The following is a 124,929-nucleotide window of genomic DNA, read 5'->3' as shown; positions in this document are numbered from 1 at the left end:
TACCACTGAGCCACTGGGGAAGCAGGCCTAACCCTAACTGGGGAAGCAGGCAGACCTCCCAGCAATATCCTCAGAACCTAGCCTGACTCAAGGGGATGTCACTTTCTATCCTTTCCCTGATCCCCAAACTAACAGCCATGACCCCATCACTTCTTTTAAGCCTTGGCTCTTTTTGTAAGGGGTCAAAAGTCCCTGCTGTTGAAATAACTGGATCTCTGATTCCCGGAGAATCAGAGATAAGAGGATGAGTTACACAGCTGTTGATTTCTCGGGGAAGTTCCAGTTGTAGCTAACTAGGAAAGCTGTTTCCAACTGCGCTTTGACAGGTGGTTCGTGACAAGGCCAGACTCAACGCTTGCCGTGACTGTCCCCAGGCCTGCCTCCACCCCCTCCCACCCCTGCAGCCCTGGTTCCATTGTTGCCTTGGGTCTCCCCTCCAGCTCTTCATCTCCTGCCCTCTGGCTGCCCTCTTGGCTCTCTGCTCTTCCTCTTTCCCTGTTTGCTGAGTCCCAGCCACCCACCTCTTTTCCACTTTCCCTTTCTCTGCCTCCGAGACTGCCCTGCTCTTATCCCTTCTGCTCACTCCTCCATCCACTGGGGACCCTCATTACCTACCCCCCCACCCCGCGGTGGTCCCCTCTAGTCTCAGCCCCACGAGATCTCTCCCCGTTCTCCCACTCTGCCCTCCCTGACTCAGTCCCTCTTTCCCTCTCCCTCGTGTGCAGAATCCCTTTTACAGTCAAAGGCTCTGCTCCAGGCCTTCCTGTGGGGAGAGGAGGGGCCTCCTGTCAGTTACACAGGCTCCCTGGAATGTTGGAGCCGGCCTCCCAATTCTTGGTGATTTCACTGGGAGAGCCGGGGGTGGCAGGAGGCTGGGGTCCTGCTAATTCACAGCACTATTTCTGGCCTGGTTGCTCTCCAAACATCACAAGGCCCAAAATAGCCTATGTTTGGGCTGGGCTCTCGCCAGCCCCCCTCTCCCCGCTTCGTAAGAGTGAGCAGAGGCCAGGGCTCTGTGTCAGCCTCTTCTCGTTGAAGATCACGGCCCTGGGACAGCCTCAGCCGGTCCAGGGCCCCCTCTCACAGCGGCGCCAAGCCTAACCTGCCCCTCAGTCCGATTCCATGGAGCCCGTCTCCTTTCTGCCCTCTCCAGCCCCCGCCTCTCGCCATCTATGTTACACTCCTGAAACAGGAAAACCAGCATGCTTCCACCATGGGAAGCTTTTCTTCTCCACTGCGCCACAGAGCCTCAGAGCAGGAGGGCTCTGAGAACCATCTGGTCCGGTCCTTTGAATTTGCAGGGTGATATGTGTGAGGCCTCACAGCGACGTCCCATAAACAAGAGAACGGTCGTGCCCACTGAGCTGGCCTGGTCAGGGCTCTGCCACTTAGCTAGTTCTGCGTCTTTGGGCAAAACTGAACTTTGCGGGCCTGGGAGTTTTTATGTGCAGGCAGGTAGGTAGACAAAAGTTTTTCGTTAGGCAGACACCGATTCCCACCCTTCAGGGTTGTTGTGAAGATGAAATGAAATATTGTGTCTGGCATGTTCCAGTCTCTCACTAAGTGGCAGCCACTCCCAGTCGGGGCAGAAGCATGACAGAAACCCAGACAACTTGAGCTGTTAATTCTTGCCTTAGGCAAGCCCCTGGGTTACATATTTTGACTTCTCTCAGTGATAAGCAGAGTGGATGGAAGGCCTTAGGAAGAGGACTGGCTGGTTACCCAAGAGAAAGGCTGCCAGCCCCTCTGTCCATTTCAGGCCAGATCTGATTTCATGTGAGTCCTGACATGCTTGCCACTGGCCGATTTTGCAAGCTTTATTATTTTTTAAAATAGTTTATTTATTTTTGGCTGTGCTGGGTCTCTGCTGCTGCACGGGCTTCTTTTGCTCTACTTGTGACAAAGTGGGGGCTACTCTCTGGTTGGGGTGCACAGGCTCTAGGACGCCTGTGTGCAGTAACTGTGGCTCACGGGCTCTAGAGCGTGGGCTTCAGAAGCTGTGGTGCACGGGCTTGGTTGCTCTGTAACATCTGAGATCTTAGTTCTCAGACCAGGGATCGAACCTGTTTCCCCTGCATTGGCAGGCAGATTCTAAACCACTAGACCATCAGGGAAGCCCCCTTTCTCAGGCTTTAGATCCTGGGAAGATTTTCCTATCTGGGCTGCAGGGTCACACGTGGACCCCATGGATACGTGACCCAAGTCTTGAACCCTCCAGCTTACCAGGAAGGAGGGGGGCTTGTTTTATCAGCAGGTAAAAGCTAGGCTGAGTTCGACCTACTTTTCTAGTCTTGGGTCTTTGACCCCTTCTCTGCCACCCACGTCCCCTGTGTCTTGCTGATTCCTCTCTGACACCCCGTGACAACTGAGCCGCTTTTACAGGGATTCCCTTGCGCCACAGTCATTTCTGTGCTTACCCTTCACTTTGCTGTGGCCATCGCCATGTCTCGTTTATCCTCATTTGTCTGGGGGAAGGTCATTGGGGGGCAGTATTCTCTTGGAAGAGCCTCTTATAGTGTGTTCAGTGAGCCCCAGAGAAACGCCCTGGCCCCCAGGGCAAAAAAGAGCCTGTTCTCTTGGGACAAAGAAGCAGAGAGAGTAAACGGGACCCAGTGTAGTCACAGGAGGAAGTCTGGGGCAGACGGCGTGAGTGATTTCTGGGGTAGGTGTCCCGGCAGAGCGCCCCAGTGGCAGTCAGAATGAGGTAGCGCAGGCCTGGGAGCCCCCCACCCCCACCAGGGGCCACCCTAGCCTGATCCCAACCTCCTCCCACTTCTCTCTCCACACACTCTGAGGTCTAATTCTGATCCACTTCTTTCCTCTTTCCCAGAACTCGTTCCTCATTCCCTGCGTTCCTGAGCCTCCCCTTAGCACTTTCTCTGGACACAGGCTGTTTCATTTCACCCTGCCTGCAATGTGAGTCTTCCCCGAAATGCCCAGTTATTGACAATCAGCACTCCATGATTTGATTCAGAGAAACACAGGATTCTTCCTCCCATGTCCTGGGACAGATTAACATATATGCAATGATTAAATTAGAACCATCTGTCAGACCATCTGTATACAAAGCATTAAGACTCAGGCTATCAGGGTGTAGCTCTGAATGTGGAGGGAGGGCTTCCTGGAGGGAGAGGGACTGATGCTGGGTTGTGAGGAAGAAGCAGAGGGCAGCACGGTTGGGGTGGGTCAGAGGGGGGCAGGTCACAGAGTCCAGGACAGGAAGGGGTGACAATGTTCCCTTCCCCTCTCTGCCCATCTTGATCTCTGGGCAGCAACCCTTTCTGCTGGGGCGTCCTATCTCTGTCATGCTCTCTTCATGGGCTTTCATGTTCTTCTAGGTCTGCTCTTTCTGTAACCTTCCCCCAAAGGTTCTTGAAGTAGATGCTCCTGCTTGAATCTGCATCCTGGCTCTGGACACAACCAGTTTACCGAGCCGGGCAGACGCCCAGAGAGACAGTGACCCTGGGTCAGTGGGGAACCTGTGGGTGGCGGAGGTCCCAGGAATGAAGCAGCCCAGTGATGCAGCACAGATGGAATTTGCTATTGGGGAGCCAGGGACGTCCCAAGTCGCTGGCCATTCTTACTTCCTCACTATATGAAAGCAGGCCTTCTCTACGTGTCTGTTTATCTGAGTCACCCGGGGCGGCCTCAACTGGCTTGGCAAGCAGGAAGGCAGTGGGGCTGTTGGCTTGCTTGGATCAGTTAGAGCCCAGAACCCTTCCCGTGCCCTTCTGGGTCGTTTGGCGGGGCTCGCGGGGAGTGGCGCAGAGTGTGAAGGAAGGGGAACAGAAGGACCTTAGCATGGTCGGGGCGGGGAGCGGGGGGAAGGGGGTGGGGGTCAGGGGACAACTGCCTTCCCCTCCACCAGCTCAGCTTCATTCAGGAGCTTCTCTGGGTCTCTTCTGGGACGTGTTTGATGTGACATTCAGAGGTGCCTTCAAAGAGCTTGCAAGGCAGTCACAGTCCTAAGCAACACTTTCTACCCGCTTGCAGGCTGGAGGCCACCTAGAAGTGCTTCCCGCTTCTGCCCCCCACTGTGTGAGCCCGTTTCCTGAACCCACTCCCTTCTCCAGAGCGCCCAGCCCCTCACAGTCGCTGCTCCTGTCCTTCACATCTCCCTCGGGAGTCCTGCTTTTCTCCCCCGGATCTCGGTTGCTGCCTCCTCTTGACTTCAGAGAGCCTGTCCTGATTGGGAAGGGAGTCCCAGGGAGATCCGTCACTGGAAGAGTCCCCTTCCCTTCCTGCTGAGAACAAGCAGGGCTCCATATCTGTAGGTTCTGCATCTCCGGATGCAACCAATCAATCACATCACAGTTGGTTGAATCCCCAGATGCAAGATTCGCAGATGTGTTCCCTGCAAAGGGCAGAGCAGGAGGTTGCTGCTGTTGTTCAGTCACCCAGTTGCATCCTACTCTTTATGATCCCGTGGACTGCTGCATGCCAGGCCTTCCTGTCCCTTTCATCTCCCGGAGTCTGCCCAAATTCATGTTCATTGTATCTGTGATGCCGTCCATCCATCTCATCCTCTGCTGCCTCTTCTGCCCTCAATCTTTCCCAGCATCAAGGACTTTTCCAATGAGTTGTCTGTTCACATCAGATGACCACAATGCTGGAGCTTCAGCTTTGGCTTCAGCATCAGTCCTTCCAGCAAATATTCAGGATTGTTTTCCTCAAGATTGGTTTGATCTCCTTTCTATCCAAGGGACTTTCAGGAGGCTTCTCCAGTTTGAAGGCATCAACTCTTTGGTGTTCTGCCTTCTCTACAGCCCAGCTCTGACAACCGTACGTGACCCCCAGGAAAACTGCAGCCTTGACTATACGGACCTTTGTCGGCAGAGTAATGTCTCTGTTTTTCAATACACTATGTTTGCCATCGCTTTCCTGCCAAGAAGCAATTGTCTTCTGATTTCGTGGCTGCAGTCGCCACCTGCAGTGATTTTGGAGCCTAAGAAGAGGAACTCTTCCATCTTTTCCCCTTCTGTTTACCGCGCAGCAATGGGGCCAGATGCCATGGTCTTAGTTTTTTTTTTAATCTTTAGTCTTAAGCTGGCTCTTTCACTCTCCTCCTTCACCCTCATCAAGAGGCTACACCATTTCATATAAGGGTCTAGCAAGACTGAGGGCTTCCCGGGTGGCTCAGCTAGTAAAGAATCCGCCTACAATGCAGGAGACCTGGATTTCATTCCTGGGTCAGGAAGATCCCCTGGAGAAGGGATAGGCTACTTTCTCCAATGTTCTTGGGCTTCCTTCGTGGCTCAGATGGTAAGGAATCTGCCCACAATGCAGGAGACCTGGGTTTGATCCCTGGGTGGAGGGGCTACAGTCCATAGGGTCACAAAGAGTTGGACATGACTGAAGTGACTTAGCAGCAGCATAACTGCGGATTTAGGAATCTGCAGAGCCCTTGGGCTTCCCTGGTAGCTCAGTGGATAAAGAATCTGCATGCAGTACAGGAGACCTGGATTTGGTTCCTGGGTCAGGACGATCCCCTGGAGAAGGGATAGGCTACCCACTCCAGTTTTCTTGCCTGGAAAATCCCATGGATAGAGGAGCCTGGTGGGCTGCAGTCCAAGGGGTTGCAAAGAGTCGGGCACACTGAACAGCTAACACAGGGCCCTTGAAACCCATGCCCTGCGGAGACCAAAGGGAAACTGTATTCAATCAGACTCTTATGAGCCACAAATGTTTGCTCTCAGGATTCTCCGGTGGTCGTCACTGTGACAAGACAGTCAGGCTCTAATTGCTGTGTGGTCCTGAGCAAATCATTTTCCCTCCAGAGTGCCTCGGTCTCCCTAGACCAACACCATGGGTCTGAACAAGATGTTTTCTATAGAAAGAGGCAGACGTGGCCTGAGGAAAAGGAGATTTTGGGCAGCTTCTTTTTTTTTTGTCTTTCAAACTTTTTATTTTGTTTTGGGGTGTGCTTGCTAAGTCACTTCAGTTGTGTCTGACTCTTTGTGACCCTATGGACTGTAGCCCTTCAGGCTCCTCTGTCCATGGGATTCTCCAGCAAGAATACTGGAGCGAGTTGCCACGCCCTCCTCCAGGGGATCTTCCCAACCCAGGGATTGACCCCACGTCTCTTACATCTCCTGCATTGGCAGGCGAGTTCTTTACCACTTTTGTCACCCGGGAAGCCCCTGTATTGGGTCTATAGCCGATTAACAATGTTGTGGTAGTTCCAAGTGGACAGCAAAGGGACTCAGCCATACACACACATGTATCCATTCTCCCCTTCAGACTCCCCTCCCATCTAGGCTGGCTGGGCAACTTCTTTTACTTTCCAGAATCTTACCTTTCTCTTCTGCAAAAAGGGGGAAATGATCCACTTTCATAACTATCTCATTAGAGTTTCAAAAGATGGTGTGAATGAAAAGGCCAACTGTATCTATCCTTAGGAAGAAAGCAAGCAGTAGGCTTCAGCTAACTTTAAAATATGTGTGTGTCTTCTCTTGAGCCCCTTGATTTCCTGGGGGTAGAGATCAGGACCCCTGTGATAGAAGAGATTAGCTAATCAGGTCTTCAGGGAAGAAGCCCTGAAACACAGCAGGTGGGGCCGGGGCTCTGGGACAAGGAAGGCCCATGTCTGGCGCTGGCAGGGTAGGACCAGGCTTCCCGCAGATGCTCCAAAAAGGCATCTTTACTGAGTTAAGAAATTCGATCTAAAGCAGATGCTCAGAGCTGGCAATGCTTGCTGTCTCTCCTATTACCAGGACCCAGAATTATAACCGGCTTCCTCCTGAGTCCCTTGCAGTGGGGGGTTGTGTGGGGGGTGGGGAGGTATGCTTGCTATGCCCCCAGCTCCCATCTGTGTCAGGAACTAACAGGCCCTGTGAGTAAAGGCTGATGCAGGCTAACGAGTGACTGTTATTCACATCGCAGCTCTGCCTGGGGGGAGGGGCTGGGCTGCTGGAGTGAGGGGAGCTGAGGTGGCAGATATGAGGTGGCCCAGACCTGACAAAGGCTCTGGGGCCCCTTCTGCTTTGTGGCTGGAAGGCCAGGTTGACCTGGGCTGCATTTAACATTCAGGAATCTGACCTGGGCTCTTTCCTGGAACTGGCCTGTGAGCTAGGGCCTAGGTCAGGAGAGGGGAGGTGTGAAGCATCCCCCCTACACACACCTTCCCCACCTCCCCACCTTGCACAACCCCACAGGAAGTTGGAGGAGTTGGCACAAGTTGGGCAACTGCCTGCCCCCCATCCCCCACACCCTCACCCCTTATGCCATATCCTGAGACCACCTTGGAGATTAGCCTCAGCTTAGCCTGACTGTCTGGGCTCCCTTCCTTCCTTGGAGCCAGGGGAGTCTTGTACTCAATCCAGGGAGGAACTAAGTTGGGAGTGGCAAGTCCAAGGCTGTCGGGTCTGTCCCCATCTGTGTGGACACTCCGGTCTTGCTCCTTGGGCTTCACTGCCCACTACAGTGGGGAGGGCTTGTCCTCCCATGGACTGGCCACCCACCATGGACACACTGCCCATGGGGGAGACGCCACCCACAGTGGATGCACCACCCATGGGATACACACCGCAGGCCCCACAGAAGAGGCCTGAGGCTCTGACCAAAGAGCTTCCCACTTCCTGCCTCCACCCTTTGCATCCTCGGCCACTGTCCTCTCCATGAATGGCCAAGGTCCTGGCTGGTAGCCAGAGCTGTCTGAACAGGAGGAAACCAGGATGTGAGGAATGGCGGCGGCAGGAGGGACGCAAAACACTGAGTCCTCAAGAGCAGAAATTCCACCGGAAAGGAAACAATGCACAGGGGACGGAGTCACCTTCCAGGGGCAAGGGGGCAAGGAAAGGGACTGGGCTTTCCTGCCCCAATCAGGTAAACAACTCTGGGGAAAACCCCGTGTGAATTGTCTTCCAGGTGTGGACACTGGAGTAGAAGGCCAGAGGTCTGGGTCCTGCTTTGGAGCAACTGGGAGAAATGGTCCCTGTTTCCTTTTCTAGCTTTAGGCAGATGAGCTCCCAGAGTGGGGATACAGGGTCTCCTGCCAAGGTCAGGAGGATCCCAGGAGAACCAAAGGAGCGTCTGGTAGAGAAGCCCACCTATACGGGGACAGCCACAGCCCCTGAATGGCCAGGTGGCTGCTGAAAATCAAGTAAGACAATTCTAGATTCTAAGGCAGAATTTGCAGAAGCTGGAACCTGCAGGAGCTTCACTGGGGATGGATGAGGTCATAGCCATGTAAGGGTGGAGGCCAGCCCAGAGTCCCCCACTGTTAGGGGAAGTACGCTGATTGAAACCACCCACCCTGGCCAGAAACCATAGTAACCATTTGTGTGAGTTATTTTATGACAGGAGGTCTTGGTGAGGAACATGGAATTAACCAGCCACTACCAACCAGGAGAGATCGGGAAAGGTCAAAAGGAGATGCCATGTGTCCTTTATCTCCCAGAATCCTCTTCAGTGGAATCCAACTTGGTTGAGTGATACACGTGCCACCAGGAAGAACCATGAGTTAGAATGGCTGGCCAGAGACAGCCTGGAAACTAATCCTATCACCATAAAACCCAAGACTGTGAGCCACATGGCAGACCAGTTCTGGGTTCCCTGACCATCCTGCTCTCCGGGTGCCCCTTCCCAATAAAGTTTCTTGCTTTGTCAACACGTGTGTCTCCTTGGACAATTCATTTCTGAGTGTTAGACAAGAGCCCCCCTCAGGCCCTGGAAGGGGTCCCCCTTCCTGAAACCTCACTGTATGTGATACCAGAGGGGCAAGTTCCTTCCTATTTCAGGACCAGGACCTGACTGGCATTTAGAAAGAGCAAGAATGTGGCAAATCCCAGAACCAGAGAAGAAGCCTACATCTGGAAAGGACAGAAAGGAGCACCCCAACAGGACGGCAGGGACTCTAGCATCCCAGAGTACCATGTGGGCAAGCCTTGGTTGAAGGATGGATACTGAGCCTTGGAAGATTCGTGCCCAGCAGCCTGGGTTTGGGATTGCCTGTTAGTGTGTTGAGGTGGCTTCCGATCTGCAAATTCATTCCTTTCTAAAGCATTGGGGTCTGTGTGTCTTTTCGTTAGGGTTTTAGGAGAGGCTCTCTTCCTCAAACTACAGGGCTAAGGTATACTGAGTGGTTGCTGTCTGCCAGGGTCTGGTTTTTGTTTTGGTCACACCATGCAGCATGTGGGTTCTTAGTTCCCCCACCAGGGATCACGCCTATGCCTTCTGCATTGGAAGCTTCCAACGCAATAAGACTGTGAGCTCACAGTCTTAACTCCTGGGCCACCAGGGAAGTCCCACACCAGGCTCTGACTCTCATCACCTTAGTTCATTCTCCTACAACTCAGAGTCGGGGAATGACGCTGTCTGCGTCCTACAGATGAAGAAACTGACACAAAGATGAGTTGCGTTTCTTGCTTGAGGTCACTCAGCTAAAGAGAGGAGATGGCACCAGAGCCCTCAACTCTTAACTAGCCTCCATCCTATTTTTCAGTGCCTCACATGTCCCCCTAGCTGTCCCCCTGCACGCCTGTCCCCCAAACCCAGAATGGGAACAGGCCCTTCCCTCACTGTGCATCAGACAGCCACCTTCACATTGCCCTTAACTCTCTTTTGGGGGGGGTATTTATATTCAAAATTTTATTGGAGTACAGTTGCTTTACAGTGTTATGTTAGTTTCTGCTATATAGTAAAGTGAATCAGCCATGCATGTACATATAGACCTTTTTTTTTTGATTTCCTTCCCATTTAGGTTACCACAAAGCACTGAGTAGAATTCCCTGTGCTACACAGTAGGGTCTCACTGTCTGTTTTATACACAGTGTATCTCTTTTATACACAGTATCAACAGTGTATATATGTCAATCCCAATTCATCATCCTTGACTCTTTCCTTTGGAATTCTTCCATTCCTGGTCTCATACCCTCTTCCCCTCAGATCTGCTACCAAGCAAGGAACCGATTCCCACTCAGGTCTTAAAGATTCACCATTTTAAACCCTTCTGAGTCACACTCGCTTTGGAATTATGACATTCTGTGCCTTGATCCAGCGGTTCTCACTCCCTACTTCATCTTAGGCCCACCCAGGAGCTTCTGAAAAGTCCTGAGACCCAGACTCAACCCTGACTATTGGAATCTTGGACTGGAATCCTGGGATAATGGACTTTGTTTTGTTTTTCCGGCTCTTTGGATGCTTCTGAAATTGAGACTGTGACCTTTAAACCCGATAAGCCAGTGACGTGAAATGTTAGGCCCCTGATGCCCTGGGGTGGCTATTGGAGGCAGAGACTCCTTTTATCTCACTCGACTGAGTCTACCTGACAGCTGGTCAGTGTTCCCCAAGGCCTGGAGGCTGGGTCACCTGGTGACAGGGAGCTGCAGCCTCTGGTAGTGGGCTGGGGAGGAGGCCAGGTGTGCTGAACTTTGACCCAGTTGCTCCATGAGCAGTTTGAGCTGGTTTTCTGCTCGCTTGCACTTCTGGTTTGACTCTGAGATGGGTGGGGAAGGGAGAGAGGAGCTAGTTCAGGGCTGGAGGAGCCAGAAGCTGCTTCGAATGTAAAGAATGAAGGCTACTATCATAATTGTCCTCTGCTGGCATTCTTGGAGAGATGCTTTCATTGTGTTTTCTGCTCGAGGGGAGAATACAAAAGTGTTGGGGCTGGAGATATGGCTTAGCCCTGGAGGGACTCAGGGCCCTGTTCTAGAGAAAGACAGGCATTTCTAAAGATAAGGGGTTCCAAAGAGGGTTGGGCCAAATGCCTCTTGAGTGACACATGAAACCAGGCAGACAGCCAAGGCCTGGGGCAGGTGAGGAGAAGTCCAGGGCCCCAGCCTCTAGGATCTGGCCGGGGGGTGTGGGGGAGTGTGACAGCCTCGAGAAGCAGAGAGTCATTTGGGCAGAAGGACCCCAAACAGAAGGCTGGGAGATTTGCTCAAGCATGCACGCATGTGTGTGTGTGTGTGTGTGTGTGTGTGTGTAGCCTGACAGCCTCACCGATTGATCCCTGCCCACCAGCCCAGACCTGCTCTCTTAGTCAGTCTCTATGCTGGGAGCTTCTGCCCCTAGGCTCCGGGGCGCTGATGAGGCCTCCGTTATTCACAGCCCAGACCGACAACTGGCTCCCTGGGGCCCATTGCCTTTTCCCCAGGATGCAGCCCGGCCTGCCAGCTCACCACTCTGCGAGGCTGGCCCCAGACCCAGACAACCTCGGGCATGCCAGGGTCGGCAGGAGCCTTGGTGGCCCTGTGGGCAGAGTCCTCGCCCTCCTCCTGAGTCCTCGGCTCCACACGGGCCAGCTCTGTCTAAGGACCAGGCGGTCTGGGCAAGCAGAGGAACCATTGCCTTCTTTCAGGGTCTAGCTCCTTCAGAGGGGACACCAGGAAATTAGGGGGCATCCCTTTTCATTCTGAGCTCCCATTTTATTTATTTATCTATTTTTTCTGACTTCTTCATTGTGGCACACTGGCTTATCTTCCGGAGCACGAGCTTAGTTGCTCCAAGGCATGTGGGATCTTAGTTCCTCAACCAGGGATCAAACCTGCATTTCCTGCATTGGAAGGGGGATTCTTAACCACTGGACCACTAGGGAAGTTCCTTTGAGTTCCTGCTTTAGAAACCATTCTGTTCTGGGTGTGTCAATGTTTGGACGTAAAGCTGAACCAACAGAGCAGGGCTCCGAGGGGTTTTCTCCTCCAGTCTTCCCTCTTTCCAGAAATGGCATGCCAGACTCCATCTTCCCTGTGCTGGTAGCTTACTCAGGGAAATGGGGGTGGAGGTGGGAGCCAGATGGAAAGCCCCTGACTCGGGAACTCCCCATTACCACTTCTGAGAATTCCAAGGGGCTGGTAGATGAGGTGCAGAGGTCGTGTTTAGTCTAGCACCCGGGGCTGGGGGTTGGGGTGGGGTAGGGGCTGGTTTCCGGGCTGAATCAGGTGGTGAGCAGTGCAGCAGGTGGGCGGCCCAGGGCTATCCCTCGGGGCCTGGGGTGGAGGTTCCCTGCCCTCTGACAGGGCTTTCCTGTCCAGCAGACCGTTAGTTCTGCTGCATCTGGACAGGCGTGTGTTTGTGTATGTCGGGGAGGGTGGAGGAGATAGGCCTCACCAGGGCCCTCCCCACCCCCAGCCTCCCTGACACTCTCAGCAAGCCCAGCTCAAGGATGGGGAAGAGGACCCAGGGCTGTGGGAGTGAGAGAGGGAGCCGGGAAGGCATTCGTCTCGGGGGCCCGGATCTGAACCGTCCACATCTGTCCCCTTTCCATCTAGACCATCTGATTTCCATTTTTCCCACCCATTTCTTGCCTCTGGAATGTTCCGCCTCCCCTGCTTTTCTTACAAAAGCCAGCTGTCCACAGAGACTCCCAAGATGCCTCAGCTTCTGCTTCTTCTCCGGAGCCTTCCTAGCCTCCTCTGGCCACCCTGGGCTATCTCTCCTTTGAACTGGCTCCCTCTTAGGACCCACACAACCACACACTCAGCACTGGACTCTTCACATGCGTTTGCTCTGTTTTCCCCTACCGGCTTGTACATCGTTTAGAGGTAGGAACTCTTTGGGTATAAACTTTCCGCCTGTGTCCTGTGATACTGCCCCACATGGGCGGGACTTGGGCCGGACAGCCAAGTACCTTAAAGTTAACATCACCTTCTGAGAATTCAATTAGGAAGAAACTCAGTTTAGGAGAGGATATAAGCCCTCTGTAGAAATTACCTAGGAGACTGTCTGTCTGTGAATATCCCAGATCCAATTAAGAGACCCGGGTGAAACCTCAGAGGAGCAGATAAGGTTGGGATTGCATTTAAGCAAGGTAACTGCATTGTCTTCTGCCCAAAGGAAGATGCCAAGACAAGGGGAAAGTTCCTTCTCACATAAAGGCAGGTCCAAGGAGACCCAGCTTGGTGCCAGGTCTCCAGGCTGTGCAGGAGAATTGGTGTCGCATCCCACAAACTGCTTCCCTGGTGGCTCAGACAGTAAAGAATCTGTCTGCAGTGTTGGAGACCTGGGTTCGATCCCTGGGTTGGGAAGATCCCCTGGAGAAGGGAATGGCAACCCACTCCAGTGTTCCTGCCTGGAGAATCCCACAGACAGAGAAGCCTGGCAGGCTATAGTCCATGGAGTTGAAAAGAGTCAGACACAGCAGAGCAACTTACACTTTCACTTTTCACTTTCCCACAACTGCAGTGGCCAGGGCCCAGGACGGGTGCCGTTAAGATCATCCGGCAGCCCGGTTCTCTCCTATTTCCACGCTAAAGCCACATTCTGAGGCTCCCGGGGGAGAAGAGACCACGCGCCTGGGGATGTGCAAGCCAGCACTTGGGTCTGTGAGCTACTCTTTGTGCGCCCACTTTATGTTGAAAGTGAAAGTGTTAGTTCCTCAGCTGTGTCTGACTCTTTGTGATCCCGTGGACTATAGCCTGTCAGGCTCGTCTGTCCTTGGGACTCTCTTGAATACTGGGGTGGCTTGCCATTTCCTTCTCCAGGGATCTTCCTGACACAGGGATCGAACCCAGGTCTCCTGCATTGCAAGCAACTGAGATTGACTGGTCCAGCGTGCACATGTGTGCTGGGCTGTGAAGAAGCGCCGTGTTAAAGCCACTGTGTCTGAAGGTCAGCCTTCCCCCCGGTCATGCCTTCCCTGGACATTTCTTTTTTTTTAACTAATTTATTTGGCTGCACCGAGTCTTAGTTGTAGCATGTGGAATCTTTAGTTTCGGCAGGTGGGATCTAGTTCCCCAATCAGGGATCGAACCCTGGGCCCCCTGCACTGGAAATAGAGTCTTAGCCACTGGACCTCCAGGAAAATCCCATTCCCAGACATTTTTGCACTTGCTATTTGCACTGGTTACTTAGAGGCAGGGCCCCAAAAATATCCGCTGCATAGTGGCCTGAGTTATGGGTGCAAGGGATGTTTTGTCTCTGAAAGGATCGAGAGAAGACCCGTGGTCCTAAGGGGTGGGTGACAGAAAGAGGGAATGGGTGGCCTTGGATCAAATATCTCTACGTGCCAGGCACTGTCTGAGTACGTTTACATCCTTCATCTCTTTTATTTTTAAAAATTGTTTATTAATATTTTATATTGGAGCGTAGCTATTTAACAATGTTGTGTCAGGCTCAAGTGTACAGCAAAGTGATTCAGTTATACATGTATCTATTCTTTTCCAAGTTCTTTTCCCATTTAGGTTATTACAGGCTATTCATCAGAATTCCCTGTGCTATACAGTAGGTCCTTGTCGGTCATCTATTTTATTTATTTTTATACGTTCTTCATCTTGCTTATTCATCCGAGAGCCCTCATGCTGTTGTACCACACCCATTTTACAGATGAGGGACGGCGGTTCAGAGAGGTGAAGGAGCCTCTGCAGAGGTCACCTGCTTAGCCAGCAGTGGAGCTGGGGTTAAAGGGGGATCTCCTTGCCTTGACTCCCATTCTTTTAGGAGTGGGAGGAAGAAGCCAGGAGGGGAGGCACATGTGATTGTGTGTTAGGAGAGGGACCTCGGGGTGGAGAGGTGGATGGGACATTGGGGCACTCCTGGAGGGCTCTGCTGCTCACCCATGCCCAGCATCTGCCCTCAGGGTGGGGGACAGACTTGGCCACTGTGATCCTGTGCTAAGGATTAAGTGGTAGGAAATCAGCTTCAGGGAAATTCCAGGCTTGATTCTCTAATGAGGCAAAAGTTGGCATGATGCCCTTCCCGGGAACACCCTGACAACAAGTCCCCCAACCCCGTGTGAGGGTGGGGTTTGCTAGAGAGCAGGCATACACTTCACCTAAACAAACCCGCACAGATGCCTGGTGGCCCCAGCCAAAGGCACAAACCCACTTGCAGGGCGTGGCACTGCTTCTCAACATCTGGGCACAGATTCTCCCCAACAAACCCCAATCCAGCTTCCGCCTCCCCCGATGGACCACTTCCAGCTGATGCTCAGATATCTCAGAATCCTTCCCTTCCTCTCCCTCGGCCTCCCCCAGGCCTCCGATGGAGGAGACCAATGGCGCAGGGTCTCCCTGAGCGTGGATGCGTGTGTTCTCAAGTCTCTGCACCCTTTCCCCTGCTGCCTGGTGTTCTCGGGTCTCTATTCTCTTCTCCTGGGATCACACAGGAGCCAGCGTCTGGCCTGGGGCCAACTCCCAGCACTATCCCCCGGGGGCAATGATGCTCACAATGCCTTCCCGGGAACCACACCCCAGTCCATCTCTCCCAGGAGATGCTTTCCTTTCCCTTTCCACTAATTCCCACATGACACCATCGCACCCCTCTAAGAGATATCTTTGCCCCAAGTACAGCTTCTTCTCAGCTGTAAAAGACTTTTTCTGGAAGAGAACCAAGGAGGCACAGGAGCTGAGAAGGGAACTGAGAAACCTGGCTCCCCCTGCCTGAGTCCTGCAAGGCTGGCCTGGAAAGGAGACAGTGCCTGGAGCCCTCACGCCTAGAGTTGCATAGGCCCTTCCCTAGGTTCTAGCTCAGCTCCCACAGACAAGTGACCTGGGGAGTTCCCCCTGCCCTGGGCTTGGGCCTGGGAGCCTCCCACGTGGTCTGTGGGGTGTCGGTGGTGGAGGCGAGCTGCAGGAACCGTAGAGCCCTGGGCCAGGTCTGCAGGTCCCAGGCAGGGAGAGCCGGAACTGGGCTCCTCCATGGCTCACCCTCTGCCCCCGTGCCTCCGTGGTTCTCCTGCCAGGAAAAGTCTGTCTGCTGACAAGAAGCTGTACTTTGGGTGGGAACGGAGTCACGTAGGAAGTTGGTGGGAAGGGAGAGAAAGAAAAAATGTCTCACCCAGGAAAGATGGACTGGGATGTGTTGCAGTGAAACAGAAAAAAAGAGAAATGAGTTGTTGTTTCCTTTCCCTTTCCTGAGAACAAAGACGATAAAGGGAACAACAAGCAGGCCTGAATGTTCCTAGTTTTTTGTTCTTTTTTTTTACTTTGGACTTCCCTAGAGGCTCAGACCGTAAAGAATCTGCCTGCAATACAGGAGACCCAGGTTCGATTCCTGAGTCAGGAAGAGCCCCAGGAGAAGTAAATGGCAACCCACTCCAGTATTCTTGCTGAGAGAATCCCATGAGCAGAGCAACCTGGCAGGCTACAGTCCATACTTCAACTGCTCCTAGCTCAGCATGGCTATAACTAAGTTTGCTTTTCTGCCCCCTAACTCTGCAGAAGCTACACTTCGCACCTGTTTTCCTGTGACTCTATGCCTAATGCGTCTTGTATCTGGTGTTTACCCTGACGACACCCTTCCCCTTGTAGTTACATGTCAGAAAGAAGGCCACAGAGCCATGGAACTGCCGAACTCAACTAACTGGGTTACTGACATCAGCCTGTGACTGTTTTTTGACAAGATCCAAACACCTTTGTTCCTCTTCACTGACCCCCAACTGCGAGCCCTCATCTTATATAAGCCCCTCGACTCCTCCCCTAAAGGACTTCCCTGTAGCTCAAACGTGTAAAGAATCTGACCGCAATGCAGAAGACCAGGGTTCCATCACTGGGTCAGGAAGATCCCCTGGAGAAGGGAATGACAAGCCACTCCGGTATTCTTGCCTGGAGAATCACGTGGACAGAGGAGCCTGTCAGGCTACAGTCTGTGGAGTTGGAAAGAGTTGGGCACGACTGAGCGCCTAACACACACACAGAGACTCCTCACGGAACGTGGACACAGTTCTTGAGGCATATGAGCCTTCTGGTTTCCCCTCTCTGCCGGCTGAGAATTAAAACCACCTTTCTATTTCCTCCAAAGTCTGTCTCCATATTTTTCATTTGGCTTCGGTGGGCAGAGAAAGCCAAGAGTTTGGCCAGCGATAGATGTGGCTCCCAGGAAAGCGGTGTGTGCCTCACCTCGCCAGGGAGTGGTAGAGACTTGGCCCCAAGCCAGCTGTGGCTGGCATTGACCTCTGCCCAGCTCCTCGCCCAGCTGCTGGTGATCCCCTTTACATAATGTAACCTCACCATCCCCATCTTTAAATCAAGGGTGATAACAATATGTACCTGCTGGACTTTATTAACACAGGTAAATGCAGGATGGAGAGAGAACTGCCTCTCAGAGTAAATGTTCACACATAACCTTCATTCCTCTGTGCATTCATTCAGAGTCTACTGCATCTCACACACTGTTCTACAGGCATAGATGTGTCAGTGCACAAATAGGCAAGATGCCCGGTCCCGGGGCTTGCATTGTACCTGGGGTAGAAACTGGGGAAGGAGACAAAACAATAAACCATAAGCAGGATAAAAAATCCTATGAAACAGTGTGTTGGGAGGTCAAAGTGCTATGAAACAAAGAAAAAATACACAGGAGTGAGATTACCATCTTTTTTTTCCCAGAATTTGGATCATTTCACTGTTACTCACTTGTCCTCCTAAGGAAAAGGGATAAATTCTTTTCGCCTCCGGGCCTGCCCCAGCAACATTTCCAGCTCCTCCCCTTGTTCGATCCAACTATGTGAGTGATAGGGATGAGGTTTCAGCGCAAATTTACTCATTCACTCTTTTCACTCACCAGTATTTTACAGAACACCTGATTACGGAACGTTCAGTGTGAATCAGAAGTTCTTGACCTGAAGGGTTTTGCAGGTGAGGATGCCTGTGAATAATTGAGGTGAGAACGTGGTCAGGGCGGCCAGAGATGGGGAGGAAAGGGCGCTGGAGGGGAGAAGCGAGTGGTCTGAGTGCAGCCACCCTGCACATAGACCCCCAGCCTCCACGCTGGTTTCAGGGCCTATTCGCTGGCTCCTTGCTTTGGCTCTTTTCTTCCAATGAGGCTGTCCCTAATGTAGGGTTCAAGGCAGAGGAAATAGACTCTTTCTGAAGGGGAAGAGGCATTTTCTGAGTTGACCCGGAAGAAAAAGCAAGACCCCGGAGCCCTGCTCCCCCGACCTCAGTGATGAAGAGAGATGCTGTGACCATCTGTCCAGTTGTGTGCCCGGCCTGTGACATGGCCCTGCTTCCCCACCCTGCAGAGTCTGTGGCCTGGCCACTCGAAGATGGGCCCACGGCCGTGAGCAGAGCCCACGGGCCTGCCGCCTCCAGGGCGGTGACTTCTCCAGTGCGAGGAGAGACCCAGGTTTGAGGGAGGAGGCTCGGCCGCATGGCTGGGGACCGAGGCCACGTGCTCCTGACCACAGGCGCAGATGCTCCGCCTTGGGGCTTTGGAGCTAGAACAAGCCGTTCTCCCGACACTCAGAGCTCACATGGACCTGCAGGCTCTCCCGCGCCCGGCCCCCTCAGCTGCTGAGTCACCCTCCCCAGGGTTCACAGAGGCACCAGTCCAGAGCCAGGCTGAGTCATTAGATGATGAATTGCAGAATTCTTATTCAGGCTGTCACCGCAGTAGTGGTGGGCCCTCATCCCCACCTCCTGCTTCCCCACTGGGCCACTTAGAGCATTCTCTTGCCACTTGTCATGCCTGCTTCATCTGGAGGAGGGGGTGCTCTGGCAACGAGCACAAGACGGTATTGGGATGCATATGGCATCGCCAAGCTTCCCTTTCTGTGTCTAGATTCTGGACCTGTTTGGGGATGGGTCCTGGCCTGTTAGCTCAGGGAAGAACCTGGGATCTCGTTTTGTTCAGCTCTCTCATTGATGAACGAGGAAACAGACATGGGCTTAGGATTCAGAGCTGCTCGAAAGGGCAGCTTTGGGGTCAGAAACAAAATCTGCTCCTAATGAGCAAACCTCCCATGTCCAGGGTTCCGCGTCTCTAACACGGTGTTGGTGGTGGCCACTTCCATTCTGGCGGTCGATGGATGTGAAGGACAGGGAGGCACACTCGGTAACTGCTGTCTGATCCCTGTGTTTGACAGGGAGGACAGAGGTTGAGTGAATTAGAAGGACCGGAGATCTTCCTTCTTCCTGCTCAGGACTCAGAGGGGAGGCTCAGGGACTCCTGGAGGGACTTCGGAGAGCAGGTCAGAGGGGGTAGGTTTGGCCAGTAGGTGGACATTCCTAGAACCTGGATACCTCCCAGCCTGGCAGGGGCCACCCTGGAGTCAGAGACGCAGCAGGTCAGGTAGAGCCCACAAACCAGAAAACAAGCAGAGACCAGTGATGGGCACAGCCACCCTGACCTGCGCCCTCACACCTCCTTCACACACAACTTCGGGGGTTCTGCTGGGCCAGATCACCTGCTGGCTCCCTCCCATGGAACGTGAGCCTGGAAGATGCAGAACCCTGCCCAGAGGGCCCCCCTGTCCTACAGAGGCAGGAGTGGCCCAGGACGAGGACGGGGGAACCACAGGTGATGAGAGGGCCGATCACCCTGTGCCTGAAATGTCTCCAAGGACTCCGGGTAGCATCTTCGCAGTTACAGCAGGGAGGGCCATAGTATCTGATTCCCTCCCCTACCTGGGTGTTGATTGTTCCCCACACACATGAACCATCTGAGAAAAGGTTCACATTTTTCAAAAGAATTTATTAAGAAACAGGAAACAAAAAGATATAAAGTACACAATCAAAGGAATGAAAGAGCTTACAACACAGCTTCTTCAGGCCAGTGGCAACTAAGAGATATTTGCTGGGCTGACACCAAGGGTACGGAGGCCCCAATTCTACTTTCAATCCCATTTCTCTTGGCTGCTAACCCAACCAGCTCGAAGCTTTCTCCGAAGAGAAGTCAGATTTTCTTCCAAAACCTCCCCAAACTACTTCCCAACTGCCTTTACGGCCCTTCTCTGCCTGGTCCAAGGTTCCTCACCTAGGCTTCGGATGAGGTCAGCCAGACCCTGCTGAGCTTTCTCCACTCTTCCAGTCACTCTAAATCTATTTCTGTTCCCATCTGGATTCATTTAATTAAACTACATTCATGAACTAGTTGGGCTGGCCTGATCTGCTGCCTTTGGTCAAGTTACCTATTTTTCTAAGCCTACATCTGAACTTGATCCTTCTCCTGTGGGGAACAACTTTTTGAGCAGTGTCTCTGGCAGCTCCCTGCCCCAGTTAGTCCAAGGCTACTTTCTCCCCCAGACAGAACTCGGCACCCCTGTCCAACCTCCCACTTAACTTCCAGGTGGCTCTAGTTCTCACCCATCTGGGTGGTAGTTTTGTCGCTTAGTTGTGTCTTGACTCCTGAGGCCTCATGGACTGTAGCCCACCAGGCTCCTTTGTCCATGGGATTCTCCGGGCAAGAATACTGGAGTGGGTTGCTGTTGCCTTCTCCAGGGGAATCTTCCTGACCCAGGAAGCGAACTCTTCACCGCTGAGCCACCAGGGAAGCTCAGGAGAGATGATCAAAGTACCTTGATATTGGCACGCACTTACTACATCCTGCCCAGCTCAGGTCACCAACCTCATCAACTTCCTTGGGAGATTTCTGACTTCTCTCTTGGACATCGGCCCCACTGGAATATTATCTCTGTAGATTATTCTATGAATGGCTTTATAGATACAGTAATAAGACTACTAAAAAGGAGAGCGACTCCCTCCCAAACTGTTATCTTCTCTAACTTACAAAAATAAAAAAGCAAAAACTGGGCTACTCTTGCCATTTCTTCTACGTGTTAGTACACAGGTTAGTATAGCCTGATTCTCAGCTGGCTTTTAGGAGCAGAACTGAGCCTTAGCAAGCTGGCCACTGGTCCCTTCTATGCCTACAGTCACTTGAGTCTTAGCAAATGGCTTCTTCAAATAAACGCCGAAAAGCAGAACTGAAGAGTCTCCTCCAATAGAGAAGCAGGTAACAGCTCTTTCCAGACATTCGCGAGCCTTTCCCTCACAATACATGCCTACCACATCCCCTTTCAGGCTTACCCTGACAGAAAAGCATTAACTCAGGACTATGAATACAAGTCGGTTAAAATTCTTCCTAACCAAGACCTTCAGTTTGAGCTTTAGGGTGTACAAAATTCTTCTCCACGCCTCCCAGCCAGTCCTCACGATAACTCTGTGAGGTGGGCACGGTGGATATGATGATGCGGATTTTACTGATGTAGAAACAGGTCCAGAGAGGATAGGGAGCTTGACCAATATCACACAGCTGTTTAGCTGGAAGACAGTGAAAGGGAAAGTCGCTCAGTTGTGTCCGACTCTTTGCAACCCCATGGACTATATAGGCCATGGAATTCTCCAGGCCAGAATCCTGGAGTGGGGAGCCTTTCCCTTCTCCAGGGGATCTTCCCAACCCAGGTATTGAACCCGGGTCTCCCGCATCGCGGGCGGGTTCTTTACCAGCTGAGCCACAGGGGAAGCCAGCACTCAACTCAGATCTCCGCTGCCCCACTCATTTTCCTTTCTCAGGCACAAAAATACGAAAGAGGTTTTCAACTCCCTTTTTCTCTCCCTAAATGGCATCCTCCTTTTGTACACAATCTGTGAAGTCCCAAACAGGAAAAGGAATGATGGATCAAGTTAACTGCCACAGTCCAACGCGGGGGTGTGTGTGTGGGAGATGTCATATCTTTCATGAAGTTCCTGATTTCTTAACATCTGTAGTCAAACCAAGAACTCTTTCTCCCAGTGCTGGGTGGTGCTCTCGGCACCAGGATTTGTTAGGATTCCCAGGTCACAGTTGGGAGGCTGGGGATTTTCCTTTCAATGTTATACTTCCCTTCCATTTCACATTTCCCCAGTGCTATGTGCCTTCCCACCTCACCGAGCCCTTCACCGGGAAAACGCAGGACTTCTGTCAATCGTCCCGCGCCTGACTTCCCAGGACTCTCGCTTCACCTTTAGAGCATCTGTGGGGTTCTCTTCCTGTATCTAGGTGGCATCTCCCCTCTGAAGTTCTCTATCCCCACCTCCTGGCTGCAGCCATTCCACCAGCCCAGCTCTCCGCACGCAGTTCCCAAGCGGCTCTGCAAAACTGTTGTTCTAACCTGAAGGTATTTATCCCTTAAGAGGCCAGACACATAAGCAGGACACCCCGATTTCATCTCTTTTGTGACTCAGAGCTGAGTCACGCTCCTGGAGGCTCAGACTAGGCTGAGTCCACAGTGCCCCCTACTGGAGATCTCCCACAAGCCAAGGTTTTGGACACCATGGTGGGTCCCATTGTTTACTAGACACCAATTCACTCCACAGATGTTTACTGAGCAGTCACGGTGCTGACTCTGTAGAGGTCTGCAAAGAAGACAGACACAGTCTCCCCACTCGTGCAACTCATCCTATACCACCTGGTTCTGCAAGACCACAACTCGGTTTCCCATTGGTCTGAATGAGGACACTCCACAATGATAGATCATCCATGGGGACCGCCTGACCACTGCAAACCTTCCCAGGGCAGATTCCATGGTCAATCACCAAACAGGCCCCTGATCTGCTGGCCTTTCCTCCCTGCTGGGCCCAGACCCATGGGATTCTCCCCCTCGCTTCTGCCCTACCCCTACCCCCGCCAGAACAGTCTCATTTATTCTGACATTCATTTGCAAATCCAGGAGTTATTCTTGAATATTACCTATAGAGGTGTATTTTTCTGCAGTAAACAGTTAAGCATATGTTATTTAATAGATAATCGTAACTGAAGCAGAAATGTGCATATATGAATAACAGCATGAAGTAACTCAAAAGGAACCCAACCTCCCCTGTCACTATTTACACATTTTGAACCTGTCTACTCAGTAAACTATTCAGACATGCTGTTACCTTGTTGCTGCATTGATGTGATCAGAAATCCAAAAGCTTTTTTCTTTTTTTGCTTATGATATGATTGCATCACAGAACATCATACTCATCTAAATAGTTCTCATAGTTGTCATACATGAAGGCAGTAACTCATTGTCCTGCTAGACCACAATCAACTTGGCTATTCCTTCCAGAGCTGAGCTGTTTCCTGTCAATGACTATAATATACAGCGTGGTCACAAATACCTATCTGCAAATCCTTTTTCAATTCTTTTCCCAGAATGTATTCCCCAATGTGAAGTAACTTCATCTTACAATCATTTCTTTGACTCCTGTCAAGTCCTGCCAAACCGATCTCCAGGAAGCTGCATTCATCATGCCAGAAGCCTATTTCCCCATGATATAGTTTCAAAAGTATTTTTTTTATGAATGCAAATGGTTGATTTTATTTTACATTTTATGTGTCCTGGCCTGTGTGGATTCCCTTCTGGGGACCCAACTTATTTGGTCCTTTGACCAAGTAGATCTCTTTAAATCTCTTTATACTCTGGAGACTCAGCTCTCAGATCAACGCTCTGTAATTTCCTCCCCTCATCGATTTTTCCTTTAATCTTCATTATTATTTGCTGTGCACACATCTCAAAATTTTATATAATTGAATCCATCCACTCGACATTGATTATTTCCCCCTTCACTTCATGAAACAAGTCAATGACCTCCCTGGAAAGATTTTCTTTTCCCTCCACCTAACGTCCTGTACTTTGCATCTGGACTTGTCCAAAATCTCTCTGGTTCCCATGACCTCTCATGGGCCATGATCCTTACATCAAGATTCCCTTTGGTCATCTCTCAACAGCCCCTGGCTAACCTCAGTTCCACCACTGCCACGGCCCATGCAAAGGGCCTGTGGTCACGGCTCACTTCTGACACAACCCCTCCGTGCGATTTCCACTCCTCTGCCCATCTTAGCCCCACTCCTGACTTCTCAGGTCTTCCAACTGATTTGGCCCCTGAGTTACACACCTGGCCTCTAGGATTAGGTGTGTTCCCACCCATAATAGCAATACAGACAAATGCCTTTAACACCTTAGTTCAGCCAGAATTTCTCAAAAGGAATTGTGCTGGAAAACTAAGAAGGGGCTAAAAATAAACTCCAGGAAGTATTAAGACATCAAAACAGAAGAGACATTATATTCTACAGAGGTCTGACCTCAGGCTGGCTTGGAGGTGAGGTGTGGGGGAAGCTGGGGGGTAAGCCCCAGGGTGTCCCCTTCTCTCATACTAGGAACCCTGTGTTTAGACTCCAGCCCTACCAGGCTCCGTTTTCTAACAGCACATTCTCTTCACGGGCTTTAAGGTAAACATCCATTGCCCTGGGCTAGTGTCTGTACTTGGTTCCCCACAAAGCCCACCCCGTTCTTCACTGGGGGATGCCACTATCAGAGAACGAGCCTCAATTTCCTGGCTGTGGCTGAAGGCAATGAATGACCTCAGCCCTCCCATCTCTGCGGTGAAAGATGCCATTGACTGCCGGGTTCAAAATCTCAGGCCCCTGCTAACCTAGCCTGTCCCCTTCCAGTTGGAGAAGAATAGGTTCTCAGCTCTCTTCCGCAAAGTACATAACCGACATACCCTGACCCCTTCTTGGCTCCAAGGACAATCTCTACCCACCTCCCCAAGCCTCCCTGGGCCACCCCATCAGGAATGGTTTTGAAGAAGAATGCAAATCAGAACTAGTTTACATATCTTGGAAACCTAGACTCTATAGTAGCGGCAGTGGCAGTCACTGCCCGCCCCCCACCCCCCAGTTCAAAAGCAAGAGGCGTTAATGCCCAGCACCTCTCCAACCCCTCCTCCCCTGCTTCTGAGAATTATGGTCATGCCACCCCTGCTTGGTCCCTATCCCTGCACCTGCAGAGGGGTTTGGCACTTCACATTGTGAAAAGCTGTCAACCCATGCCCTCTGAGAAAATGCCCTTGGCCACTACATCTTCTGAGCAACCCTGCCTGCCTTCTCCCCACTTCATTTCCTTCCCCCCACCACCCAGTCCCTCCCCAGTCCCAGCCCTTTAACTGTCAAGAGGGCGGACCCGAAAGACATGGACGGTCCCATTACTGAGGGACACGACCAGGTACCTGCCGTCCACCATGGTGGTCACCCGAGGCTTTTCCAGGCCGTGATAGGCCGTCAGGAAGTCGCCAAGCAGTGAGCCCTTCGGATCGAGGATCACCACCTTGTTGACCTCGCGAAGGGTCAGAAAGATGTAGCCTTCCTTATCCACGGACACGGAGCCCGGCTGGCAGCCATGCAGGCCGGGTCCCCGGTACTCCCCAACCACCTGACCCAGCCCATCACAGACCACCAAGCTATTCTGCTGCCAATCTGACCCTACAAAATGGCCCTGGGGGCTGGTGGTCAGGAACACCAGCGCCCGCAGGCCCCGGTTGGCCTTGCCCCCGGGGATGAACCGCGTGGCCAGGCTGCCTTCCATGTTGTACACCTCCACGTGGCCGGACACACTGACTGCCACCCGGTCCCCACTCGGCATGGCGGCCACGGCGTGGCTGGCCTGGCAGAGGCTCAGCGCCCGGCGCCACTGCACCTCACCGCTGTGGTTGATGAGATAGAGCCGCGCGGCCGCTGAGAAGGCCACGGAGTCCTGCAGGGCAGCCACGCTGCATGGGGAGCAGCCCTCGGGCACGGGCACCACGCCCCTATAGTCGCCATTGAGGGAGAAGCGCTTCAGGGCCCTGTTCTGCTCATCCGCCACCAGGATCTCCCGGGAGCCAAAGGGACAAAGCCCAGTGATCCGGGGGGCACGCTTGTCCCCCCGCATCCACGTGGGGAAGCTGCAGAAAAAGATGGGCCTGGGGAGGAGGCCAGAGCCCTCCAGGTTTGGCCCGGGGGCAGGGCTGGGCTCCCGGGAGATGGACTTGAGCCTGCCTTTGAACTTCCGCTTCTTATTGGATCTGCCGCCCCTCGAGGACTGTGGTCCTCCATCTTCTTGGGGTGTCTGGGCTCTGCCCTCTTTGGGGGTCTTGGCTCCATCTTCCTGGGGAGTCTCAGCTCTCTCCGCCTTGAGGGGCGGGGCTTCATCTTCTTGGGGTGTCTGCGCTCTGTCCTGATCTGGGGTCTGAACGCCATCCCTGCTCTGGGGTTGGGCTGCATCACCTCCCTGGCTTCGGGCTCCATCCTTCACACTGTCCTTCTGCAGCTGCTGCTCCTCAAAGGAGAGCCTCAGCAGGTGGCAGTTCTTGTCGAGGAGCCCAGGATACAGTTCCAGCTGGGGTAGCCGGCAGGGAGCGGGCCCAGGCATCCAGGGACAGCCCTGCAGCTGCCGAAGCCGCTGGGCGATAGCCCCCTCCAGCGAGAGGATCTCAGCCTCACGCCCCAGGCTAAGCACCCGACGGGCAAAGGCAGCCGCCTCCCTGGCCACCTGCTCCCGGCCCTCCAGCTCCCCCAGCCGCTCCCGAGCAGCCTCCTCGGCAGCCTCCACGTGGGCCCGCAGCTGCCCAAGCACCTCCTGCTTCTGTGCCAGGAGGGCCCTGAGGACCCCCTCAGCCGCCTCCTCAACCTGTGTGACCACCTTGGCCACCTGCTCCCGCAGCCGGGCCAAGGCTTCCTTTTCGGCCAGCCGGGTGGCCTCCAGCTCGGCCAGGTTGTTGTCCACACCGGCCAGCAGCTCCTCGAGGCCTGGCCTCCGGGCGCGCACAGCCTCAGCTAGGGGCAGGCAGGGGTGGTCCAGGTGGGGGTCCAGGCGACACTCTCGGCACAGCAGCTGGGAGCACGGCTGGCACAGGAAGCGCAGGGCCTCCCCCGGGTGCTGGGGACACTGGGCCGCCTGGCGCTCCCGGGCCTCCTCGTCGTACCACCCCGCCCTGTAGCCCACCAGGTCCACTACCCGGTGGCTGTGGGTCTGCCGGGTGCACCGGTGCCCGTCGGCACAGGCCTGGCACAGGTCGTCGGCGCAGTCCAGGCAGCGGGCAGTGGCTGGCCCCCCGGCGCTGGTGCCCCCCATCAGGGGGCACAGGGCACAGGACGGCTTCCCTGCCCGCAGATCGCCGCCGGCCCGGGCCTTCACCAAATCTAGGAGTCCATTGACGAAGAAATTGGTCTTGAAGGCGGCCACGCCCGTGGGAGGCACGGGCACAGACTCACGGCACTCGGGGCATCGGAGGCGGCCGCCCTCGGCCAGCTGTGCCAGGCAGTCCTGGCAGTAGGTGTGCAGGCAAGGCAGCGTTTTGGGCACCCGCAGTTGCTCCAGGCAGATTTTACAGGCCAGGAAGTCGCTGCTCAGGGCCTCCAGGAGGGAGGGTGAGGAGCCCTGGGAAACCATTCTGCAAGCAAGAGGGCGAGGTCAGAGGTCAGAGGGCACTCCTGAAGTGGCCGCCCTCTGCCCTCCCACCTCTCCCCCATACTCAAGAGCCCCACCAGGTCTGGGGTCTCACCTGAATGGCCGCGAATTTTCTTGCTGTGTCTGGAGATAAAGAACCGCCTCCCTCCTCCGTACAGACTTTCAGAAATCTGAAAAAGTAAAGGCTGCCTTCGCGTGTCAAGCCCTGGGAGATCCAAAGAGACCAGGAGGCCCGGCCTTAGAGAGCCCATGGGTAACGATGGGTGCCCCTCCCTGCCTGCCCCGCCGCTGACAGGCCTTGTGGCACATGGCATGAGAGTCCGGTGTGAACAGACCCTGGGGACCCTGCTGGGTGTGACCTGCCGGGTGGGGGGTAGGGCAGGGAGGACACAGCTGAGGGTCCAGGTGGGCAGAGTCCCCTTGACTCCTGGCAGGTGGGGCGGAACAACGGGCGTCAATTGCTGGGGCCCCAAGTCCCGGGGCCCCCTCCCCCCCAGCAGCATCACAGGAGCTGGGGGGCCCCCACTTCCTGCCCCGACTGCCCCCGCAATGGGCTCTGAAGAAGTCAGAGGGGCGGCTGAGCGGAAGGGGCTGCCAAGCTCTTTCCTTCCAGCTTCTCGGACTCCGGGTCCGGGTCCCGGCTCCCCCAGCCCTTTTCTTTCCGCCCGTCTGGCTGCTGGAGGCCTCCTCCTCTCCGAGGAGCCTCTGGAGGGTCGGAGTCACGTGAGGATCCGTCTGTGAATGCCCCCAGCATCCGGCACAGTGGCCAGTGAAATACTTGATAAAGAAACTTGGGGCGGTTCCCCCAAACTTCCAGAAAGTAGGGGCGCGCGGGGGGGGCGGCGGGCAGCGCTGGGAGTGGGGAGGTGGCCTTCCCAGGGAGACCTCAGCTCCCTGGCCCCGGAGAGAGGGGCCTCCCCCCGGCTCCCGCCCTCTGGCTCTCCGTCCCCCTCCCCTCCCTTCCCCCACCCCGCCAGCCGCCCCCCAAGCCCCTTCCTTACCTAGCTTGGGCTCCAGGGCCCAGAGCTGGGGGACCCCCCGCCCCGCCCCGCCCCTCGGAGGCCCTGATGCGGCTGTTGCCGGGCTCCTGAAAGAGAAACAAAACTGAAACTAATTGTACTTCTGCAACTTCCGTCCCAGGCCCGGGACACGGACAGGAACGGCCGCAGGCCCCGCCCCCTTCCCTCCCCAGCCTGGACCTCTTCCTCGGGGGGCCCTCCCCCGCCGGCGGGGCACAGTCCCCGCCCGCAGGCTCCCGGGCTTCGTGGGGGCCGGGTCAGCTTTCGCGGCTGGAGTCTCCGAGGTCGGCCTGTCCGTTTGAGCCTGGAGATTCGCTCAGCCTGCTAAGTGTGTCTGTCGCAAGGGCAGGGCAGCTGCCTGAGGATGTATCCTCTGAGGGAAGAAATGAGAGATCGTAGGTGATTCTCGGAGACGCAGGGTAACCAGAGCCCCGGCCTCAGGCCAGGCTTCCAGGGCTGCCGCCTATTTGCAAATCCAGCCCTAGGTGAGGCCCTTCTACCACAATTCTCTGCTGAGATTCGGGAGGGCGTCCTGGAGGAGGTGTCCCTTGGGATGAATCAGAAGAGTGCAAAGGGGTCGGGGATGGTCAGAGAAGAAGGCAGGGAAGGGTATTCCAGGAATTGGGAACAGTGAGTTCGTGGGCCCAGAGGAATGACATACCACATACTCTGCTGGGGCTCTCAAGTAATTCAGGATGGTTTGTGGGAAAACTTATGGTTGCTAGGGGGAAGGATGGGGGAAGAGATAGGGAGTTTGGGCACGGGCATGTATACACTGCCATGTTTAAAGTGGATAACCAACAAATCCTACTGTATAGCATAGGGACTCCATGTTCTGTGGCAGCCTGGATTGGAGGGGAGTTTAGGAGAGATTAGATACATGTATATGGGCTTCCCAGGTGGAGCAGTAGTAAAGAATCCACCTGCCAGTGCTGGAGATGCAGGTTCTATCTTCAAGGGAGGATCACCTGGAGTAGGAAATGGCAACCCACTCCAGTACTCTTGCTTGGAGAATTCCATGGACAAAGGAGCCTGGCGGGCCACAACCCATGGGGTCACAAAGAATCGGACATGGCTGAGCACGCATGCACAGATGCGTGTATATTTATGGCTGAGTCCCTTTGCAGTCCACCTGAAGTTATCACAACATTACTAATCGATTGTACCCCAATACAAAATTTAAAAAGTTAAAAATTAAAAAGGAACGATGTGTGGGAAAGGGACATGTCAGTAGTAGCAGATGATGTCACCGAGGAGGCAGCAGCTGGATCACAGAGTCTTACGTTCTACATGACAGAGTCCGAGATTTATCCCCGAAGCCAAAAGAAGCCACTGAAGGATATTTCCCCCAACACCTTCTGGAAATTATGAAGCACAAAGGAGTTGAAAGAATCGCAACAAACACTCCCATGTCTGTCCCCTAGTTTCTGCGGTTAACACCTTGCCATAGTTGATTCATCACACAGCGACCCAGATAGTCATCCATTTATTCACAGGGATGGGATTTCAGGAAGAAACACAACGGGTGAGAACTCACTCTGGCATCAGCCGCGAGAACAGAGGGGAGCTTGTTTTCCAGGTGGAAAGCAGAGGGGTCTGAGCTGACACAGCGCCACTAGGGGCAGGGTGGGGGTGGAGGAGGGGAGCCTCGGGTGTGAGCAAGCTGGTGCAGGTGACAACAGCTTGGGTCTTGTAATTGGCCCTGCAAGGGAGATGACAGAGGAGAGTAGGAAGTCCTTCGGGTTCTGCAGGTCTGGAGGTCAGCACAGAGGGTTCGGCAGGTGATAACCCAGGCTTGTGACTTTTCCGGACTTCTCCAGCGAATCCGTGGTTTTGATGAAGTTCGCCCAACAGAGTCCAAAGTGAGAAGAGCAGGGCTGAGATGGCACTAGGAAAACAGGTTCAAGGGCAAGTCGGGGAAGGGCCTGGGGCGAGAAGAGGCTGAGGGGTACTTCCAGAGACGTAGGTGGCAATCCAAGAGAGAGAAGGTCCCACGAGCCTTGGCTGGAGGATGCTGCACCTCCAGAAGGGGTAGGCGGTCATCGCGGCCGAACGCTGCAGACTGGATGGTCAGCCATGATGAGCACAGAAAAACGTACTGACCACGTGTGTCCCCAAGTGTGTGTACACACCTGCACACGCATACAGACCCCGTGTGTGCTTGTCTGTGCGCAGTCAAGGAAGATTTTCTGGATGGCTACCTAGTGACTCAGTGGTAAAGTATAGGAGATATGGGTTCGATCCCTGGGTCTGGAAGATCCCCCAGAGGAGAGCATGGCAACCCACTCCAGTATTTTTGCCTGGTAAATCCCATGGACAGAGGAGCCTGGTGGGCTACAGTCCATGGGGTTGCAGAAGAGTTGGACATGACTTAGCAACTAAACAACAGCAACAGCTGCTAGACTGTTATATATATATATGTGCAATATACAAAGATCAACAAGATAATTTTCCCACCCATGGGCAGTTTATATTCCCTGGTGATCCAGTGGTTAGGACTCTGTGCTTCCACTGCAGGGGCCATGGGTCCGATCTTCGGTTGGGTAACTAAGATCCTGCATACCCCTGGAGTGGATTGCCATTTCCTTCTCCAGGAGATCTTCCCAACCCAGGGATCAAACCCACATCTCCTTCATTGGCAGGTGAGTTCTTTACCCCTAAGGCACCAAACATAGCCTAATTCAATCCTCACAGGAACCTCATAAGGTAGGTAGCATTCTTGCCCCCATTTTACAGATGAGGAAACTGAGTAATACAAAGTGCTGTGGCAACACAGAGGGAAAGTTTGATTTCTCCTGGAATGGCAGAGATGGTGGTGGTGGTTGTATGGGAATCAGGAAGGCTTCGTGAAAGAAGCAGCATTATAATGATTGCCCTTCCCTCACCCCAAACATTGAACAATTGTTTAAAGTGCCTACAGTGTGCAGCCGACCCCAGGAAATTGGTTTCTTCTGCTTGAAATCAGGCATCCAAATCAAGGGATAACTCAGCTTACAACCGAGTGGTTAAGTGTTACCATGGAGACCTGGGGAGAAGGAGGAGTTCCTGCCAGATGCTGGGGGTTCCTCAAGAAGCCTCTGCTGCTGGGTGTTCTGATAAGATGGGAGTGCGGGTGGGTGGAGGGATGTGGCGGGAGATGGGAGCATGCAGGCAGAACAAGCTTCACAATTTCTTGTTGAGAATCCTCAAAGACCTTAAGGTAACGGGGAGCCATTATAGAAATTTTATTAGGCAAGTGTGGACTTTGTTCTGCAGGCACTTGGGGGTGAGATTAATTTATACAAATATGCATAATTTAAAATAAAATTTAAAAGACTCATATCATACGTCTCTCTCCATGTAAGTATATTTTAGACAACTGTGTATATAGTTGTATTTATAGTGTACATGCACTTTTTGCCTACTTGTCAATCACAACACACACGCGTCTCGCGGTTGGGAAATTCTCCTGAAGTATTTTGTTGATTCTCTCCCCTCTGCTTTCTCTGTTTTCCCATCTGGAACTTCCATCATTCAGATGTTGCATCTCCCAGATGGTCTTCTAATTTTAAGTTTAATCTTATTTTTTCTCTTTTTTTGTACTGCTTCCTGGGAGGTTTCCTCTAACTTAAACTTTCAGTCCCTGTGTTTTTCCCACTCTGCTGCCACAATGCTCACTCATGAGTCCCTTTCACCGCTTCCTTCCCTGAGGCTGTGACTGATGGTACCGTTGCTGTCGCTGCAGTGGCTGGTGGCGCTGTGTGTGATGCGTGTGTGTGAGAGAGCTTTCTTCGTCTTGCACCGTGTCTGTTACTTCCAAGTTGTGGTTTCCTTCCCCCCTCTTTCCCTTCCTTCCTCCTTCTTTAGGCGACTCTAGTATTTATTGCTTTATGGTTTCTTTTGTTTATTTTTTTAAATTGCTTTATATTTTTAAATTAGCTTTCTGAGGTATAATTTACGTACAATGAAAATCATCTATTTCCTTGGAGAGCTCAATGAGTCTTGCCAATGTATACAGTTAAATGATTACCAACACAATTACACTATACAATAGTACAATATAAAAATAAGGAAACTGACATTGGCACGATGCTGTGGACTTGACTGCACACCTTATTCAGATTTCATCAGTTTTAACATGTACTCAAGTGTGTGTGTATATGTTGTGTATGTGTGGGCTCAGTTGCTTAGTCATGTCCAACTCTTTATGACCTCAAGGACTGTAGCCTGCCAGGCTCCTCTGTCCATGGAATTTTCCAGGCAAGAATACTGGATTGGGTTACCATTTCTTATTCCAAGGGATCTTCCCAACCCAGGGATAAAGCCCCCATCTCTTGGGTCTCCTGCATTGGCAAGTGAATTCTTTACCACTGCACCACCTGGGGAGCCCCCTGTTATTGTGTATTGCTGCTGCTGCTAAGTCACTTCAGTCGTGTCCGACTCTGTGTGACCCCATAGACGGAAGCCCACCAGGCTCCCCCGTCCTTGGGATTCTCCAGGCAAGAACACCGGAGCGGTTGCCATTTCCTTCTCCAATGTGTGAAAGTGAGAAGTGAAAGTGAAGTTGCTCAGTCGTGTCCGACCCTTAGCTACCCCACGGACTGCAGCCTACCAGGCTGCTCCATCCATGGGATTTTCTAAGCAAGAGTACTGGAGTGGCTTGCCCTTGCCTTCTCCGAGTATCGTGTATTAGTTCTATGCAATTTTATCACAAGCATGACCACCATGCAACCACCACAATAATCAAGACACAGAACTGTCCCATTAACACAAAGAAACTGTGTTCCTTCTGTACTGCCTTCTCTCGTGTTATAAATATTTTTACTGGGGCTTCCCTGATGGTCCAGTGATTAAGAATCCACCTTCCAATGCAGAGGGCACAGGTTCTATCCCTAGTCAGGGAACTAAGAGCCCACATTTAGTGGGGTAACTAAACCCAGGGGTTCCAACTAGAGAACCCAATTAGAGAAGCCCGTGCATGCTGCAACAAAGACCCAGATCAGCCAAAATATATATATATATAAGGTGTAACTGATAAATTCTTTAAAATATTCCTGTTGTATTATTTTAATTCCACTGTTTCTATCTTTCTAAGCTCATTTCTTAGTGATTGCTCTAGGAACTACAATATGCATCTGTAACTTATAAGAAACTATTTCAGATCTATAATGAGTTAAATCCAATAAAATATAGCAATGTGGTTCTATTTCTTCCCCTTTTTTATTCTACTTTTGTCAAATCTATTACATCTATGTGTATTAAAAACCCAACAATACAGCCTTATAATAATTATTTAAACAGCTTCATTTTTAAAAGACAGTAAGGGAAGGAAAGATATAAATCAGTGTTTTGATTTACCCACACATTTACCATTTCCTGTACTTTTCTTTCCTGAGATTAAACCTACCATCCAGGGTCCTTCCTTATCAATCTGAAGGACTTCCTTCTGTAAAACAGTTTGGCTAGCAACGACTTCTGTTTGTATTTATCTGAGGATGTCTTTATTTTTGTTATTAAATTTTAAATGAGAAATTTATTTAAACAACATGTTTAACTCAAAGAGAAAATTTTCCTTAAAAGGAGTTTATCACTGAAGACACATTACCATACATGTAACAGCTACATACTTTAAAAAGTTATAAAATGGCCCTTGATTTTTATAATGACAAACGAAAAACACTCAAATTCTCCAAACGAGTTATGAGGATTTTATTATTTTTTGTTGTTGTTGAATAGCAAAAGCTAATAACCTTCTGAAATATGAAGATGCCTCCCCTGGTTTTTACTTTCCGTCAGCTCCCCTCAGTTTTCCAGAGGAAACTGACATGCAGGTCTCACAGGACATTGCTGTTCAGTCGCTAAGTCGGGTCCAACTCTTTGTGACCCCAAGCTTCCCTCTCCTTCGCAATCTCTCCAAGTTTCCTCAGATTCATGACCATTGAGTCCGTGATGCTATCTAACCATCTCATCTCATGGAATACTTAGCAATATTACATCCAATGATACAGTCAAGTATCATTAAAAAGAACCATTACATTCTGGAAGTAGTTATGCTTCCAAAATAGTTTTAAATGAAATTATTGGATAATAGTCACTGAAAAGTAAAATTATAGAGGCGGACCTCACCTGGGGCCCTGCGACAACATGGACTGGCTGTCTGCTTTAGGTTTGTGTGCATCCTAAACCCATCAGGCTGGAGGTGTCCACTTTCTCTGAGAAGCATGACTGATGCTTATCTCTTGCTCCAAAGGAATCCTACCTCCCGCTGTCCAAGCAAGTCAGGTGGCAGTCTCCAAATGCCTGCTCATGCTCACCTTCTGCATGTCAAGCTGCCAATGCAGTCCCAGTTTTCTTGTTGGTGTGAGTCTTGGAGTCACTCAGTCTTATAGCAACCAAAGTTGCTCCGAGTCATTCAAACTCCATCTTATCTCTGATCAGCCAGCCATCATAGCCCGGCACAAAAGACCCTGGGATCAGATGCCCAGTGACAGCAAAACCTGCCTGGCAACCCAGGTTGATAGTCGGTTCCTTTTACCTTTCACACTCCTCGACTTCAGTAATACTGTTTTTAATCTTTTTTTTTTTTAAAGTCCCAGTCTCACAGTGGTAAAGAAGACTGCTCCTTGATAGTGAGAACCTTGTAAAATGTCAGCAGCATCTCTGAGAAAGAACTTCACTTCCACTCATAGGCGCTGCAGGTGACATGTGTAAAGGGACTTTCTTGGCCTTGATCCTAGACTTAGAAGAAAAGGGCAAATAATCAAGACTTTTAAAGGTCCAAGCCAAGATTCTTTTAGAACATTTGCACATAAAAGGGTAAGCTTTTCATCTTAGTTTGTGCAATACCGCATACCTGAAGTGATTGGCTGGCTTAAACGTTCACCTCTTGCTGCACCTGTGCAAACAGTCAGGCCAAAATTCAAGGAGGCACCTATGACTATTCTGACTTTTCAAACTGTTGATCACTCCTTTCTCAAAACTGGCTCTGCTCTAGACTGCTCCTCCCCTCTGGGACCGCGCCCCTTCTCGGGGAGGGAGTGGGGTGGTCCAATCGGGTCTCTGAGAGCCAGGGCGAGCCTTAGGCTCCCCGCCCCATCCATTCTGAGCTGTCGTTCCCGCTTATGCCCACCTGGAGGAGCTCTATCCCCGCTGAAGCTGCATTCTGGAACACGGTCCGTTGCCTTGCGGAGTGTACAATCCACCTCTCCTTGTTTCTTTCTGGGCTTTGCTTGTGCCTGTCAACCTGTGGGCTGCCCTTGCCAATCATCAGAGGCCCTTGCCCTGTTACTCTTATACACCCGCCTCCTGCATACTCCCTCTTATACTAGAATGTCTCTCTCAAAGGTTCCTTTCTCAGGTGCAAAATCTAAAAAAACCTCTCAAATGTCATTAATTAATATACATGACATTTTAATAATTACAATGAATGCAAAAATATATCAAGAACAAATTATCAAAAATTGAAGTCAAGAAGGAATCAGTATTACTGATTTCTTTCCTTTGGTTTCAGGTTTCAATCTGGCTCAGCCGAGCATGGCTGGGTTTTGCCCCCCACCACTTAGTCAAGGATATGGCTTCTGTTTTTGCCTCTCCCCTGCAGAACCACCTTTCTTCTTGCCCCTTTAGCATATTTAGCATATTTCCTGTCTTAAAACAAAAGAAAACCAGTCCCCCGCCTGACCTCGCCTGCCCTACCATTCTCTGTCTTGTTTTCCTTTTTCTCTGGAACTGACTACAATTGGGCTTTTGTTCTCAACGCTCCCTGGGAAGCGGCTCTGGTCAAGGTCACCAACGACCTTCACCTCGTCTGTGCTCTTCTTATTCCGTGTCTGGCAGAGGAGATCCATGCTTCTTGAAACTTTCCTCTTGGCATGTCGGCCTCCTGGATCCCTGGCTGTCTTCCTACTCCCTTCCCCACGTCTGCTCTGGATTATCCTATCTTCCTGACCCTAAACGTCAGAGGCATTTGCAACCATTCCCTCACACTGCCCAGGGCAAAGGGAGAAGAGTCATAAATCTCAGTATTTAAAGCCTTTTAATGGTTAGCTCAATCATTCAAGAGATTCAGACAAATAGCTGTCATTCACCATTCCAAGTGTGAGAATGTGGTAAGATCCAGGAAAAGTACCTAGTGGAAAAACAATTGGAGAATGCCCACCCAGTGTTCCCATCAATGAGATCTATGTGACCCCTTGCGATGTGATTTAGACAGAGAAATATATATTGGATCTTTGTCCACAGTTTGGGGGACAGAGCTCCTAAAATCTTTGGAATTTCCTAAGTGATTAGAGCCTTGAAAGTAAGTGTCTTTTGTTAGGTTCCAGAGATGACTTTTGGACCCTACCTAAGGTTGCGGGTTAGTTACCTGAAGAACCAACCAGGTGGTTAAAGGGTTGAAACTTTCAGTCGCACCTCCCTGACCTCCAGGGAGGGGAAAGGGGCTGGAGGTTGAATCAACTGTCAATGGCAGTGATTCAATCAATGATGCCTACGTAATGGAACTTCCATAAAAACCCCAAAGGACATGGTTTGGAGAACTTCCAAGTTGGTGAACCAGAACTCTTCCACATGCTGCTGTGCCAGCCCCAAACTTCATGGGAACAGAAGCTCCTTTATTCAGGAACTTGTACTGTGTATCTCTTCATTTGACTGTTGATCCATATCTTTTATTATCATTTGTAATAAACTGGTAATCTATTGAATAAATGTTTCCTGAGTTCCTTGAGCTACTCTAGCAAGTTAATTGAACCTAAGGAGGAAGTCATGGGAACCTCTGATTTATACCTATTTGATGAGAAGTTAGATGACAACCTGGACTTGGGATTAGCATCCGAAGTGGAGGGCAGCCTTGTGGGGAGTGAACACTTTACCTGCAGAATCAGACACTCTCTGTCGCCAGGGAGACAGTGTCAGAATTGAATTGAATAGTAAGACACCCAGTTCGTGTCAAAGAATTTCTTGTTGATATGAGGAAAACTCAACACACATACCTAGGAGGCTGATGATCAAAACCTTTACTCCTTAGAAGAAAAGGCTTAAACTCCCTTGAGGGACTTCAAAGAAGATTTGAATAAAAGGCAAAATATACTATCCTCATGGATATGATGACTTAGCACTGCATAGATGACAGTTCTCCCCAAACTAATCTATTCAATGTAACCCTAACTTTATATGGCAGAATGAAGTCCTCATATGGTTAAGAAAATGTTGAACAGGAGGGCTCATTCTACCAGTTTTAAAAAAAATGTTTTATAAAACAGAAGTTAAAAAACAACAGCCAACACCACACTGATACTTGTGCTGGCAAGGGAACAGAAGTGAGAAGTCAGAATTAGATCTGTGTGAATGCAGCTACTTGGCATATGGAAGATATGACACCACAAATCGATAGGGGAATTGACTGTTGGCAGATGCCACTGGGAACACCGTTTCACCAAATGGAGCAAAAATCAAGCTGGATCCTGTGCTCACTGAATAACTGTCTCCCAAAAATGTCCATGGGCTTCCCTGGTGGCTCAGATGGTAAAGAATCTGCCTGCCATGCAGGAGACCTGGGTTTGATCCCTGGGTCAGGAAGATCCCCTGGAGAAGGGAGTGGCAATCCACTCCAATATTCTTGCCTGGAGTGTTCCATAGACAGAGGAGCCTGGTGGCCTAAAGTCCATGGGGTTGCAAAGCCTCGGACACAGCTGAACGACTAACACCTTCACTTTCACTTCAAAGTTGTCCACATCCTAATTCCCAGAACCTGTGACAATGTTATTTTCCATGGCAGATGGGATTTTGTAGAAGTGATTAAATTGTAAAAGGGGGAGATTATCTTGGAGAAGGGAAAGGCTACCCTCTCCAGTATTCTGGCCTGGAGAATTCCATGGACTGGATAATCCATGGGGTCGCAAAGAGTCAGACACGAGTGAGCAACTTTCACTTCACTTCTTATCTTGGGTCCAGTCTAATCACATGATTCCTTCAAAGTGGAAAACCTTACCTGTGGTCGGAGAGAGAGAGAGAAGCGTAGCATCAGTTTTTCTTTTTTCTTTTGGAATTGAGGAAAGGGCCACAGGCTAAGGAATGCAGTTGGCCTCTAGAAATTGGAAAATGCAAGAAAATAGATTCTCCTTAAAATCTTTAGAAGAGAACAGCCCTGCTAATACTTAGATTATAGCCCCCAAAAAAACTCATTTTGGACTTTTGACTACCAGAACTATAAAATAATAAATGTGCATGGTTTTTAAGTCACTAAATTTATGGTAATTTGTTACAATAGCAAAGGGAAACTAATGCAGACCTCTGACTCACCATATACAGAAGTGAACTCCCCATGGGTCCAAACCTAAATGTAAAAAATGAAATGACAAAACTAACAGAAGATTGTGCAGGAAAGTATCTTTGAGATTTTTGTTTAGGAGAAGACTTTTTGAACTGGAGCTTCAAAACACAAACCACATATAGGAGAAAAAAATTTTTTTCTGTTCTACAAAGGGCATTGTAGAGACAATTAAGATACAGGTGTCCAGCTGGAAAAAAACACCTGCAATATGTCAAATTGATGTAGGATTCATAAGCAATAAGCTCCTGCAAATCAATTTTAAAATGCAAGCAATCCGAAGAAAAATAGGCAAAGATTATGAGAGTGGGAGGCCCCCGATGGTGATTCCGATCCTCACCCAAGTGTGAGAACAGTTGCAAGAGAAGAGCCACGCTGTGGATTGAATTGAGCCCCCCCACCCCATCGTTATTTGGACTCCAACCTAAGTTCCACTACCCCAGCATGTGACTTTATTTGGAAATAGGGCCTTGCAGATATAGTTAGTTAAACTGAGATGAAGTTACGGTGGAGTCCACTGGGCCCTCATCTAATAGGACTGGTGCCCTTATACAAAGGGGAAATTTGGATGCACACAAGGAGAATGCCATCTGAAGATGAAGGCAGAAGGGGTGATGCTTCTGCAAGCCTAGAAATGCCAAGATTGCCAGCCAACCATCAGAAACCAGGAGAGAGGCAGGGAACAGATCCTTCCCCAAGGCCCACAGAAGAAACCAACTCGGCTGACACCTCGATCTTGACACCACTTCTGAACTCCAGAATTGCTGCAGAATGCATTTCTGTGTGTGAGCTGCCCACGTTGTGGTGCTCTGTTATGGCAGCCCTGGGAAACAAGTACAGGGGAGTTAGCCTCTCCTTGGAGTGTGTGTGGGGAGGCATCTTGATCTGGTGCCTGGTGATGAGTCTTGGGGGGATTAACCAGGCTGAGGGAGGGGCTGTTCCCAAGAAGAGCATCAGGCTTCCTGGGCTCAGCCTGCTCTTCAAGTTTAAGAGGGGAGGAAGGCACAGGAAAGGCTTGGTTGCTCTAGCATCAAATCAGGCGTCCCTGACTTATTGGACCAAATCCCAGACCTGGATATTCTCAGCATCAGTCTCTGCAGTACAGACAGCCCCATTCCAGTAAGGGAGGAAGATGAGGAGAAAACAGCTGAGTATCTGTACCTTCCTCCCCTTCCTCCCCACCTCGGAAGCTCAGCCCTGGGCATGAAAGAGCCAGCAGCTGAAGAAGACTCTTGAGAGTTCCTTGGACAGTAAGGAGATCAAACCAGTCAATCCTAAAGGAAATCAACCCTGAATGTACATTGGAAGGACTGGTGCTGTAGCTGAAGCTCCAATACTTTGTCCACCTGATGTGAAAAGCCAACTAACTCATTGGAAAAGACCCTGATGCTGTGAAAGATTGAGGGCAGGAGGAGAAGGGGGTGACAGAGGATGAGATGGATGGATGGCATTACCGACTCAATGGACATGAGCTTGAGCAAACTCCAGGAGATAGTGAAGGACAGGGAAGCCTGGCGTGCTGCAGAGTCAGACACGACTGAAGGACTGAACAACAGCAGGAAACAGGGAGGGAGGGAGAGGGCAGAGTCAGCAGCCTGCCGTTTTATCTTGCAAACCAGAGCTGCCGGGGTTCCTGCAGCCGCAGCACAAGAGCCTCGTGACCGCCCCCAAAATCAACGCTGGTGATCTCTGCTCTGAACACACACAGGGGTCTCCAAGGGTGGGATCTGAGGCTGGGGGGTTGCTGATGGTGGGTTGTCAGCCTTTAACTTGGCCAGGAGTGACCCCTCCACCAGGGCCCAGTGAGAGGGTGCTGTGGGTACCCCGGCTCTGCCCACTGTCCTCCTACTCCGTCCTGGCTTCCCCACCACCATGCCCACACATCCCCACTCCTCGCCTTCAGCCTGATCGCTGCTTTTGAGTCACCCTCACTCCCACAACTGGGCATGGGGCTTGTTTTCTCTGAATTTCCTGCTCCATACACTTCTCTGGGCCCCAGTTGCTCCTGACCTTAGCAAACCCCAGCCCTTGGGGCTCCACCTTGGTGCTGGCTGACCTGTCCTCCCCACCCCCACCCCGCACTGCCTCCCTGCCCTTGGCTCTCTCCAGGAGGCACTGAGCTAATCAGGCTGATTATCGCCCAGGTCCAATTTCACTTTTCTTGGCTACGACGCGCAGTAAATTTCCTCAGCCGCCAGGCTCCCCTGCGAGCCCTGCCTCTTGTCAGGCAGCCCGACTTTAGGAAGCCGCCAGCTCCCCGCCTGCCGCCTGCCATATCATCACAGATGAATCAGGCTTGCCCAACCCGGGGGTGTAATCTAAACGCCATCGACAGTCACATCACCCTCAGCAGCAAAACACAACTGTCACGTCTTCCCGGGTCTAGTAAAATCTCTGGGGTTCTAAATGCCCAGACCCTTGCTATTAATCTAAAGATTATACTGTAATCTTTTAGAGCTGGATTTTAGAGGATGCTTTGGAAAATCTCCCTCGTCTCTACACATTTTGAGAGTGGGCTAGTGGTATTAGTCTTAGTTTAACATCAGGAGATAGTCCTTGAACCTCCAGGTTTATTTTATACTTCATTCCCAGGGTCTCTGAGTATCTGAAAGTGATCTGGAAAGATCCAGAGGAGAGGGAAGAAGATGAGGCTGTTTACTTATCCTGAAACCCCAGCCCCCGCTGTGATGAAAGAAGAAGCTCTTCTGACCATTCCTTCTTTTCCAGTGAGGGCAATCTTGGCTGTGAGAGGGAAGGAAGTACAAGTTCCCTGTACTTGCATGGCCTGAATTGGTTCTAGGGCTTCAAACATGGTGCTTTCTGTAGGAAGGGAGATACCTATGTATGACGCGAGATACCTATGTATGACGCGAGATACCTATGTATGACGCGATTAGAGAACAAATAAGAATTCTGGTTTGTCACGTTGACACAAGCCCAGAAGGAGGCTGAAGAAGGATGGATGAATGCGGCAGGAGATGCTTTTAAAGACTTTGTGGAGATGAGTCTTGATTCAATTAAATTTAACAAGCATTAATGGCATCTTCTGTGAACATGGCACTGTGCTGGGCATTGTGGGAGCAGAGAGGGGAACAAAGACACGACCTCACCCTGAGGGGACAGACGTAAGGGAAAACTGTGAATGTGATGTAAGAAGTGTGTATAGCAGTGTTAGGGAGTGCCGTGGATTGAAAACTTGTGCACCCCCTGCCCCAACCCCCAATGTGATGGTTTTTGGAGATGGGGCCTTTGGGAGGTGGAGTGAGATGAGGTCATGAGGGCAGGGCCTTGGCCCGGTGGGATTAGAGCTCTTAGAAGAAGAGTTACCAGACAGCTTGCTTATTTGCCCCCTCCCCCACCTCTGGTGTGGGCATCACAGAAAAAGTGGTCATGTGAGCATATGGCAAGCAAGGGGCCTTCTGCAAGCCAGGAAGAGAGCCTTCACCAGAAAGCGATCTTGTTAGCCGCTTGGTCTTGGACTTCCAGCCTCCAGAATTGTGGGATAATCAAAATCCATTGTTTAAGCCACCCACTGTATGGTATTTTGTTGTAGCAGCCAGAGCTAAGACAGAAAGACATAGGTGAGAGCTATTAATTGTGAAGAGTTGTTACCAAAGAAGACTTCCTGGAGGAAGTGGAACTGGAGTTTTGGGATGAGTCAGGTCCTAGAGAGGAAGATGTGGGAAGGTTTGCAGAAAGACAGCTGTCTTTGAACCAGGAAGTGGGCCCTCACCAGACACGGAGTCTGTCAGCTCCTTAATCTTGGATTCCCCAGCCTTCAAAAGGGTGAAGAATAAACTTCTATTGTTTTTAAGTCACCCAGTTCCATGGCATTCTGTCATAGAAGTCAGGATGGACTAAGACAGCCCAGTTTTAGGATCTGGGTAGTCAGATGGCAAATAGAAAAAAGCAAGTGAAGGCTAAAGATCTCTCATAGGGGAGAAGCTGAAGGATGCCTGCAGATGCTCCAAATGTCCATGAGGGGGCAGCAGAACTTAGCTTCTTTCTTAGGTTAAAGTCTAACTGGTATGGCCTGTGGGAGACACCTTCCAGAACAAAATGAATCTTGAGCTGCATGGCAGGAACAGTAATAAAACATCTTAAAAATGTTAAAAATGACATCCATAAGGGATGCTTTACAAGCAACCTAGTTTTTATACAACAGAAGGCAAAATTGTGTCCAAATGGTCAAATATAATTTTTCCCAAATGTAACTCAGGGAGTTGATGAGAAAGCTGGAATGAGAACCCAGGACTCTATCCTTTCAGATCTATGTAAAGACACATGAGCCCATTTCCAGAAAGAGAACGCAGTTCTCTTGCGTGAGGAAGTGTGTATTTGTATCATGTGAGCATGTCTGGTCCGGCCTCACTTGTGGCATCCTTGGGGCTCAACAAATGATGGTGGGGGAGGTCAGCGACTGGCATACTTCCTGGCTTCAGACTTCCCTCTTGTCATCTTGAGGCCAAACTTATCAGAATCTATATCCCAGAGGAAGAGAGAGAGACTGGCAGGCTAGAAACAGAAGCTTGCATAGGGCATTGACTGGAGAAAGGTCTGGGAACCACGAAAAATTTAATGAAGTTGTTTTTCTTGTTTTTATTTATTAGATAGATATGATGATATGGACTAACAAAAAAATCAGAACCTGCAGATAAAAATAAGAACTTAAAAATACTCATAATACTATATATTAAATGAAAATTCTCTGTGCTTAAAAACATAACGTTTTTCATAACAATGGAATGCAGTGAATCTTACAAGAGCATTTTGTTTAATGGCAAGTTCAGGCCAGTGTTTTAAGGGATCTCGGCTCTAAGTGGGAGGGGGAAAAAAAAAAAAAAAAGATTGGGGCGCTGTCCTTGGTGCTGAAACTGAGCTGCCAGGTGGCACAAGCTTCTTGGAATGAGTGGGAGGGCTGCAACTATCAGAGCTTCCATGGTGTTTCTGTTTGAGAGTTTCCCAGCACTGTGGTCTATCTCCTCTTCCCCCTTGGTAAGTACAAGTGGATAACAGAAAGATAGGTCGGACCATCACCTTCAGAGAGATGACCAACACCAGTTGTGGCCCCTGCAGTCATGGCCTTTGCCGTGACAGTAATTGTCCCAGGCATATTTGGGTTTCTCTTGCCTTTTCTTCTAATCTGTTTTGAATTGAGATGAGCCTGAAATCCCTTCCACAGACCCTGGTTGCTTCCCTTCTACCCCTGAAGAATCTTTGTAAGGCCCCAGAAGACAAGTAGTCCTGGACTGTAAAATCTGGTTCCTTTGCTAGCCTACTGGGGATTGTTCCAATCCCTTTGCATAAATGCGCCCCCTTCTCAGTACCTCCAGAGCCTCAGTACCTCACTTTATAGCTCTTCCATAGTTACTGGCACTGGGGGTCCTCTTGGGATACACACCTTCCTCCATCCCAGACACCCTGTCCTCCCTGAGATCCGAAGGAGAGAAAAGGAAGTTAGTCTCCTGAAACTATAATTCTCCTTCCCATTCTAGGAGTCCTCATTCTCTCACAACTTCCATGAGTTCACCCACTTTTCTCTGGAAGGGCCTTGGTACCTCAACCGCATTGTTTGTCTCACAGCCTAGAAATTTGGCATCAGGACTTAATACACATGGAAGCAAAGCAAGAAGCTAGGGGTAGGGGATGAGGTCTTGTAAGTGTTCGGGGAGGTGGGGATAATGTCTAATTGCTCAGCTGTAAGAAAGGGAGCTCACACCCAATTCAGGAGCTGGATTTCAGGGAAGTTACTAAATACGCATGACTAAGTCCCTTCCAATGGAATGTGAGCAAAATGATGGATGCCACTTCCAGACCTGATCCATCAACTTCCCTGGTGGTACTGATTTCCCTTCTAGGTAGAGATGCATGGTGAGGAGACCCAAGGGACTAACTAGCAAAGCCTCTGAAGAAGGAACCTAGATCCCTGAATCACCACATGGAGGAAAGCTACCTGCCAATCAGGAGCACAGTCATATAAGCAAGAAAATAAAATCTTCTATTGTGGTTGAGCCATTATACATTTGGGGCATATTTGTTACAGCAGATTTTAAAATATCCTAACTGCTACAGGGAAGGGTCTTGGTTAATCCCAGGAGCAGATATTTAATAGAATTGCTCTTGTCTTGTCCTCAGTCGTGTCCAACTCTTTGTGACCCTTTGGACTGTAGCTGGTCAGGCTCCTCTGTCCATGGGTTTTTTTAAGCAAGAATACTGAAGTGAGTTGCCATTTCCTCCTCCAGGAGATCTTCCTGATCCAAGGATTGAACATGTGTCTCCTGTGTCTCCTGCATTATAGGCAGATTCTTTACCTGCTGAGCCATCAGTCATCCTAAAGAAGTTCAGATCTTTAGTATTAATATTTTTTGATCAAATAATTTCCTTACATTTGGGATTTAATATGTTTGTAACACTCAAGAGAATTTGGCCTATTGGAATGTCCACCTTGGTTTAGTTTGAAGTATATAACTGAGTGAGTGATTTAGACTTGCAATTTTATATTAAATCTTGCTGAGGTTGTAAATGGTGTTAGAACACTTAAGAGACCTTGAGATTCATTGTGCTGTTCTGTGCTGTGTAGGCGCTCTGTCATGTCTGACTCTTGGCGACCCCTTGGACTGTAGCCTGCCAGGCTCCTCTGTCAATGAGGTTTTCCAGGCAAGGATATGGGAGTGCTTGCCATTTCCTTCTCCAGGGGTCATCATATAGATGTATTTAATTTATTGGGTTTGTAAAATTAAGTGTGGAGAAAGCTTTAAAAAGCAAATTTAATTGTATTAGATTTATGGGGTTTCTTGGGTAGTTGGAAAGCTTTTGTTTATTCATCAAAAAAGATGGAAATCTTTAAATAAGAAATGCATTAATTTAATAAATACAACTTAAAGCATTTCATGGAATTTGACTAGCCAAGAACACACTCAGTTGCATCAGTCTTCTCAGTCATGTCCAACTCTTTGCAACCCTGTAGACTTGAAGCTCAACATTCAGAAAACAAAGATCACAGCATCTGGTCCCATCACTTCATGGGAAATAGATGGAAAAACAGTGGAAACAGTGTCAGACTTTATTTTTGGGGCTCCAGAATCACTGCAGATGCTGACTGCAGCCATGAAATTAAAAGACACTTACTCCTTGGAAGGAAAGTTATGACCAACCTTGATAATATATTAAAAAGCAGAGACATTACTTTGCCAACAAAGGTCTGTCTAGTCAAGGCTATGGTTTTTCCCGTGGTCATGTATGGATGTGAGAGTTGGACTGTGAAGAAAGCTGATCGCCGAAGAACTGATGCTTTTGAACTGTGGTGTTGGAGAAGACTCTTGAGAGTCCCTTGTACCACAAGGAAATCCAACCAGTCCATTCTAAGGGAGATCAATCCTGATGCTGAAGCTGAAACTGCAATACTTTGGCCACCTCATGCAACGAGTTGACTCACTGGAAAAGACTCTGATGCTGGGAAAGGTTGGGGGCGGGAGGAGAAGGGGACGACCGAGAATGAGATGGCTGGATGACATCACCGACTCTGTGGACATGAGTTTGAGTGAACTCCGGGATTTGGTGATGGACAGGGAGGCCTGGCGTGCTGTGATTCATGGGGTCGCGGAGAGTCGGACACGACTGAGCGACTGAACTGAACTGAGACTTCAGCCTGCCAGGCTCCTCTGGCCACAGGATTCTCCAGGCAAGAATACTGGAGTGAGTTGCCATGCCCTTCTCCAGGGGATCTTCCTGACCCAGGGATCAAACCTGTGTCTCTTTTGTCTCCTGCATTGCAGGCAGGTTCTTTACCCACTAAGCCACTTGGGAAGCCCAAGAATGTGATATAGATTAAACACTAATCAAAGGCTTTCACCGAAGTGATTGTCCTTCTGCTTCTGGCCAAAATAGAGTAACAGGATTCCTGTTACTAGTCAGCTGGCTAATCAGTTAAAATAGGGAGATTAGCCTGGATTATCAGGGCAGGCTCAGTATTATCGCATGAGTCCTTAAAAGCAGAGGAAAGAGCAGAAAGGAAATCAGAGAAATTTGAAGCATGAGGGCATTCCGATGCTGGCTCTGTAGGTGGAGGGGCCCTCCTGGGAATCTCGCCAATAACCTGAATCAGTTTGGAAGTGGATTCCTCCACGGAGCCCCCAGCAATGAACATGGCCTGGCTGACTCCTTAATTTCAGCCTGATGAGTGTCTAAGCTGAGAACTCAGCAGAACCACCCCTGTGCCCAGACTTCTGATCCACAAAACTATTGGATAATCAAAGGGTGTTGTTTGAACTAAATGTGTGCTACTTTGTCAGGGTAGTGATAGAAAACCAATAGAGTCAGGTCTTGTCCTTTGTTGAAGGGAATCTGAATTTCCTTGTACAAGCGACCTTGGATGGGTTTTTGAATGGACCTGTGGGGTAAATCCTAAACATCGAAATTGCCCAGTGAAAGAGTATAAGTAATGTTACTTCTTCCTGTAGAACGGTACCAGTTGCACTCCCTTTACCCCTCCATGGCTGTGCCTGTTTCCCACACCCAATATGCTAGCTAGTTTTTTGATTCTTGGCAACCACTATATATTGAAATGTCCCTTCAACCCCCCAAAAAAGGATATATTGAAATTCTAGCCCTCAGTACCTCAGGATGTGACCTTATTTGGAGACAGGTCTTACAGAAGTAATGAAGTTAAAATGAGGTCCTTAGGATAAACCCCATCGACTTAAAAAAAATTCACAACCTAAAAGTTGAGAGTTATGTTTTATTCGGTGGGAAATTTTAGGACTTCAAGTCTGGGAGGCAGTATCTCCAGCAACCCTGAGAGAACAGCTCTGAGGAGATGAGAGGAGGAGCCAGGTTGTACAGAAGTTTTGTGATAAAGGGCAGCTAGTCTGAACATCAGAAGATTATTGATAATTAAAGAAAACCAGATATCCCAAGTTAAGGAATTTAGCACTTTTCTATGTATGGGAATGGCTTCCCTGATAGCTCAGTTGGTAAAGAATCTGCCTGCAATGCAGAAGACCCCTGTTCAATTTCTGGGTTGGGAAGATCCCCTAGAGAAGAGAAAGGTTACTCACTCCAGTATTCTGGCCTGGAGAATTCCAAGGACACATGGACACTATATACAGTCCATGGGGTCGCAAAGAGTTGGACACAACTGAGCAAATTTCACTATGTATGGGAAGGGTTTCTCAGGTGGCTCAGTGGTAAAGAATCCATCTGTCAATGCTGGAGACGCAGGAGACACAGGTTGAATCCCTGGGTCAGGAAGCTCCCCTGGAGAAGGAAACGGCAACCCACTCCAGTATTCTCACCTGGAGAATCCCATGGAGAGAGAGGTCTGGCGGGCTACAGTCCATGGGATCACAAAGAGTCAGACATGACTGAGCCACGGAACATGTACGGGAATATGCAAGAGTCTGGGCTCACTGAAATCATTCCTTTCATATGCATCTCAGCTATTGGTACCAGTATCCTGTGTTTCTCACATCCTGTGTTTCCTTTCTCAGGTTTACTGTGGGGGATGGGAGGGCTGCAGCTTGATGGCTGCCGGATAGCAGGTATTCCTCTCTTTCCTGAGGACTCAGGACTCTTTCCTGAGAGCTGCTATCTCTAATGACTGTGACATCCTTGTGTACTGATACAGCAGGAGATATTCCATTTCTCAGTTCAGTTCAGTTCAGTCACTCAGTCGTGTCTGACTCTTTGCAACTCCACACCAGGCTTCCCTGTCCTTCACCAATTCCCAGAGCTTGCTCAAACTCATGTCCATCGAGTTGGTGATGCCATCCAACCACCTCATCCTCTGTCGTCCCCTTCTCCTCCCGCCTTCAATCTTTCCCAGCATCAGGGTCTGTTCTAATAAGTTGACTCTTGGCATCAGTTGGCCAAAGTATTGGAGCTTCAGCCTCAGCATCAGTCCTTCCAATGAATATTCAGGATTGATTTCCTTTAGGATTGACCAATGATCTCCTCACAGTCCAAGGGACTCTCAAGAGTCTTCTCCAACACCACAGTTCAAAAGCATCAATTCTTCAGTGCTCAGCTTTCTTTATGGTCCAATTCTCACATCCATACATGGCTACCGGAAAAACCACAGCTTTGACTAGATGGACTTCGTCAGCAAAGTAATGTCTTTGTTTTTTAATATGCTGTCTAGACTGGTCATAACTTTTCTTCTAAGGAGCAAGCATCTTTTAATTTCGTGGCTGCAGTCATCATCTGCCGTGATTTTGGAGCCCAAGAAAATAAAGTCTGTCACTGTTTCCATTGTTTCCCCATCTATTTGCCATGAAGTGATGGGACCAGATGCCAAGATCTTCATTTTTTGAATGTCGAATTTTAAGCCAGCTTTTTCACTCTCCTCTTTCACTTTCATCAAGAGGTTCTTTAGTTCCTCTTCACTTTCTGCTGTAAGGGTGGTGTCATCTGCATATCTGAGGTTATTAATATTTCCCCCAGCGATCTTGATTCCAGCTTGTGCTTCATCCATTTCTCACTATAACCCACAATGACTGGTGTCCTTCTCAAAAGGCAAAATTTGGACACACACAGGCACACGGAGAAGGACAAGAACATGGAGACAGAGATCAGAGTGATATGGCTGCAAGCCAAGAAACACCGGAAGTGAAAGTGTTAGTTGCTCAGTTGTGTCTCACTGTTTGCAACCCCAAGGACTGTAGCCCGCCAGGCTCAGACTTCTCTGACCATGGGATTCTCCAGGCAAGAATACTGGATGGGTTGCCACTTCTTCCTCCAGGAGATCTTCCCAATCCAGGAATTGCAGGCAGATTCTTTTACTGTCTGAGCCACAGGGGAAGCCCTATGATTGCTGACAAATCACCAGAAGCCAGGGGGAGAGGCCTGGAACAGATCCTTCTCTGCTGCCTTTGGAGGGAGCATGGCCCTGCTGACACCTTGGCTTTGGACTTCTGGCCTTTGTAACTGTGAGCCCATATATTTCTGTTGTTTTAAGTCATCTGTTTGTGATACTTCTTGTTACAGCCCTAGGAAACTGGTAGAGCCAGGAAATGGATTAAAGATAGGACTGCTGTGTAGTTTGATATTTTTTTCCTCTTTGATCCCTGGTGGGGGAACTAAGATCCCACATGCTGGGAGGGTGGTGGATGGGCAACTAAGCCAGCTTGCCACAACTATTGAACCTTCACACCTCAACTAGAGAGCCCACAAACCACAAGGTAGATTCCAAGTGATGAAACTAAGAACACAGTCAATAAGTAAATAAAGACCACATTAAAGGAATGCAGGCCTGCACACACCCTAAACCTTATCAGCAGCCCCACCCTTGAATCATTGCTGTTAACTATTAGTTGCTCAGTCTTGTCCGACTCTTTGTGACTTCACGGACTGTAGCCCGCCAGGCTCAGGCTCAGAGGACCCAGGTTCGATCCTTGCGTTGGGAAGATCCCCTGGAGACGGGCATGGCAACCCACTCCAGTATTCTTGCCTGGAGAATCCCATGGATAGAGGAGCCTGGCGGGCTACAGTCCATGGGGTCGCAAAGAGTCAGACATGACTGAGCAACTAGCACTTTCATTTCTATAAAGCTTCTCACCAAATCCCTCCCAGGTTGGGACATGGTTTCCAAGGGCAGAAGCGCACCTTTTCCCCGTTTGCCTGGCAAAGCAATAAAGCTGTTCTTTTTAAATTTACCCAAAAGTCTGTCTCTGAGTTTCAATTCGGCCCCAGGGCAAAGAGGCTGAGTTTTTGGCATCATCCCCACCCACCCACCTCCTTGCTTCCCATTTGGGTCTCCACCCCGAATAGTCCTCTACATCACAGCTAGAGCGATTGCTTCAAAACACATTCGTCAAATGACTTCTGTGCTTCAAACTCCTCAAGGCCTCTGTTACGGGTTGCATGGTGTCCACCCCTCCCCAGATTCATATAGTGAAGTCCTAACCCCTAGTACCACAGACTGTGACATTGGGAAATAGGGTCATTGCAGATAAACTTAGCTCAGATGAGGTCACACTGGAGTAGGGTGGGACCCTAATCCAAAATGACTGGTGCCCTCGTAAAAAGGGGAAGTTTGAACGCAGACACAAAAGGCCACATGAAGGTAAAGGGAACCAACGGGGTGATGTAGCCACAAGCCAAGATCGACACCCAGTGACCAGAAGCCAGGGGAGGAACCTGGAGCAAACCCTTCCCCGCCGACCTCAGAGAGAGCACAGCCCTGCTGACAGCCCAGCTTTGGACTTCTGGCCTCTGTGACTGTGAGACAATAAACCCCTGTTGTTCTAGGCCATCCTGGTTGTGGTAATTTGTTAAGGCAGTCACGGGAAGTGAACCTACTTTCTGATCACCTGTTGCTGCCAGGGTGGGTTTGATGGGAGATAAGTTAGTGGAGACCCCCAGGAGAGCTCCTCAGAGGATGAGGGCCTTATTCCGGGTGGGGTGGGGGTGTGGGAGCGATAGAGGCTTGAGTCTAACTTCCCCAGACTCTCTCAGCAGGAGGATGACAGTAGGACAGCGGTGGAAACAGGGACCATGGGCAAGTGAAAGGGCCCGGGTAGGATGGGGGTGGGCAGGGAGAGGAAAGGGGGAGGTGGAAAGGAGAGAGGGGCCTGCTGTCGGCAGAGGGCTTAGCAACCAGTCCTGGGTCCCATTCATGTCGGGTGTGGGCAAGGAGAAGGCACTTGGCAAGCCTGGACATGCCTGCCCTGGGCTGAAAGGACATTGTGTTTCTTTCATGGCCAGTATAACCAGGATGTGCTGCAAGGGAGGGCAGCGGGAGCGGGTGTGTCTGCTGGGACAGGGCAAGGCCAGGCAGAGGCCACTAGAATGTTTCTTAAGGCCCTTCAGCCATGTAGCCTGAGGAAGTATATGTGGCTCTGGGTCCCCAGAGAAAACACATGGGAGAATCAGATGCCACTCAAAGCTGGCCAGGGGTCTCCAGACTAGTGGATGCCAGGCCCAGAGAGAGGACCACAGAATCCAGGAGCAGAGAGTCTGAAAGTCTCCATTTCACAGACAAGGAGACTGAAGCCAGAGATGCAATGAGTCCCAGAGTCCAGAATGTGGTTAGAGGCTAAGGGGTGATGGGGGAAGGTGGGAAGAAAAGAAGACAGGGAGAGGGAAGGGAAGAGAGGGCCAGAAAGAGGGCATGGAGGAGCAGGGAGAAAGGAAAAGGGCAGGGGGCAGAGGGATGAGAGGGACCCAGAAAGATCTTCCCTAAGGCATATCACGGGGCCCCAGATGCCGCCATTGTCTGGAAGGCATTGAAAATGCCAGGACTGGGAGAGAGGGTGTCATTCTTACTACTGATAAGATATCAGCATCTGGTGATGTTATCCTGGGAAAATCTGTGCCAAGGGACAGCAGATTTCAAATCAGTGATGAATCTTCCCTTTAGAGCAAGCCAAGCCACTGTCCCACTCTGCCCAGCCTCCCTCTCCCTCCTCCCACCTCCATCCTCTTCATTGGCCCCCTCAGCTCTCAGGTTGGCCCCCAAAGAAGGCCTTGCCTCCTGCGGGCAGGTTTGGATCAAGGAGGCCATGGTCTCCCTGATTACGCTCAGGGGTACTTTCTCCCCCTCCCCGACTCCATTTCTGCCTTGAAGGAGAGCTGTCCACGATCTGGGGCAAGGGGATAGGAGCCGCGCCCCCTCTTCCCCCGCGACCCCTGCTTCTGGGGCCGTGAGCTCAGGTCTGGACCAAGTCGAGGACGTGGCTGCTTGAATAACATTGACAGGGCCCAGAGGGAGCCCCCATGTCTGCCCCGAGCTCCCTTCCCTCCCCACCCAGGCAATCCCAGGATGACAACACAAGCGGGGTAGGAGTCCTGAAGCCCACAGTTTGATTTTGACCTTTGTCCCCTCCCCTCTTTCTCTGGGAGCAGGCAAGGGGCAGAGGGGATCTTGGAGGGTCCAGCTAGGACCCACTATCATCTTCTGCTGAGTTGAGCCCAGTTTCACGGCCATGGAGCCCAGAAAGGCTGAATTGGAAGGAGTCCTAGAGGCCCCAAACTTTGTTCTTCAGGGGGAGAAACTGAGGCCAGAGACAACCTGAGTTGCCCCATGGCACACAGCTGCTTCCAGGCAGGATTAGAGTTAGGGTGAGGTTAGGTAAGGTTAGGGTTTGTTCCCAAACCCTATCTTGTGTCCATTTGGCTACAGCAGTAGCCTTTCGCCTGGTTCTGGGTTGTCTGACAGCTCTGTGACATCCTTGGGGCACAAGGTGGGGATAGGGTGATGCAGACATGTCCAGGGCAAGAGTCAGAAAGAGCAGAGGCGTGAGGCATTTGAAGAGCTGACTCATTGGAAAAGACCCTGATGCTGGGTAAGACTGAAGGCAAAAGGAGAAAGGGGCGATAGGGGATGCGATGTTTAGATAACATCACTGGCCTGAAGGGCATGAGTCTGAGCAAACTCCGGGAGACGGTGAAGGACAGGGAAGCCTGGCGTGCTGCAGTCCATGGGATTGCCAAGAGTCGGACATGACTGAGCAACTGAACAACGAAAGCGAGAACCTGTGCATCTGGGGCAGGGGTGGAGGGAGAGGGGCGAGGAGGGGCACGTAGGACTGGCTGAGCGTCTGTCATGTGCCTGGGGTTTTGTCTGGGGGCTTCTGTCTGCTTCTCCAGCCCTGACAAGTCAGCTTTCTTATTCTCCCTTTTTGGAACAGAAAATGAGGCTCCAAGAGGCCAGCTAGATGAGCCCTAAAGCCCTGGCTCTTCCTCTGGACCTCGCTGGGGAGGAGAGAGGAGTAGGCAAAGGGCAGGAGGCTGAGAGCACCCCCGCCTGGGCCCCCAGGACGCAGCCTTCCCTGGGCATGGGCAGGCCCGGGACCCCGCAGGACTGAGGCTGTGAGCGCAATGGGGTGGGGTGGGGGTCAGTCACCATGGAGAGGGGCGGGAGCTGAAGGAACAGAGGCAGTAGATGGAGTGTTATTGTCACCAGTCTCGATTTCAGATCCTGGAGGGCAGTGCACCTGCCCTTCACCCTTTTGGGAACTGGTGAAACAAACGTTGGTCAAGGAACACCAGAAATAAACGGGCCCCAAGCCCTTTGATCCCGGAGACGCTGAAGAGCTGGGGCCCACCTAAGGCAGTCTGGGAAGCTTCACTGATGACTGGGAGTGCGAGAAGCCCTGTTTCAGGCCAAAGGGCAGAGGGAAGGGGAGGTCCTCCCTGGCCAGATAGTACATAGGCACACAAGCCATCAGATCTGTCGGGCACAGGGCCTGCAGCAGCCTGGAAGAACTAGGGGGCCCTGGAGGGAAGCGGAAGGTGGAGGAGAGGGTGGTCCTGAGTTTGCAAGGAGAAGGTGCTTTTGACTCCAGTTCCAGGAATGGAGACCTCCTCCCCTCTACTTGAGCTGGCTTTACTTCTGCTTGGGGTACCCCACCAGGTCATGGGTGCAGGCCAGTGCCCAGCCTCAGGAGGGCTGAGAGTTCTCGGCTCTGGGGGTTTCGCAGCTAAACACAGCCCCTGGGGTCATCTGAAGTGACCTCGGCCCCTCTCAAGGTCAGCAGGGCAACGTGGTCACTCTTCTGCCTTCTGGGGACTCCCATTTCTCCTTCCCTTGGCCCGAGGTCCACTTCCGGATGTGACCCCCAAGCTCGGCTGCTGCAGAGCCCTTGGGCAGAGGTGGGCCTGATTCGGCCCAGGCTTGGAGCAGACGAGGGGCCCCAGGCTCCACACGTGGGCACGGGAAGGGGCCCAGATGTGGCATCCAACCCTGCAGTGCTCTTCCGAGAAGGACCTTCCCGGACTCGCAGGTCCCCCTGCAGGGGAGGGGAGGAGACTGCTCGGGTCAGGCTCAGCTCTATAAAACTTGTTCCTTTATTAGCAGGAAATTCCTGCATGAGTGTCACAAGTGGAGTAAACAGTTGGAGTAAACATAGGTGGAGTAAACATAAGTGGAGTAAACAAGATGCCTCCGGGCTCCTGGCTGGAGGGCGAGGGAGCAGAGGGTGTTCACAGCAGTGAGAACGGGGCAAGCCCGCTCGCTCTGAGAGGGCCATCCTCGGGCCCGACGACTCCAGACTTCAGGTTCCTCTTGGCAGCCTGGGGCCGTGGAGGGCTCTGCTGGCCGCAGCCTCATCACCCAGATCTGAGTGAGGGGTGGCAGTCCCTGTCCCCATCACTGAGCAGTTGTCACCACTGTGGGCCTCTGAATGTGGAGCTGGGGAGGGTGGGAGAGAGGAGGTGAGACCAACGGGGGCCTCAGTGATGGCCGTGTCCAGCAGGAATGAGCTGCCTCTGGGCCGAGGGGGGCCCACCCTCCCCAGGCAGCCCCAGGCAGCCCCAGGCAGTGGACAGAGGGGAGAAGCCCCTAGCTAGGGGGGGAGGAGTGTGGGGAGTTGGGGGTTCCTAAGTCACCTCTGTTGCGGGGTCCACGCTCCTCAAGGAGGGCTGGAAGTTTCTGTAGATGTTTTCAAGGCCAAACGTGTCCCCCTTCAGATCCTGACCTGTAAGGAGAGGTACTGGGGTGAGAGTGAGCCTGGGGGAAGCCGAAGGGACACACAGGATAGATTGTTCGAAGCAAAAGTGATGGGCTTGGGGAATCGGCCCCGGAGCTGCGCTAAACTCCTTTCCCACAGCCCGTCCGTCCTCCTCCCAGCCCAGCTCATCAGGGATGTGGAAGCGGGGCTGGGGAGGTGGCCCAGTGTGACGCAGGGACAGGAGGGGGCGGGAGCTGCCTTCTGACATGCCCCACGGTCAAAAGTCAGGGCCTGGTGAGTGGGGCCCCAAGGAGTCACTTGGTTTAGGTGGGGTAGGAGGGTGAGACTGCCTGGGGTAAACGGGTACACTTCCTCATAGCAACGGTAGCAACAACAGACAGAAGCAACTGTGCCTGGAGTCTTCTTGTGTGAGCTGGCATGAGTCCAGCACCCCCTGTCTCCGTCACGTAGATAAACTCACTCCTCAACCTTCAGAACCGGGTTCCATGTCCACCTGGCATCTTCCTAATCGTTCCATTGCTCCCTCCCTCAAGATCCTCCCCTACCATCTGCCCTCCTCGCCCGCTCTCCCCCCAATGTGGGCTGAGCTGAGCTGACTCCCCAGCACTGCCCGTAGGCCACAGGCCTCTCTGCAGACTTCAGGCTGGCCAGATCTGGGGTACCGCCCCCTCCGCACTTAACTGCCCCAGTGTGCCCCACTTGCAGCTTCTCCCCACTGCGCCCCGTTTCCATCATCCCCTCCCAGAGTCTGCAAACGACAGGCCTTGCCCAGCTAGCTCACTGGCAACTGAACTATGCTGTCTGCTGTCCACACCTCCGGGTCCACACCGCCCCCAGCTCAGCCTCATCATCCCTGGCCTGCATCAGTGCGCTGTTCCCCCCCTGAACTCCCCACTTTCATGCGTCCCCCTCAAATCCTCCTGAATGAGCCACCCCAAATGCACATCTGGTCCCCCTCCCTGCAAGCTCCTGCAATGGGTACCCCCCCCACCCCTCATGGTCCACTGACCAGTCCTGACCTAGTTCTGTCATCCTCCCGTCCCACTGAATCATCCTTGGTTCCCTACAGGCCACTTCTTCCCCACCTCCACGCCCTTTCTTAAGCAAGGACCCCTGCCTGGAAAGCCCCTCTCCCTTCCCGTCCTGGGACCAGGCCTCACTTGGCCATGGCCCTTCACCCCATTGTGTGTGTGACACGCTGGGTCTGGGCTCTGGGGTAGGATCAGGCTCTCAGCCATTATGAGCGGCTCTGGCAGCCAGAGCGGGCTGGACCCACGGGAAGCTCCGTGGAAGGACCACGTGTGAACTGGATCTTGGAAACAGTGGGATGGGGATGTGCAGAGATTCAGACAACCGGAAGCAGCACAGTCTCTGCAAAGCGGTGGGCCACAGACTGGTGTGCAGGGAACGAAGCCAAGTAAAGGCTGGAGGGTCAGCAGGGCTGCCCATGGGGACTCGGGGTCAGGAGGCTGCAGCCTGTCTGGCTGTTGAGGCAGATGTAAGACTGGCTGGCAGGACGTGTGTGCGTGTCACCCACAACCACTGGGAGTCTGACTGGCACTTCTCCATGCCCCGCCCCGCAACCCCACCAGCCTGCCCCGCCTTGGCCCCTGGTAAGATCTACCTTCCCAGACGCTTGTGTTCTCAAAACTGCCAGGGTAGCCTGTATCTTGCCACTCTCGAGACATGTTGTACTCTTGCCTGTTAACAGAAATGACGTGAGCAGCTGATGACGGAGAGGCAGGGAAAGGGCTCAGAGATCTCTGACCCTCGGCCTCCGACCCTCGGCCTCCAGAAGAGTCTGCTCTGGCCAAGCCCTGAGTCAGGGAGGGAGGGGCCTGCCCCCAGTGGCAGGGGTAGAAACCAAATAGCACTCCTGGGGATGTCCCCATTTCCTGCCCCCCTCCACCCCTCAGAGGGCCTCAGTGACTTTGTCTGTGAGCTGGGGGCATCCGACTGGAGTCAGCAGTTTCCTCTGCCTGCCGGCCGGGCTCTGTACACATTACTCAATCTCTTAGAGCTGGGAAGAGAGTGTTCATTCCCAGCGTCCCAGTGTGACACTGCTGCTCTGTGGCAGCCAAGGTGATAAGAAGCACCCGGTAATTTCATTACACAATCCAGTTTCAGTACAAAGTCTCTGTTTCCATTTCTCTGCCAAGCGGATGTGCCTTATCAGATCTGCAGGCTGCCCTCTGCTAGACACAGAGCTGGGAGGAACCAGCAGGAACTAAGAGGGACTCGGGGGTGGGGGGCAAGGCCTCACCCACCCCTGTTGGGCCTCAGCAGGGCCTCAGGATATTCTATGGTCCCCTCTCCCCCAGGCCCAGCCCCGGAAGCTCACCTGTGCAGTTTTCTCTGGGATCGGCTGAGTAAGAAGATCAGGACCACCATCAAGGCCACCAGGAGTGCCGCCACGGCCCCCACGACCCCATACACCATGCTCTTGCTGGTGCTGGACTCACAGGTCTCCCCCGAGTACCAGTGTGTGTCTGAGTTCAGGCATCTGGGGACACACAAGAGCTCAGGCCAGTCCGCCAGCTTCCCTCACCCACCCAATTTCTGCCCCCCCGTCCCCTGCCCCTGAAAAAAAAGATCAATGTCAAAGCACAGGAAACCATCTCACCCACTGAGGGCAGTTGCTGCGCACCCTCCCTGACTCCCCCAGTCTAAGGGGTAGTGAGTGGGTGCAGGGACCGCAGATCCACAGAGCAGAATCTAAGAGGGACGGGCACGTCATCCCATGAACGCAGTGTTCACGCACGTAATCGCTAAGCATGTAATCGCTAAGCAGCTGGCACTTGGATAGCCTGTCACCATGTTTTATATTTTGTACTTTAAGACGTAGCGCGCCAGCGAGGAGGTGACAGGGGCATGGTGGCTGGGATGTTGTTAGGGACACGAATGATACATGGAGAGAGAGGTCCACAGATACAGATCTGCAGCTGATGACTGGCACTTTTTCAGAAAGGGGACTGCTTGGTTCTATGAGGCTCCCATGGTATGTGGGAGCGGGGTGTGGGAGACCTGGCTAACGGAAAGAGGGATGCAGAGGCTGGGCTGGAGGTGCCTGGCGAGCTCTGTCCACCCTCACCCTGCACCCTTGGATGACCTTCGGGGAGAGTGGGACCCTACTACTAGAGAGGGCAGATGCTGGCCTTAGAGGGAACAAGCACTTACAGACAACGGGGGCCGCTCTGCTGCAGCTGGCACCTGCCGTGGTGACAGTCCATTTCCGACTTCGTCCCTGGGGTGCAGTTGGTCACACAGGCTGGCTTCCCATCCAGCTCATCCACGTAGTAGAACTGGGCAAATTCCTTCGCAGCATTCTTAGTGCATTGCTCTGGGGGCAGGTAGGGGGCGGGCAGGAAGTGTCAGCCAGATGAACAAGTCCCTAGGCTCCCCCACCCCACAGGTTTACCGTCCACTCTCCACGGGGCTGCTCACCTTGCGGGTCAAAGTCGACCTTCATGGTCTTCACGTCAGTGGCCGTCTCATCGTAGCACAGGAGGGAGACATCTGCCCGGGGTGGTGAAAAAGAACAAAGCAGATGTGCCTCCCCCTGCCCGCGGGGGCAGTCAGCCTCCCCTTTCCTCCGTGCTGTGGCCAAGACTAGTAGATGCAGCTGAGGCTGTGAGCTGGCTCTGAGGGGGTCACTGGGGCTGCTGACCACCTCAGCCCGGGACTGAGAGGGGCTGCTGGGAGCAGTGCAGAGTAAGGGCAAAGTACCTGGGCTTGACCTCCGGATTCCTCGAGGGAGGTCTCTGGAGTTCCAGAAGAGACGAGAGATGCGGGGTGTGGTGGTGGGCCTGAGACCTCCCTAAGGGGCCCCACCCATCCTTTCTCCACCAACATCAAGGGGCTTTCGGGGGGCTTACTTTTGCAGTCTTCAGAATTCCCGTGTATCTGTCCGGTCTCATTCATAATCTTGGCCCTTATAATCTTAGTGAGGTTATCAAACAGCTCCAGGTACCCTGAAGTGTAGTTGGCCTCCATGATGACTTCGTGTTCCACCACGACGCTGCCAGGACTGGAACCGGGAGTCATCAGTCAACCCTTGTTCCCCTCCCTCCCAGCAAGTGGGGCCCAAGAAGCAAGAAGGGTGATGAGAAACAATTAGTCATGTGACCTAGGGGCGGGACAGAATGTAGACTCTTCCCTCCAGCAGTTAACAACCTAGAGGGAGGCTACAATATAAGCCTGGGATTACAATATATGCGAATGGGTGAAATTCATTCCTAAAAATGGAGGCTGCTGGGCAAAGATGTGGAGGAATGGAGCCCTTGTTCATCACTGGTGGGAAAGCAAACTGGTGCAGCTACTGTGGAAAACAGTATGATGGTTCCTCAAAAAATGAAATATAGAATGATCATGTGATCCAGCAATTCCACCTCTGGGTATCCACCTCAAAGAATTGAAAGCAGGGGCAGGAGGAAATATTTGTACACCCACCCTCATAGCCATGTTATTCATAACTAAACAGTGGAAACAATCAGTCTAAGCACCCATCAGCGGATGACTGGATTAACAAAATGCAATGGAATATTACATACAATGGAATATTATTCAGTCTCTAAAAGGAAGGAAATTCTGAGACATGCTGCGACATGCATGAACCTTGAGGACATTATGCTAAGTGAAATAGGCCAGTTAAAAAAGGATGAATACTGGATGAGTATTTATAAGTAGTAATATGAGATCCCTGAAGTAATCAAATTCAGGATAGAGGCAGAAGGCAGCACGGTGATCGTCAAAGCTGAGATGAGCGGGGATTGGGTGTTACTGTTTAATGGGCACAGAATTTCAGTTTAGGAAGATGAAAAAGTTCGGGAGGACTTCCCTGGCAGTCCAGTGGTTAAGAATCCACCTGCCGGTGCCGGGGACACAGGTTCAATCCCTGGCCTGGGAAGATTCCACATGCTGTGGGGCAACTAAGCACGAGACTTCTCAAGTCCACTTGTGCTAGAGTTCATGCTCAGCAACAGAAGTCATGCAATGAGAAGCCCATGTGTCACAATGAGAGAGCAGACCCTGCTTGCCACAACCAGAGAACGTCCCCCACAGCAATGAAGACCCAGTGCAGCCAAAAAAAACAAAAAGAATTAAAAAGTTCTAGAGATGGACAGTGGTGGTGGTTGTACAACAATGTGAGTTTACTTAATGCTGCTAATCCATATACTTAACATGGTGAATTCAGTGGCGAATGACAGATTTTATGTTATGGGTATTTTACCGCAATGAAAATATTTTAAATTAAAAAATTTAAGACAGAAGCTAATGGATTGTATTTTGAAAACCAAATAAGTAAACTTTTAGATATGAAGAAACATGAGGGCACTTTAGAAATGTTGGATTCCAACTAGCAGTGTTGGATTCCAACCCAGAAGCTTCTTGTTAGGTGGTCAGCAATGCTCTGAGCAGAGAGCTCCTGAGACAAGGTCCATCACTACCCACAGTCCTTGTGACGGAGAAGCCAGAAGCAGGACCCAGGAGGACCTAACTCAGCAAAATCCTGAGTCAGAATGGAGACAGACCATGGCTCTGAGGGTGGATGTGGGTGGAGGATGCTGGGTTATGGAACCCCACGGGTTCTTGATATGTTGGTAACTGACACGCCCCAGGCTCCATCCCCACCCTTCTGTCTGCTTCTTCCCATCCTCCTCTGGGAGCTCTGCTTCTCCTGCCCAACCGTTAAATATGAGTGCTTCCCATGCTTCTGCCCAGGGACAGCTTCACTTCCATGCCGTAACAATTGCCCCAGCCATCTGGTCTACCCCCTGAGCTTCCAGTGATGCCTATCTAGGGACGTCAATGCTGATGTCTCTGCTGTAGACCCTTACTATCAAACATTTGACCATCAGCTGCTCCATCACTCCACATGGCTGGGCCACAGACACTTGAGACTTTACAAGGCCCATGTCAAACTCATCATCTTCTACCACTATCCTGCTCCTTCTTATGCTCCTCATCTCAGCCAAGGGCAACCCACACTCCCAGCAGCCCAGAAATCTGGTGTCATTCCTCCTTTTCTCCAAACACCCATCAAAATCCACTGATCTGCTGGTCCTGCCTCTTAAAGACCTTTCACACTGGACCACTTTCCTTCTTCATCAGCACCTCTCAGGCCCAGGCTACCACTGTCTCCCTCCTCTCTCCATCCATTCTCAACCCTGCAGCCAGACTGCATGGTCTGCAGCGCAAAGCGTTTACTCTGCCACGTGGGCCACAACTGCTGATGCTTCACATGTAAATGAGCACGTGTCGCTTTTCCAACATCCTCTCCCACCACAGCCCCTTTGTCTTCAAGAAGCCAAGTGTGCTTTATGTTCCTAGAATCTGCGCTCCTTTCTCTTACCTATAGGCACGTCGTGGATTTCCTCTTGTAACACTCCCCCTCCCTTGATTCTAGTTGGCCCATTCTTCATCCTTCAAGCCTCAGCTCAGCTCCTCCAGGAAGATTTCCCTCACTCTCACTGACCCTGCATTCAGGGCCTCTCCCTCTGTACCTCGTGTGTCCCTTATCATAACTCTAGGCTCAGTAACTGAGCTACCATAACTAGCATAACTCTAGCTACCTGCGCTCTGTCTTTCTAAGCTTCATGAAGAGCAGAACCCAATGTTCCCAGCACCTAGCACAGGGTAGACTTCCAATATTAGCTTGATAAATGGATGAATGCTGAATGAATGAAGGCATGGTCTCAGAGCCCCCAGGTGTTGCCTTTTAGCCGGGGGCTTTTTTGACCCAGCCAGGTACTGATGCTCTAACCATTTATGATAGGAGGAAGCAGGAGAGCAGGCAAGAGAGAAGAGTTTCCCACAGTCTATAAACCTTCCCACCCCCATACTCACAGCAGTCTTATGACATTCACGCCTCTGTATTGGGGAAAGTTGTTGCCCCTGTAAACTTTATCCATCTGAAAGAAACAAGACAGCTGAGTTCATAGAAGCCTGGAGTGTGTAGCAGCCCCTGTTCTCTGTGCTGGGGGCAGTCCCTCAGAACCTCCTTTCCCCAAGGAGCCCCTGTATTCAGTTTAGTCTCTCAGTCATGTCCGACTCTTTGCGACCCCATGAACCGCAGCACGCCAGGCCTCCCTGTCCATCACCAATTCCCGGAGTCCAGCCAAACCCATGTCCATTGAGTCAGTGATGCCATCCACCCATAGGAAAGAAGGAAAGGGGTGCATAAGGATGTCCCCTCTTCCAGGATTCATATCAGGGAATCTAAACTTCCTCTCCTCTTACCCGATTCTTGAATACTTGAACGAAGTTCTTGTATGCATCGGAGGATTTGTCATTTAGGTCATCTGTGAAATTCCTGTTAGTCACTTTCACTGTCAGGTCTACAGTGGCATTGATTTTTTGGGGGGTTTCTATGGAAACAGGGGATATTATGCATGAGACACAACCTCACAGTAATGCCTTCCAGAAATGGCTAATTCTTCATTTGTTGGCTTTGTGGGAGAGGAGAAAGCGTGTAAGGAGGCAGACAGAAACTCAAAAGGCCGGTGGGAGTAGCTGAAACATCTGCCCCTCGTCTCTGAATACCAGGAGGAGCTACTGGTCAGAATCTTGATTCAGTGAGACCTGACTGGAGGGCACCAGATGATCATTCAGATGAGAGAGGCAGGTTAACCAGTGAAAAGGGCTCAGAAGTGGGATGCAGAAAATCCATGCTCTACCTGCGTTTTGGCCTGGGTGAAAGTCACATTTTCTCCTCTACCTGCACAATTAGGCAATGGTAGCAAATGAACCTTCAGATGTTGCCCTCCTGTTTTGAATGGTTAAGGGATGTGGAGATGATCTACAAGTCTCAAAAAAGGTCTTTACCTATGAAGAAGTATTCCGTGAGATATTTACACTGGTAACCAAAGTAGCCTTGGGCACAGAGACATTCTTTTCCGTTCCAAGTGGCCCCATTGTAGCACTGCACTGCAAAGAGGTAGAACATTCCAGAGGTTACCATGGAAGCCCAAGACACAAAACACCAACTCTTGTTCCAAGCCCCATCATTCAGACATTGCACTGAAAGATGGAAATGGGACTAGATAATCATGCTGCAACTGAGAGCCCTCTGCCACCATTTCAATCCCCAGGAGACAGTGGGGAAAGGAGAAGGAACAACATAATTGAAGGAAGCAAGAGATGAAAGAGGACACTCAAAGAAATCATGAGTCCTACAGCTCAAAGGAGAGGCACACTGTCCACTTGGATGACGTATACTGGCCACAAGATGGTACTGGAAGTGTGGAACAAGACCCAAGGAGGACAAAACTGATCAGCTGACAAGGGAGATGAGCAGGAGGAGCCCGTAGAGTGACATATAGGTAGACTTACGTGGTGTCGTAGTTAAAGAGTGGGTTGTCCTCACAGTTGTCTGTGTCCTAGTGAATGGGGGACGCAGAGTTGAAGTGGTATGGAATCCCGGGACTGGAGTACCAGTGGAGCCAGGTGAAGTGGAGGACACAGGAGAGGAAAAGCCAGAAGTCGACTCCTCTTTGGCAGTCATGGTGGTCTGTTGTGAGACCACAGTGTGGGTGGAGATCTCACTGGGGCTTGACGAGGAAGGACTTGCACTGGTTGTACTGTGCAAAGAATGGGTAGAGAATGATGGCGTGGACCCGTCTGAGGAGCTGCTGTAGAGAGTGGATCCCAGAGAAGAAGATGTGGTCATGTGTGCATCAGCAACGGAAGTGGTTAAGGATTCTCCAGGCCTTGATGTCGAAGCAGAAATTTCATTCCCTACAGTAACAGTGCTGATCAAGGTGCCTGTAGGTTTTGATGAATCAGGGGTGGACGTAGCAAAAGTGAGTTCCTCTGTGAGGCCTGTGATTGTCGGTGTGGAGACAGAGGGGGTGGTAGACAACAGGCTGGGAATTGAAGAGGAAGCTAGGCTACTACTCTGGCTGGGATAGGGAGCTGACATGGAAGATTCAGAAATGGCTGAAAGGACAGAGGACGTCTCAGTCATTGCTGTTGTGCTGAGTCCAGTGCTGGCGGTAATGGTAGAAAGTCCCTCAGGGTTTGAAGGTATATAAAATGTTGAGGTATAAGAGGAGACTGTATGTGTTGATGGTGCTGAGACTATTGTGGACACAGTGGCTTCAGGAGTAGAATATGTGGTCCCTTCTTCATCACCAGTGGAGGAGGTAATGGATTCAGCTGGACTTGAAGTGGACACAGGACTTCCATCCTCTTGAGAAATTGTCGATGTAGGTAAGTCTGTGACTTGAGAAAAATCAGATATGGTGTTGTGATCTGTGGATTTCTGAGTGACAAAAGTGGTAGACTGTCCTGAGCCAGACGAGCTGGAAAATGTCTCTCCAGTGCTAGATGGGGCTGTAGAGGTCCCAGAAACTCCTGTGTGGGAACTCTCAGAAGAAACACTAGATGCAGACCACCCAGAAGTAGTGGCAAAACTCCCAGGGCGTGTGGTGAGGGAACCCTCAGAAGACATGGTGGATTCAGACTGACCAGATGTGGTGATGGTGTTCCCAGGGACTGTGGTGTAGGAACTCTCAGAAGAGACTATGGATTCAGGCCCACCAGAAGTAGTGGGGGAACTCCAAAGGACTGTGGTGAGGGAACCCTCAGAAGACACTGTGAAGTCAGACCCACCAGATAAAGTGGTGGACCTCCCAGGTAATGTGGTGAGGGAACCTTCAGAAGAGACTATGGATTCAGACCAACCAGATGTGGTAGAATTCCAAGAGACTGTGGAGAGGGAACCCTCAGCAGATACAGTAGACTCAGACTGACCAGAAGTAGTGGTGGAGCTCCCAAGGTCTGTAGTGTGAGAACCCTCCACAGAGACTGTGAATTCAGACTGATGAGATGTGGTGTGGGAACCCTCTGAAGAGACTGTATATTCAGAATGACCAGATGTGCTGACAGAACTCAAAGGAATTGTGATGAGGGAACCCTCAGAAGAGACTGAAGATTCAGACTGAGCAGAAGTAAAGGTGGAGCTCCCAGGGGCTGTGGTGTGGGCACCCTGAGAAGAGACTATGGATTCAAACCAACCAGATGTGGTGGTTAAGCTCCCAGAGATTGTTGAATGGAAACTCTCAGAAGAGATCGTGGATTCTGGCTGAACAGAAGGAGTGTGGGAACTCCCAAGCCCTGTTGTGAGGGAACCCTCCGAAGAGACAGTGAATTCAGACTGTCCAGATGTGGTGTGGAAATTGTCAGAAGAGACTGTAGATAAAGTGAGATCAGATGTGGTAGTGGAACTCCAAAGGACTGTGGTGAGGGAACCCTCAGAAGAGATTGTGGGTTCAGTCTGAACAGATGTGGTGAGAAAACTTGGAGGGACAGTGGTATGGGAATCCTCAAAAGATACTGTGGATTCAGACATACTGGATATAGTGGGGAAACTCCCAAGGACTGTGGTGTGGGAACTCCCAGAAGAGACTGTATAATCAGACCAAGCAGATGTGGTGAGGGAGCCATCAGAAGTGACTGTAGATTCAGACCAACCAGAAGTAGTAGTGGAGCTTCCAGGGACTGTTGGGGGGGAAGCCTCAGAAGAGACTGTGGGTTCAAACTGCCCAGATGTAGTGACAAAGCTCCCAGGGACTGTGGTGGGGGAAGGCTCAGAAGAGACTGTGGATTCAGACTGAGCTGATATGGTGTGAGAACTCTCAGAAGAGACTGTGAATCCAGACTGATCAAAAGTGGTGGTGGAACTCAGTAGGACTGTGGTTTGGGAACCCTCTGAAGACATCATGGATTCTGACAGACCTGATGTGGTGGTGGAGCTTTCAAGGATTGTAGTGGGGGAACTCTCAGAAGAGACTGTGGATCCAGACTGACCAGATGTGGTGTGGGAACTCTCAGAAGAGACTGTGGATTCTGACAGAATTGATGTGGTACTGGAGCTTCCAGGGACTGTGGTGGAGGAACTCTCAGAAGAAACTGTGGATTCAGACTGACTAGATGTGGTGATAAAGTTCCCAGCGACTGTGGTGGGAGATCCCTCAGAAGACACTGTGGAATCAGACTGATCAAATGTGGTGGTGGAACTCAGTAGGACTGTGGTTTGGGAACCCTCAGAAGACACTGTGGATTCTGACAGACCTGATGTGGTGATGGAGCTTCCAGGGACTGTGGCGGGAGAACTCTCAGAAGAGACTGTGGGTTCAGATTGACCAGATGTGGTGTGGGAACTCTCAGAAGACACTGTGGATTCTGACAGAACTGATGTGGTTGTGGAACTTCCAAGGACTGTGGTGAGAGAAGCCTCAGAAGAGACTGTGGGTTCAGATTGAACAGATGTGGTGATAACACTCCCAGGGACTGTGGTGGGAGAAGCCTCAGAAGAGACTGTGGATTCAGACTGACCTGATGTGGTATGGGAACTCTCAGAAGACACTGTGGATTCTGACAGAACTGATGTGATGGTGGGGCTCCCAGGGACTGCGGTGGAGGATCCCTCAGAAGAGACTGTGGATTCAGACTGACCAGATGTGGAGACAAAACTCTCAGGGATTGCAGTGGAGGAAGCTGCAGAAGAGACAATGGATTCAAACTGACCTGATGTTGTGTGGGAACTCTCAGAAGGCACTGTAGATTCTGACAGAACTGATGTGGTGGTGGAGATTTCAGGGACTGTGGTGGGAGAAGCCTCAGAAGAGACTGTGGATTCAGACTGACCTGATGTGGTATGGGAACTCTCAGAAGAGACTGTGGATTCTGACAACACTGATGTGGTGGTAGAGCTCCCAGGGACTGTGATTGGAGAAGTCTCAGAAGAAACTGTGGATTCAGACTGACCAGATGTGGTTGTGGAGCTCAGTAGGACTGTGGTTTGGGAACCCTCAGAAGACACTGTGGATTCAGTGGATTCAGACTGACCAGATGTGGTAATAAAGCTCCCAGTGACTGTGGTGGGAGATCCCTCAGAAGAGACTGTGGAATCAGACTGATCAAATGTGGTTGTGGAGCTCAGTAGGACTGTGGTTTGGGAACCCTCAGAAGACACTGTGGATTCAGTGGATTCAGACTGACCAGATGTGGTAATAAAGCTCCCAGTGACTATGGTGGGAGATCCCTCAGAAGAGACTGTGGAATCAGACTGATCAAATGTGGTTGTGGAGCTCAGTAGGACTGTGGTTTGGGAACCCTCAGAAGACACTGTGGACTCTGACAGACCTGATATGGTGATGGAACTTCCAGGGGCTGTGGTGGGAGAACTCTCAGAAGAGACTGTGGGTTCAGACTGACCAGATGTGGTGATAAAACTCCCAGGGACTGTGGTGGGAGAAGCTTCTGAAGAGACTGTGGATTCAGAATGACCAGATGTGGTGTGGGAGCTCTCAGAAGACACTGTGGATTTTGACAGAACTGATGTGGTGGTGGAGCTCCCAGGGCCTGTGGTGGGGGATCCCTCAGAAGGGACTGTGGATTCAGACTGATCAAATGTGGTGGTGGAGCTCAGTAGAACTGTGGTTTGGGAACCCTCAGAAGACACTGTGGATTCTGACAGACCTGATGTGGTGGTGGAGCTTTCAGGGACTGTGATTGGAGAAGCCTCAAAAGAGACTGTGGGTTCAGACTGACCAGATGTGGTGATAAAACTCCTAGGGACTGTGGTGGGAGAAGCTTCTGAAGAGACTATGGATTCCGAATGACCAGATGTGATGTGGGATCTCTCAGAAGACACTGTGGATTTTGACAGGACTGATGTGGTGGTGGAGGTCCCAAGGCCTGTGGTGGGGGATCCCTCAGTGGAGACTGTGGTTTCAGACTGACCTGATGTGGTGTGGGAACTCTCAGAAGACACTGTGGATTCTGACAGAACTGATGTGGTGGTAGAGCTCCCAGGGACTGTGGTGGGGGAACCCTCAGAAGAGACTGTGGATTCAGACTGACCGGATGTGGAGACAAAACTCCCAGGGACTATAGTGGAGGAAACCTCAGAAGAGACAGTGGATTCAGACTGACCTGATGTGGTATGGGAATTCTCAGAAGACACTGTGGATTCAAACTGATCAAATGTGGTGGTTGAGCTCAGTAGGACTGTGGTTTGGGAACCCTCTGAAAACACTGTGGATTCTGACAGAACATATGTGGTGGTAGAGCTTACAGGGATTGTGGTGGGTGAAGCCTCAGAAGAGACTGTGGGTTCAGACTGACCAGATATGGTATGGGAACTCTCAGAAGACACTGTGGATTCTGACAGAACTGATGTGGTGGTGGAGCTCCCAGGGACTGCGGTGAAAGATCCCTCAGAAGAGACTGTGGATTCAGACTGATCAAATGTGGTGGTGGAGCTCAGTAGGACTGTGGTTTGGGAACCCTCAGAAGACACTGTAGATTCTGACAGACCTGATGTGGTGGTGGAGCTTTCAGGGACTGTGGTTGGAGAAGCCTCAAAAGAGACTGTGGGTTCGGACTGACCAGATGTGGTGATAAAACTCCCAGGGACTGTGGTGGGAGAAGCTTCTGAAGAGACTGTGGATTCAGAATGACCAGATGTGATGTGGGAACTCTCAGAAGACACTGTGGATTCTGACAGAACTGATGTGGTGGTGAAATTGCCAGGGACTGTGGTGGGGGAACCCTCGGACACGATTGTGGATTCAGGCTGACCAGATGTGGAGACAAAACTCACAGGGACTGTAATGGAGGAAGCCTTAGAAGAGACTGTGGATTCAGACTGACCTGATGTGGTGTGGGAACTCTCAGAAGAGACTGTGGATCCAGACTGATCAAATGTGGTGGTGGAGCTCAGCAGGTCTGTGGTTTGGAAACCATCAGAAGACACTGTAGATTCTGAGAGAGCTGATGTGATGGTGAAGCTTCCAGGGACTGTGGTGGGAGAAGCCTCAGAAGAGACTGTGGATTCAGACTGTCCAGATGTGGAGATAAAACTCCCAGGGACTGTAACGGAGGAACTCTCAGAAGAGACTGTGGATCCAGATTGATCAAATATGGTGGTGGAGCTCAGTAGGACTGTGGTTTGGGAACCCTCAGAAGACATTGTGGATTCTGACAGAACAGATGTGGTGGTGGAGTGCCCAGGGACTGTGGTGGGCGAAACCTCAGTAGAGACCGTGTATGCAGATTGACCAGACGTGGTGTGGGAACTCTCAAAAGAGACAGTGGATTCAGACTGATCAAATGTTGTGGTGGAGCTCAGTGGGACTGTAGTTTGGGAATCCTCAGAAAACATTGTGGATTCTGAGAGACCTGATGTGGTGGTGGAGCTTTCAGGGCCTGTGGTGGGAGAAGCTTCAGAAGAGACTGGGGATGCAGACTCACTAGATGTGGTATGGGAACTCTCAGAAGACACTGTGGATCCTGACAGAACTGATGTGGTGGTGGAGCTCCAAGGGCCTGCGGTGGGTGATCCCTCAGTAGAGACTGTGGATTCAGACTGTCCTGCTGTGTGGGATCTCTCAGAAGATACTGTGGATTCTGACAGAACTGATGTGGTGGTGAAGCTCCCTGGGACTGTGTTGAGGGAACCCTCAGAAGAGATTGTGGATTCATTCTGACCAGATGTGGAAATAAAACTCCCAGTGACTGTAGTGGAGGAAGCCTCAGAAGTGACTGTGGATTCAGACTGACTTGATGTGGTGTGGGAACCCTCAGAAGACACTATGGATTCTGTGAAAACTGATGTGGTGGTGGAGCTCCAAGGGCCTGTGGTGGGGGATCCCTCAGTAGAAACCGTGGATTCAGACTGACCTGATGTGGTGTGGGAACTCTCAGAAGAGACTGTGGATCCAGACTGATCAAATGTGGTGGTGGAGCTCAGCAGGTCTGTGGTTTGGAAACCATCAGAAGACACTGTAGATTCTGAGAGAGCTGATGTGATGGTGAAGCTTCCAGGGACTGTGGTGGGAGAAGCCTCAGAAGAGACTGTGGATTCAGACTGTCCAGATGTGGAGATAAAACTCCCAGGGACTGTAACGGAGGAACTCTCAGAAGAGACTGTGGATCCAGATTGATCAAATATGGTGGTGGAGCTCAGTAGGACTGTGGTTTGGGAACCCTCAGAAGACATTGTGGATTCTGACAGAACAGATGTGGTGGTGGAGTGCCCAGGGACTGTGGTGGGCGAAACCTCAGTAGAGACCGTGTATGCAGATTGACCAGACGTGGTGTGGGAACTCTCAAAAGAGACAGTGGATTCAGACTGATCAAATGTTGTGGTGGAGCTCAGTGGGACTGTAGTTTGGGAATCCTCAGAAAACATTGTGGATTCTGAGAGACCTGATGTGGTGGTGGAGCTTTCAGGGCCTGTGGTGGGAGAAGCTTCAGAAGAGACTGGGGATGCAGACTCACTAGATGTGGTATGGGAACTCTCAGAAGACACTGTGGATCCTGACAGAACTGATGTGGTGGTGGAGCTCCAAGGGCCTGCGGTGGGTGATCCCTCAGTAGAGACTGTGGATTCAGACTGTCCTGCTGTGTGGGATCTCTCAGAAGATACTGTGGATTCTGACAGAACTGATGTGGTGGTGAAGCTCCCTGGGACTGTGTTGAGGGAACCCTCAGAAGAGATTGTGGATTCATTCTGACCAGATGTGGAAATAAAACTCCCAGTGACTGTAGTGGAGGAAGCCTCAGAAGTGACTGTGGATTCAGACTGACTTGATGTGGTGTGGGAACCCTCAGAAGACACTATGGATTCTGTGAAAACTGATGTGGTGGTGGAGCTCCAAGGGCCTGTGGTGGGGGATCCCTCAGTAGAAACCGTGGATTCAGACTGACCTGATGTGGTGTGGGAACTCTCAGAAGAGACTGTGGATCCAGACTGATCAAATGTGGTGGTGGAGCTCAGCAGGTCTGTGGTTTGGAAACCATCAGAAGACACTGTAGATTCTGAGAGAGCTGATGTGATGGTGAAGCTTCCAGGGACTGTGGTGGGAGAAGCCTCAGAAGAGACTGTGGATTCAGACTGTCCAGATGTGGAGATAAAACTCCCAGGGACTGTAACGGAGGAACTCTCAGAAGAGACTGTGGATCCAGATTGATCAAATATGGTGGTGGAGCTCAGTAGGACTGTGGTTTGGGAACCCTCAGAAGACATTGTGGATTCTGACAGAACAGATGTGGTGGTGGAGTGCCCAGGGACTGTGGTGGGCGAAACCTCAGTAGAGACCGTGTATGCAGATTGACCAGACGTGGTGTGGGAACTCTCAAAAGAGACAGTGGATTCAGACTGATCAAATGTTGTGGTGGAGCTCAGTGGGACTGTAGTTTGGGAATCCTCAGAAAACATTGTGGATTCTGAGAGACCTGATGTGGTGGTGGAGCTTTCAGGGCCTGTGGTGGGAGAAGCTTCAGAAGAGACTGGGGATGCAGACTCACTAGATGTGGTATGGGAACTCTCAGAAGACACTGTGGATCCTGACAGAACTGATGTGGTGGTGGAGCTCCAAGGGCCTGAGGTAGGGAATCCCTCAGTAGAGACTATGGAATCAGACTGTCCTGATGTGGTGTGGGAACTCTCAGAAGAGAGTGTGGATCCAGACTGATCAAATGTGCTGGTGGAGCTCAGTAGAACTGTGGTTTGGGAACCATCAGAAGACACTGTGGATTCTGAAAGAACTGATGTGGTGATGGAGCTTCCAGGGACTGTGGTGGGAGAATTTTCAGAAGAGGCTGTGGGTTCAAGCTGACCAGATGTGGTGTGGGAACTCTTAGAAGACACTGTGGATTCTGACAGAACTGATGTGGTGGTGGAGCTTCCCAGGACTGTGGTGGGAGAAACCTCAGTAGAGACTGTGAATTCAGACTGACCAGATGTGGTGTGGGAACTCTCAAAAGAGACAGTCGATTCAGACTGATCAAATGTTATGGTGGAGCTCAGTGGGACTGTAGTTTGGGAATCCTCAGAAGACATTGTGGATTCTGTCAGACCTGGTGTGGTGGTGGAGTTTTGAGGGACTGTCGTGGGGGAACACTCAGAAGAGACTGTGGGTTCATACTGACCAGATGTGGTGATAAAGCTGCCAGAGACTGTGGTGGGGGATCCCTTAGAAGAGACTGAGGATTCAGACTGACTTGATGTGGTGTGGGAACTTTCAGAAGAGACTGTGGATTCAGACTGATCAAAGGTGGTGGTTAAAGTCAGTAGGACTGTGGATTGGGAACCCTCAGAAGACATTGTGGATTCTGACAGAACTGATGTGGTGGTGGAGCTTCTAGGGACTGTGGTGGGGGAACCCTCAGTAGAGAATGTGTGTGCAGACTGACCTGAAGTGGTTTGGGAACTCTCAGAAGAGACAGTGGATTCAGACTGATCGAATGTTGTGGTGGAGCTCAGTGGGACTGTGGTTTGGGAATCCTCAGAAGAGACTGTGGACTCAGACTGACCAGATGTGGTGGTGGAGCTTCCAGGGACTGTGGTGGGGGAATCCTCAGAAGTTATTGTGGATTCAGACTCACTGTATGTGGTGTGGGAACTCCCAGAAGATATTGTGGATTTATACTGACCATATGTGGTGGTAAAGCTCCCAGGGACTGTGGTGGGGGATCCCTCAGTAAAAACTGTGGACTCAGACTGACCAGATGTGGTGTTGGAACTCTCAGAAGAGACTGTGGATTCAGACTGATCAAATGTGGTGGTGGAGCTCAGTAGTACTGTTGTTTGGGTAACCTCAGAAGTCACTGGGGATTCTGACAGACCTGATGTGGTAGTGAAGCTCCCAGGGACTGTGGTGGGAGAACCCTCAGAAGAGACTGTGAATTCAGACTGACCAGATGTGGTGATAGAACTCCTAGGAACTGTAGTGGGGGAAGACTCCAAAGAGACTGTGGATTCAGACTGAGAAGATGTGGTCTGGAAATTCTCAGAAGACACTGTGGGTTTAGATGGACCTGAGTAGGTAATGGAGCTCCCAGGAACTGTGGTGGAAGATCTCTCAGAAGAGACTATGGATTCAGACTGTCCAGATGTGGTGTGGGAACTCTCAAAAGAGACTGTGGTTTCAGACTGATTAAATGGGATGGTGGAGCTCAGTAGGACTGTGGTTTGGGAACCCTCAGAAGAGACTATGGATTCAGACTGACCTGATGTGGTGTGTGAACCCCCAGAAGAGACTATGGATTCAGATTGACCAGATGAGGTGATGGAACTCCCATGGACTGTGGTATGGGAACCCTCAGAAAAGAGTGTGGGTTCAGACTGACCAGAAGTAGTGGGTGAACTCTCAAGGACTGTGGTGAGTGAACCATCAGAAGAGATTGTGGGTTCAAACTGACCAGATGTGATATGGGAACTATCAAAAGATTTCGTGGATTCAGATTGATCAAATGTTGTGGTGTAGCTCAGTTGGACTGTTGTTTCAGTACCCTCAGAAGACACTGTGGATTTAGACTGACCAGGTGCGGTGGTAAGGGTCCCAGGGTCTGTGGTGTGCGATCCCACAGAGGAGGTTGAGGATTCAGACCAACCAGAAGTGGTGGTGGTACTTCCCAGTATGGTGGTGACGGAACTTGCAGAAGAGACTGAAGATTCAAATGGACCAGAAGTAGTGATGGAGTTTTCAGGGACTGTGGTGTTAGCAGAACTTTTTGTGTAATTTGTTGTTGTCGTCCCTGAAATAAAAGAAGTTGTAGTTTGTCAGGACTTGAAAGGGATGCAGTTCTTTCATCTTTGATGCATGCGGTTTCAAAGAACTATGATTTTGAACAAATATGAAATGTGTGTACAGAGTGTCTTTACTGAATGTAGTCACTGTTTGTCTAGGGAAGCCTATATATACATACTCACACATATATACACACATAGACATATACCTATATATTATTTTTCTCAATCCATAGTGTCATATGCAAACACCTGAACTGAGAATGCCTCCACATCAAGTACAAATGTATACTTTTGCCCAATATTGCCTGTACATTCCTCCCTGGGCACCCTGGGACATGTGTGTCTCCTTGGGTATCTAGCAAAAATTCTAGCAGAGAGTTGTACTCCCGCAAATGCCCCCTGTACATTCCTTTTGCCCCTCACATTTTGTGATCTGCAGGCCACATGATCCCCTTCCATCCTCTGGCCAGTACTTAGTCAGACAAGTCTCTCTTCCCATCCTTTACATCTGAGGTTCCTCCTCTACCCCAATGCTTCCTACTGACGCCAAAGGAATGGAGAGCTAAGGCAGTCACCCGTTACCCTAGACAATTCATCGCCTGTCCTCTCTCTCCAAATACACTTACACAGGGACTAGCCACTCTATTGGAATGCTGCCACCTCTATCTGGCTGTCCTGTGTTCATCACAACTGCCCAGGTAAACTTTTCCTCCCCCCGCTGGTCCCACAGCCCACTCAATGAGTTGCAACTCTCTAATAATGGGAGCTGGGCTTGCACCTTGGGGCTGGAGGGCTTCTTTGGTGTTCTCTGGGCCACTTAGAACATGTGACTGCACGTGCGGAACCCTATTTTCCTATGTAAGGTGGGACTATAACCCCTGGCTCCTCTTCATTCTGCCCATAAGGTGAATAAGATCAAATATGGAAAGGATCTTTGAGACAGCTACACCACAAATCTAGGGATTGTTAGGAATTCCACAGGATAGTGCACAGGAAACTTCCTAGAGAGGTCAGGGAATGTGGCCGCAGTCCCCCACTCCTCTGCAAAGATACCCTGGGGCTGCATGTTTCCCATCTCTCAGGAAGGTGGTCTTTGGCCCCTGGCAGAAGGGACAGTGGAAGCCATCAGAGCAGCAGCACCCTCTACCATCCCAGATGCTCCCACTTTCAGAGGGTCCTTAAAGATGCAGACAGTCTCAGGGGTGAGACCAGGAGCTGGGCCAGGACTGCAGGCCATGGGAGCAGACCATTAGTGAAGACATGTCATTCACACCAGTGCTTCTGGATCATTGGCTTTGCGGAGCTTCTATCAGAACTTTAGGGGAAAAGTGATATCAAATTGTTGATTAAAGTAGTTCAAGTCAGAGGTGCCATAATGCCTATGATTTGTAGGATTCTAAATTAATGTAAGAAACTTGACCAGATTACTTGGTTGTTTTTAAGTCAGTAGATATGCTTGTTTTGTCCAGTTCTCTTGCACAGAACTGACTCATTAGAAAAGATTCCGATGCTGGGAAAGAGTGAAGGCAGGAGGAGAAGGGGATGACAGAGGATGAGATGGTTGGATGGGATCACTGACTCAATAGACACAAGTTTGAGCAAGCTCTGGGAGATAGTGAAGGACAGGGAAGCCTGGCATGCTTCAGTCTATGGGGTCACAAAGAGCTGGACACAACTGAGCAATTGAACAACAATAAACTTGCCTACCAAGGGGAAGAGAAGGGGCTGAGCTGAGAGGTTGCCAAGGGTGGAGGTGGGGGCGTCCTTGAGTCTTGGGTATGGGAGGGATCAGAAAGAGAAAGTACACATTGAAGGCTTTAGTCAACCCAAAATAGACTGTAACGTGGCTCAGAGTAAACCCAGGCTGGTGGACAAATGGGCTCCCACCCCTCAAGGACACTCCTGGCCCTCCCCCGACCAGTGCAATTCTAGAGCAGTCAAGGCCCATTTAAGGGACACAGAAGTCAACGGGGGTGGGGAGGGGGAGGAGGAGGGAGGGAACTGTCCCTCTGCCTTTCTCGGAAGGCTTCAAAATGAAAGTAAAAGCCAAGCTATCTTTTTCCTTCCTTCTTTAAAAAGAAAGGGTTTTGTGGACTTAGGTGTTATAAGTTTTACCAGACTTTTTAAGTTATAAAAGTAGACTATTTTTGTTGTGACACGTCAAGAATGAGAAAGCATATAAAGGCAATTTATGATCCCTAACTGAATCATGAGAACGAGTAGAGGTGGGGAGAGGTGACATTTATCGGCTGCCTATCAAATTCCTGAGTAGTCGTATCGCACTGTAATTCAATGACTGTGTGTGTAATTGCCTTTGCTCCTTTCTGATAACAGAGGAAACATTTCTGTCGTATTCAGCCTGACCCAGAGCAGATGCTCCATGAGGAGGTCTTGGATGAAGGAGTGAATGAACACTGAAGTCTGTCTGATACTTTTTGTTCATTATTTAATGTCATCTCGGGAGGAAGACGTGACTATTCCTGTTTCACAACTGAATTGAGGTTCTAAGGGTTAAATATCTTCCAAGTTCACCCAACTGGTAAGATAGAATTCAAGCACAATCTGAAGGTAGCTTTTACTTTCAGCATAAGGAAGGGGTTTGCAAAGAGGAGAAGAACAAGGAAAAGGTTTCAAGTCTAGGGAACAGCATGTGTGGAGGCTCAGAGTACATGTTTGGGTTGAAGCTGGGTGTTGAGAGACCAGAGGAGGCAGAGAGAAGGCTATCAAGGTGATCGTGAAGCCAGCTCTGGACTTTACCCAGCAATAGTGAAGAGTGTTCAGAAAAGGCCATGGTCACAACTGTGCTTTAGGAGCAGAGCCTGGAGAGAAGGGGTGGTGAGGGCAGGGGACGATTGATGACCCACTGTAGCAGCTTCACTGGGGGCCCCAGTGAAGGCCAGGACACGTGTTGACACAGTCTCTGAACAGGCTTTCTTTTGTCTTTATTCCTGAATCCACACCATCTACTCCAGTTTGCTGCCACTCACATGTCCACTATAGCTGTAGACCAACTTGAGTACCCCAACTACTGTCCAGTTCACCAGTTTGCCCTTCCTCCTGGAATCGCTCGTCTCCTTCAGATTCTAAGACACCACTGCCCCTCCTCCCTTGTGCTGTTCTTTCCTGTTCAGTATCTAAGTGAGCAGAGTCGAAAAGACTCTGATGCTGGGAAAGATTGAAGTCAGGAGAAGGGAGCAGCAGAGGATGAGATGGTTAGATAGCATCACTGACTAGGTGGACATGAGCTTGAGCAAACTCCGGGAGACAGTGAAGGACAGAGGAGCCTTGTGCATTGCAGTCCCTGGGGTCGCAAAGTGTTGGATGTGACTTAGCAACTGAGCAACAACAGCATGTAAGTGAAACCCTTAAAGTCTCTGTCGTATCCCTCATCTTCCCTCAGCAATCCCCTCTGTGCCCAAGGCTTTAACTCATTTCTGGGAGGGACAAGGAAAAGGCACCATAGCGAACTTCCCTGGTAGTCCAACGGCTAAGATTCCCTGCTCCCAATGCAGGGGTCCCGGGTTCAATCCTTGGTCAGGGAACTAGATCCCACATGCCACAACTAAAGATCCCAAGTGCTGCAACTGAGACGCAGCCCAGCCAAATAAAATAAACACATAAATATAAATATTTTTAAAAAGAAGTAGGCCCTCTAGACTACTGCCCTGGTGAAGTGCTTCAGAACCCTCCCAGCCCAAAATTCTGGTGGCCCCAACATCTCCAAAGGATGTGGCAGAGAACTTGAGCAAAGTCCTTCCCAGAGTCAACCTCTAGGGTCGGGGTTGTTCCACTAGGAAGCTGAGCCAAGGGAAAACACAGAAGTTCTCCAAAGGAACAATTTACCTGGCCGATAAGCCTACAAGAAGAAAATGGTCAACTTCACTAGAAAGCAAAGATTTTCAAAACAGAGCAAAATACTATTTATCCTTACTTATCACATGGCGTCCCTTCTGTGATGTTAAGTGATGTGGCTGGTATTGGTTGGGGAATAAGATGCTGATGGACGTTTACTGAGTGTCTCATTTCTAAAGGATAATTTGAAAATGTACCTTAGGGATCATGGGCTGGGTCATAACATTTCAGTGATTCCTGTTTTAGTCTCTAACCCTGAGGTAAAGGAATCTGATGCAGATTTTTGTTTAAAAAAATTTCTTTACAGCAATGTTTATTACATCATTATCTATTATAATGAAAAGTTGGGGAAAACCTGTCTAAGAATAGAAGAACAGGAGACTGGTTAGATGGCTAGGGTATTCCATAAAATTGAATATTGATCAGTCATTAAAATAGAAACTTCCCATAGAATAAATCTAAAGTTATTTGGAAAAAGACCAAAATGTTAACAATGTTTATCTGAGTCACAGGCTTAAGGGAGATTTTTTCTCCTTTGGTCTGTCTATATTTCCTGAATGTTGTACATAAATAGGCATTCCTGATATAATGTTTAAACACAGTAAAGGTATATGCTATAAAAATAAAACCTTAGGTGCGCCCTGCACCTTGGAGAACCCAGGCAAAATCACTAATAATCCCCAAGCTGGGATTCCCCGTACTCTTGTGGTCAAAATGCTTAACAAAAATGACCTTAATATCATTTTTGTGTTGCTAGAAAATGTCATTTTAGTGTTACACTAGCCATCTAATACACCAGCTGCTGCTGCTGCTACTGCTAAGTCACTTCAGTCGTGTCCAACTCTGTGTGACCCCATAGATGGCAGCCCATCTGGCTCTCCGTCCCTGGGATTCTCCAGGCAAGAACACTGGAGTGGGTTGCCATTTCCCTCTCCAATGCATGAAAGTGAAGTCGCTCAGTCGTGTCCGACTCTTAGTGACCGCATGGACTGCAGCCTACCAGGCTCCTCCATCCATGGGATTTTCCAGGCAAGAGTAGTGGAGTGGGGTGTCATTGCCTTCTCCCCAAGACACCAGATCTCCTATCAAACAAGTAAAATTTGTTTGATAAAATTTCTTGCCCTGTGTACAGTTCTTATTGCCTCTTTCTTTAAAACATAGTCATTTGAGGGACTTCTCTGGTGGTCCAGTGGTTAACAGTTCATCTTCCAATGCAGGGGACTCAGGTTCAATGCCCGGTTGCAAACCAAGAATCCCAGCTGCCACAGGGCAACCCAGCCCACGCTCCACAAAGAAGACCCAGAGCTGGTTTGCCGGGGGAGTTTTCACTCTGTGCCACTCCTGAGGAAGAGCCCTCAAAAGCGCCTTGGGACAAGTCTGCAGACCACCAGCTTGATGTAAGATGGTCCCCTCCTACCATAATATCGTCAAAGCACATTTCTGCTTGTGGTGACTCAGCGAGGTCCATGGGAACAGCGCTGAAGGGTGGAGTGTGGAGTGGGGGCACACCTGTCAGGGCAGGTGCTACCCAGGCTCAGGATCTCATGTAGTTAACCTCTCCGAGCTTCCGTTTCCTCCAGAAGATGGAGATGACTGATGCCTGCCTCCACCACTCTGCTCATTCTAGAATATTCTCCAAGAGGAGCAGTGCAGTGCTAGGCTGTGTCACTCAGCCCTGGGTGTACTTTCAGCCCAGCCACACACAACCTCAGTGACTTGGGCCCATCTCCTTTTCTGTAAAGTCATTCCCACCTGGCAGAGTCACCACAGAGGTGACCCTGGGTAGGGGCCACCTTGGCTCTGTCCCCGCCCTGAACACACCTGTGGGGAATTAATGGGCTTCCTGGTTTTCTAGCACCAGCAGCCAGTGCCACCTGTCCCTGCCCACTGCCTCCCTGAAAAGGCAGCAGTTGCTCTGATTGCTGCAGAAGCATGGTATAGAGGGTTGAATTGTGTTTTGCCAATGCAGGAAATGTGGATTCAATTCCTGGGTTGGGAAGGTCCCCTGGAGAAGGAAATGGCAACCCACTCCAATATTCTTGCCTGGGAAATCCCATGGACAGAGGAGCCTGGTGGGCTGCAGTTCACTGGGTCACAAAGAGTTGGACACAACTTAGCCACTAAAAAACAACAATAAGAGATATGTCCAAGTCCTAACACGAGTATGCTTGAGTGTGACCTTATTTGGAAATATAATCTTTATAGATATAATTAAGTTAACGATCTCAAAATCAGATCCTTCTAGATTTAGGTTGGGCCTTAAATCCAATGACTGGGGTCCTTATAAGAGAAAGATAAGGGGCATTTGACACAAATTCAGGGGAGAAGGCCATGAGAAGACAGAGGCAGAGACTAGAGTGATGCCACACAGCCAAGGAACGCCACAAAGCACCAGAATCCAGAGGGGGCAATGAGAACCTTTGGAGGGATCAGACCCTGGTGGTATCTCATTTCAGACTTCTGGCCTCCATCACTAAGAGAGAATACACTTCTGTTGTTTGAAACCACCAAGTTTACGGTAATTTGTTCCAGCAGCCCCAAGAAACTAACACACACAGACACCCCCACATAGAGCAAGTGGTACAGAAAGTGGGCTCTGGAGCCTGACTCTGTGGGCTCCCATCCCGACTCCTCCCCCTGATGGGTGGAAACCGTGAACTACTTCGTTCGTGTCTCCATGCCTCAGTTTCCCCGTGTATAGAATGGAAATCCGTAACAGTACTTCTTTCCAGGGTTGCTGGGAAGTTTAAACGAGATAACAGATATCATTTAGAACACTGCTTAGCACATAGTAGGCCCTCAATGGACACCAGCAATTTTGAGCATTAGGGTCATACTCAGGCTACGGGGTGGAGAAGAAAATGGCATCCCACTCCAGTGTTCTTGCCTGGAAAATCCTATGGACAGAGGAGCCTGGGAGGCTACAGTTCATGGGGTCGCAAAGAGTCAGACAGGACTGAGCAGCTGACCACAGGCTACAAGGAGTTGTGGCTTTCTGAGTTGTTAGACCCAGAGGATCCAGCTGTCAATATTCCAGTTACGTCCATAGCTATGTACGGCTTTGTCAGTTCTGAAATTGTCTAAAATGTTTGAATATCTATTACTGTTGATGTTGTTTAGTCGTTAAGTTGTGTCCTACTCTTTGCGGCCACTCTCCAGGCCGAGCCTCACCACCAGGCTTAGGCTGTGGTTCTTTCTGCCCCATTCCCGTGTTTCCGTCTAATAAACAAGACTATAAGCTGATTTATTCATCCTGTCTGATTCAGAGCACCTGCCTGGGCAGAGCCAAGCCTCCTGTGTTTGCAGAATGAGTAAGTTTATTACTCTGCATAAAACATCACTTCTTTTTAATTGCTCTAAATTTACATCACCTACATTCCAAAGGTTACCACTTTGGCTATTGTGAACAAATCTATTCTGGTCTTTGCCATAGTTTCATACATCAAACGTTTCCACTTCCACTTTGGCCTTTCTAGGTTCCAGAACTCCCCTGACCATTTGGGGCCCGTAAGGCAGCCCTTCCAAGAGAGACACGTGGTCCCTGTTCCCCGCTGCCATTCCGAGCAGCTCCCCTCCCCCACTCTTCCTAGGAACACTTTGGAACTTCACGTCCACAGGACAGGACAGACTCCAGTCCTCATCGTAGGAACTTTGTGGCCCCTGCAGCAGTGGAAAATGGAGAATTCTAGACTGTGTCCCTGTTTTTGTCCTCCTTCTTGAGCCCAGACCTCTAGGAAAGCTCCATCCAGAAATTCCATGCTCACTCCAAGTTCAACAGGCCTGCCTGGAGCCCATTGTCAATCACCAATAAGAATCTCTTGCTTCTTGAGTCAGGCAGCCTCTACAGTCATCTATCTTGGTGCCTTCACAGCCCATCCTCAAGAGGAAAAGCCTCTCTATTTCCAGGGGAGTTGGGTTCCCAGATGGACCCTCAAGGCCTCCTGCCAGTGTTAGGGGAAGCACACTGACAGAAACCACCCACCCTGGCCATACACCATAGTAAGCATTTGCGTGAGTTATTTTACGACAGGAGGTCCTGGTAAGGAACACGGAACTGACAAGCCACCACCAACCAGAAGAATTAGGGAAAGGTCAAAAGGAGACACCACAGGTCCAATCACTTCCCAGAATCCTTCTCTCTGGCATCCATCTTGGCTGACCCACTAGGAAGGGCCCTGAGTCAGAATGGTTGGCCAAAGACAACCTGGAAACTAATCCCATCACCAAAAAACCCGAGCCAGGGAGCCACGTGGCAGAATAGTTCTCCTGGGTTCCCTTACGCTACTGCTCTGCACCCAGATGCCCCTTCCCAATGAAGCCTCTTGCTTTGTCAGATCGTGTGTCTCCTCAAGCAATTCAATTCTGAGTGATAGACAGGAGCCCACTCTCAGGCCCTGGAAGGGGCCTCCCTTCCTGCAAAACCAGGTTGGTTCTCAATGCATCTGTCTTACCAGCGTGACCCACCCCTGCTCTGTCCTTGGACGTTCTCTGGTGTCTCCACCTGGTTTTAATGCTTCTGTTGCCTGAAGATGCTCCCGCACCAGCACACTTTCCCCACCAGGCATGTGCCCCTTGCCTTCAAGGCATTCCTACACCTTGACTCCCCTGCACAGCCCTGCAGTGTTTTTCTACTTTCTCCGGCTGGCATTCCTTGTCCCTACTGTTCATTTGCCCAAGACCTCATCAGTCTTCATGACGGGAACTGGGGAACCCAGAGGAGGGAGCAGATGAGAAGCAAAGAAAACCACAGATGCCGCCCCTGGTGTCTACTCTGATGTCTGAACCCCTCCCTGAGAACCCAGAATACATGCAGGGGGGTGGAGGTATTGCAGAGGGCCGAGGGCCTCCAGTGTGAGCTCAAGGGCAGCAAAAACCTAGAGTCAGATGAGTGAGGTCATGGTGATGGTCATATGATTACCGGTCACACTGTTCCCAGGTAAGTCACTCACCCTCTCTGACCCTTGCTTTCCTATCTGCCTTCCTTTCCTTTCACAATCTTCCTAATAAAAGTCATACAGACTGCATGCTGTGAAATGTCTTTGCAAATAGCAGATCCTTCTTAGAGTCAGGGGCAGTGGGCCTCGGGGTGTCCTCAGACCTGGAGTCCCCTGGAATGGCCCTACTTTCCTGCCCTCTTCACGCCTGACAGCTGTCTGCACTTATCAGAGACAGACACTTTGCGACTCCTTAGTGTGCTAATGGATCCAACATGATGCTTTTCCTCGCAGTTAGGAGCATCTTGCCAACAGGGGTCTTTGCTTGCGTGGGTGGGATCTCTAAGGCATGGCAGGAGGCACAGAGGCAGTGCACTTACTGACTTCTGGGTCCATCATCACCGTCATTGCCCTCAGCTTCCGCCTGGGGAGCTGGGACGGGCGGACCTCTCCTAAGGCTGACCCCCACCATAGCTTCCTTTTCTCTGTATATTACCCTAAAGCTAATATGTCTGTAATTAACATATTTTCCTAATGTCCCTAAATCCACAAAGTTTGCAGTCCTACCTCCTCTCCCCTCAGGTTCTCCCAGCCAGAGCCACTACCCCCAACACGTCCTGGTAGAGGAGAAGGCAGTGCCTCAATGCACGGTGGACTGAGGTCATCTCTAAGGACCTAAGTTCCCATGTGGGCTATCTCACAGCTGCCCTTGAAGACCTCCAGAGATCCCCCCACCTGCAGTCCCCCACCCTCAACCCACTCACAACCCCTCACCACATACCCTGCAGGCCCTTTAACTCAAGCAATGCCACTTACAACTGGCTGGCACCTTGGGCTCACTCCCCCAATGCCCCTCATGGGAGCATCCACTTTGCCCACCCCTTCCCCCAGGGGTGCTTCCCTGTTGCTAGGGAATCAGAAAGTCTAAACCCATGGGAATCAGTTTATAACCAGTCTCTTCCTAGACAAACGGCTGTGACAAGGTTTTTGTATCTGTTTGCTTTCTGGCTGCCCTGTGCGGCTTTCTGGATCTTGCTTCCCCACTTAGGGACTGAACTCGTGCCCCTGGCAGTGGAAGCCCAGAATCTTGACCACTGGACTACCAGGGCAGTCCCTCCATGACAAGATATAATAAGGACCTCAGAGTCTGCCTCCCCCTCAAGCCCTTCCATGATCTCTAACTAGAGGGGCCGCCCCTGGTCCCCCTAAATCTCTCCCCAGGCCAGGAGGGAAGCTAATGGACACCCCGTGGGCTCCTGCCCTCCTGGCCAGGGCCAGCAGCCTGTGCAGTGTCTCCATGAAGTTTGGAAAGAGCTGACCCAACACTTGAGCCGATGTAACCCCCAGGATGAAGGCAGGCAGAGACCACCACCCAGATGAAAAAACAGCCCCCTTGGGGAGGGTGGATTCCAGCAAACCATCAACAACATAGCACAGCCCAGGCCCCTCCCTCCGCACCCACGGGTCTCCAGGGTGACCCCTTTAGCTCCCAAAGACAGGATGAGGTCATGGCCAGGGTGTTCAGCCCTTGAGCAGCCCCCTCCCCTGAAAGGAGAAGGAGGGAAGGAAGAAGGGAGGTTAGTCCCCTGCAGCCCTGCCTGAGGCCAGCACACACCGGGACCACTGGGAACCAGAATTGGGTCTCACTCACCTGATGATACGGATGTGGCAGTGGTCGTGGATGTGGCAGTGTTGGGGACCCAGAGCCAGAAAACCATCGGCAGGATCCAGGTCACCAGCATCTCCCTGAGCGTGAGACCCTGGCTGCAGGGTCTGCCCACATCAGGAGAGACTAAGAAATGAGTGCCTTCCAGGGAGGAATCAGCTATATAAAGGACCCTGGAGACCTTTGCCTTGGGAAGGACAGCGTCTGGCCCAGGGTGGAGATGCTGAGTAGGTGACACATGCTGACCACAGGGAGGTGGCCAAAGGGCAGCCAGGCCACCCTCCTCCTCTCTAAGAGACCAGACAGAACCACCCTCTGCAGGGTCTCTAGACAACGGAAGCCAGAGTCACGGGTGGGGCAGGGCAGGAGGGAGGGACAGGCAGTCAGAGGTGTGAGAGCACATGACGGTTGCCAAGAGGCGGGGGCCAACAAATGCCAGGAAGATGGCGACTGTGGAGGGAGGGGTGCCAGAGCCCTGGCAGGAGCTGCAGGACAGGCCAGGCTGAGGGAAGAACCCTCCACCTTTGCCCCCGAGAGGCCTCACTTCTGGTCTTCTTTCCCCGTCACCCACCCAATGCTGGCCCCTTCCGAAGAAGGGCAGTGGCTTCTTCTCCCAGGGCACCCCTGACCACTAGTGCCTCTCCCGGGCGGGGCTGCCTCTCACACCTGAGGCTTTATGGTCCTGGTCTCCACCCTCACAGTGGCACTGCCAGTACCCTCTTCTGTCCTGAACAAAAGTCCCAGGGGCTTTCCGACACCCCCACCCAAGGAAGCAGGTTGTGCCAGCCCTGACCCCCCCTCAGGTCTGGTCTGATGGGCCTGGCTGCCCACAGTAGTGGGAACGAGAGGGTCCCAGGTACGGAAGGCTCTGGCAGGAGTGTGTCTGACACCGAGGCTTCTAGTCTCAAGGTCTTTGGGGATGCTTGGCTTACCCATCAGAGCCAAAGGTGGCTCTGACCATTGTGGCCAGTGGCAGCAGTCACCACTCCGGTGGGTGTCCCCGCCGGAGTCACCTACCACCCAAAGTCAGCTCTGAGCTTTTAATATTAAGGGGCACAGACGACAAACTCCACAGGCTCCCACCCCCTGCTCCCACCCGCTCCCTTAAAAAACGGGTCCTCCAGTCTTTACATTCCCTTTGAAGACAGTCATGGCCTTTGAGAGCTGGCCAAAGAACCCTTCCTTCCTCAGTGGGAGAAACCAGCACTCCCAGGGGCCCCCCACAACATCTCTTCCAATGTACTTGCTCCTTACCGATGGGAGCATGAGAAAAAAAAAAGGCACAGAGCAGGTTTTTTATTTTGTTTTGTTTATAACAAATATTATACTATGATCAATTGGGTGAACTGGAGACTTGCAGACTTCCCGTCCCCAAGTGAGGTCTTCCTGCAAAGGAGGCTGGGCTTCTGGCTTCACAGGTTATAGCAGAGATGGGGGTGAACCAGGCAGAGGAAGGGAGAGGGGAGCTGGGGGAGAGGGAGGGAGTTGGGGGGCACTACGGGGAAGGAAGGGGAGTTAGGGGAATGGGGAGGAGGGGCTGAGGGAGCTTTCCTGCCTCAGGGCCCCTCTTCCCCTCATCTTCAGGGGCCTGGGAACCTACCTGCCACCCCCCACCCACCGGGATCCAGGGCCCTTAGGGGTGACAGGAAGGATGGGGACTCAGAATGGGGGACCTGCCCTACGGACCCCCAGGTGGGGGTCCTAAGATGCAGAGGGCATCTGTGCCTACCTAGGGAGGGGGGTGGGAGGAGGGAGGATTTAGGAGTGGGGCATGGAGATGTGGGGGGCAGGGGCGATTTAGGGTTGAGGGCAGAAAGATGAGGAAGGGGAAAGTATGGAAACAGGGAGACAGGGCGGGAGTGTGGGGGAGGAGGGACCTAAGAAGAAGCGGCTTCAGAGGGGAGAGGGTTTGAAGTGGTGGAGGGGCGCAGAAGGGAGTTTCAGAAGGACAGGGGAGGAGGCTGGGACAGGCTGCAGGCTGCTCACAGGTACGGGGAGGACCTGGCTGGCAGGAGGATGCACACAGGAAAAGGAGAGACAGAGGCCTGAGCCTCGGGGAAGGACATGGGCACTGGGGATGTGAGTGAAGCCATATGAGCATGAAGGCCAACAGGAAGGTGCATTGGGACACAGGTCGGACCCAGGACACCTGGTTCTACTATAACCAACAGGAGGTATCAGGAGGAGTGGGCCACTTGCACTTTACGGGTGACAAAACCGAAGTTCGGAGAAGTTACTGACTTGCCCAAGGTCCCACAGTGGAAGAGCGTGGATTTGAACTGGGTCTCCAGGAGGGTTTCACCCAAGTTGGGGGAAGGATAAGGGTAGGCAGAGGTCTGTTATGCCCTAGGAAACCAGGAGACTGAGCCACACGAGCCCGCGGCCATCTCTCCAAAGGCAGTGCAGAAGGTTCTCTCCGCTGTCCGGGCAGGTGGAGAGGGCAATGTGGGCTCACAGTGAGGACGAGGTCACCTCAGGTCTCTGAATATGCACCTGCCATAGAATTCACAAGATGGGGAGTGAGAACAGGGAATCACCCCACGGGGGCCTGGCTAGGAGGTCACTGCCTCCTGTCCCAGCCAGCCCCCTGCCCTGGGAGAGGGGCATCAGGAGCTGGACCTGTGACAGCTCCTTATCATCTACCCATCCCCGACCCCTCACCCTGGCATTGGTGTCCACGGTGTCCAAGGCCACAGGGAAGTTTTCTTCGTTAACTAGAGAGAGAAAAGAGAACAGGGGGAGGAAGAGGTGCTCAGGGGGCACCCAGGTCCCTGGGCCTGCCCTGCAGGGAGGGCATGTGCAGGACCTGGCCCTTAGAGGGGTGCGTGGAAGCAGCGAGGCAAACTCTCCAGCACAAGAGAAGTCCTCTAGTCTCCCCGGGAGGAAATGGTGCCCCAGCAAGCACCCCCCCACCTTCGCCAGGAGTCAAGACTCACTGTCATCTTCGAAGCCCGAGTTAGAAAATGTCCCCGCAGTGTTTTTATCCCAGGTCTCGAACCACTTCCTGTCGTCCCTGGACCTGCCGGGAGGGCGCCGCGTTGTCAGGGCAGGGTAACCCAGTCCGGGACGCCTCTCCCCTCACCCATCCATCCCCAGCTCACTCACCTGCCTCGGCCTTGCCTGTCCCTCCTCCGGGAGCGCACGATGAACACGCTCAGCGCCACCACCAGCAACAGCAGAAGCAGGGCCCCGGCCCCCGCCAGGCCCCCGACCAGCGCCTTCCAGGAGATAGCCACCTCGCAGCGCGGGCCCGAAAACCAGTGCGTGTCCGTGGAGAAGCAGCTGGAGGAGAGGGTCACCGGTCAACACCCTCACCACCTCCCGCGTCTGGTCCATCCGCGCCCTTGGGCCATCCTGGACCTGGAAGGTGGGCGGGGCTCCATCCTGGGGCAAGTGGGCGGGGCCTCTGGCAGGGCCGGCGGTTAGGGGTCGGGGATTGGCCCAGCTGGCTGTGGGCGGGGCCTCACCGGCAAGCAGGCCCACTCCTCTGCAGAACGCATTGGCCCTGATGGCAGTCAATGGCGCCTTCCACGCCCGCCGCGCATTTGGTGACACAGCGGAGCTGGTTCTCCTCCAGGAAAGGGAAGTAGAAATCCTCGAAACCTTCGGCAGCAGCGCGGCGACAGATGGCTGGGGGGTAGGTAGGGGGTTGCAGACGTAAAGACCTCATCCACTCTACTCTGGGGCCTGGCTATGGTAATTCTGAAAATGGGTAGAGGACTGCATTTCCGCGGGTGGCGTGTCGGGGGTAGGCCGTGGGATTAGATGAGTGCAGGGTAGGCCCGTCACCCTCTCCTCACCCTCTCTGGTGATCCTTCCCCACGTGGAAGCTACTAACAAGGACCCGAGAGGCAGCCCTGGCAGGTGGGTACCCACTTGCCTCCCCAGAAGGTCCCCCCGCCTCCCTGGGAATCTCAGTGGACAGCTGTCCCTTGTGGGAGGGGTCCCGGCCACCTGGGGCCGCTCAGCCCTCCGCCCCAGCTCTCACCTTCAGGTGACAGCTCCGTCCTGGTGGTGTTGTTCACCTTGATGGAGTCAGGCTTCAAACACAGGACTGAGGGCCACAGGCACAGGTGGGATCGGGGCAGGCACAGGAAGGGACAGAAAGCGCTCTGTCAGTACGGGGGAGGTTTGGATGGGCCTGAAGGAGGCCTCCTTGGGCCCCTTCATGTCCCCTGAAAAGCCAGGGTCCTCAGCCACCCGGGAGACCTTGAGCAACTCTCTTCCGCAGCTCCTAGGTTCTGACAACGCTTCCTTAGGCTCACCCTGACCCAGTTTTCTGTGGACCTGTCTCTCTTCTCCTGTCCTGCCTGAGGTACAGCAGGGCTGACACCTGTCCCCCACAGGCCCCTGTGTGAGTTGGAGCAGGCTGGGATGGTGGCTGTGACCCTGACCCCTCCCTCCAGCCCCAGGCCCCCAGCCTCTGTTCACCCTGGTCATTCTGGCAGCTGTTCCCATCCTGGCTGACATTCTGGAGCTCCTCCTTCAAGGCCACCTTCACCTTCTCGTACTCCTCCTCCAGCTGGAGGCTGAAGGGTAACTCCAACAGGACGAGATATTCCACCACGATGCTGCCATTCCTAGGGGCGGTGGTGGGGTGCAGAAAGCCTGAAAAGGTGCCCAGGCCCAAGCCACCATACAACTGTAGAAGGCCATTTCCAGACCAGCCACACTATGCGGGTGTTGGCAGGAAGGGGCAGAGGCAAGGAGATGGGATTCCAGACTGAGTATGTCCAGAAGGGGCTGCTAGCTTCTCTGCCTTGGGCAGCCTGGGTAGGCGGGACAAGGAATGATTGACATTCTCTGTGTGTTCCCTCAAGCCATAATCAAACCAGGCCCTTCTGGGCTCTCTGCCTCCCTCTTGATGACCTGTCCACTAGACCAGTTGCCAGCCAGAGAGACCAGCTATGGTCCAGGCATCAGACACCGAGCCTCAGGCACCACCTCCCTGTAGATCCCAGTCATTCTGCATCCAGCATGCTTCAAGGAGAGGGGAGACATCCCTCCTACAGAGGAATGGATCCTGAAAGTGAACCCCAAACACCCTCCATGGAGTAGTATTCTTGCCTCCTCTGTCCATCCCTCTCTTTATGACATCGAAGGATTCCAGAAGCAAGGGATGGCTTTTTTGGCCCTTCTTTGTGCTCCCCACCAGCACCACACACACTTGACACTACCTCCACAGTCCTGGAAAGGGGTCCTACCTCAGAGAAAGGATCTGCACCTCCTTGAATCCCTGCACATTTTGGTAAATCTTCTTTATCTGAAATGCCAAGGATCCAGTCTGAACCTCCAACCAGAGGGCACTCCCGGGCCCAAGCTACACTCCAAAGGCATACCCCTGAATTTTACCCACTTCCTCCTCACCTGATCCTGGAAGGCTTTCGTGAAATCCTTGTAGGCCTGAGAACTGTTGTCATTGAGGTCCGGAGAGAACTCCTGGCTGACAGACACCTCCATGCCCACTTCGGCGTCCACCTTGTCTGCGCAACATGCCTTGCTCTGGTCATTTCATGATCCGTTCCTGTCTAACGTCACTACCACCATCCCAACCCAGAGGATGCACCCATGGACCCTCTCCATGTTCCCTGAGGACTGACTAAATAGCAGGAGAGAGAGAGGCAGGAATTCTGGAAGGTGTTGTTCCGAGATGTGAGAAATACTGGAAGTCGGGGTGGCCAGCAGTCAGTGCTGTAGTCTCTTGGCTCCCCCAGGGTGAAGCAGAAAAACAAAGGTGCCTATGTCTAATCCACAGAACCTGGGTATATGTTATGCTACATGACAGGGAGAAATCAAAGTGGCAGAAGGAACTAAGGGTACTAACCTGCTGATTTAATTTTGAAAAATTAACAAGGAATATCTGGTGGGCCTAGTATAATGATAAGGTCCATAGAGAGAGGAGGAGGGAGGCAGAAAAGTCAGAATCACTCAAAGAATGATGTAAGTATGGAAATAAGGAACAGACAAGCAATGCTGCTGGCATCAAAGGGAGCCAGGGGGTCTTGTGACAAAGAGGATGGGCAGCTCTCAAGTCTGGGAAAAGGCAAAGGAATGGATTCTCCCCTGGGCCACCAGAAAGAACCAGTCCTAGGCAACAGGTTAATTTTAGCCCTTCAAAACTCATGTCAGGCTTCTAATCAACAGAATTGCAAAAGAATAAATTTGTATTGTTCATCTGCTAAGCTTGTGGTAATTTGTTACAGGAGAAATTAGAACCTAATACAACTCCAAGCAACACAAACTGGGAAGAGATGTCAGAAAAGAGAGTGACCCCAGCGACCTCTTGAAGGTCAGGGTGGAGAGTAGTCATGGTCTGGGGTTGAGGAGAGCACGAGGGAGAAAGCAGGGATGAAGAGATTTGGCAAAACGATAGGGCCCACTTGAGGCGGTGGCACCTCCTGAGAGAAAGTGCAGAGAGCAACTCACCCATATTTATCTCTTCCACAGCGAACTCGCATTGGGAGCCATAGAAAGTGCTAAGGCAGGAGCAGCGGCCCTGCGTCCAGGTGCCACCATTGTCACAAGTGCCTGGGTAGTGAGCGAAAAGGGGAAGTTCAGGCCAGGACTGACCTTGGTCATGGGAATTTAGCAGGAGATGGAGGAGAGGCAACAAGGAAGCAGGTAATCCAAACCTGGGGTGGTGGTCTCCCTGAACTGTGTGGTCATCTGGGTTGTGGTTGAAGTTGTCCTGGATGACGTAACGGTGGAGAGAGTCTTGGTGGTGCCCGCTGGTATCCCTGAAGGACTGCTGATGAGTGGACTGGGGGTTGTCAACTTGCTTGTGGTCACCATGGAAGATGAAGAGCTGCTGCTTGGTTTCGGGGTCAGCGGGAGGCTACTGAAGCCTGTTACACGTGGGGTGCTTACAAGGTTGGTGCTGGTCCAGGTCCCAGCGGTGGAACTTTGTGTGCTCGGGAAAACCGTGCTAACGGGAGTGGTTCCAGTGCTGATAGAACTCGGAGCAGCAGTCTGCTTGGTGGGGTGAGTTTCCAGCATGGAAGGAGAAGTGTCCGGTTTTACAGGGAACGGAACTGTCGTGGTTGTGGAACTGGGGGAGGTGGACAGCTCAGTAGTAGAGGTGAAAACTGACAACGGGATGGTGGGCAGAGAGGTAACTTCAGCGTTTGGACCCACTTCGGTACACGGTGCAGTGGGAGACGCAGACACTATTGTAACCGATATGGATTCCGGGCACGGGGTGGTGGAAGACAGAGTCAGCATGGTGGTCGTCTGGGTAGGAGAGGTCGTCAGGGAAGTCACGGTGGGGGAAGTTCTTGTCGTTTCAGGTGATGAAAAAGTAGGAAAGGTAGTGACAGAAGAAGGGCCTGTGTTTTCTGTGGTGGACGTTTGAGGGGAGGTAGAAAAAGAACTACTTGTCTTGGAGACCACTGAACTTGGGCTGGTAGAAGACAGAGATGATATTGTTATTGCAGGACTTGAAGAGGAGATGATGGTCCCGAAAGGGGTCCTTATCGCATTAGTAGAAGTACTCAGTACAGGGAAAGCTGAAGAGGCAGAGACCCCTGGAGCACTGGGAGCTGTTATGGAGGTGGTTGTGGTTACCAGGTTCGTGGTCCCGGTCTCGGCAACTTCTGTGGTTGAGGGAGTGCTGACAGATGCTGTGACCAAGGTGGCGGGGGGAGACGTATACGTGGGAGTGGTGGCGTCAGTTCTGGGTGTGGTAAACGTCCCAGTCGGAGATGAGGGGGTGGACGTGGACTGGGCGGCGGGGACTGTGGGTAGCGTAAACAGAGGGGCAGTGTCTGTGGTTTCAGTGGGTCCTGGTTCTGTGGTTGGGAAAGATGGAAATGATACAGGCGAACTGGATGCTGTCAAGGTAGTACTGGTCACTGCAGTAGAGACTGGAGCTGTCTGAAAACGGACTGTACTTGTTTGAGTGGCTGAGGATGTGATGGGAGAAATAGAAGTAATATCTGTCGTGAGAGACTCTACAGAAACGGTACCAATAGGAGTAACTGTGGATCTCAAAGTGGATGAAGCAAGCGGGGTTGTGTCCCTCATCGTGGCTGTTTGTGTAGAAGCCACAGTGGAGGACAGTCCCATGGAAGTGGAGGTAATGTATGTATCAGTGGTGGTGGGTGCCAAGGATGTTTCAACAATTTTATGCAATGATATAGTGCCATTTGTAGATGAGGTGGTAATCACTGCTTCAGGGATCCTGGTACTGAACCGAGACATGGTGGAAGAGGATGCAGATGGAACAGCAGTATCTGAGATGAGGGAGGTAGTTGGACTGTTCTGGGCACTGCTGAACACAGATGTTGCACTAGGCATGGGAAAAAAGTTTGGGACAGCCCTGAAGAGGTCCACTGTATTAAGGGTGGTGGGGGAAGATAGGATGCTATTTGCTGTGGTGGGTGAGGTGCTAGACAGCAAAAGTGTGGAGCTATGTTCACTTGTAGAGGTCAGTGAGCCAGTGGTACTCGCGGATGTGGACGGGGTGGTGGCTGGTGTTGGGTTAGTATCTTCTGTACTGACAGAGGAGGGAGGTACAGTCTTGGATGTCTGCACGATGGTGGAGCCAGGAGAGGAAGCAGTGAATGCAGACGTGACCGTGCTCCTGGTGGAGTAGGTGGTTGATGTGGTGAGAATCGGAGTGGTTTGTTCTGTTGTGGGGATGAGTGTGGTCATCAAGTGTGTGCTCGCAGCCTGGGGGGTTTCTGCACTGGAGGGTAAGGGCAGAGATGTTGTGATCGAGGTGGGGGCTGCAGTGTCCGTGGGAGTGGTGATTTCTGTCGTGAACCTGGTGAAAGTACTGGTGGGAGGTGAAGGGACTGAAGTGGTGTTGGGAGTGGGGACACTGGATATAGGGCTCGTGTTTCTTGTGGACATGGAGGCTGGCTCTGTGGTTGTGGTAGGAGTGGATGAAGGCACCCCCGTGGATGATGTCACAGTATTGGTGGTGCTGGGCATAGAGGTGGTGGATGGTGGAGAATACAGTGTGCTGGTGGGATTGGCCGATGATGTGACTGACGGCACAGAGGGCACCCCCGTGGTGACAGGCTGGCTAGAGGTATCACTGGGAGGAGTCACCGTGGTTGTGTGCAGGGCACTGGTGCTTGTGGCAGGTGAGGTGGTACTCTCTGGCTGAGTGGTCCTGGTAGAACTGGTAGACACGGAAGAAGAGCCTAGTGATGTAGCTGGAGTGCTGGTAGACAGGAAGGGAGTCCCTGTGCTGTGGGTGGTAGCGGACGTGGATGTCCCCCTAGACACAGTGACAGAGTCTGTGACAACACTGAAGGTTGTGTCTGTATTATGGGTGGTAGGGGAAGATAGGATGCTATTTGTGGTGGTGGGTGAAGTGCTAGACCCCGCAAGTGTGGAGCTGTGTTCACTTGTGGAGCTCAGTGAGCCAGTGGCACTCGCGGATGTGGATGGGATGGTGGCTGGTGTCGGGGTAGGGGCTTCTGTACTGACAGAGGAGGGAGGTACAGTCTTGGATGTCTGCACGATGGTGGAGCCAGGGGAGGAAGCAGTGAATGCAGACGTGACCGTGCTCCTGGTGGAGTAGGTGGTTGATTTGGTGAGGATCGGCGTGGTTTGTCCTGTTGTGTGGATGAGTGTGGTCACCAAGTGTGTGCTCGCAGCCTGGGTGGTTTCTGCACTGGAGGGCAAGGGCAGAGATGTTGTGATCGAGGTGGGGGCTGCAGTGTCTGTGGGAGTGGTGATTTCTGTCGTGGACATGGTGGAAGTACTGGTGGGAGGTGAAGGGACAGAAGTGTTGGGAGTGGGGACACTGGATATAGGGCTCGTGTTTCTGGTGGACGTGGAGGCTGGCTCTGTGGTTGTGGTAGGAGTGGATGAAGGCACCCCCGTGGATGATGTCACAGTATTGGTGGTGCTGGGCATAGAGGTGGTGGATGGTGGAGAATACAGTGTGTTGGTGGGACTGGCCGATGATGTGACTGACGGCAGAGAGGGCACCCCCGTGGTGACAGGCTGGCTAGAGGTATCACTGGGAGGAGTCACCGTGGTTGTGTGCTGCGCACTGGTGCTTGTGGCAGGTGAGGTGGTACTCTCTGGCTGAGTGGTCCTGGTAGAACTGGTAGACATGGAAGAAGGGGCTACAGATGTAGCTGGAGTGCTGGTAGACAGGAAGGGAGTCCCTGTGCTGTGGGTGGTAGCGGACGTGGATGTCCCCATAGACACAGTGACAGAGTTTGTGACAACACTGAAGGTTGTGTCTGTATTATGGGTGGTAGGGGAAGATGGGATGATATTTGTGGTGGTGGGTGAAGTACTAGACCTCGCAAGTGTGGAGCTGAGGTCACTTGTGGAGCTCAGTGAACCAGTGGTACTCGTGGATGTGGATGGGGTGGTGGCTGGTGTCGGGGTAGGGGCTTCTGTACTGACAGAGGAGGGAGGTACAGTCTTGGATGTCTGCACGATGGTGGAGCCAGGGAGGGATGCAGTGAATGCAGACGTGACCGTGCTCCTGGTGGCGTAGGTCGTTGAAGAAGTGAGGATCAGAGTGGTTTGTTCTGTTGTGGGGATGAGTGTGGTCATCAAGTGTGTGCCAGCAGCCTGGGGGGTTTCTGCACTGGAGGGCAAGGGCAGAGATGTTGTGATCGAAGTGGGGGCTGCAGTGTCCGTGGGAATGGTGATTTCTGTCGTGGACCTGGTGGAAGAAATGGTGGGAGGTGAAGGGACAGAAGTGGTGTAGCGATTAGGGACACTGGATAGAGGGCTTGTGTCTCTGGTGGACGTGGAGGCTGGCTCTGTGGTTGTGGTAGGACTGAATGACGGCACACTCGTGGACGAAGTCAAGGTGTTGGTGGCAACGGGAGTCGAGGTGGTTGATGCCGGAGAATAGAGTCCGCTGGTGGGAGTGGCAGACGATGTGACTGACGGCGGAGAGGACAGCCCTGTGGTGACAGGCTGGCTAGAGGTGTCACTGGGTGGAGACACTGTGGTTGTGTGCAGGGCACTGGTGCTCGAGGCAGGTGAGGTGGTACTCGTTGCCTGAGCCATCCTGGTGGTGCTGGGAGACACAGAAGTGCCAGGATGTGTAGCTGGGGTGCTGGTGGAGAGGAAGAGAGTCACTGTGCCTTGGGTGGGAGCGGACGTGGATGTCTCATTAGATACAGTGACTGAGTTTGTGACAACACGGAAGGTTGTTTCTGTATTATCGGTGGTAGGGGAAGATAGGATGCTATTTGTGGTGGTGGCTGAAGTGCTAGACAGCACAAGTGTGGAGCTGAGGTCACCTGTGGAACTCAATGGGCTAGTCGCACTCGCGGATGTGGATGGGGTGGTGGCTGGTGTCGGGGTAGGGGCTTCTGTATGGACAGAGGAGGGAGGTACAGTCTTGGATGTCTGCACGATGGTGGAGCCAGGGGAGGAAGCAGTGAATGCAGACGTGACCGTGCTCCTTGTGGAGTAGGTCGTTGAAGAAGTGAGGATCGGAGTGGTTTGTCCTGTTGTGGGGATGAGTGTGGTCATCAAGTGTGTGCTCGCAGCCTGGGGGGTTTCTGCACTGGAGGGTAAAGGCATAGATGTTGTGATCGAGGTGGGGGCTGCAGTGTCCGTGGGAGTGGTGATTTCTGTCGTGGACCTGGTGGAAGTACTGGTGGGAGGTGAAGGGACAGAAGTGTTGGGAGTGGGGACACTGGATATAGGGCTCGTGTTTCTGGTGGACGTGGAGGCTGGCTCTGTGGTTGTGGTAGGAGTGGATGAAGGCACCCCCGTGTATGATGTCACAGTATTGGTGGTGCTGGGCATAGAGGTGGTGGATGGTGGAGAATACAGTGTGCTGGTGGGACTGGCCGATGATGTGACTGACGGCAGAGAGGGCACCCCCGTGGTGACAGGCTGGCTAGAGGTATCACTGGGAGGAGTCACCGTGGTTGTGTGCAGAGCACTGGTGCTTGTGGCAGGTGAGGTGGTACTCTCTGGCTGAGTGGTCCTGGTAGAACTGGTAGACATGGAAGAAGGGCCTAGAGATGTAGCTGGAGTGCTGGTAGACAGGAAGGGAGCCCCTGTGCTGTGGGTGGTAGCGGACGTGGATGTCCCCCTAGACACAGTGACAGAGTTTGTGACAACACTGAAGGTTGCGTCTGTATTATGGGTGGTAGGGGAAGATAGGATGCTATTTGTGGCGGTAGGTGAAGTGCTAGACCCCGCAAGTGTGGAGCTGAGGTCACTTGTAGAGCTCAGTGAGCCAGTGGCAGTCACGGATGTGGATGGTGTGGTGGCTGGTGTCGGGGTAGGGGCTTCTGTACTGACAGAGGAGGGAGGTACAGTCTTGGATGTCTGCCTGATGGTGGAGCCAGGGAAGGATGCAGTGAATGCAGACGTGACCGTGCTCCTGGTGGAGTAGGTCGTTGAAGAAGTGACGATCGGAGTGGTTTGTCCTGTTGTGGAGATGAGTGTGGTCATCAAGTGTGTGCTCGCAGCCTGGGGGGTTTCTGCACTGGAGGGTAAGGGCAGAGATGTTGTGATCGAGGTGGGGGCTGCAGTGTCTGTGGGAGTGGTGATTTCTGTCGTGGACATGGTGGAATTACTGGTGGGAGGTGAAGGGACAGAAGTGTTGGGAGTGGGGACACTGGATATAGGGCTCGTGTTTCTGGTGGACGTGGAGGCTGGCTCTGTGGTTGTGGTAGGAGTGGATGAAGGCACCTCCGTGGATGATGTCACAGTATTGGTGGTGCTGGGCATAGAGGTGGTGGATGGTGGAGAATACAGTGTGCTGGTGGGACTGGCCGATGATGTGACTGACGGCAGAGAGGGCACCCCCGTGGTGACCGGTTGGCTAGAGGTATCACTGGGAGGAGTCACTGTGGTTGTGTGCTGCGCACTGGTGCTTGTGGCAGGTGAGGTGGTACTCTCTGGCTGAGTGGTCCTGGTAGAACTGGTAGACATGGAAGAAGGGGCTACAGATGTAGCTGGAGTGCTGGTAGACAGGAAGGGAGTCCCTGTGCTGTGGGTGGTAGCGGACGTGGATGTCCCCATAGACACAGTGACAGAGTTTGTGACAACACTGAAGGTTGTGTCTGTATTATGGGTGGTAGGGGAAGATGGGATGATATTTGTGGTGGTGGGTGAAGTACTAGACCTCGCAAGTGTGGAGCTGAGGTCACTTGTGGAGCTCAGTGAACCAGTGGTACTCGTGGATGTGGATGGGGTGGTGGCTGGTGTCGGGGTAGGGGCTTCTGTACTGACAGAGGAGGGAGGTACAGTCTTGGATGTCTGCACGATGGTGGAGCCAGGGAGGGATGCAGTGAATGCAGACGTGACCGTGCTCCTGGTGGCGTAGGTCGTTGAAGAAGTGAGGATCAGAGTGGTTTGTTCTGTTGTGGGGATGAGTGTGGTCATCAAGTGTGTGCCAGCAGCCTGGGGGGTTTCTGCACTGGAGGGCAAGGGCAGAGATGTTGTGATCGAAGTGGGGGCTGCAGTGTCCGTGGGAGTGGTGATTTCTGTCGTGGACCTGGTGGAAGAAATGGTGGGAGGTGAAGGGACAGAAGTGGTGTAGGGATTAGGGACACTGGATAGAGGGCTTGTGTCTCTGGTGGACGTGGAGACTGGCTCTGTGGTTGTGGTAGGACTGAATGACGGCACACTCGTGGACGAAGTCAAGGTGTTGGTGGCAACGGGAGTCGAGGTGGTTGATGCCGGAGAATAGAGTCCGCTGGTGGGAGTGGCAGACGATGTGACTGACGGCGGAGAGGACAGCCCTGTGGTGACAGGCTGGCTAGAGGTGTCACTGGGTGGAGACACTGTGGTTGTGTGCAGGGCACTGGTGCTCGAGGCAGGTGAGGTGGTACTCGTTGCCTGAGCCATCCTGGTAGTGCTGGGAGACACAGAAGTGCCGGGATGTGTAGCTGGGGTGCTGGTGGAGAGGAAGAGAGTCACTGTGCCTTGGGTGGGAGCGGACGTGGATGTCTCATTAGATACAGTGACTGAGTTTGTGACAACACGGAAGGTTGTTTCTGTATTATCGGTGGTAGGGGAAGATAGGATGCTATTTGTGGTGGTGGCTGAAGTGCTAGACAGCACAAGTGTGGAGCTGAGGTCACCTGTGGAACTCAATGGGCTAGTCGCACTCGCGGATGTGGATGGGGTGGTGGCTGGTGTCGGGGTAGGGGCTTCTGTATGGACAGAGGAGGGAGGTACAGTCTTGGATGTCTGCACGATGGTGGAGCCAGGGGAGGAAGCAGTGAATGCAGACGTGACCGTGCTCCTTGTGGAGTAGGTCGTTGAAGAAGTGAGGATCGGAGTGGTTTGTCCTGTTGTGGGGATGAGTGTGGTCATCAAGTGTGTGCTCGCAGCCTGGGGGGTTTCTGCACTGGAGGGTAAAGGCATAGATGTTGTGATCGAGGTGGGGGCTGCAGTGTCCGTGGGAGTGGTGATTTCTGTCGTGGACCTGGTGGAAGTACTGGTGGGAGGTGAAGGGACAGAAGTGTTGGGAGTGGGGACACTGGATATAGGGCTCGTGTTTCTGGTGGACGTGGAGGCTGGCTCTGTGGTTGTGGTAGGAGTGGATGAAGGCACCCCCGTGTATGATGTCACAGTATTGGTGGTGCTGGGCATAGAGGTGGTGGATGGTGGAGAATACAGTGTGCTGGTGGGACTGGCCGATGATGTGACTGACGGCAGAGAGGGCACCCCCGTGGTGACAGGCTGGCTAGAGGTATCACTGGGAGGAGTCACCATGGTTCTGTGCAGGGCACTGGTGCCTGTGGCAGGTGAGGTGGTACTCTCTGCCTGAACGGTCCTGGCAGTGCTGGCAGGTACGGAAGAAGGGCCTAGAGATGTAGCTGGAGTGCTGGTAGACAGGAAGGGAGTCCCTGTGCTGTGGGTGGTAGCGGACGTGGATGTCCCCCTAGACACAGTGACAGAGTCTGTGACAACACTGAAGGTTGTGTCTGTATTATGGGTGGTAGGGGAAGATAGGATGCTATTTGTGGTGGTGGGTGAAGTGCTAGACCCCGCAAGTGTGGAGCTGAGGTCACTTGTAGAGCTCAGTGAGCCAATGGTACTCGCAGATGTGGACGGGGTGGTGGCTGGTGTTGGGGTAGGGGCTTCTGTACTGACAGAGGAGGGAGGTACAGTCTTGGATGTCTGTACGATGGTGGAGCCAGGGAAGGAAGCAGTGAATGCAGACGTGACCGTGCTCCTGGTGGCGTAGGTCGTTGAATAAGTGAGGATCGGAATGGTTTGCCCTGTTGTGGGGATGAGTGTGGTCACCAAGTGTGTGCCAGCAGCCTGGGGGGTTTCTGCACTGGAGGGTAAGGGCAGAGATGTTGTGATCGAGGTGGGGGCTGCAGTGTCCTTGGGAGTGGTGATATCTGTCGTGGACATGGTGGAAGTACTGGTGGGAGGTGAAGGGACTGAAGTGGTGTAGGGAGTGGGGACACTGGATATAGGGCTCGTGTTTCTGGTGGACGTGGAGGCTGGCTCTGTGGTTGTGGTAGGAGTGGATGAAGGCACCCCCGTGTATGATGTCACAGTATTGGTGGTGCTGGGCATAGAGGTGGTGGATGGTGGAGAATACAGTGTGCTGGTGGGACTGGCCGATGATGTGACTGACGGCAGAGAGGGCACCCCCGTGGTGACAGGCTTTCTAGAGGTATCACTGGGAGGAGTCACCGTGGTTGTGTGCAGAGCACTGGTGCTTGTGGCAGGTGAGGTGGTACTCTCTGGCTGAGTGGTCCTGGTAGAACTGGTAGACATGGAAGAAGGGCCTAGAGATGTAGCTGGAGTGCTGGTAGACAGGAAGGGAGCCCCTGTGCTGTGGGTGGTAGCGGACGTGGATGTCCCCCTAGACACAGTGACAGAGTTTGTGACAACACTGAAGGTTGCGTCTGTATTATGGGTGGTAGGGGAAGATAGGATGCTATTTGTGGTGGTAGGTGAAGTGCTAGACCCCGCAAGTGTGGAGCTGAGGTCACTTGTAGAGCTCAGTGAGCCAGTGGCAGTCACGGATGTGGATGGTGTGGTGGCTGGTGTCGGGGTAGGGGCTTCTGTACTGACAGAGGAGGGAGGTACAGTCTTGGATGTCTGCCTGATGGTGGAGCCAGGGAAGGAAGCAGTGAATGCAGACGTGACCGTGCTCCTGGTGGAGTAGGTCGTTGAAGAAGTGACGATCGGAGTGGTTTGTCCTGTTGTGGAGATGAGTGTGGTCATCAAGTGTGTGCTCGCAGCCTGGGGGGTTTCTGCACTGGAGGGTAAGGGCAGAGATGTTGTGATCGAGGTGGGGGCTGCAGTGTCCGTGGGAGTGGTGATTTCTGTCGTGGACATGGTGGAAGTACTGGTGGGAGGTGAAGGGACTGAAGTGGTGTTGGGAGTGGGGACACTGGATATAGGGCTCGTGTTTCTGGTGGACGTGGAGGCTGGCTCTGTGGTTGTGGTAGGAGTGGATGAAGGCACCCCCGTGGATGATGTCACAGTATTGGTGGTGCTGGGCATAGAGGTGGTGGATGCTGGAGAATAGAGTATTTTGGTGGGACTGGCCGACGACATGACTGACAGCAGAGGGGGCACCCCCGTGGTGACAGGCTGGCTAGAGGTATCACTGGGAGGAGTCACCGTGGTTGTGTGCAGGGCACTGGTGCCTGTGGCAGGTGAGGTGGTACTCTCTGCCTGAACGGTCCTGGCAGTGCTGGTAGGTACGGAAGAAGGGCCTAGAGATGTAGCTGGAGTGCTGGTAGACAGGAAGGGAGTCCCTGTGCTGTGGGTGGTAGCGGACGTGGATGTCCCCCTAGACACAGTGACAGAGTTTGTGACAACACTGAAGGTTGTGTCTGTATTATGGGTGGTAGGGGAAGATGGGATGATATTTGTGGTGGTGGGTGAAGTGCTAGACCACGCAAGTGTGGAGCTGAGGTCACTTGTGGAGCTCAGTGAACCAGTGGTACTCGTGAATGTGGATGGGGTGGTGGCTGGTGTCGGGGTAGGGGCTTCTGTACTGACAGAGGAGGGAGGTACAGTCTTGGATGTCTGCACGATGGTGGAGCCAGGGAGGGATGCAGTGAATGCAGACGTGACCGTGCTCCTGGTGGCGTAGGTCGTTGAAGAAGTGAGGATCGGAGTGGTTTGTTCTGTTGTGGGGATGAGTGTGTTCATCAAGTGTGTGCCAGCAGCCTGGGGGGTTTCTGCACTGGAGGGCAAGGGCAGAGATGTTGTGATCGAAGTGGGGGCTGCAGTGTCCGTGGGAGTGGTGATTTCTGTCGTGGACATGGTGGAAGTACTGGTGGGAGGTGAAGGGACAGAAGTGGTGTAGGGATTAGGGACACTGGATAGAGGGCTTGTGTCTCTGGTGGACGTGGAGGCTGGCTCTGTGGCTGTGGTAGGACTGAATGACGGCACACTCGTGGACGAAGTCAAGGTGTTGGTGGCAACGGGAGTCGAGGTGGTTGATGCCGGAGAATAGAGTCCGCTGGTGGGAGTGGCAGACGATGTGACTGACGGCGGAGAGGACAGCCCTGTGGTGACAGGCTGGCTAGAGGTGTCACTGGGTGGAGACACTGTGGTTGTGTGCAGGGCACTGGTGCTCGAGGCAGGTGAGGTGGTACTCGTTGCCTGAGCCATCCTGGTAGTGCTGGGAGACACAGAAGTGCCGAGATGTGTAGCTGGGGTGCTGGTGGAGAGGAAGAGAGTCACTGTGCCTTGGGTGGGAGCGGACGTGGATGTCTCATTAGATACAGTGACTGAGTTTGTGACAACACGGAAGGTTGTTTCTGTATTATCGGTGGTAGGGGAAGATAGGATGCTATTTGTGGTGGTGGCTGAAGTGCTAGACAGCACAAGTGTGGAGCTGAGGTCACCTGTGGAACTCAATGGGCTAGTCGCACTCGCGGATGTGGATGGGGTGGTGGCTGGTGTCGGGGTAGGAGCTTCTGTACGGACAGAGGAGGGAGGTACAGTCCTGGATGTCTGCACGATGGTGGAGCCAGGGGAGGAAGCAGTGAATGCAGACGTGACCGTGCTTCTGGTGGAGTAGGTGGTTGATGTGGTGAGGATCGGCGTGGTTGGTCCTGCTGTGGGGATGAGTGTGGTCACCAAGTGTGTGCTAGCAGCCTGGGTGGTTTCTGCACTGGAGGGCAAGGGCAGAAGGGTTGTGGTCGAGGTGTTGCCTGCAGTGTCCGTGGGAGTGATGATTTCTGTCGTGGACCTGGTGGAAGTACTGATGGGAGGTGAAGGGACTGAAGTGGTGTCGGGAGTGGGGACACTGGGTAAAGGGCTCGTGTTTCTAGTTGACGCGGAGCCTGGCTCTGTGGTTGTGGTAGGACTGAATGAAGGCACCCCCGTGGACGAGGTCATGGTGTTGGTGGCAACGGGAGTCGAGGTGGTGGACATTGGAGAATACAGTGTGCTGGTGGCAGTGGCAGACGATGTGACTGACGGTGGAGACGGCACCCCCGTGGTGACAGGCTGGCTAGAGGTATCACTGGGAGGCGTCACCGTGGTTGTGTGCAGGGCACTGGTGCCTGTGGCAGGTGAGGTGGTACTCTCTGCCTGAACGGTCCTGGCAGTGCTGGCAGGTACGGAAGAAGGGCCTAGAGATGTAGCTGGAGTGCTGGTAGACAGGAAGGGAGTCCCTGTGCTGTGGGCACTCATGAGCGTGGATGCTGTGCTCGGCCTGATGGCTGAAGTTCCTTCACCGCTGAAGGTCGTGTCTGTGTCTTGGGTAGCGGCCAGAGATGAAGTGATGTCAGTGTCTGTGCTTGCAGGTGAGGCGCTGAACAGAGTCAGCGTGGTGTCGAGCTTGGTGGAAGCGGTCATTGAGACAGTGCTGCTCCTGGCTGTGGACTCAATTGTGCGTGGTGTGGTTTTCCTTCCTGTAGAGAAGTCGGTTGAGGCAGTGATAGCTGGCGTTCTTTGTGGTGTTACTGATGTGGGTGTTACTATGTTTGGAGTCCCAGTCCTTTCTATGTCTGTAATTGAGGTCACTGGGTTTGAAATATAGGTGGGAGTGGTGATTTCTGTGGGGGTCGTTGTCATAGTAGTCGTGGGAAATCGAGGGGTGGATGTAGCCTGGGTGGGAGTTATTATCAAAGTGGGTAGAGGGGAAGTGTTTGGGGGTGTAGTCAGGACTGGTTCTGTGGTTGAAGCAGATGCAGACTGAGCCTTACTGATGGGTGATGTCAAGGTACTGGTGGTCACTGAAGTGGAAGTAACGGTTGTGGGATAATTGGCTGTCTTTGTAGGTGTGTCTGATGGTGTGACTGGGGCCGCAGAAGTAATCTCTGTCGTTGGAGACTCTGTGGAAACATCGGTGGTGGTAAGAAATGCGGTTTTCCCGGTGGAAGAAGCGTGAGGCGTTGGGCCCCTTGTCTCGCCTGTTTCTGCAGTGGGGGCGGGCGGCCCTGTGGTAGCAGATGTCCTGTGTGTGTCAGTGCTGGTTGGTGCAGGGCTGGGTTTGGATGTGGTAAGTGTGGCAGGACTGGTTGGGGACATGACTGGAGAAACTGAAGTAGCTGAGGCAGTGAGAGTCTCTGTGGGAATGTCAGTCATCGGAATGAGTGTTGTTCCCACGGAGCCCACTGTGTTCACAGGAGTTGTGTTTGGTGTGCCTGTTCCAGTGGTTGCTTCAGCAGCAGCAGAGACAGCTGGTGTTGTCGGTGTTGTTAACGTATCAGTTGAAATGGGTGCTGGAGTGGTGGCTGTGGATGATCTAAAAGTACTGAGCATGTCTGGAAGTGAAGTAGTGCTCATAGTATGCGTGGAGGGCGAGAAGCTTTTGTCAATCACTGTTGTTATCAGGGTGTTCCTAGCAGTCAGAGAAGGGGTAGTAGCAGAGGTGGGCATGATGGTTGTGGCAGGAGACGCCGTCGTGTGGACACTTGCAGCGGCTGGGGTAGGCCTTGTGGTGGTACCAGTCATAGAGGAGAGCAGAGTGTCTGGGGTTGTGTGTGCGGTTGGGACAGAGAAGGAGGGTGGGGCCGTGGTTGCGGGAGTTCTCCCTGCAGTGGTGACTGTGGGGGGACCGGTCACGGCGGAGGTGACTCTCTGGGTTGTTGACCCGGGGTAAGTTCTGGTGATGGTCATCCGTGGTGTCTCTGTCCCGGGTGTGGTGGTGTGAGAGCTGGGGAAGGACACGTGGGTCTGGCTCACGCAGGTGGTGGTGGGGTAAGTGGTGGTGATTATGAGGCTCGTTGGATTGACGCACTGTGTCGAGCCCAAGTAGACGATCATGGTAGGTGGGCTGGTTTCAACCTTGAAGACAAACTTGGACATGGGGCTTGTTGGGGGGTTGGAATTGATGGGTGATTTGAGCAATGTTTCAGACAAGAATTTCGAGTGGGGGGAGGTGCTGATAGTGTTGGGTATGTTTTCCCTAGCATCAGGAGTGGGAGAAGTTTTGGGGGTGTTCAGTGGCCAGTTTGCTGTGTCTTTGGAGTTTGGGGGATTCCTCAGAGCAGTGCGCCAAAGCTCATTAGAGGTGGATGTGGCCGTGGCTGAAGTTCCTGTATTGGTGTAGAACAGAGGAACTCAGTGGTAGGTCGGTGTGTCACCTTAACACCACATAGGTTACTCACTTCCCCATGTTCCAGGTACGTGTCACAGAAGGTAGGAAGTGCCATCATTTATCCCCATCAGAGCACTTTGGGGCCGGAGTCCTTCCGGGTTCCAAAGGCCAACATCTGTCTGCTCCCTGGGGCAGCCTCACCAAGGAGAATTGGGACGGGAAGGAAACCTTAATCCTTTGTCCACGTGTCTTCCAGCCTTGGGACTGAGACAGACAGGGACCCGGGACCCTTCACTGCAGTGCTGCAATGATTTCACCTAGACACACCTCTCCCTGGGCAACAAAATACGGAGAAACTATATGGGACTACTGTGCTATGCTGTGCTTAGTCACTCAGTCGGGTCTGACTCTTTGTGGACCCCATGGACTATAGCCCTCCAGGCCTCTCCGTCCATGGGATTCTCCAGGCGGGAATACTGGAGTGGGTCGCCATGTCCTCCTCTAGGGGATCTTCCTGACCCAGGGATTAAACCCAGGTCTCCCACATTGCAGGTGGGTTCTTTACTGTCTGAGCTACCAGGGAAGCCCATATGGGACTATTATACGGAACTCAAATAACTGCATGCATTGGCAGTTGGGGCAATATTACGGACAAAAGATACAAAGAGACCAAAAATTCAAGTGCCATTTTTAAAGAGCCCAGAACAAAGAAGAAAAGCAGGGAGTCAGGAGCAAAGAGCAGGGTACTGCACATGCCACCTTCACACAATGCCACTTAAGCGGTGGGCAAAACACCTAAGCCACCCCTCTGGCCCATCCCCTGGACACACATATACCTCACCCCATGTAAGGTACAAGCTCGCCTCCCCCTCCTCAGGGAGTTATTAATAGCAAGCAAGGGAACCTGCTATTTATTCTCGCTTCCCCCTTCTGCAGCAAAGGCCCCAGTAAAGTCTTGTGTGAAATTTTGGTCTGGCCTCTTGTCAATTTCTATGGATTGGAGAAACCCAAGAACCCAGGATGGCGGTGCTGAGCACGCAGGTTCAGCAAAGGTCCTGCCTCCTCCCAGCGCCTCTCCCATCCCTTCCTCCCCTGACTCTGCTCCCCCCTCCCACCTTCTCCTGCTGCCCAGGCTTCATCCATTCTGGTTCTGTGCCCCACCCTCTGGCCCACCTCTGCCCCTCTCCCAGTGACCCACCGCTGTCTAGGCTGACTCTCCTCTTTGGAGAGAGAGAGAGACAAAGAACCCAGCCAAACCTGGGGTGGGGACACATCATGGAATTCAAGAGACGAGGGGTCAGAGAGCAGCAATCTCAAAGAGAATACCAAAGGGGAAAACAGACTGAAGCTCAGACTTCACTGAGTTTGAGGGGCAAGGAGACTGGACCACACGCAGGCTGAGGGTCAGGACAGAAAGGAAACTTCCAGAAAGAGACACCTCGGCAGGCAGGCGTGAGTCCTGGAGACTTCAAGGTGCAGCTTTGAGTATTGATAATAAACACGGATACATTTTCTATCATCTACTTTGGCCACCTCATGCGTCGAGTTGACTCACTGGAAAAGACTCTGATGCTGGGAAGGATTGGGGGCAGGAGGAGACGGGAATGACAGAGAATGAGATGGCTGGATGGCATCACCGACTCGATGGACATGAGTTTGAGTGAACTCCGGGAGTTGGTGATGGACAGGGAGGCCTGGCGTGCTGTGATTCATGGGGTCACAAAGAGTCGGACACAACTGAGCGACTGAACTGAACTGAACTGATTCTATTTAAGTCAAGGGATTAATTAGTTTACAAACACGAGTCCTTCCCTACAGATATTATCAACCCCACCTTGTAGGTGGTAAGAGTGAGGGTCAAAGATCTCATGATGGTGAGGGTGACCGGCAGACACGGCAGTTACAAGCAGGAAACACCCAGACCTCCTACCCTCTCGCGGTTAGTATCCTCAACTAGACTCAGCACGTCTTTGCTCTGAGAGCTGGGATTTCACTTCTCAGCTTTGCTGGGGTGTCAGGGAGGTAAGGCAGGGGATACTGAAGATTCCTGGCCCAGAGCCCATGTCGCCAAGAGCCAACCCTGGAGATAAGTGAGAGGGTGGACTGGGGGAACCTCTGTGTCGGGAAGGTCTAGGATTGGGGCTCAGGAGCAGACCCTGGGGAAGGAGCAGAGGGAAGAAAAGTGCAGAGTAATTCCAAGGTTCCTAAGGGGTGGGAGAGACCCCACACCAGGTGGTCTCAGAACCACCCTTTTGAGAGCCATCAGGATCTCCTCCCACCACCCTGTCAAGGACAGCTGTGTCCAGAAACGTGGGCTGGGTCGGGGTGGGAGAGTCAGGGCAGAGCTGGAGGAGGGGCCACCGTGACCAAAAGTGGAGATTACCCAGAGAAAGGAGGGGTTCCCAGGGCAGACGCAGGTCCCTCAGGAGGGCTGAATGGACGGAAGTAAATGGAGGGATGGGGCTTCCCCGGGGACTCAGTGGTAAAGAATCTGCCTGCAAGGCAGGAGCCAGGAGGCGTGGGTTCAGTCCCTGCATTGGGAAGATCCCCTGGAGAAGGAAATGGCAACCCACTCCAGTATTCTTGCCTGGGAAATCCCGTGGACAGAGAAGTCCGACAGGCTACAGCCCATGGGGTCTCCAAGAGGCAGACAACACTGAGGCGACTGAGCAGGCACGCACAAAGGGAGAGAGTCCAGGATGCAGGAAGCATCAGAGCTGGGGGGCAGGAGCAACGGGACCAAGGGGGCTCCGCAAGCTGAGTCCAAGCGGGAAGAGCACTCTTCCAGAAAGAGGGCATCCCATCCAACTGATGCACGCGCACTCCTGCAAACCTGCTCAGTCCCGGGGGGAGAGCCGCACCCCTGGGACCCAGCTTCCCTCCCCTCCCCCTGCCTCTGTTCTGCCCACACAGAGAGCTCTGAGGGACCCCTCCTCAGGCTCCCTAGACCCCAGAGTCCCCCCAAACACACACACACACTCTCCCTGGGACATCAGGATGGTCTCCGCAGCCCGCCCCCACCGCGCCTCCTCACCTGTGGACCCCAGGAAGGCCTTGAGCATCCAGAGGAGACGCAGCACCCTGAACAGCTGCATGGGTCCAGAGGCGCCGCGGAGGCTGGGAGCAGGGCCAGAGCCAGCACGGGGGACCGCAGTGGGGAGGCCGCACGTGTGCACAGCAGCACCAGATGAAGTTTTCTGCCCTGCTGGGCATGGGGGCTGAACACAGCTTCACCTTTGCAGGGCTCCACCTTCCCCCTTTCCCCCCTCCTCCCTGGATCTGATGTTGTTGCAGGGAGGGCGGACTAGCTAGAAGATAAGACAAGTCCAGGAGGCGTCAGCAGGGAAGAGCTCCAACCCCAGGCTGCCTGGCCATTCAGAGCAGTTCCTAGGACATTGCCCTTCCCTCTACTGGCCCCCCACCAAGAACTAGCAAGACTGGACGGTGAACTCACTTGGCCAAGACCTTGGACTTTGGAGTCTGGGGCCTCTCCTCAGTTTCATTTCCAGCTGCAGCGGGGAGGTGTACCAAGATGGAAACTTATTTTTCTTCACTCCCTCCACCCTCACTCTTTCCCTTCTCAGTCCATGGGGGAGGCATAGTAGGGGCAGAGAGGGCAGATCTCAGCTGCTGTTCAAGACTTTCCACAGGTTGACCCATCCAGCGATGTGTTGTTGGTCCAGCTGTTCAGGTGGGACCCCGCAGCTATGAGGTCAAATCACATGTGCTTCCAGGTCATTTTCCCCTGACCCTTTAAAGCCCATTAGGATAGCCCCTTTGGCTTTCTGAGCCTCTTCTCTGTCTTTGGTCTTTCCCCCAGCCTGTATCCACTCCTGGGATTTGTCAGTTTCCACCAGATCAGCAAAGGGTGGCCCAACGTCATAAATATCATGAGTCACAACTGGGCTCAGCATGGCTTAACCCTTCCCGCACCAGGTAGTGAGGCCAGACGGGAGCATCTTAGCTCTCATTCTTGCAGTGAAGGTGGTCCAATCAGGGCCTTTGAAGACAGGGTCATAGGCTGCCTGTCCCATTCCCAACTCTTTATCAATTTGTTGTACCTCGTCTATAGATTTCCAGGGTCCCACATGCCCAGGAAGGTCCCCGTTATTGGGCAAGCCTCCCTGCAGGGTAGAATAATCTGATCTATAAGGGAGTGAGGACATTGAACCTCCCCGCCTCACTGCCAGCAGCATGCGGGCTTGTCAGATGACATTGATTGATTCTGTACTTTGTCTTGGCCTCCTTTGGATCAGTGAAACCATTGGTCCTCAGATCCCATGCCTGCTAACTTTGCTAACTTTTCCTGGTCTTTGGCTAGAATTTAGCACCTCTATCCATAAGCTCAGCAGGTGTGTATTCTGTCACCATGAAAGCTTCCTGAATTGGGGGCATCCCCCCAACCCTGCAACCCTGTCTGGTGGCACTGTAGCTATTCTTTCTCATTCCTTTGTATTTGACTGGGGTAATAGTTGCACGGGGCTTCCCTGGTGGCTCAGACAGTAAAGAATCTGCCTGCAGTGCAGGAGACCTGGGTTCTGTCCCTGGGTAGAGAAGATCCCCTGAAGAAGGAAATGGAAACCCACTCCAGTATTCTTGCCTTGAAAAATCCCATGGACAGAGGAGCCTGGTGAGCTACATTCCATGGGGTTGCAAAGAGCTGGCCACGACTGAGCAACTAAAGCTTTCAACAGTGCACAGCTATGTGAATATACTAAAAGCCACTGAATTGTACACATTATAAAGCTGAATTGTATAGTCCAGCTCAATAAATAAATGTTTTACAAAACTAGTAAATATTGGATGGGGATGGGAGTGAGGAAAATATTAGAAAATACTGTTCTCATGAGCCTTTTTTGAAAATAAAAAAACTAAAAAAAAATCAGTCAACTGAAAGTCAGCCAAGAGATGAGTGGATAAACTACTAACTGTGATAACTGAATCTCTCTAATTGATGAAGTAAAACTAAAAGCAATGTGAAGACTATGGTTAAAAGACAATGCTTCCATTATAAAACCTAACAGCATAAAAATAATGTTTTGTTAATTGGGAGGGGAAGAGCAGGTATGACTTCCTTACCTTTACAGCCAGAGATTTATATACATCATTTAAAACTGACTAATGAGTAATAAACTTACAAAAGTATCTAAAAATGCAAAAGTAAATATTAAGAAAGGTAATAAACAGTACGGTCCTACTGTATGGCACAGGGAACTACATTCAGTACCTTGTAATAGCCTATAATGAAAGAGAATGTGAGAAAGAATATATATATATGTAGAACTGAATCATTTTCCATTACACTGGAATCTAAACCAACACTGTAAATCAACTACACTAGAAAAACTAAAAAGTTAGAAAAATGAGAAGATAAATATACCAGCAAAGGAAGTGAAGGAAGGGAAGCCAGAAGAAGAGAAGTATCAATATATCGATCTCATTATTGCTCAGAGTGGTGAATTAAATCCTAAAGAAACAGAATTGCATATAAGTTCCATATTCTATAACAGTGACCGTAGTAAAATTGCCTGATATTCCAAATTGTCTGATATTCCAAATTGTCAGCAGAAACATACAGAAAAGAAAGCAGAATCCAAACAATGAAAGTGTTTTTAAGTTATAAAGCATAGCGGGGGAAAACTTGTGGAAAGAAAACAGCTGTCATATAAATAAAAGAAAATGAATTTAGATTAGCTGCTTCCCTGGTGGCTCAGATGGTAAAAAATTCACCTGCAATGTAGGAGACCCAGGTTCGATCCCTGGGTTAGGAAGATCCCCTGGAGAAGGAAATGGCTACCCACTCCGGTATTCTTGCCTGGCAGGCTACAGTCCGTGGGGTCGCAAACAGTCAGACACTACTGAGCGACTACACGTTCACAGACTTTTTAAAAAGACTTTAATATTGGCACACAAAGGAAAATTCAACTCTATTGTATACAAAAAGAAACATCTCAGACAAAGTGATTCAGAAACTTTTTTAAAAATACTTTAATTGGATTGGAGTATAGTCAATTTACAATGCTGTGTTAGTTTCGGGTGTTCAGCAAAGTGATTCAGTTATACATATATCATTGTTTTTAGATTCTTTTATCGATTCAGAAACTTTTGATGGCCAAACGTTTCCTAGACAAACGCAAACAAGAAAGCAAAGGTCATAATATTAATTGATTTCTTCTTCTTGTTTTATTCTTTCATTTCTTTCTATAAAGTTTTATTATTTATCTTTGGAATATCTGCCAGGGCATCCAAGGCTAACAGTTTTGGCAATCTGAGCGTGAGCAGTTAGAGCACAATATTTTGAAAGGAGCAAAGATCCAGTGTGTCGATCACAGATATAGTTGCAATACAGAAGAAAAGAGGGAAAAAAATCCAAGGACTGGAATGTGTCCTGGTTATAATCCTTACATTAAAATTTCGTTGTTTAGTCGCTAATCAAGTCCGACTCTTTGTGACGCCATGGACTGTAGCCTGCCAGACTCCTCTGTCCCTGGAATTTCCCAGGCAAGAATACTGGAGTGGATTGCCATTTCCTTCTCCAGGGGATCTTCCTGACCCAGGGATTGGACCCACATCTCTTGCTTGGCAGGCGGCACATTTTTTACCACTGAGCACCTGGAAAGCTGTGTCAATATTAGATCTTTCATTTTATCGCTGGTGTAGTCTACAATATGGATATGCCACAGTTTATTCATTCACCGCTGGATGGACATTTGAATTGTTTCCAGTGTGTGGCATTTCTTTGAGAACTGAAGATTTCACTTCTCTAGTGCAAACACCCAGGAGATGGATTGATGGGGGTCATATGGTAAGTGCATATTTAATTTACTTGTGAGAAAGGGAATATTTCCTGCCATATTGATCTTGGTGAGGCAGCAGTGAGTGGGGGCCTGAAGGATCTTAATTCCCTGCCCAGGAATTGAATCTGAGCAGAGAATCTGTTTGCAATGCAGGAGACCAGGGTTCGGCCCCTGGATTGGGAGGATCCCCTGAAAAAGGAAATGGCAACTCACTCCAGTATTCTTGCCTGGGAAATCCCATAGACAGAGGAGCCTGGCAGGCTACAGTCCATGGACTCGCAAAGAGTCAGACACGACTGACCTACTAACACTTTCACTCTCAGCCTGGATGAAAACCAGGAATCCTAGCCACCAGACTAGCAAGGGCCAGAGGCTAGAAACTGTTTTTCCCTGAATCTTTGCCCCTAATGAACAATGCATTTATCACAGAGGCAGAAACTGTAAATGCAGGTACTAAGTTCATTGCCTGAGACATGGCACAACAAGTGGGAGAGCACGTAGAAAAACAGTGTGTTCAGTTAAAATAGGAACAAAAGGCAGAGAGGCACACCTAGAGAGAAAGGGTGTGGGTGTCACCCCTGGCGAGGAGGAGCTCTGTGTAAAGGCGGCTGAAAAGGAAAAGTGACTCAGTTGTGTCCGACTCTTTGTGAGTTTGGGGGCTCTATACGGTCCATGGAATTCTCCAAGCCAGAATTCTAGAGTGGGTAGCCTTTCCCTTCTCCAGGGGATCTTCCCAACCTAGTGATCGAACCAGGTCTCCTGCACTGCAGGAGGATTCTTTACCAACTGAGCCATCAGGGAAGCCCTAAGGAGGTGGTTAAGTCATTTACGTAGGTCAGTTCTTCTGGGTCTTTGTCTTCCAAACCAGTTATCTGGTTTCTTTTTCCACATCTGATTTACCCTGGGTGGGCACCTACCCCTCAGCCAGGATGGATCTTAAAGTGAAGGCTTCTGGGAGGAGCAAGACTCATTATGGCGTGGAGATATCCCCTGACTTTTGACCTCCAAGGAGCCTTGTCCCCAAAAGGAGATATGTGGAGATTCCTTAATCCTTTACTCAAACAGGGTTTTGCCCCTCGTTGTCCCTGCCATGACTATTACCTTAGATTGTTTACAAGAAAAAAAAGGCTAGCTATTTACCCAGTTTCTGTTGTTACTTCCTTTTCAGAGGGCAAATAGGAGGCTGATTGTAAATGCCTTAACTGGAGCCCATTTAACTCTTGTCTCAGGAAATTCTAACAGTTTTAAGTATCCAGCCTGAAGCTCATTTCTTCATGTCCCCTGAAATGCAAACAGAAGGCCAGTTGTAAATGTCTAACCTGGAGCCCTAAAGACACTCAGGAGAAAGCTACTTGAAACTTAGCAATCATCGCAGACTGCAGCCATTCCCTACCAGTGAGCCCCAAGGGAGTTCAGGATGTAAAACAAAACAGAAACAGGCTACTGGCCCTGGGTTGCTGAGATGGAGATGAGAGGAATGATTCCAGGGAGCCTAGACTCTTGCATCTTCCCATACATAGAAAAGCGCTAACTTCCGTACCTTGGGATCTCTGGCTTCCTTTAATTGACAATAATCTTTTGTTGTTGAGACTACCTGCCCTTTGTTGCAAAACTTCTATATAACCTGGCTCCTCCCTTAACCTCCTCGGAGAAGTTCTCTCAGGGTTACTTGAGATGCTGTCTCCCAGGCTTGTAGTCCTCTAAAAATTCCCACTGAATAAAACATAATTCTCGGCGTTTAGATGGTGAATATTTTTTAAGATGACACTTGGTAAGAAACTGCCCAACTCTCCTCCAGAGTGTGGCTGTAGCATTTTGCGCCTTGGCAGCAATGTATAGGAGTTTTGCTCCTCATCCCCATCAACACTTTATCAACTGTCAGTGCTTTTTAATTTTAGCCATTCTCATAGGTGTGTGATAGTGCTTCATTGTGGTTTTAATCTGCACTTCTTTAATGACTAGTGATGTTGAGCATCTTTTGATATTCTTACTTACTACCTGTATATCCTCTTTGGTGAAGTAGATGTTCGAGTCTTCCTCATTGTTTAGTTATTTTCTTACGGTTGAATTTTGAGAGTGCTTTATGTATTCTGAATACAAGCCCCTTGTCAGATACACGATCTGTGAGCATTTTCTCCCATTTTGTAGTTTATTTCATTCTCTTAACAGTGTCTCTTAGAGAGCAAAAGTTTTAATTTTGACAAAGCCCAATTTACCAATTTTTTCCTTCTACAGATGGCATTTTGGGTACCACAAAAGATGCGTTCTAATGGCAGGGTGTATGATTCACAATGATGATAAAAAGTTATCTATGTACCAATTTGCAAAACATTAATGTTTTTAGAGCTATACTTATACAAAATAGAAGAAGGAATAGACAGAAGCATATGAGCGATAGAAAACTAATTCATTTCTCTCACTCCAGGAAAAATCAAATGGATCAAAACAGAAATAAATGTAGAAAGGGTTTGATAGAATCAAAAGAGCCTAAATAACATGATAAGGCAAGTCTGATTGAACTATATAATGCATATTGCATCAGAGAATAGATCTCTTTAGTAGCTGCCAATAGAACATCAACAAACATTACCATGCATTAGACCAAAGAAAGAGAACACATTTCTCTCTAAACCAAAAGAACTAGACAGTATTTCACTAGTGGTCAGGGAAGGGTCAGAGAGTTGGGGCCTGGGGCTGTGTTGGACTGTGGGTCCTGTGAGCTGCTCAGAAAATGCTAACCTTCTCTGACCACATTGAGGTCTGGGTATCCCATGCCCTCAGGCCCTGGCCTGGCAGAGGAGGGTGGTATCCTGCTGTCATCTCCTGCCGTCAGGAGAGTTCTCTGGGTGTGGGAGTAGGGTGGAGGTGTGAGGTCCCTGGAAACTGCAGAGAGCATCACCTGTCCTTCTCCCCCAGAGTTCATCCTGCCCGGTCTCTCGCCCCTCAGAATGTTGGGGCAATACCCTAGCAGCTCTCACCCTGACCCCATGGTCTTATGGAGTCTCCAGGTCTTTGGAGAAACTAGGCTTACCCATCAGAACCAATGGCAGCTGACCGAGCCAGAGTCACCCACCTCCTTGAGCCAGCCCTGAGCTCTTAACGTCTGGGGGAACAGACAACAAACCCAACAGACTCCCACCCCTTGGCACCCACCCACTCCTTGAGAAAAATGGGTCCTCCAACCTTGATGTTCCCTTTGAGGATGGTCATGGACCCAGAGCCAGCCATGGAACCCTTCCTTCCTCAATGGGAGAAACCAGCACTCTGAGGCCCCTAAACATATCCTCTGATATCCTTGCTCCTCAACTGAGTAAAGAGACCGGAGCATTAGAAAGAAAAGACATACAGCCATTTCTTTGAAAATGCTGTATTAAACTACAACGTATATTATGATCAATTGGGTGAACTGGAGACTGGCAGACTTCCCGTCCCCAAGTGAGGTCTTCCTGCAAAGGAGGCTGGGCTTCTGGCTTCACAGGTTATAGCAGAGATGGGGGCGAACCAGGCAGAGGAAGGGAGAGGGGAGCTGGGGGAGGGGGAGGGAGTTGGGGGGCACTACGGGGGAGGAGGGGGAGTTAGGGGAATGGGGAGGAGGGGCTGAGGGAGCTTTCCTGCCTCAGGGCCCCTCTTCCCCTCATCTTCAGGGACCTGGGAACCTACCTGCCACCCCCCACCCACCGGGATCCAGGGCCCTTAGGGGTGACAGGAAGGATGGGGACTCAGAATGGGGGACCTGCCCTACGGACCCCCAGGTGGGGGTCCTAAGATGCAGAGGGCATCTGTGCCTACCTAGGGAGGGGGGTGGGAGGAGGGAGGATTTAGGAGTGGGGCATGGAGATGTGGGGGGCAGGGGCGATTTAGGGTTGAGGGCAGAAAGATGAGGAAGGGGAAAGTATGGAAACAGGGAGACAGGGCGGGAGTGTGGGGGAGGAGGGACCTAAGAAGAAGCGGCTTCAGAGGGGAGAGGGTTTGAAGTGGTGGAGGGGCGCAGAAGGGAGTTTCAGAAGGACAGGGGAGGAGGCTGGGACAGGCTGCAGGCTGCTCACAGGTACGGGGAGGACCTGGCTGGCAGGAGGATGCACACAGGAAAAGGAGAGACAGAGGCCCGAGCCTCGGGGAAGGACATGGGCACTGGGGATGTGAGTGAAGCCATATGAGCATGAAGGCCAACAGGAAGGTGCATTGGGACACAGGTCGGACCCAGGACACCTGGTTCTACTATAACCAACAGGAGGTATCAGGAGGAGTGGGCCACTTGCACTTTACGGGTGACAAAACCGAAGTTCGGAGAAGTTACTGACTTGCCCAAGGTCCCACAGTGGAAGAGCGTGGATTTGAACTGGGTCTCCAGGAGGGTTTCACCCAAGTTGGGGGAAGGATAAGGGTAGGCAGAGGTCTGTTATGCCCTAGGAAACCAGGAGACTGAGCCACACGAGCCCGCGGCCATCTCTCCAAAGGCAGTGCAGAAGGTTCTCTCCGCTGTCCGGGCAGGTGGAGAGGGCAATGTGGGCTCACAGTGAGGACGAGGTCACCTCAGGTCTGTGAATATGCACCTGCCATAGAATTCACAAGACGGGGAGTGAGAACAGGGATCACCCCACGGGGGCCTGGCTAGGAGGTCACTGCCTCCTGTCCCAGCCAGCCCCCTGCCCTGGGAGAGGGGCATCAGGAGTTGGACCTGTGACAGCTCCTTATCATCTACCCATCCCCGACCCCTCACCCTGGCATTGGTGTCCACGGTGTCCAAGGCCACAGGGAAATTTTTATCTTTAACTAGAGAGAGAAAAGAGAACAGGGGGAGGAAGAGATGGGGAGTAAAAGGGGGAGGGAAGGAAAGTGAGGAAGGCAGGGCCTCAGGGGGCACCCAGGCCCCTGGGCCTGCCCTGCAGGGAGGGCCTGTGCAGGACCTGGCCCTTAGAGGGGTTCGTGGAAGCAGCGAGGGCAGGAGGTAGACGCAGGAGGTTGGACAAGAGAAGTCCTCTAGTCTCCCCTGGAGGAAATGGTGCCCTGGGAGCACCCTCCAGCCCCACCTTCGCCAGGAGACAAGACTCACCTCTTCTGTCATCCTGGAAGGCAAAGTTAGAAAAACCCGGTTTTGCACTCTGATCCCAGGTCTCAAACCACTTCCTGTCGTCCCTGGACCTGCCAGAAGGGCGCCGCATCATCAGGGCAGGGTAACCCGGTCCGGGACGCCTCTCCCCTCACCCATCCACCCCCAGCTCACTCACCTGCCTCGGCCTTGCCTGTCCCTCCTCCGAGAGCGCACAACGAACACGCTCAGCGCCACCACCAGCAACAGCAGAAGCAGGGCCCCGACTCCCGCCAGGCCCCCGACCAGCGCCTTCCAGGAGATGGCTACCTCGCAGCGCGGGCCCAAGAACCAGTGCGTGTCCGTGGAGAAGCAGCTGGAGGAGAGGGTCACCGGTCAACACTCTCACCACCTCCCTCGCCAGGGCAATTTGTGCCCCTAGACAACTCAGGTCCTGGCAGGTGGGCGGGGCTCCACCAGGAGACAAATGGGCGGGGCCGGATGATTGGCCCAGCTGGCTGTGGGCGGGGCCTCACCGGCAAGCAGGCCCACTCCTCTGCAGAACGCATTGGCCCTGATGGCAGTCAATGGCGCCTTCCACGCCCGCCGCGCATTTGGTGACACAGCGGAGCTGGTTCTCCTCCAGGAAAGGGAAGTAGAAATCCTCGAAACCTTCGGCAGCAGCGCGGCGACAGATGGCTGGGGGGTAGGTAGGGGGTTGCAGACGTAAAGACCTCATCCACTCTACTCTGGGGCCTGGCTATGGTAATTCTGAAAATGGGTAGAGGACTGCATTTCCGCGGGTGGCGTGTCGGGGGTAGGCCGTGGGATTAGATGAGTGCAGGGTAGGCCCGTCACCCTCTCCTCACCCTCTCTGGTGATCCTTCCCCACGTGGAAGCTACTAACAAGGACCCGAGAGGCAGCCCTGGCAGGTGGGTACCCACTTGCCTCCCCAGAAGGTCCCCCCGCCTCCCTGGGAATCTCAGTGGACAGCTGTCCCTTGTGGGAGGGGTCCCGGCCACCTGGGGCCGCTCAGCCCTCCGCCCCAGCTCTCACCTTCAGGTGACAGCTCCGTCCTGGTGGTGTTGTTCACCTTGATGGAGTCAGGCTTCAAACACAGGACTGAGGGCCACAGGCACAGGTGGGATCGGGGCAGGCACAGGAAGGGACAGAAAGCGCTCTGTCAGTACGGGGGAGGTTTGGATGGGCCTGAAGGAGGCCTCCTTGGGCCTCCTCATGTCCCCTGAAGAGCCAGGGTCCTCAGCCACCCGGGAGACCTTGAGCAACTCTCTTCCGCAGCTCCTAGGTTCTGACAACGCTTCCTTAGGCTCACCCTGACCCAGTTTTGTGGACCTGTCTCTCTTCTCCTGTCCTGCCTGAGGTACCGCAGGGCTGACACTTGCCCCCCACAGGCCCCTGTGTGAGTTGGAGCAGGCTGGGATGGTGGCTGTGACCCTGACCCCTCCCTCCAGCCCCAGGCCCCCAGCCTCTGTTCACCCTGGTCATTCTGGCAGCTGTTCCCATCCTGGCTGACATTCTGGAGCTCCTCCTTCAAGGCCACCTTCACCTTCTCATACTCCTCCTCCAGCTGGAGGCTGAAGGGTAACTCCAACAGGACAAGATATTCCACCACGATGCTGCCATTCCTGGGGGCGGGGGCGGGGTGCAGAAAGCCTGAAAAGGTGCCCAGGCCCAAGCCACCATACAACTGTAGAAGGGCATTTCCAGACCAGCCACAACTATGCGGGTGTTGGCAGGAAGGGGCAGAGGCAAGGAGATGGGATTCCAGACTGAGTATGTCCAGAAGGGGCTGCTAGCTTCTCTGCCTTGGGCAGCCTGGGTAGGCGGGACAAGGAATGATTGACATTCTCTGTGTGTTCCCTCAAGCCATAATCAAACCAGGCCCTTCTGGGCTCTCTGCCTCCCTCTTGATGACCTGTCCACTAGACCAGTTGCCAGCCAGAGAGACCAGCTATGGTCCAGACACCAGGCACCGAGCCTCAGACACCACCTCCCTGTAGATCCCAGTCATTCTGCATCCAGCATGCTTCAAGGAGAGGGGAGACATCCCTCCTACAGAGGAATGGATCCTGAAAGTGAACCCCAAACACCCTCCATGGAGTAGTATTCTTGCCTCCTCTGTCCATCCCTCTCTTTATGACATCAAAGGATTCCAGAAGCAAGGGATGGCTTTTTTGGCCCTTCTTTGTGCTCCCCGCCAGCACCACACACACTTGACACTGCCTCCACAGCCCCAGAAAGGGGTCCTACCTCAGAGAAAGGATCTGCACCTCCTTGAATCCCTGCACATTTTGGTAAATCTTCTTTATCTGAAATGCGAAGGATCCCGGCTCACATCTGAACCTCCAATCAGAGGACACCCCGGGGCCCAAGCTCCACTCCAAGGTCATTTGAGTTTTGAATCCCCCCCCCTTCTTCCTCACCTGATCCCGGAAGGCTTTCGTGAAATCCCTGTAGACCTGAGAACTGTTGTCACTGAGGTCCGGGGAGAACTCCTGGTTGACAGACACCGCCATGCCCACTTCACTGTCCACCATATCTGTACACAACATGCCCTGCTCTGGTCACTTCAATGTCCATTCTTGTCTGACGTCAACATCACCACCCTAACCCAGACGCTGCTCCCACTGCCCCTCTCCATGTTTTCTGAGGACTGACTGAATAGCAGAAAGAAGAAAGGTAGGATTTCTGGGATGTGTTGTCCTGAGATGTGAGAAATACTGGAAGTTGGGATGTCCCACAGTCAGTTCTGTAGTCTCTCTCTAGTCTGCCCCAGTGGGAAGAAGAATAGTGGCCCCAACGGTGTCTATGTATAATCCCCAGAACCTGGGAATATATTATGCTCCATGACAAGGAGGAGCTAAAGTGGCAGAAGGAATTAAGGGTACTAATCAGCTGACTTTAATATGGGAAAGTTAACGTGGAATATCTGATTGAGCCCAGTGTAATCACAAGAGTCCGTAGCAGGGGAAGAGAGACTCAGAAGAAATGTGAACCACTCAGAGGCTGATGTTGAGTGTGGAAAAGAGGAGCAGACATGCAATGTGGCTGGCACCAAAGATGCAGCCAGGGGGCCTGGAGGAAGAACTGTAGGAGGCTGGAGAATGCGGAAAGGGCAAAGCAATGGATTCTCCCCTAGGGCCACCAGAAAGAACCCAGCCCTAGCCAGCACCTTGATTTTAGCCCTGCAAGACTCAGGTTGGACTTCTAATCTACAAAATTCTACAGTAATAAATTTGCATGGTTCATCTGCTGAGTTTGCAGTAATTTGATACAGCAGAAATTAGAACCTAATACAACTCCAAGCAACGCAGACTGGGAGGAGGTTCTAGGAAAGGGAGTGGCCCCAGTGACCTCCTGGAGGTAAGAGTGGAGGATAGGTATGGTATGGGGTAGAAGAGGGCATGAGGGAGAAAACAGGGATGAAGAGATTTGGCAAAATGGTTGGTCTCATTAAAGTGACACCTCCCAAAAGAAAGTGCAAAAAGCAACTCACCCAGATGTATCTCTCTGGCAGCCAACTCGCAGCGGGCACCATAGAAAGTTCGGGGACAGAAGCAGCGGCCCTGCATCCAGGTGCCACCATTGTCACAAGCGCCTGGGTAGCAAGCAAAAAGGGAAGGTCAGGCCAGGACTGACCGTGGCCATGGAATTCAGTAGGGGAACGAGAAGGCGAAAGAAAGAGGCAGGAGATCTAACCTGGGCTGTTCATAAGCCTAGACTGTGTGGTCATCTGAGTCGTGGTCAGAGTTGTCCTGCGAGATGTATGCGTGGAGAGAGTCTTGGAGTCCACCAGTATCCGTGGAACTCTGGTGATGGGTAGGCTTTGAGGTGTCAACTTGCGTATAGTCATCATGGAAGATGAAGATCTCCTTCTACGTTTCACGATGCGTGGGACAGTAATGAAGCCAGGCACAAGCCGAGTATTTACAAAGTTGGCATTGATCCAGGTCCCACTATTAGGCCTTTGTGTGCTCGGGAAAACTGTGTTGATGGGAATTCTTCCAATGTTGATAGAACTAGGAGCAGCAGTCTTGTTGGAGGGGTTAGTGCCCAGCATGGGAGGAGAAGTGTCCGGTTTTACAGGGAACGGAGCTGTCGTGGTTGTGGAACTGGGGGAGGTGGACAGCTCAGTAGTAGAGGTGAAAACTGACAACGGGACGGTGGGCAGAGAGGTAACTTCAGCGTTTGGACCCACTTCGGTACACGGTGCAGTGGTAGATGCAGACACTATTGTAACCGATATGGATTCTGGGCACGGGGTGGTGGAAGACAGAGTCAGCATGGTGGTCGTCTGGGTAGGAGAGGTTGTCAGGGAAGTCACGGTGGGGGAAGTTCTTGTCGTTTCAGGTGATGAAAAAGTAGGAAAGGTAGTGACAGAAGAAGGGCCTGTGTTTTCTGTGGTGGACGTTTGAGGGGAGGTAGAAAAAGAACTACTTGTCGTGGAGACCACTGAACTTGGGCTGGTAGAAGACAGAGATGATATTGTTATTGCAGAACTTGAAGAGGAGATGATGGTCCCGAAAGGGGTCCTTATCGCATTAGTAGAAGTACTCAGTACAGGGAAAGCTGAAGAGGCAGAGACCCCTGGAGCACTGGGAGCTGTTATGGAGGTGGCTGTTGTTACCAGGATCGTGGTCCCGGTCTCGGCAACTTCTGTGGTTGAGGGAGTGCTGACAGATGCTGTGACCAAGGTGGCGGGGGGAGACGTATACGTGGGAGTGGTGGCGTCAGTTCTGGGTGTGGTAAACGTCCCAGTCGGAGATGAGGGGGTGGACGTGGACTGGGCGGCGGGGACTGTGGGTAGCGTAAACAGAGGGGCGGTGTCTGTGGTTTCAGTGGGTCCTGGTTCTGTGGTTGGGAAAGATGGAAATGATACAGGTGAACTGGATGCTGTCAAGGTAGTACTGGTCACTGCAGTAGAGACTGGAGCTGTCTGAAAACGGACTATACTTGTTTGAGTGGCTGAGGATGTGATGGGAGAAATAGAAGTAATATCTGTCGTGAGAGACTCTACAGAAACGGTACCAATAGGACTAACTGTGGATCTCAAAGTATATGAAGCAAGCACGGTTGTGTCTCTCGTCTCGACTGTTTGTGTAGAAGCCGCAGTGGAGGACGGTCCCATGGAACTAGGCTGATACGTATATGTAGCAGTGGTGCTGGGTGTGAAACTGTTTTCAGCTGTTTCCTGCATTGAATTAGAAGTGCTCAAGGCAGATGAGGTGGTTCTGTCTGCCTGAATGGTCCTGGTACTGCTGGTAGGCACAAGAGAAGGGCCTAAAGATGGAACTGAAATCCTGGTAGAGAGGAAGGGACTTGCTGTACTTTGGGTGGAAGGGAACATGGATGTGTCACTAGACATAGTGGCCAAGGATGTGACAATACTAGAGGTGCTGCCTATATTATGTGTTCTTGGGGGAGATGGGATGATATTTGTGGTGGAGGGTGAGGGGCTAGACGGCGCAAGTGTGGAGGTTAAGTCAGGGTTGGAGGTTGAGGAAACACCGCGATTCGAGCATGTGGACGGGATGGTGGCCGGAATCGAGATAAGGGCTTCTGTACTGACAGAGGCAGGAGGTAGAGTGGAGGATGTCTGCCCGATGGTGGAGCCAGGGAGGGATGCAGTGAATGCAGACGTGACCACGCTCCTGGTGGAGTAGGTCGTTGAAGAAGTGAGGATCGGAGTGGTTTGTCCTGCTGTGGGGATGAGTGTGGTCACCAAGTGTGTGCCAGCAGCCTGCGTGGTTTCTGCACTGGAGGGCAAGGGCAGAGGAGTTGTGGTCGAGGGGACTGCAGTGTCCTTGGGAGTGGTGATTTCTGTCGTGGACATGGTGGAAGTACTGGTGGGAGGTGAAGGGACAGAAGTGGCGTAGGGAGTGGGGACACTGGATAGAGGGCTTGTGTCTCTGGTGGACGTGGAGGCTGGCTCTGTGGTTGTGGTAGGACTGAATGACGGCACACTCGTGGACGAAGTCAAGGTGTTGGTGGCAACGGGAGTCGAGGTGGTTGATGCCGGAGAATAGAGTCTGCTGGTGGGAGTGGCAGACGATGTGACTGACGGCGGAGAGGACAGCCCTGTGGTGACAGGCTGGCTAGAGGTGTCACTGGGTGGAGACACTGTGGTTGTGTGCAGGGCACTGGTGCTCGAGGCGGGTGAGGTGGTACTCGTTGCCTGAGGCATCCTGGTAATGCTGGGAGACACAGAAGTGCCGAGATGTGTAGCTGGGGTGCTGGTGGAGAGGAAGAGAGTCACTGTGCCTTGGGTGGGAGCGGACGTGGATGTCTCATTAGATACAGTGACTGAGTTTGTGACAACACGGAAGGTTGTTTCTGTATTATCGGTGGTAGGGGAAGATAGGATGCTATTTGTGGTGGTGGCTGAAGTGCTAGACAGCACAAGTGTGGAGCTGAGGTCACCTGTGGAACTCAGTGGGCTAGTCGCACTCGCGGATGTGGATGGGGTGGTGGCTGGTGTCGGGGTAGGGGCTTCTGTACGGACAGAGGAGGGAGGTACAGTCCTGGATGTCTGCACGATGGTGGAGCCAGGGGAGGAAGCAGTGAATGCAGACGTGACCGTGCTCCTGGTGGAGTAGGTGGTTGATGTGGTGAGGATCGGCGTGGTTTGTCCTGCTGTGGGGATGAGTGTGGTCACCAAGTGTGTGCTAGCAGCCTGGGTGGTTTCTGCACTGGAGGGCAAGGGCAGAAGGGTTGTGGTCGAGGTGTTGCCTGCAGTGTCCGTGGGAGTGATGATTTCTGTCGTGGACCTGGTGGAAGTACTGGTGGGAGGTGAAGGGACTGAAGTGGTGTCGGGAGTGGGGACACTGGGTAAAGGGCTCGTGTTTCTAGTTGACGCGGAGCCTGGCTCTGTGGTTGTGGTAGGACTGAATGAAGGCACCCCCGTGGACGAGGTCATGGTGTTGGTGGCAATGGGGGTCGAGGTGGTGGACATTGGAGAAGACAGTGTGCTGGTGGCAGTGGCAGACGATGTGACTGACGGTGGAGACGGCACCCCCGTGGTGACAGGCTGGCTAGAGGTATCACTGGGAGGCGTCACCGTGGTTGTGTGCAGGGCACTGGTGCCTGTGGCAGGTGAGGTGGTACTCTCTGCCTGAACGGTCCTGGCAGTGCTGGCAGGTACGGAAGAAGGGCCTAGAGATGTAGCTGGAGTGCTGGTAGACAGGAAGGGAGTCCCTGTGCTGTGGGTGGTAGCGGACGTGGATGTCCCCCTAGACACAGTGACAGAGTCTGTGACAACACTGAAGGTTGCGTCTGTATTATGGGTGGTAGGGGAAGATAGGATGCTATTTGTGGTGGTGGGTGAAGTGCTAGACCCCGCAAGTGTGGAGCTGAGGTCACTTGTGGAGCTCAGGGAGCCAGTGGCACTGGTGGTTTTGGACCCGGTGGTGGCTGGTGTCGGGGTAGGGGCTTCTGTACTGACAAAGGAAGGAGGTACAGTCTTGGATGTCTGCCCGATGGTGGAGCCAGGGAGGGATGCAGTGAATGCAGACGTGACCGTGCTGCCGGTGGAGTAGGTCGTTGAAGAAGTGAGGATCGGAGTGGTTTGTCCTGCTGTGGGGATGAGTGTGGTCACCAAGTGTGTGCCAGCAGCCTGCGTGGTTTCCGCACTGGAGGGCAAGGGCAGAGGGGTCGTGGTCGAGGTGGGGACTGCAGTGTCCTTGGGAGTGGTGATTTCTGTCGTGGACATGGTGGAAGTACTGGTGGGAGGTGAAGGGACAGAAGTGGTGTAGGGAGTGGGGACACTGGATAGAGGGCTTGTGTCTCTGGTGGACGTGGAGGCTGGCTCTGTGGTTGTGGTAGGACTGAATGACGGCACACTCGTGGACGAAGTCAAGGTGTTGGTGGCAACGGGAGTCGAGGTGGTTGATGCCGGAGAATAGAGTCTGCTGGTGGGAGTGGCAGACGATGTGACTGACGGCGGAGAGGACAGCCCTGTGGTGACAGGCTGGCTAGAGGTGTCACTGGGTGGAGACACTGTGGTTGTGTGCAGGGCACTGGTGCTCGAGGCAGGTGAGGTGGTACTCGTGGCCTGAGCCATCCTGGTAGTGCTGGGAGACACAGAAGTGCCGAGATGTGTAGCTGGGGTGCTGGTGGAGAGGAAGAGAGTCACTGTGCCTTGGGTGGGAGCGGACGTGGATGTCTCATTAGATACAGTGACTGAGTTTGTGACAACACGGAAGGTTGTTTCTGTATTATCGGTGGTAGGGGAAGATAGGATGCTATTTGTGGTGGTGGCTGAAGTGCTAGACAGCACAAGTGTGGAGCTGAGGTCACCTGTGGAACTCAATGGGCTAGTCGCACTCGCGGATGTGGATGGGGTGGTGGCTGGTGTCGGGGTAGGGGCTTCTGTACGGACAGAGGAGGGAGGTACAGTCCTGGATGTCTGCACGATGGTGGAGCCAGGGGAGGAAGCAGTGAATGCAGACGTGACCGTGCTCCTGGTGGAGTAGGTGGTTGATGTGGTGAGGATCGGCGTGGTTGGTCCTGCTGTGGGGATGAGTGTGGTCACCAAGTGTGTGCTAGCAGCCTGGGTGGTTTCTGCACTGGAGGGCAAGGGCAGAAGGGTTGTGGTCGAGGTGTTGCCTGCAGTGTCCGTGGGAGTGATGATTTCTGTCGTGGACCTGGTGGAAGTACTGGTGGGAGGTGAAGGGACTGAAGTGGTGTCGGGAGTGGGGACACTGGGTAAAGGGCTCGTGTTTCTAGTTGACGCGGAGCCTGGCTCTGTGGTTGTGGTAGGACTGAATGAAGGCACCCCCGTGGACGAGGTCATGGTGTTGGTGGCAACGGGGGTCGAGGTGGTGGACATTGGAGAAGACAGTGTGCTGGTGGCAGTGGCAGACGATGTGACTGACGGTGGAGACGGCACCCCCGTGGTGACAGGCTGGCTAGAGGTATCACTGGGAGGCGTCACCGTGGTTGTGTGCAGGGCACTGGTGCCTGTGGCAGGTGAGGTGGTACTCTCTGCCTGAACGGTCCTGGCAGTGCTGACAGGTACGGAAGAAGGGCCTAGAGATGTAGCTGGAGTGCTGGTAGACAGGAAGGGAGTCCCTGTGC

The 124,929-nt window shown here is 51.9% G+C and overlaps 4 protein-coding genes and 1 long non-coding RNA gene across 8 annotated transcripts in view; all 5 read right to left on the bottom strand.

Annotated features, from left to right (window-relative positions):
* Positions 1-19,330: 19,330 nt before the first annotated feature.
* TRIM56 (tripartite motif containing 56) lies at positions 19,331-27,971 on the bottom strand. 4 transcript variants are annotated; one of them, XM_055410136.2, is made up of 3 exons: positions 27,847-27,971; positions 26,940-27,015; positions 19,331-26,828 (listed from the first exon to the last, which is right to left on the bottom strand). In XM_055410136.2, exon 3 carries the CDS (start codon positions 26,825-26,827, stop codon positions 24,560-24,562), a length of 2,268 nt encoding a protein of 755 aa, XP_055266111.1. In that variant the 5' UTR covers position 26,828; positions 26,940-27,015; positions 27,847-27,971; the 3' UTR covers positions 19,331-24,559. The 4 variants fall into 4 exon arrangements, with proteins under 4 accessions (XP_055266111.1, XP_055266110.1, XP_055266112.1 ...); XM_055410135.2 differs by having other exon boundaries at positions 26,940-27,050; positions 27,847-27,939; XM_055410137.2 differs by having other exon boundaries at positions 26,940-27,030; positions 27,847-27,911.
* Positions 27,972-29,396: 1,425 nt separating this feature from the next.
* Positions 29,397-39,721, bottom strand: LOC148773624 (uncharacterized). The gene is made up of 3 exons (XR_016036659.1): positions 39,625-39,721; positions 37,832-37,927; positions 29,397-29,926 (listed from the first exon to the last, which is right to left on the bottom strand). It is a non-coding gene; the product is annotated as an uncharacterized LOC148773624 (long non-coding RNA).
* Positions 39,722-53,949: 14,228 nt separating this feature from the next.
* LOC129545033 (uncharacterized) lies at positions 53,950-66,658 on the bottom strand. Its single transcript, XM_088833031.1, has 11 exons — positions 62,911-66,658; positions 62,404-62,505; positions 61,819-61,946; positions 61,426-61,490; positions 58,455-58,606; positions 58,024-58,095; positions 57,757-57,919; positions 56,921-57,082; positions 56,204-56,280; positions 54,497-54,585; positions 53,950-54,299 (listed from the first exon to the last, which is right to left on the bottom strand). Exons 1-11 carry the CDS (start codon positions 65,300-65,302, stop codon positions 54,258-54,260), a joined length of 3,444 nt encoding a protein of 1,147 aa, XP_088689157.1. The 5' UTR covers positions 65,303-66,658; the 3' UTR covers positions 53,950-54,257.
* LOC148773623 (uncharacterized) lies at positions 66,546-83,792 on the bottom strand. Its single transcript, XM_088833041.1, has 3 exons — positions 83,561-83,792; positions 66,651-73,128; positions 66,546-66,555 (listed from the first exon to the last, which is right to left on the bottom strand). Exons 1-3 carry the CDS (start codon positions 83,649-83,651, stop codon positions 66,546-66,548), a joined length of 6,579 nt encoding a protein of 2,192 aa, XP_088689167.1. The 5' UTR covers positions 83,652-83,792.
* A 32,235-nt stretch (positions 83,793-116,027) lies between these two features.
* Positions 116,028-124,929, bottom strand: part of MUC3A (mucin 3A, cell surface associated) — a 21,165-nt gene continuing 12,263 nt past the window's right edge. The window contains exons 5-16 of the mRNA XM_088833040.1: positions 122,255-124,929; positions 121,996-122,087; positions 121,699-121,932; positions 121,420-121,610; positions 120,053-120,148; positions 119,351-119,452; positions 118,278-118,393; positions 118,105-118,163; positions 117,331-117,479; positions 116,890-116,955; positions 116,369-116,531; positions 116,028-116,208 (exon numbers count right to left, since the gene is read on the bottom strand). The exon at positions 122,255-124,929 is cut by the window's right edge and continues 6,053 nt beyond it. Of these exons, the coding sequence (XP_088689166.1) occupies positions 116,028-116,208; positions 116,369-116,531; positions 116,890-116,955; positions 117,331-117,479; positions 118,105-118,163; positions 118,278-118,393; positions 119,351-119,452; positions 120,053-120,148; positions 121,420-121,610; positions 121,699-121,932; positions 121,996-122,087; positions 122,255-124,929 (4,124 nt within the window). The remainder of the gene's footprint in view (positions 116,209-116,368; positions 116,532-116,889; positions 116,956-117,330; positions 117,480-118,104; positions 118,164-118,277; positions 118,394-119,350; positions 119,453-120,052; positions 120,149-121,419; positions 121,611-121,698; positions 121,933-121,995; positions 122,088-122,254) is intronic.

The sequence above is a fragment of the Moschus berezovskii genome, chromosome 27, assembly GCF_049115385.1.
Source record: "Moschus berezovskii isolate FMDL1 chromosome 27, NW_MosBer_1.0, whole genome shotgun sequence".
In the NCBI taxonomy this organism is placed as follows: domain Eukaryota; kingdom Metazoa; phylum Chordata; class Mammalia; order Artiodactyla; family Moschidae; genus Moschus; species Moschus berezovskii.
The sequence above is the reverse complement of the archived record's forward strand: the minus strand, read 5'-3'. Positions and strand labels throughout refer to the sequence as shown.

Bases quoted from the DNA above. Each gene is read 5' to 3' on its own strand.
- TRIM56 (XM_055410136.2), bottom strand. From the start codon at position 26,827: ATGGTTTCCCAGGGCTCCTCACCCTCCCTCCTGGAGGCCCTGAGCAGC.
- LOC129545033 (XM_088833031.1), bottom strand. From the start codon at position 65,302: ATGATGTCTTCAGAGGGTTCCCAAACCACAGTCCTACTGAGTTCCACC. The intron at 56,281-56,920 runs GTGAGCTTCCGG...TTCTGTTAACAG, and splicing joins TCCCAGAGAAAACTGCACAG to GCAAGAGTACAACATGTCTC. The intron at 54,300-54,496 runs GTGACTTAGGAA...CACCCTCCCCAG, and splicing joins GCGTGGACCCCGCAACAGAG to CTCCACATTCAGAGGCCCAC.
- LOC148773623 (XM_088833041.1), bottom strand. From the start codon at position 83,651: ATGCTGGTGACCTGGATCCTGCCGATGGTTTTCTGGCTCTGGGTCCCC. The intron at 73,129-83,560 runs GTGAGTGAGACC...CTTTTATTTCAG, and splicing joins TGCCACATCCGTATCATCAG to GGACGACAACAACAAATTAC.